Below are 142,924 nucleotides of genomic sequence, written 5' to 3'. Positions count from 1 at the left end.
ACTCGGATTTCAAGTGTTCAGCGGTTTCCCTTAACTCTTTAAGGGCTTCCAATGAAGATTATGTCCAACCTGAACCGCGATAGAATCCAAAACTTGTTATGGAAACGCGTGGGCATATCCCTTCCCAATTAAGTAGTCATCTTAGTGAGCGTTTCAACCTTATTGTAAACGCGCTCCGTGGTTTAGAGCCACTTGACTTGGGTAAATGAAGTTCACCATGAACCTTCATGTATATTCCGTATCTAGATCCTTATAGTGACCACATTCGTAAGCTACATGTTCAGTTATTCGGAAACTACCAAACTGACAGGGTAGTAGAGTGCAATGACATCCATTACGAGAGAATATGTCTCATCGTAGTCGATTCCAGGGCGTTTTGTGAGAAGCCTTGCGCCATAAGGCGAGATTGTCATCTCTTTTTCTCATCACGCTTTCTAATGAAGATCCATTAGTCAATAGGTTTTATATTAGGAGGTGTTGGCATCACTGACTTGAAAACCTTCCTATTCTTTAGAGAATCCAACTTAAGCTGGATCGCATATTTCCATTTAGGCCAAATTTCTCTACATTGACATTCATTCATCAACGGAGCGTGGTTCAATATCATCGGACTCAACAAACTCATGCGCAACTACATCATCAATTATGATGGAGTGTCTATCCCACGTCTCATGTACACTAGTGTAATTTTCATAGAGCTCTATATTCTCAGGACTAGGTTCTGATGTTGAGGCGTCCCCCAACGATAACCATAATCCGGAAGATTCTCATGAGACGGATTTTGAGCCTTGATGATCAAAGGATTTGAATGTGTCAAAGTATCATTCGAACTCACGGGCCTCCCACGCATCCTAGCTGGGGCCATGGCCTATAAAGCCAGAGTGCCACTCTCTTTGGCATTGGCGCCATGCCTACCTCAGTGTAGGGTGGCGCTACGTCCTCTCGTAGGGACGTCCTTCCTTGCAGGCATATTTGCAGCAGATGTGTGATCTCGTCACTTTAATGGGGATCGAGATGAGACATAGTGGGGACAGACCACAACAATTCATGTCGTTCCTGCTGAACATTCGTGTTCTTATCTCCCCCTAACGACGGGAAGACTGTCTCATCAAAGTGACAACCCGCAAATCTAGCAGTAAGAGATCGCCTTGCAAGGTATTAAGTGGAGGACAATTGTTGGAGTCTCAAATCCAACGTAGTTGCCCATTCATCTGTAAAAACCTATCATAGAGCGCTGTGGCGGCGCAATTAGCACATAAATGGCTCCCTCAAATGTGCGTAAGTACGGTACTTGTACCTAGTCACTAGCTATAACGCTGAGGTAGATTGAGTGACGGTTGGTTGTAGACGAATTAGCATAGTTGCATGCGATATTGCATCACCCCAAGCGGATATAAGGATATTGGTGCGCATTACCAATGTCCTGACTACCATCGTAGTCGTTTTTACGAGACTATTTGGGTGTGTTCATGAGAATATGATGTCAAACATCAGTCCCATTGCAATATCCATCCAAAGTTTTCGATGTAAACTCTCTAGCATCGTCAAGTCCAATTGACGGAATAGAATGATCCGGGGAGTGAACCCGTTGTCATATGATATTTGCTAGGAGTGTAGTATAAGCAGCATTACAAGTGGACAATGGCACAACACGTGACCAGCGTGTTTGCGTGTCAACCAATCATCATGAGATATTTAAACGTCCGCAAGTTGGTTGAATCGGTCCACAGAATCCCCATGGATTCTATGTAAGAACAGAATAAGTATTTTCATATCCTTTGCATAGGACGGTCTCAGTCCTAATTTCCCTAAGGAACGGGCTTTGTAAAACGAGCGAGAGGCTTTAGAAGCAACCAATGAGGATTTTGGTTGGGCTTGAGCGTCTGAAACGCTATTTGAAGCAATTGGTGATTGTAGCATCACTTGGGGCGCCATCACCATGATGGACGCCATCCATGGTGTCATGGATAGGGACTGTACCAGCCTTAGGCTGGTGGTGGACGGCGGCGGTGCCAGAGGCAGCAGCGGCGGTCACACTTAGTCCAAGAATCAACCTTTGATTCATGCTTCATTTCGCTCGAGAGAATGGATGTCCGTGTGAAGTCTTTTGTAGATGGATCATCATATCATGACTAGGATGATCTACCTGTCGTGACAAAGTCAATATGTGTCTAAATCCAAGAGATCTTCTCTCATAACTTTTATTGGATTAATAGCTCGAATAGTGACATAGAGTCCATTAGAGAGACACATAAACTTCTCTAAGATGTGCCTTTGTTCGCAATCATTAGAGGTATTGCAAAGGAACTCATTTTCGTTCTCTACATGAGTTTTCGCATGGAATCCGTTGGCTATTCATAGGGTACGATTTTCCCTAAGAGCGTAGAGAGTTTCAGTGAAAGTAATCAAGGTGCCATTTGGCAAGTGGAACTTGGGCTATTCCATGTCCTTGAATTAATACTGATGGCCCAGCCATCGTAGTCACAAAGTAATATGCTCAGAATCAAAATGGAGTCATAATGAAAAGAATTCGAAATTTTATTCATAAGCCAACGGAGTTACATCATTGTCTCTTTGACCAAAGAAAATCTAATCCAAAATGCTAGCTAATGCAAAACAATGGTAGTCATCTAACTTCTTTCAGTAATTCCAAAATAAATGTGACCAGGTGAGTAGAGAGATGTCGGTGAGCAAGGCTCGCTTAAGTACCACTAATCTCATAACCTTCCTAGATATCACACTTACTTTGGGTGAGCCTACATTGAAGAAAGACTAAACCATTTGCATTTACTACAAAAATACATGGCAATTGCCTATTACATCTCTTGGAAAAATAAAGACTTAAACAGAATTGGCGATCTATTGATCCCAGCCAGATTTGTAGTCTTCAACCCTTCACTCTAGATCATCTTCTTGATCTTCTTGTTCCACATCGTGAGCTTCTCTTGCTTCACAATATGCTTTGTAGGCGGTGACAATTTCTTCACGAGCTCTACAAATGTGTGCCCAATGACCAGATACTCCACATCGAGAACATACATCTCTTTGCTCAGACTTCATTGATTGAGGTGCTTTGAAAGTGTCATTTAGATGGCTCTTAGTGTTGGTGGCGCCACCAACATGGCCAGAGGCGTTGCCTCCCTCTCTCTTTCCACAATTACCTCTTCGGTTCCGTGTTCGCCTATTTTGGCGGTTACCTTCCCAAGTAGAGCGATTATATAGACCAGAACGTCCAGAAGTATCCCTAAGATTAGGGTTTTGCTCTTGGCGCCCTCTCTTAGAGGCGTGACTATAATTGGATTCCGGAATATGCTCTGTTTCCATGGATCTCGAATTATAGTTCTTCACAAGGATGTTGTCATGCTTTTCAGCGACATTCATAACTCCAATAAGCTCATGAAACCTTGTGATCCGTCCTGCAGTAACATCCATTCGATAGTTCTTAGCAACCATCAATGCAAAGATGGGGAAGGTAGAGAGAGTCTTCTCAATCAACATCGTATCTGTGATCTATTTACCACAAAATTCCATTAAGGATTTAATGCAAAGTGCTTTAGAGTTGTAGTCAAGAACTGACTTGAAATCACAGAAGTGGAGGCTATGCCATCTCACTTCTAGGTCAGGAAGCAGGGAGTCACGGACATTGCCAAATCTTTCTTCGAGTGAGACCCACAGTCTTCTGGGGTCTTCTTCATTCATACACTCGTACTGGAGCGAATCATCCATATGACGAGTCATTAGGATGATGGTTTCGCCTTATTTGCCTATAAGGCTGCTTTATTTGCTTCCAAAGCTTGAGTTTGCTCATCAGTTAGCACGTCCTGGCTAGGCTCAAGAATCGTATCCAGGATTTCATGAAAGCTGGTTGTTCCCAATGAAGCAAAGTCCAATTTGTTCAGGTTACTTATCCTGAAAGAGAACAAGAAATTAGGGTTAGTTTCGGAGCGAAAAAGGCTACCAAGAAAACAAATAAAATTTCTGAGCGTAGTCACTTCTAAGAAATTAGGAATTTCCGAGCGTAGTCGTTTCCAAGAAATTTGATTCCAAGAGGGGTTGGATTAGATCGAAACAATGATGTTAGTGGTCGATCATAAATTCTCTACAAACTCTAAGTTTGGAGATCTTAACAAGCTCCAAGCTTGGAGTGAGCACGAACCCCCACAGTTCGACTTAATTAGGTCTCCCCTATGATGAAGAAAGGGGGGTAGAAGAAGGGAGTTTGCAAGTCCCTGAGAAAAAGAAGAGAAAAGAAATAAAAAATTCAAAAACGGGAACTTTTAGTAAAAAATACCTTGAAATAGATTGCCGGAAAATTTGACCGGAAAAGTCACCGGAAAGTTGACCGGTGCTGACGTGGCAGTCTGGCGAGCTGGCGCGGCGTGATGACGTGGCTGCTAATAGGCTGATGTTGCTGCCTGACATGGCAGTGGGCTGCGTCAGTGGGTTCACCAAACTGGGCCAAGCTTTCTTCTTCTGGGCCGTGTAAGGAGGCCCTCTTCTTTTCTTCTGGGGCCTGCACCTTTTTTTTTCTTCTCTTTCTTCTTCTTCCGCGTCTTCTTCTTTTGGGGCCCCCACCTTTTTCTTCTTTTTCTTTCTTTTCTTCCTCTTCTGCCTGCCACGTGGGCTGCCTCCTTTTTTTTTTTTTTTCTCTTCCAGGCCCACTCTCTTTTCCTTCTCTTTCTTTCTTCTGGGCCGAGGCTTCTTCCCTCTGGGCTGGGTTGCGCTGCCTTGCTTTTGGGCTCGTCTGGGAAATAGGAAGAATTAAGGTGGAAGGGTAGGCGGCGGTTCAAGGTGCAGCAGATTCAGGTGGCCGGTTTAGGGGTTTTTACTCCGGTTCTAGGATGCATATTTCAGGTTCCCGGAATCTGGAATCAAGGGACTGATGTTGACAGAATAAGGTGGTCAAAGGTTGACTTCAAAGGTGCGAACCAGGCAGGGAAATTTCTACTTATGTTAATGGCCGGTTCGGTGTTTTTCCGGCCGGTTCTGGGGGCGGCGCCGCCGGTTCTGGACTCCTGGAGTTGGGAGCTTCAAGGTGGGCGGTGGAGGTTTCTGGGATTTGAAGGCTACAGAATTTAGGGTTTCAGGGTTAGGGTTTTGTGCTGATAACGTGTTTTAGAGAAACTGGAATTGAGAGAAAATTGCTGTGTATTCTCATTGATAATTTATATAGAGGATTACAATGCATAGAATCTGAATCGTACAAGGAAAGGTAATCATACATTGAATGGATATCTCTAAGATTTTCCGAGATTATCTCTAGTTAATAACCCTATTATCACTAGGTCAAGTAACCTAGAGTTTGGGCCAGACACATATTCTGGATTTACTTAAACAAATAAAACAAAAGAGGATAAACACAAATCCTCATGATTCTCCAGACCTTTTTGATCGGTTTTTCTCCTTCTCTTCCACTTCGCCCACCCAAATAGAGAGGTATTCTCCTTCTCCTTCTCTTCTAAATTCAATTTTGTAGGTTCGGTGTAGTATTTTTGATTGGGTATAGGATTCTAGGTTGGGTATCTTTTGAATTCCTCTCCTGAACCAAAACCTGTTGTTGATTCTAGATTGGGAAGCTGAGGTTTTATAGTCTGTAAATGAGGGGTTTATGTGGCAGCTTCTTGAGCTCATGTAGACAGGTGGTTGTTGAAGGTTTGACACGTAGTTACTTACTTCTAGTCCTATTAACTCCTCTAGTGCAGCTCCCATAGATGAAAACGGGTAAAGGATGGTAGCAATGCAATGGTTTTTTAATGGTTATATATAAATAATTTAAAAAAAATATTTATTCCGTGTATCCAAAAACATTTAAGATTTCTCGTTTCCTCTTATCGCATCGTACCGTATCCGCGTACCCGTATCCATATCAGTGCTTCTTAGGTTATAAGTTAATCTAGCAAGATTTGCTGCTGGAGGTTGTTCAAAATAGAAAGTGCTCCAGTTGTTCAAAAGGTGATTGTTTCAGTTGCAGCTGCGGAAGATGCTGGAGTTGGTTAGCAAAATCCTTGAACTCCCAAACCTCTGCCTCTAGGAGTTTAAAAAACCTGTTCTTCCCAACTTCTTCAATATATGCAATACATTCTTGATGTGTTGCCCAATACTGTTCAAAACGAAACAATGGTTTTCTACGCCCAGTCTGTGGAATAGGAGTTTTACTCACCTCAACCAACAAAGGACTGTGGTCAGAAAAACTTGGTGGCAAGTGAGTTGTACTTGAAGATGGGAACAGAGTCCTTAACTCTACAGTCCATAAACTCCGATCGAGCCTTTCCTTCGTCTGGTAGTCTAACCATGTGTACGGGCTCCTAAAAAAACCCATATCAAGCAGAGACCAATCCATCATTGCCTCACGGAAACCTTGCATCTGCACATGTCTTCGAGGGACTCCACCTGTTTTCTCTTAGTTGTCAACAATTTCATTGAAATCCCCCACAATAAGCCATGGCAAGGAGGATTGAGATGCCAACTGGCACATCAAATTCCAGGTTTCATGCCTATCAGCGGTCTGAGCATATCCATATATGCCTGTTAGAAGCCATTCATCCGGTGCTCCTCTTGCCCCAATGGCTACGTCAACATGCCTTGGAGAATAATTCCTAATCCTTACCGGTACATCGTTCATCCATAAAAAATCCACTCCCCTTGAATTCTCATCATCTTTAGGCCATCCCAAACAATTGTCAAACCCTACTTTGATTCATAGAGTGTCCAATTGTTTTGTATCGCAAAGAGTCTCTGAGAGAAAGAGAATCTTTGGTTTCTCCTGCCAGATCAAGTCAATCAAAGCTCGTCGCCGGGAGTTACCTACAATCCCTCTGCAATTCCAAGCAGGTATGTGAAAAGCCATCCCCTCACTAGTACTATCGCCGCCGTAGGGAAACCTAGTCGGCCTCAAGCAATCAAAGTTGCCGTTGTGCTAGAGCACCGCTTTCTATTTTCTCTTGCGGGTAGTATTATTTTATAAAGAGAATTTTCTGGTTTGAAATCTATTATGACATAGTGGGGCTTTAATTATGAGTTATCGCATGAAATTTTCTGATTTGAAATCTAATATGACTTAAATTATGAGTTATTTGAATGAAATTTTCTACTTAATGTCTTTCTAAATTCTTGTATGAATCTTTGTGTGTTTGCTATCGTGTGAATATTTTTGTAATGCATGGTTTATCAGCTATGTGTCGTTATTTGAGCTTGACTTTGTTGATAGTAATGAAAATTATGGAATTGTAATTTTTTGCATTGGCGTAAAATAATGTATGTATGTTTGTGTTACTAGAGTTGTAAGTATTATTGACGACGCTTAATATTTTGTCCGGAGACGTGGGAGATGTCATTGGGGGAATGTTTTGCGTAGTTGAGACCAAACCTCGTAAGGACCAGGGTTCAGGTGAGTCTGTATGCACAAGAGAATGAGATATCGATTATACCTCTACTGGTGATTCCGAGATGCAAGGGATGTCAGTAGTCGATGGTTCCGAGATAGGATATCGGCAGTCAGTGATTCTGGGATGGGATATCAACGGGGGCATAGTCAGTGATTCTGGATTGGATGATTTTGACCTGGAGATTGAGGGAGGACAAGATGACTAGAAAAATGGATTATGGATGGGATGAACAATCGTTAATGGGTAAAGGTTCGTTATGAAGGATTGGAGTTTGAGGTGCGAGTGTTGCTTGGTGATTATGTGCGTTTCTTGCTTCACCTAAGAAGTTATTGAGACATGAGTATGTGAGGATGATTTTCCCCTGGTGAGCGGTGGTAGCTCACCCTTATGTTACAATTATTTTTCCAGGTTGAATTACTCTTCATTGAGATTCTGAGCGTAGTGGGTGTGAGCTAAAGATCGTTATTTTTTTCCCTTTTTTTTTTTTAAATTCACACCTAAGTACTCGAGAATATTCATTTTTTGGGTTGAGGCGTGACACCTGCCTCCAAAAGCAGAGACGGAACAGCTGCCAGGTTGTCGATATCCAAAATTTATGCAATTCATCAATGAACATAATTCTAAAACATATAAGACTAAATGCATTCCTATAAAATTAAGATACCCAAGATGCAGGTCTAGGAATATCAAAAACTTATATACCTACATTATAGGGTGGAAAGCATTAGAGAAAAAATTTCAAAAATTATTGCGTCAATTATATCTATATAGTAGGTATTTAAAAATATGAATTAGGTATTTAATTTAATTAGACATCAGGATCAGGGAAAAAAAAAACATAGATCATAGACCAACCTAATAAAAATGTACAAATATGTAGATACATAATTCATACCTAAATAAAAGGTATAATGTATGAAAGAGAGAGTGAGAGATGATATAAGAGACAAAGAGACAAATGTAAACTCAGATATAGAGATATATAGAAACTTGACTATTTTTTTTAAACTAATGAATTCTTAAAAAATAAAAATAAAAATAAAAAAAAGGCATATATGTGAAATTAAAATGTCTAATCAAATTCTAGGAAAAATGTTTACTAACACCATAATTGATTCTATATTAAATGTTTTGCATTCTTAATGAGTCTATAATAAAGGTAATTGCAAAATTGAAAAAATCAAATTAGTAAGACATAAAAAATGAACTAAAAAGGGAGAAGTCATACCAAAAATACAAGTATGAGTAAAAAAGAAAGAAACAATGAAGGGAAGTAAGAGATTTGTGGATAAAGTCTCCCTTAACATGTTAGTGTTGGAAAAAAGATAGTAACAGAAAAAGGAAAGGAAGAAAAAGATTTTTTTTAATATATATTTTTTATAAAAGAGTACATACAAATCGTATGTCTCTTGATTTATAAATAAGAATAGTACACAACGACTACTCTGTTTCAACAATCATGGCTCAGAGTAGCCTATACCAACAAAAATACCTTGCCTTGCAGGCAATCTGACTATCTAACTTCACACGTCGAGCACGCAATTGTGGTATGGTAAATCTAAGCCTTTTCACAAAGGCTCATAATGACATCCTTAACAGCATAGACATTTATTATAGAACAAATAGTAAAACTAAGCAACTATAGGTTCCTTACCCTCGGCAAGGTCTGAGCTATCTGCAGCTAGCACTACTAATAGTAAACTCCGACAGTCCATTGACAAGCTTTTCCACTTTCTTTGAAGCTTTAACTCGCTTCACTGGGGACTTTTTCATGGGCGATGAATGGATAGCTTTGAGTTCCTTTACTTTTTTCTTTGCACCTTTTGGCCTCCCCCTCTTCTTTGAAGCTTCTTGCAAAGATAGATACAGCCTCCAAGTTGGTCTTACCCATAGCCAAACTGAATCTCAATTTCTTCGGTGAAACACCATCATCTTCCACTCGCTTTCTACGCATTCCACAACTAGGAACAATAATAGAATCCTCCAGAACCTGTTCAGCAGAGCCATCATCCTCACTTACACTTACCTGCTCAAAGCCAGCCGAACTTGGCTCACCGCCAGTCTCAGCATCCAAAGACGAACCCGATTTTATACCTGAGCTACCCTCTCCATTTTTCTCAGGGAGGGATTGAAGTTGTATCTCCCTCCTTGCCCTAGGTTTTGCAATAGGCAAAAATGCTCAAGACTCGGTTTCTCAGTTGCAACAGCCTGAGCCCCAAACATCATAGAAGACCCGAAAACTAATGTGACATCCACCTGGTTCAGAACTCTTTCTAGATTCCAACATGCCAGCGTAGCATCCTTTCGTAGTGCCTCCAGCCATGATGCTCCAGTACATAGCAGTCCAACATGTGTGAGGAGGCTGCATTCTCTATAACGACCATTCAAGAAGAAATCGAGCTCAACATCAATCCCATCATCCACCATAAAACTCCGACGAAAGATAACTGGCTGCATGAGATCCAATTCAACCCTAATCCGGATCCTACCTTGTTACGTCCTGTGTCTCAATTTACCCGTTTACTAGTCATTTAGACGGTAAACGACAACTACTTTCACTTTTTACTTTGTTTCCGATACTTTTAGTGACCCTAAAAGTTCACTTTTTGTTTGGATCAGTTTTTGAGAAAATTTTCTTCACGGAAGTCGTAGAGAACGTTCACTACAAAAAAGAATTCAATTTGCCACGGCGCAACGCCGTCGCGGAAAGTCAAATTGCCGTCGCAAAAGACCAATGGCGACGGCTAGGCGACGGCAATTTTGCCGTTGTCATTGAGGGGGTCGCCATTGCTATTTGCGACGGCAATTACGCCGTAGCTTGAAGTTTAACGACGGCAACTATGCCATCGCAAAGGTCAATAGCGACGCCACCTACCGCAACGGAATTTTTGCGACGGAAAAAATGCCGTCGCAAAATGTGAATTATTAATTAAAAAAAAATCTTTTCTTTTTTAACAAAACACATACAATTGACATTCTGTTCGATTACTTGATTATGCAAACAAGATAATCTATAAGTACAGAGCCAACAAAGTCTCAAACGATAATTAAATTTGAAATACAAAGTCTGGATAGATAATATTTGAGGTATGATTATACATATACAAAAATGCACCAATATTTGAACCTTAGTTAAAACTAGGCAGCTCGCCCATGCGATGCTGCCAGTTTCTGTTTGATTTTCTTAAATTTTATACAGAATCTAAATTTACTAAAATTTCATATCACTCTGGACTTTGTGCCGACAGGACTTTCGGGATGGTTGATTTCCAGGATATCGATCCTTTCCCTGAGAAAGTTGAAAAATGTAAATCAGATAACGAATTCAACCATATTATCAAAAACTCTTTAGCCTCTGAACCAGCATCAGAAAGGAAATATTAACTGTAAATTAGAACTCAGCTGAGCTACAATAACAACTATCCAAATAAAGCAAGATCAAACCTTCACTCGCAAACAGATAGAAAAAGTAGACAGTTCATACCATAAGTGAAGCAAATGATCACAGCACCCTCAGCTGGATTCCTTGAAAATTCTGGTTTCTTAACCCCATTGTCTGCCTCACTGGTTTTCAAAAAGAAAATAAGTTAGTAATTTACAAACCAAAACTACAAAGAAATTAATAACTCGATCATGTTTGAGTAACCAATCACCAATCTTACTTTGTAGAACCAATGGGCTGGAGATTCATCCATAACTAATGTACTATCAAATACGAGAAGGACATGAAATAATGTGCGCCTAGCTACTTTGTTCTACTGGCAATACTATTGCATGATCCAATCTAAAGAAGATGTGAACCATCGTGTAAGCAGTTTACATTTTGAAGGCCAAAAGATCCGAAGCTCATTTGTATCAGTTTTTGCATATGATCATATTTACAACCATACAAAAACTTTTGTAAATATGTAGCAAAACAGAAACTGAACAGATATTAGCAACTTCATTCTAGTTCGAAGACTGGAGAAAGATTACAAACCTGAAATATGTGGCTGTCACTTATTTCAATATAATACAGAACCATGCAAAAGATTAACAAATACATACAATTCAAGTCTAAATGCAGTACTAGAGCAGACTTGAACACCTAAATCACTGCCTTTAAATTACAAGCAGATATTTGTTGGAGTTCAACTCTATGGTATTCATCTTGTGGCATGGTATATTTCCCACTTTTCCTACTTGAGGTTGGCAAGAAATTAAAGAAAAGAAGAGAAATTTGTATATACAGTGATGTTCATCAACAACTTAAAACACAATGTAATTTAGACACGAAACAACAAAAAAGAACACCTATTCTTCATTCTTCACAGAAGGAATTTACCTATCATTGAAGATTTTGAATCACTACAAATTCAGTATATTATATACAATATTCAAGGAGGTAACTTTAAGGACAAAGTTTGCCAAGATAGAAAAACACTCTATTAAAGGACTAACATGCTTGCTAAAAGATATCAGAACAGCTATAGAACTTCGAGTTTCTAGTATTACCTTGATCGATCCTTTCCTTGATAAGTAAACTGGCCAACTTAATTCAAACAAAAAAAAAAAAGGAAATTTAATCACCTTAATCAAAACAGTCTCATTACACCCAAAAAAAAAAAAAAACACATACTGTGCAAACTTTAAACTCAGCAACATACTAAACAGAACTAAATAAACTCAAATACTGTTAAAAGAATCTTAATTACTCACAAACTTTATCAAATGCTTAAAAGAAGATAAATTGGCCAACCATTCAAATGAAAATACTTGTACAGGAAGAACTGAATCTTTTAAATGCTGTTTGAAGAAATACAAACCGAAGGCTCTATTTTTCCATGAATTTACAATCAATTTACTGCACAGGATATACATCTTTAATCAAAAAGGTAATTATCAAGTCAAAGGCAAAAAGAACACCGAATCTGCCAAGCCTAAACTAAATTCACTTTCTGGGGTCTAACAATATCATGAAAAGATCAAATCATATTCCTAAGACTACCACCATCAAAGATATGATGGTAACAACAAATATTTAGATATTATAAATTGCAAGTCTGAACCAATCAAATACTATTTTGATTCACTGGACTCTAATCAAACAGAATTGCTATAAATAGTTCCTAACAGAAAGAAACAATTATCATCACATATCCCCGAGATTCTAATCGAACAAAATTGAAGACAACATCATTAGCGCATAGTAGGAAACTAATCAGTATCCAGCAAAGGTCTACATCGTGAAAACATTTATGAAAAGCATATACAAATTAATGAAAAATTTTAAATCCTTAAAAACAAAAGCTATCCCTTCAAGCCACTCCAATGAACTACACACATCAAACTAAACGGCAAACAAAATTTGCAGAACATAACAAATCACATCATTTGAAAACTAACAACAGCAGATAATTACGTAAAAACTGCACCACATAAAAATTCAGAAAACAATAATAGCAAAACAGGTTTCATTCGAAATCAAACCTGTTCTAGTTTTTCAGGGGGTGTTCGCTTAAACTCTCACGTCCCTTAGGTTACCTGAAAAATAGATTCACTTCTTATACAATAAGATCAAGTAGTATAATCATATGAAATCACAGAAGACATGTAAAAATTCGTCAAATCAAGCAAGCCACTATCTAATGTCTAAGAAATTCAGAAAAAAATAACCCAATAAAAATCAGAATCTAACATAACTTAAGAAATCTCTATCTTCTAATTTTTTCAATCAACCATCAAAATTGCAAAGTGCAGGACAAACAAAGTACTCAAAAGATCACAATCTGTATCAGTCAAAAGGCAAAGTCCAGAACATGATCCTAATAAACTCAAAACTATAACCAAAATTGGAGAAACCAAAACCTAAACTCAAATTCAACTTAGAAGACGTGACTCGAATGAATAACATGACTAAACTTGACAAAGATTGCCTCTTTGGAAACACATTCCTAACAAAAGTTTTGACACACTGTAGATTGCAGATAGTGAAAATCTTTGCTTCTTACAGTAGTAACAATTAATATGCTGCTGCTGCTTATAATATCATATTACCAAATATATATATATATATATATATATATATATATATATATATATATATAATCCCACCATCACATCCCTATACGTTCTCATTATGATCGTCATATAACACCAAAGTTGATAAAAAGTTCTTAAGTTACCAAAATTGATAAAACCATTCCACTCAAATACCTATATCTCTAACCCCAGCACAAACAAAACTAAAAGAAGAAGAACACAACAGCAAAAAACACAAATTTCCGAACCTGCAATCCCTACTCTCCAAACCAAACTCATATCTATTACTCCTCTTCTTCCTCTACCATTTGAACATAGCACTGAACCACATTTGGAAAAAAATTATATTGCTATTACAATACTTAAAGGCCTCGGCAGATACTAAATCTTAGCCAACTCTTCAAAGAGTAAACAGAACAAACTCAGAATCAAAACTCTGAAATTACATAATCAAATTCAATCAACCAAAAAAACCCCCAATTCAGTAACCCTAACCGTAAAAGCTAATCAAACTCAAAACAATAAAACTCAATTCCCAATTTCCGAAACACAGAGTCAATAACATGAATGAAAAGAGAAAACAAAAACCCCAACAAAAACGAAAAAAACATAGAAATCTGGGAAACAATACCTTCGATACAAAACACTTTCTCTCCACCGATCTGAATCTTGCAGACAGATTCGACACAGATCTTCTTTCCCCTCGCAACAAAATGAAATCACCACTCTCTCTCGGTTTCTTTCTCTCTCTCGGTCTCTTTCTCGCTCTCTCTGTTTCGAAATCACCACTCTCTCTCGGTCTCTTTAGACAAAAACCTAACCTATCTTATCCAGAATTTGATATTAGATTATGTGAAAGTTCACATAATATGAAAACCCAATCAAATTAACAGAAACTTAAACGAACCCAATCAAATCAAAACCCTAACCTTTTCCTTTTTCTCACACTTTTGCTGGGTTTTATAGAGGACGCTTTCGAGGAACGATTGGTTGGTAGATCTTCTGGTAACTCGCCGGATTTGACCTAAATAGGCACATTTGGTCGCGTTGCATTCTTCGCGATTTTGACAGATCGAGAGTGGAAAATAGCTGAAGGAGGTGATGGAGAGAGAGAAGGAAATCTGGAAGTACTCATCGGTATCGGATCGAGACGGAGTCATGAATTCAAAAAAGAAAGAGGGCAGAGCAGTGAAAGAAAGAAGAGGGATTCCAAGAGATTCAGATGTTGTTAACCTTACAAGTTAAAAGAATACAAAGTATGAGAATTGAAACATAAAAGCCACCCTGACACGACGGCAGCTACTTTGCAGTAGCAAACTTTTAATATCTTGCTACGGCTATTCTCGCTGAAGTAGACCAACAGTGGCTCCCAAAGACCAGTGGCGACGGTAATTATTACGGTCGCAGATATTTTGCACAATTGCGACGGAAATTATTTTGCCGTCGCGAAAGAGGAGGCTTTGGCGACGGCATTTTTACGCCGAAGCAAATTGGTGAAGCCAATTGAATTTTTTTTTTGTAGTGGTTAAACCGAGTCCGTGCATATATGGTACGTAAAAATCGGAGTTCGTATCCGAAAGTTATGATAGAAATACTAAAGTTATTGTTCATGGTAAGTTTCTATATAAATAGAAAGTTACTGTGGTAGGTTTTCATTTTCGGAAACCACCGCAGTAACTCTCTCTCTCTCTCCTCCCCCGAGCTCTCTCTCTCATTCTCACTGTTCACCATTGCAACTCCTTTGTCCGGCCACCTGGGAGCGTGCCACCGGCACCGTTCGACTTGTCTCCTCCCCCTCGACACATCTGTGGTGGTGGATCATTGCATCATGGCCGGAAAAGAGAGACACAAGTCGTGGAAGTTCACTGTTGCAGTTGGAGGTCAACACCGTTTTCTCCTAACTCCGGCCACCTCCGGCGATGAAACTTGGACTGGTAGAAGCGCCTTGGCAAGCACTTGAAGCCCTCCAAGCCTTTTGCAGAAAATCGAAGCATGGAGGGAGAAATCACAACGAGAATTTTTTTTCTATACTATTCACGTTTGGTTTTTTGGTTTGATTGATTTTCCGGCAGTTCAAGGTAGTTTTGGTTTTTGTTGTAGTTGAGAGAAGTGTTAGGGAGGTTGAGGCGAGGCTGCTGCCAAAATTTGGTGGCCTGAGGAGGTGGTGGTCAGCGGCGCGTGAACCCCACTGGCCACCACTGTGGGTAGCGCGTGGAGGCGCGTAGGGCAGGATTTTGGCTTCTGCTTTTAGCTAGATAAATTATTTATGAGTTGTAGATTTTGTAGATATGATTTTGGTGGAAATCGAAGAGGTTTGTTATTGATTAGAAATTTCCGAGTTTGGAGTTTCGGATGTCGATTTATAGGAATCTGACTTTTGGATTTCTCTTGTTTCCACTATGGAATACTTAATCGGCGGATTGGTGTTAGTGGTGAAGTTTGGGTTGAATCTGAGAAGTATTGGAGATATTGGTTTATGAGGGATTTTCGGGTTTCGTGTTAGATTGGTATTTGATTGTCGAATTGTCGTTTACGGAATATAATTTTGTACAGGACGAGGTACCGACCCATCGCTCGACGAGGATCCTTACGCTTGGGTGCCACATTAGTTGTATACTGTGAGTGGACCTTTGATTTAAATGATGCATGCAAATATTTTCTGAATTATTGATTTATTCATTTATCGTTTTAATTATTGAGCATATCTGTTAATGTCTAAAAGTTCGGCGGTAGCTGAACCTTTGTTAACGCTGATCCGGTGGGCGGATCGATACTTGTGATGCTCTCAAAGCTTCCGCTACCTGTCAAGTAAAATACAAAGGGCATCAGAGGGAGACCGCGCTGGGCGGTCTTCAACTCTCTGATGCCTAAGTTAGTCAATGTATTTATGTTGACAAAGTAACAGTAGGTAAGTATTGAATGCGTAATTAATGAGGAGAGAGGAGAGAACCTTTTATAGGTGAGGAGGAGGCTGACCTCCTCCTTGTTTTCGATGTGGGACTGATGTGCTTCAGTTCCCAGCTTCAGGAGCTTCTGATGCTTTCTTGGCGCGGCGCTTGGAGGCGCGGCGCGTGGTGATCTGGGGGTGATCCGACGCTGAGGTTGTAGCCCGCCTGGCGGAGTACCTGTATGTCATTCCTTTGGTTGGAATTAGTACCTTTGGCGGTACAATGAGCATGGCCCATTATAGCTAATTATGCTTGCAAATGTACATGTATGTACAAGTCCCCCAAGTCCCCAGTCAAGGAGGGCAATCTTGGTTGGGGAATTGTTCGGCGGTTTGAAGCGTTTTCTTCCGCTAGACTTGCAAGAGCATAATTAGCGTCAGTGCGTTGTCAACCATGGATTTAGTGAGCAAACGATTTATACCCTTTCGGGTGGGCCCCTGCTAGGCCCCCCCAGGGAGTCCCCCACTCCCCGGCCAAGGTAGACCTCCGGATGGTCGGCTAATTGTTTGTTGAGGGGGAGCTGCACGGAGCAGAGGGTGTTGCGTAGCGAACCCAATCTTAGTACCCGAGTGACGGGGGTCAACGTGCCTGATCAGGGCCGTCGTAGACTGTTAACAAGTCCCCGTGTCCCGTAGGGACGGTCTGACAGTAACGCCGCGTGGCGGTCGTTGTCAGAGTGAGGCGTGGCCTCGGGATCCGCCGCTGACTGTAGCAGGAAGCAGTGTCCAGTAGACGTGCTTAGCGGAATGTTATTGAGCGGTATTGCTCTGAACAATCGTATGTTGTTTGCAAGATGACCAGAAGGTTCCGCTAGAGGTTTTGTAGCAAAAGGTTCCCTGCTGGAAAGATGGCGAGGGTGAAGTTCCGCTGGCGGGGTTTCGCTCAGCGGAGACTTCGTCACTTGGAAGATGACAAGGGAGAAGTTTCGCTGGCGGGGTTTCGCTCAGCGGAGACTTCGTCACTTGGAAGATGACAAGGGAGAAGTTCCGTTGGCGGGGTTTCGCTCAGCGGAGACTTCGTCACTTGGGAGATGACAAGGGAGAAGTTCCGCTGGCGGGGTTTCGCTCAGCGGAGACTTCGTCACTTGGGAGATGACAAGGGAGAAGTTCCGCTGGCGGGGTTTCGCTCAGCGGAGACTTCGTCACTTGGGAGATGACAAGGGAGAAGTTCCGCTGGCGGGGTTTCGCTCAGCGGAGACTTCGTCACTTGGAAGATGACAAGGGAGAAGTTCCGCTGGCGGGGTTTCGCTCAGCGGAGACTTCGTCACTTGGAAGATGACAATGGAGAAGTTCCGCTGGCGGGGTTTCGCTCAGCGGAGACTTCGTCACTTAGGGGATGACAAGGGAGAAGTTCCGTTGGCGGGGTTTCGCTCAGCTGAGACTTCGTCACTTGGGGGATGACAAGGGAGAAGTTCCGCTGGCGGGGTTTCGCTCAGCGGAGACTTCGGACGGTTGGTGAATTCATCCCAAGTGGTTACTTCCACCAGACGCTTCGTCTGGTGGTGGTTGACACGTGTCTTACCCGTAGAGGGTTAGCGTGCGGAGGCTTGTCTCCTAAGCCTGGCCGTCTTCTCGCCATTAATGCTACTAATTATGGATTTCGTAACCGAGGCGACCCCTCGGTTAATCCGGAGAGTAAGTGGAGATTTGCGACACGTGTACGGCTGGTGTGTGATGTCGTTTTTGAGTGGACAGCTTAGAACGCGTTGATGTTGACATAAAAGGGGGGGGGAACTTTAGCGAGTTTTGACACTTTGTGAAAACTTGAAACCTGAGTCGTCGTCTTCAAGCTCTGTGTGATTTGCGAAGAGAGTTCCGGGGGACGAAATCTGTTGAGTTATCGGATCTTGGGGATGAGGCCTTTACCGGTGAAGACAAGCGCCTTCAATCACACCAAAGATTTCACCTTTGAGGTTGGTGCTCAGAATCTCATCCCTGTTCCATTGAATTTCTGTGTGTTTGCTTCTGTCAGTTTTTTGGGTTTCTTTATTTTGGGGTGTTCTGTTCTTGTTTGGCGTGCTCTGAGTGTGTAAAGTGGGTTTTGGGGATGGGTTTTGGTGTTTTTGACACAGTTGGGATTTCGGGATTTACTAGATGGTCGAATCTGGATTAAGTGTTTGGGGGTTGTTTGTTCTTGTTTTGGTGTTTTCTGGGTAAACTGTTGCTGATGTTCTTGGCTATAACTGATGTAAGAATAGGCTAGATCTGTGTTTGTGCTAACTGGTGTGGGTTTTAGGGTTTGGGATGGCTAACGTCATAGAGATTTCGAGCAGTGAGGATTCCGGGTCTGACGTGTCGTTCAGCGCGATGGATAAAATATTTATTGACTCATTGCGTCCGTCTGCCCATGCAGGAACCTCACTGCCAGAACTGCTAGAGGTTGAGTCACTACAAACCATACCTTGGGAAGTAGTTATGGGTCGTGCTCCACGTCCAGAGAGCTCTAGGGCGGGTGAGGCCGCTGCTGCCAAAACTAGGCGCGACGAGCGGTTGACAAGCAACAGCGCTGCCAGCGGCTCCGCTGGGGGAGAAGAAATGGCGGGGGAGGACGCTGAGTCAGCGTGGTTCCTCCAGGATGGCACCGCCGTTGACGAGGCAGGAGGGCGGATGAATGTCGCCGCCGTCAATCGGGTGAAGCGGATGTTCCGGTTGCCCGGTTCGGTGAAGATGCGTCCGCCGCTTGCGGACGAGAAGGCATCCGTTCTTCCGGAGGGGTTTGCCGCGGTGCACGAGGCTATATTCCACCAAGGAGTGACACTTCCGTTGGTGCCGAACCTTCAAATCCTGGTGTGCGAATTTGGCCTTGCCTTTGGTCAAACTTGCCCCAACATGTGGCGGTTGATGCTGGTGCTAAACTCCCTGTGGCGGTTGTCCGGTTGTGAGGGGCCTACTGTGGCGGAGGTACTTCACTTCTACGAGCTGGTCTATGTGAAGCGCCAGGGTTGCAGAGGGCAAGTGAACCTGAGCCGCCGCCTGGGAGCGCCCAAGCTGATCGAGAATCTAAGGGATTCTATGTTCTACTGGCGGGGACCTTCTGCGTCGCCACGGAGGGGTGGGAGTATCAGGCTGAGTCGAACGAGGGAGGGCCGACGTTTAGAATTAAGTCGGAGTTCCAACATATCCGAGGTTGTTAACCGGTTTCCGCTAAACGTAGTTGGCGGCTTCTTGTATTTGCAGACTTGTATTTTTACTAACGACTATTGTATTTGTGCAGCGGGACTGCGGTATAACCTAACGCGCGAAGAAGAGTGTCGCGTAGAACGGATCAGAGGTTGCTGGCGGAATCGCAACCTGCTGGACTTTCGACTTCTGACCGGTTGGGAGTTATTGGTCGACCAACGGCTAACTTGCTCTGTTGGTAAGAAATCTCCGCCATACTGTTTTTTTTTTTTTTTTGTAATAAGTAACCCAGGCTGACTGGTTTTTTTTTTTTTTTTTAGAAAATCCGCCGGGTAACAAAGCGAGTCGCGACGCTTTTGGAAAAGCAATGGACCGTGCGGAGGTTGACAACTTCCTGGAGACAATGTATGCTGAGGGGATGGCGGCCCAGAAGACTATAGTGAACCCCGAGACACTGGCGCTGAGCCAGTCCGAGGTTCCGGTGGTGCTGCCGATGCCGCACCACTCCCATCTTGGTGACGACGGCCTGCTTGTCGTTCAGGCGGGGGCCTCCGTGGCCGGCGGGAAAAAGGGGGTCGCAACAGCGGCTTCACAAAAGGAGAGGGTACCTGCCAACAGGAGTGGTTCCCATAAAGAAAGAACGGTGCAGCAGGCGGAGACTGTCACCGCGCCAAGGGAGGAGCCGCCCGCGAAGGGAACGAGGGCCGCTGCCGGGAACCTAAGGGCGCTTGAGAGAAAGTGCCGGCAGATTGACTCCCCCGACGAGGAAGAGGGGGAGGATGTGGAGACAATCGGGGCCCGCCAGTAGAAGAAGGCCCGTCAAGCTCCCCCGATGGCTGCCGTGGTGGAGGGAGAGGCGCCAGCCACCAGTGACTTGGACTTGTTTGCCGCGTATGCGGAGTTTATGACGGATGGTGAGCGGGTGTTCCTCTTCCATCTCTGTGAACGGCTGGGGTTTGGCGGCGTAGCAGGGATCTCGCGCCCAATGGCTATTGACCAGTCGCCCTACAGCTCGGCGTTTGGTCAAATATCCGCAGGGCTGCACGACATGTTCGAGGCGGCGTCAAAGCAGCCTCTGGTCGAAGGGGAGCTCAGGGAGGAAATCCAAAGTCTCCAGAGGGAGCTGGCGGAGGCGAGAGAGAAGCTGGCGGAGGCAGAACGGCTTCTGACAAAGGCGGATTGTGACGCCGCGGATGCCCGCGGCAAGCTGACGGTGGCCATCCAGCGGGACTTGGAGAGGAATGAACGCGTCTCCAAGTTGGAGCAGGTCATCGCCCTTCTGCAGGAGCGGGTAGCCGCTAAGGATAAGAAGATCATTATCCTGCAGCGGGAGTCAGCCGCCAGACTGACGGAGGTGAAGCGGCTGGAGGGTCAGGTTGCCCGCCTGAGGGTTGAAGGGAATAACGCCGCGGCCGCCGCTGTTGAGGCATTCAAACAGTCGGCGGAGTATAAGAAGGCCCTGACTGAGTCGGCGAAGGCTGGGGCCTTAGCGAACGTAGAACTGCTGAAGCGGAAGGGCGCCATCGACTTCGCAAAACCGTCCCAGCCCGATGTGCCACCGGCTAAGAGTGCCCCGCCGGAGAAGGATGTCGTACCTGCCCCAGCGGAAGGTGCCCGCTCAGGCAGTGGAGAAAGTGGTGCACGCCCGGCGGAAGGGTCTCAGCAGACTCCTCCTCCTACCCAGTCGGAGGTGTCACGTGCTGGCTTCCTGGCGGCACACACCCGGGCGGACGGCACAATAGAGACCCCAAGTCCCACAGCCCGAGGGTCTGATCAAACGAGCCGCGCAATCCCGCCGCCGCATGCTGAAGCAGAAGATGCCGAGGGCAACCCCTGATGCTGGAACCTTTACCATATTTTCTTTCCTTTTCTTTTGTAGCCGCTGAGGCATAACAACTTGTAACAAATATTTTGAAATGGAATGAAGTTTTTGAATTTGTGTTTGTTATGATGTGTTTGTACCGCTAGTATTTTGACTTAGAGTTTTCTTTTGTCAATCAATGAAACATTAAAGGAATTAAGATTGGTCCAAGTGCACCATGTAGCGGACGTGGTCCGCTGACGATTGCTGGCGTTGCCAGTTGCCCTTGGTGCTAGACTTGGTAACAATGGTTTGAATAATTCCTCGTTTCATTGATAGCTGATTGATCAGCGTGTACAAAAGCGGGGTAGTACCCGTTGGGTAGCTTCCCTTAGCTAAATATTGAACAAAAATTTTAGCTAAGTCAAGATGCTCCTGGGTAGCGGTAAGTCTATTTGTAGTAATACCGGAGATGTTCGGTATTCCAAGGGTGGGTCGACGTGACGCCATCCTTGCCCATTAAGTAGAAGGTGCCTGGGCTAACGACTTCCACAATTTTGTATGGACCTTCCCAAGTTGGGCGGAGTTTTGTTGGCGGTGGAATGACTTCCTTCATTACCCAGTCCCCCAATTGGAGGTTCCGGGCCTTGACTCTTGCGTTGTAGAAACGCGATACCCGCTGTTTGTTTTTGCAAGTTGTGCAAGTAGGCCTTGTGTCTTTTTTCTTCTAGGAGGCACTACTAGAAATCTGTTCATTTACATCACATCATTTAAATCGGTTAGACTTGCACATGATGTAAAAAAGTAAGTTAACATCGTTTTAGAAAAATACCGATTTAAATGTATACCATTAACATCAGTTCTTAAAATAACCGGTGTTAAAAGTTTTATTTGAAAATTTGCGGGAACCTCATTTTCGTGGACGCGCTAAGTGTTTTAATGAATTCAAGGACGCGGGGACGAAAACTTAAAATTTTCACACTTAAAAAAAAAAGCACTCGGCCCGACCCCAAAACTTTCTCACTTTGCCTCAAGCCCTAATATCCATTCTCAACCCCAGCATCACAAACTCGAGCTCCTAATCAACTTCACGAACCTTCCTCCTCCATTCTCCGCCGGAATCTGAAGAGCCGAAAGCCCGACCTCGATCTGAAATTGAAGTAACAGCTTTGAATCCTGAGCCGGCCTCGATCTGAGATTGGCAGAGTCGAAGAAATTGAAGAGGCTCGCTCTGGTCTTCTCCGCCCTCTGCTCCACTCTCCTCCTCGGCCGAATCCGTCGGCGATAGGCTCTTCATCTCACCTTTCCACTACTCCCGATCTTACGCAACCACCCAAACATTTCACCAAGACAAAAAAAAAAGGCCGCAAAAAGTGGTTCATTCTACCTCCGTTCACTGCCACCGTAAACAGCGCCGCTTTGGGACGAGAGCTCTCAGAGATGTGTATATTAAACCCTCCACCTCCTCAGCTACGATGGCGCTTAAATGGGTCACCAGGTGCTGCCCCGAGATTCCCAGAAGCCTTGTTCAGAAGCTCTTTCGCTTAAGACAGGTTGAAGTCTTTTGAAGTTTCATTACATTTTGGAAATGGGTTCTTGAATGGTGATTGGAAAGTGGTTTGCTTTGATTATTTATCACAGGTTCGAAGAGAAGCATCTGACATGGATCAATGTGTTAAGGGTATCTGAAATTTGTATTAACTTTTGTTTTGTTTTGTAATGGACTAATGGGTAGAGCTCAGAGCTTTTGTTGCAATTATATGGGGTAGTTTTGTTTCTGATTTCGATTTTCGTGAAGGTGGGGGCTAAAGACTTGATGAACTTAGAAGATCGAATATGTCTTCCTATTTCTGTGAAAGAGTTCCCTGATGATAAATAAGAAGAGGGACATTGTAGTGAAGAAGAAGTCAAGTTTATTCGTAGCCTTGTGTTGTATAAGGTTCATAACTGTGGTCTCTGTCGCTTGTGTGCATGTTAAGCTAGTTATCTTGCTTACACATGTTATTTGCAATTTTTTGTTTATTAATATGCAGATTCTGTTGTTCCTTGTCTATTGAAATTGCCGGCACTGTGTTATAGAGTAAATAAAGTGAGATTCATCTCTATTTATGTTTCAGTTTTACTTGGATTTGGGTTTAGGAGCAGGATGACAAGAAGGCCCCTGACTCTGCTGCTAAAGTCAAAGGCGAATCAGCCAAGAAGTAAGTTTCTGATCCCAAGATTCTTCAACTATTTCTGGCTGGTTGATTTTGAATTGGAAATTTGATCATAATATCTGATTGTATGAGTGATCTGTGAGTCTAATTTGTTTATTATTGGTTTTCTGCAGGGGATATGTTGGAATTCACATCTCAGGATTCAGAGATATCCTTTTAAAGCCGGAGCTTGTACGCCCGATTGTGGACTCAATATTTGAGCATCCTTTTGAAGGTATACTATTGAATTCAATCTTCCCCGGCGACGGTATGGCCCCGAGATTGCCGAGTCCGTCAAACAGGTCCCTTTTTTATCCTTATTCACTATATGCTCTTCAATTTCCCTTTACGACTGGTTTATTTTGCATCGGAGTTGTGGATGATTGTATGTTTGTGTACGCATCTGTGTATAGTTTGCTATATACACTCACTCGCACTCAATGAAACTCTGTCAGGTAAGGGTGATGCCCATTACTTATAAAGATTAGATACAGAAAGCCAGAACTGTTACTATCTCTAAACTGTTGGTACTCTTTTGAATCTTTCTAGAACTGCATTTCTCATTGTAGTCACTGAAGTGTTATACTCTTGCATGCTTATTGAATGTAATGCTTGTTGCAAGAGTTGCTTCAATTTTAAATCAATGTTTGACGCCAAATTCCAAATTTCAAACCCCTTGAATCATTTTTTCAGCTTTTGTTTTTGTTTTGGGTTTTTTCTCTGCTAACTTTGACTGTCAACAGTGGGATTTTGTTTGTTTTGGGTTTATGGGTTTTGTTGGGTTGCTTTTGTTATGAGCAATGGGGGACTCAGGTGGAAAAGTGAGGTTGGTTCAGTGCCCAAAGTGTGAGAATCTTCTTCCTGAGCTAGCTGATTACTCTATGTATCAGTGTGGTGCTGTTCTTAGAGGTATGCTTTCTTCTTCTTTTTGATTCAAATTTTTTTTTTTTTTTGGGCTTTCTGTTTTTGTTTGTGAGAAACTTCAGGGAAAGATGGGATTTTAGTGTTGAAACTTTTACAATTACCAAATTAGGGAGTCTCTTTATGATGGTGATACTTGTGATTCTTGTAGAAATTTGTGTTTGATTTATGAGAAGGTTAGGAACCCAAATGAGATCAGGGTTTTTGGTCTTGAAATTTGGTATGGTATAAACCTCAAAAACACACACCAACGCAAAAAGGACTAATGAATTGGATTTGTGGGGCTGAGTTTTTTATAGCTGAAAAAGATGCAACTTGCAAAGTTCATAACTCAATAACATTCTATTTCCTGTAGTGTTTTCTGCAGCCAAAATAAAGCAAATTTTTTGTTTATTTTTGAAAGAATTTGCTCTTTTCGGGATCAGACAACTAACCTTGCCTATAAGGGCGTTGTTTCGGTTTACCCTCCCATTGTTTTGTATTTTGGAATCAAATTTTAAAATTTGGGCCAAGAACAACAAGGTCAGTAAGAAGGCTTCATGCTTGTCTTTCTATGATGGAAAAACATGTGGTGAAGTGGGAAGGGGGATCATTTGTAAGATTAAGCTTGTCATGTTGTTATTATAAGCATGGTGGAAACTATTTTTTCTTTTCTCGGTAACAAATACACACACACACACACACTATATATATATATATATATATATATATATATATATATATATATATATATATATATTTATGTTATATATTATAATTTATGTTATATTTCTATTATAATTTTTGTCTACTAGTGTTTATGCCATAAGAAAGCACGCAGTTCACATATCTCAAGTTAATTTGTGTGCCTACTTGTGTGTTCCTGTGGTGTGGGGATGTGGGTGCATGCATCTTTATTTTTTAGTTTATGTCTCCCTTGTACTACATGTACATTTTTGTCGCACTAATATTGCATTTCTTGAACAGTACAAGGATTACAGATTGTGACTGGGATTACAGATGGATGGAGTACCCAGCTCATGCAAGAACTTCGAGACATCCCTTGGATCAGTCGTTGGCTACATATGGAGACCATTCAGTCCTGCGCACTTTAATTTGCTGTTAGTTTTCTCCAGCATATAGGTAATTTTAAGTGTTGTATTCTAGTCCTATATTTTGAATTTGGCTTAACATGTGTGTGAATTCCCAAAATGCAAAGTGATACTGTCTTGAGTCTGTGCAGTACAATAGACCTTGTAAATACAAAGTTGAGTGTGCTCAGGCTTTACTTGTTCAAAAATGCTGTCACTGAGCACTGAGCTCAGAGCTAATGATTAATGAGCTGCAGCAATATATTTATATGCTTCATGTCATGTTCCAGACGCAGTATTCTGGTTTTGGTTCTCTGTTATGCTATTTGAGCCACTTCAATTCTTGTTTTTCATAGGCTGTGTGCATTGTGCTGTGAATTTTTCCAGTAATTTTATCTGGTTTAAGCATTTCAATCACAGAGTTTGCCCATTTTGTTGTGTTCAGTTCATGTTTTTGCTTGTTCTGATTTCCTAATACTCTGATATTATTTGGACCATTTCAATTTTCCAGACCTATAGTAGTTGATCAAACTGTAATTCTGCCTTGTATAGAAGTTGGTTTAGTTACTAATGATTCTGCTGTTTCTTTGGTTTTGTTCTAGGTTAAGATATGGAATATTCAGGAAAAGAAATGTACTGCAGTTCTGATGGGGCACACTTAGTATGAAATCTTTGAGTTTGGCGTACCCATGCAACTCTTTATCTTGACTGAAAATGTGACTAATCTTTTAACTTGTTCATATGTTTCTACGCTAGCATTTTTAGGTTTGCAGTTTTATTTTGTGAATTATGTTGGATCATGAATTTGGACATAATTAATGGAATGCCTCAATTTTTAGATGATGTGCTTGAGTTAATATATTGAGAAATGTATTTCTTTTCCAAGTAGTAGCTAGATGCAAACTTTGCATGCAATCTCAATTTAGAGATTAGAAATCAGTACCAAAATAAAAATCGATGTCTCATGATTACCAACATATCGAAATGTGCCCACAAAATCGATGTACCCAAAACCAGTGCACATCGATTTATAAACACGAAAACGTAATCTATTGTCGACGTACAAATCACTTATTATAAAGTAAACCAATTTACCATGAAACACAGAACATCAGTTTTAAAAACCTGAAGTGATGTCTACGACGAAATAACACATTAGTTCATATCAAAAGAAGCGATGTACATAAAACCAGTAAACATCGTTTTACATGAACAAAAACGATGTCCCCTGTACAACAACACATCATTCTTAATAAAGTAACCGATGTTGCCTAAGGCCACATACATCGTCCTTAGGAAAATAAGGTGGCAAGATGCATGTAAAAATGGTCAAGAACAAACAATAGTTTTTGAACACTGATGTCTACGACAGTATTAGACATCATTTCTGAAATTGTAATCGATTTAAATGTTCACTTAGGTATTGTTCGAGATATATTTTACTAAGCATAAAATGTGAAAATATGAAGAATTAAATATAGTTAACATATAAGATTATGATGATTATAACGATTATACATCGATTTGTGTTTTAGAATCGATGTTGGTTGTTGTCTGGGACATCGGTTGAAAACGCGCTTATACTGATGTCTATACTTTTCTCTACACCCACTAAGACATCGGTCGAAAATTAGTTTAACATCGGTCCAGAACCGATGTCTATGAACAAAATTCTAGTAGTGAGGTCCCTGTCCAGGTTGATGTCGTCGATGTTGGTCTCTGGGCAGTAGCCTTCGACCCTAGCGGTAGGTTGAGTGACCTCGATGGGTAGGATAGCCTCTGTTCCGAACATCATACAATAGGGTGTTTCGCCGGTGGCGGAGGTTACAGTTGTCCGGATGGCCCATAGAACCTCTGGAAGTTTCTCCGCCCACAAACCCTTGGCGTCGTCGAGTTTCTTTTTTAGCAACTTCTTGATTATCTTGTTTGCTGCTTCAACCTGGCCGTTGGTTTGGGGATGGGCGACAGATGCAAAACTCAACTTAGTGCCCAAGTTGGCGGTAAAGGAGATGAGTTCCTTGTTGTTGAACTGCGTGCCGCTGTCTGTAATGATTGTATGTGGGACACCATAGCGGCAGTAGATGTTCTTCCAGAGGAAGTGAATTACCTTGGCGGTAGTTATTGCCGTCAGTGGCTCCGCCTCTATCCACTTGCTGTTGTAGTCGTTGGCTACAATGATGTACTTGAACTGGCCCTTGGCGGTTTGGAACTTTCCCATCAAATCGAGGCCCCACGTGGAGTGAATCCATGGGCCGATGATGATTGACAGCGGTTCTGCCGGTGCATGTGGGAGATCTGCAAACTGTTGGCATTTGTGGCAAGACCTCGAAATCCGCCGGGCGTCATCACCAAGTGTGGGCCAGAAGTAGCCCTGTCGCATTGTGCGGTTGGCCAAGGATCTGGCGCCCGAGTGGTTTCCACATTCTCCGCCGTGGATCTCTCCTAGAACAACCTTTCCCTCTTCCGGGGTTAGACAGCGGAGGTTGGGATGGGTGAATCCCTGGCGGTAAAGCTTGCCATTCTGGATGTTATAGCGGGTTGCTCTCCGTTTGAGCTGTCTCGCCTGGACCTTATCCTCCGGCAATGTGCCGCTGCGCTTGTATGCAATGATCTCGTCCATCCAGCTGGGACTGACCTCAATGTTGAAGATCTCCGCCAGGGTTTTTGTGATACTTGGTTTGTTGAGGCACTCTACTCTTGTGTCCACCGGACTTTGGTGTGGTTGGGCGGTTGCCAGTCTCGCCAGTGAATCAGCCTTGGCCTTCTTTTCCCTGGGGATTTGTGTGATGGTGTGAAATTTGAATTTTTTGAGCAGTGTCTTGACGTACCCCAAATATGCCGCTAACTGTTGGTCCTTGGCTTTGAAGCTGTCGTTGACCTGGTTAACGACTAATTGAGTCACTGAAGATGTTGATGCTGTCAGCCCCTGAGTCAATGGCGAGGAGCAGGCCGGCGATGAGTGCTTCGTACTCCGCCTTGTTGTTTGAAGCTTTGAAGTTGAATTTCAACGCGTACTCCGCGTTCAGTCCCCCGGGTCCTGTTAAGATGACTCCGGCGCCGCTTGCCTTGGCGCTAGCGGAGCCGTCCACATGCAGGTTCTAGTCTGAGTGTGTTAATGTCTAAAAGTTCGGCAGTAGCTGAACCTTTGTTAACGCTGATCCGGTGGGCGGATCGATACTTGTGGTGTTCTCAAAGCTTCCGCTACCTGTCAAGTAAAATACAAAGGGCGTCAGAGGGAGACCGCGCCGGGCGGTCTTCAACTCTCCGATGCCTAAGTTAGTCAATGTATTTATGTTGACAAAGTAACAGTAGGTAAGTATTGAATGCGTAATTAATGAGGAGAGAGGAGAGAACCTTTTATAGGTGAGGAAGAGGTTGATCTTCTCTTTGTTTTCGATGTGGGACTGATGTGCTTCAGTCCCCAGCTCTGGGAGCTTTTGATGCTATCTTGGCGCGGTGCGTGGCGGCACGTCGGCGGTGATCTGGGGGTGATTCGAGGCCCAGGATGTGTCCCGCCTGGCTGTGCATCTGTATGTTATTCCTTTGGCGGGAATTAGTACCTTTAGCGGTACAATGAGTGTAGCCCATTATAGCTAATTATGCTTGTAAATGTACATGTATGTACAGAGTGCAGCGGAGCTGTTTCTTCAGCGGTTATCACTTCCGCTCCGGGCTCTGGCTGACGCTCGGTGAGCTCAGCGATGAAGTCCGCCACTGCCTGGCCCTTCACGGCGGTTCTTGGCTTGTAATCGATATCGAACTCAATGAGCTCAATGGCCCACTTACTGAGGCGCCCCGAGTGTTCAGGGTTCTGCATCACTTGCCTCAGCGGTTGATTGGTTAACACATGGATCGTGTGAGCCTGAAAGTATTGGCGGAGGCGCCTGGCGGCAACGATGAGTGCGAGGGCTAGTTGCTCCAAGGGAGGATACCTTGTTTCTGCTCCGTTCATGCCTCTGCTGGCGTAGAACACTGGGAGCTCGTCTTGGCCCTCCCGCCGGACAATGGCGCAGCTTACCGCCGATACCGAGACCGCTAGGTAGATGAACAGTGTCTCTCCTTGCACAGGGACAGAAAGGAGAGGGACTGCCGCTAGGTATTCCTTCAGGCCCTGGAACGCCGCCTGACACTCTGGGTTCCAGTTGATGACTTTCTTGTGAGTCGTTTTGAGGAGTTTGAAGAATGGGGCACACCTATCAGTGAGTCTGGAGATGAATCGAGAAAGGGCGGTTAACTTTCCCTGGAGGCATTGGACGTCCACCTTATACTCGGGGTCCGCCAGGTCAAGGATGGCATGTACCTTGTCCTGGTTAGCCTCGATGCCTCGCTCGCTGACGATGTAACCCAGAAATTTGCTGGTGGTGACTCCAAAGAAACATTTTTCTGGGTTGAGGCGCATACCATAGGCCAGGAGAATGGTTACTATGATCTTGAGGTTTGCCACATGTCCGCTGGCCTTTATGCTCTTAACTAGCATGTCGTCCACGTAGACCTCGATGATTTTTCCCAGATGCTCAGCGAACATGGCGTTCATCAACCGCTGATAAGTTGCACCGGCGTTCTTCAGACCGAAAGGCATGACATTGTAGCAGTAGAGGCCTTTGTCGGTGGTGAAGGTGGTGCATTCCTGGTCGCCGGGGTGCATCTTGATCTGATTATATCCGGAGAAAGCGTCCATCATGCTGAGGAGCTCATGTCCGGCGGTTGCATCGACTAGCTGATCGATACGAGGTAGCTGGAAACTATCCTTTGGGCATGCCTTGTTGAGATTTTTGAAGTCGACACACATCCGCCGCTTGCCGCTGGGCTTCTTGACCATTACCAAATTGGAGATCCACTGGGGATAGATGACTTGGCGGATGAATCCAATGCCCTGGAGCTTGGCAACCTCCTCTCCTATTGCCTGGTACTTTTCTTCATCAAAGGCCCTCCGCTTCTGCTTGATGGGATAAAATGAGGGTTTGATGGTCAGCTTGTGAGTAATAATTTCAGGAGAGATACCTGGCATGTCCGCGTAGGACCATGCAAAGACGGCGGCGTTATCACGCAAGAATTGAGTGAGTTCTGCCGCCACCTCTGGGTCTAGTTGGGCGCCTATGGGGACTGTCCGCTCAGGGTGCTCGTCCGAGATGCAGACAACTTTCAACGATGTGTCTGGGATGACCGGCTCTTTCTTTACATATTTCTTCTTCTCATCTCTAGGGTCCTCGAAAATATTTGGGGGCGGTGCCTGGTTGCCCACTGTCAGGATCTCATGGCGGCGCGCTGAGCCAACTGTTGACTTCCTCTCACACAGCCCGTGCCGTTGGGTGTGGGGAATTTCATGAGAAGCATGTATCCGGCAATGATGCACTTGAGCTTGTTAAGCACTGGTCGTCCAATGATGGCATTGTACGAACTGAAACAATCGACAATAATGAATTCCGTATGCACCTCCGCCATGCATGGACTAGTGCCAATAACCAGTCGCATGTAATCCGACCCCAGCGGTTGTGTGACGTCGCCATAGAAGCTGAGCAGTGGCTCGTGATCCTGGAGTAGTTTCTTGTTCCGCTTGAGGTGGTTGTAGCACCCGCTGAAGATGACGTTGACAGCGGACCCGCTGTCCACCAAGATTCTCCCCACTAAGAATTTGCCAAGAATGGCGTCGACCAAGAATGGGTCGTCATGTGGTAGATGCACCCCGCGCTCCTCCTCCTCTGAGAAGGTAATAGGTTCCCAACCTGATTTTGGGAGCTTGGCGGACCTCTCGTAGCGGATGTTGCAGACCTCCTTTGGATGATTAGCTCGTGCGTAGCGCTTTCTTGCCCTGTGAGACATGCTGGTGATTGGAGCACCGCTATCGATGGTGTTGATGCGGCCCAAGGTCTCAACGTTGGCAATTAGTAGTGGTCGTTGGCGCACCTTGAACTGTTCCATCTTGCCGTCACGGTACAAAGTCTCAATGGCCGTTTTGAGAGCATTGCAGCCATTGGTGTTGTGACTGCTGTCCTCGTGGTATTTGCACCACTTGTCGGTGTTCCTGGGTTTACCCGTTTTTGGGTACCTTGGAGGGGGTGGCGGTGGGATCTGATCCTTGCATTGATTGTAGATTTCTTCATACGAGGCCGTGAGGACCGTGAACACTGCATACCGCTGCGAGGACTCTGTTTGCTTGTTGCAGTTATCCCCATAGGATGGGCGGTTACCCCTGTTGTGGTGTTGGTCCTTCTGCCTCTTGTTCTGGTGGTGGCCCTGCTGCCACTCCCTCTTTTTGTCAGTTGGCGATGCTGAAGGGGTCTTACTGGCGGGGACCTGATGACTGGAGGGTGGTTGTGCTGACTTTGTTGGTGTTGCTGGTGGTGGCGGTGGGGTTTCTCCATATGTGAGGAATTCCACCTGGGCGTGGATGACCGCCTCACTCATGACGTGGTCATATGCCGCATTAGGATGATTGTAGTTGAGGTGATAGAGGAATGGCCCTTTGAGGAGTCCCTGCTTGAAGGCCGCCGATGCCATTGTTTTATCTAGGTCACGGCACTGAGACGCTGCCGCCCGCCACCTTGTGACGAATGCCTTCAGTGATTCGTCCACCCCTTGCTTGACGCCGAACAGCTGACTTGTGCTGTGATGTCAGGCGGACAATAGGATGAACCGAGAGAGGAAGGCGTGTGATAGTGCATGGAATGAGTCAATGGACCCTGGCGGACACTCGAAAAACCAGCTCATTGCCTCACCGTCCAATGTTTCGCTGAACAAGTGGCACAGGGTGGCGTCGTCAAATCCCTTGTTGTTGGTGACTTTCTTGAAGGTGTCCATGTGGACGAAGGGATCAGACATTCCGCCCTAATGCGACATCTTTGGGGTTTTTGTGTACGCCAGCCTGATAGCCTGCAAAATCGCAGCGGTGAAGGGTCCAGGTCTGGAAGCGAAAAAGGGATTTTGGGTTGGTGCCGGGGCGACCGCCTCCGCCCGGATTAATCTCTGCTCCAGTTGCTGCATCCTTTCCAATATCTGGGCGGTTGCACTGCTGGTGGAACTAGTCTGGATAATCCGCTGGTCCTGCCTGCGCCTTGGCGCAGGCGGATTGCCTTCAGTCCTCGCCCTAGCTTCCGAGCGGTTGGTGTACGGCAGTGATTCCGCCTCCTGCTCTAACATTAGTTAGGGGATGGGCGGTGGTCCCATCCCCAATAACTCAGGTGGGTCCAGCGATACCTGCATCTGTATGACTGGCCCCGGTACCAATGTGCCAGTGCCGGGTCAACTACGCCTGGTGCTACGTGACTGTTCGCTTTGCGCTAGATTGGCGGTGGCTTCCAGCGTCCTCTTCAGTTCATCAAAACGTGACATCAACGTAGCCAATTGTCTTTGGGCCTCAGCCTTCTCCTTGCGCTCCTCCTCACGTTCTCTGTTTGCCTTATGAAGATCCGCCAGTGCTAGCTCGTACATAGTGATGAGATCTTGGCCCGGCGGGCGGCTGCTGCTTGGATTTGCCTCAACGCCGGGGTTGTGAATAGTGCACAGTTAACGCCTACCGCTGGGTTGGAGGGTTGGGGAATGGCGGAATGGTCTGCCTGCTCTTCAGCGTTTCCCCCGCTACCGTTAGTCATGGTGATTGTGGTGGGATGACCTTTTGTTCAAGGATTCCCACAGACGGCGCCAATGTTAATGTCTAAAAGTTTGGCGGTAGCTGAACCTTTGTTAACGCTGATCCGGTGGGCGGATCGATACTTCTGATGCTCTCAAAGCTTCCGCTACCTGTCAAGTAAAATACAAAGGGCGTCAGAGGGAGACCGCGCTGGGCGGTCTTCAACTCTCCGATGCCTAAGTTAGTCAATGTATTTATGTTGACAAAGTAACAGTAGGTAAGTATTGAATGCGTAATTAATGAAGAGAGAGGAGAGAACCTTTTATAGGTGAGGAAGATGAGGTTCTTCTCTTTGTTTTTTATGTGGGACTGAAGTGCTTCAGTTCCCAGCTCTGGGAGCTACTGATGCCATTTTGGCACGGCGCGTGGCGGCGCGTCGGAGGTGATCTGGGGGTGATCCGACGCTGAGGTTGTAGCCCGCCTGGCGGTGTATCTGTATGTCATTCCTTTGGTTGGAATTAGTACCTTTAGCGGTACAATGAGCGTGGCCCATTATAGCTAATTATGCTTGCAAATGTACATGTATGTACACACAATTTCGTCAATCACCTAATCACATCAAGGTCACACTCAATACAACACAAAGCACACAATTCACAAAACAGAATTATATGACGATTCCACAGTCGAATCCTCATCCGAGACCATCCAACGTCTTCGGAACACTTCTACGATCAATAAATCAAAACTACAAGTCGATCGGACAGCTGAATCCTCACGGATAGAAAACCGATCGAACCGAAAACTCTAAAACTTGGAAAATTCATAACATGCTCATACGATTTCCAAAAATTACAAACTATATATCGAAATGCTCGTATTGACGAGTAGATCGAAATCAGGAACATAAAATGTCCCTGGGGTGGTCGGAAGCAGCCGGAAAACACCACCACAGTAGCGGCGCCGCCGCCCATCCAAAGTCAAAATTTGACAAAACTCACAACATGAAAGTTCTTCATCTTTACTCCAATTGAAACTTTCATAACTAAACCATAATCAGATTATTATGAGCCAAAAAGTAGAATTTTACCTCGCAAGCCGAAGGATTTGAAAAACCCTAGTTTCAAAAACTCCAAAATTCAATCACCACAGATCAAATCACTGCAAGCCTTCTTGGGGATAGCTTCTACTTCCTCTGGGCTAGAAAATCCCTCAAAGAACTCGAGCTATAGTGGCCAAAGCTGGGAGAACCAAGGCCGGCGATTTGAGGCGATTTGTAGCTCCACCGTGCAACTTCTCGGCCTTGTAACGTCGTGTTCAGGTCTACCCACACCGTGAAACTTCACGGAGACGAAGTTGGGACTGAGGCGAAGAGAAAGAGACAAACGGCGCACCGATTGGTGGCCGGACGGCGGAGAACGAAGCCGCCGAAGTCGGCTGGGCGAGACAGAGGTTGGGGAGAAAATGAGAAAATGGGAAATTTTGGGATTTAATGAAAAATCCCGAAATTTCTCATATTTATAGAAATTTCCCAAATCTTCAATCGCTCATAACTTTCTCATACGAACTCTGATTTCTGCGTTCCACATGTCCACGAACTCGTATCGAAGCGTTCTACAACTTTTGTGAATGAAGTTCTCACAGAATCTAAACGTATAAAAAGTCAAACTTCGTAACCCCCTAAAACGAGCACTTCGAATAATTATTCGTCCGAAAATAAATCCACTTCACCCTCAAACCATGAAATCGTACAAACAAACACCTTATTAATCCCAGGAAATATTTAGGAATTAATAACAAATTTTCGAGGTCTTACAGGGCCCCACAGGGCCACCTCGGATTTGAGGGTGGAATTCGAGGCAGGCTCTGTCATACCTGCACTAAACTCCACCGTATCCTTCTGGACATATCGTCCCAACGCACTCTCAATGCGCCTGAGGCATCTATCAGTATGAAAATTTGGTGGGAGGCCACATATCTTGATCTAGAAAGCTAAGGTAGAGAGGGGAACTTCCTTGATAGCTCTGATGCTGTCATACGGTGCCAACACCACTGGTGCACGATCAAAACCCCATGGTCCTCCTCGGAGTATCCAGTTGAGGTTAGTTGGGTCCGACAAAGTGAACAGAAAACGGACATCATGTTCCTGAATGGTATATTGGCCGTTTTGCCTCCAGGCTCGCCAGAACATCTCCATGAAAGATCTCTAGTTGAAAGCAAGGTATTAAAAAACGCTAGGTGCTAGTCGGGCGGTAGCCCGGAGCCTAGCGCCCAGAGACCTAGGCAGGGACTAGGCGGTTTTTTGTTTTTTCAATTTTACTTCTATAATATATAATTATATAAATAAAGTATCATTATTTTTATATAGATCACAGTTTATTAATTATTAATTAGCAATCAATTTGATTTCATTGATTAATATAGAGCAAAGAAAAGTACAGTCCTTTGATTATTAATAATCAATTCATTGATTATTGGTCAACAATCAATTCTAAACGTAATAAAACGCTCTGCTCTTCTGTAACAAAAAAAAAAAGGCTCTTCTTCTTCTTCTTTTCTGCTCGTCTCTCTATCTCTCCCTTCACTAGAGTTCAAAATCTCATTGTGAGTAATCCCATTCGATTCTAGTTCGTTCGTGATTCCTGACCTCTAATTTAACCTTACCGGATTCAATTCCTCTATAAAGCAAGAGTCTTTGGCTCTTTTGCCTCTTCGCCCAATTTGGCCCCTTTTATGAAATTAGGGATTAGCTCATCCCAGATCATCTTAGATGGCTTCCATAGGCGCCTCCTACTGGTGCTACACACACTACTAGAATTTTGGCCTTAGACATCACGACAATTACATCGGTGAGGAATTCACGCGATGTAAAAAAATGTCATTAACATCGATTTCTCAAATACCGATTTCTATGTATATTACTGACATCGCTTTTTACTGTTGACTGATGACAAAACTTTTGTTTGAATTTTCAGAAAACCACTGAGCGGCTAAGTTAAAATTTGTAAAAGAAGAGCGGGGGAGGAAAAATTCATTCCCACACTTAGACATATTTGGAGTATCATTGACTTCAGCTTGCCCTAACACTATTCGACCAAACCTCCCTTTTCTCCTTCATTCGACCAAACCTCCCTTTTCTCCTTCGTTCTCTGCCTCCGACAAAAACCATCCTCCTCTTCGTTCTCCGCCTCCGACCACAACCCTCCTCCTCGTCTCTGTTCTCCGGCTACAATCACAACCCTACCCTCCTCGTCCTCCTCCTTTTCCGCCTCGGACCAGCTCCTCTGCTCGAAAACGGTGAAGAGAATCAGCCTCTTCGTTCTCCCCATCCGACAAAAACAGTCCTCCTCTTCGTTCTCCGCCTCCGACCACAACCCTCCGCCTCGTCTTCATTCTCCAGCTACAATCACAACCCGACCCGCCTCGTCCTCCTCCTTTTCCGCCTCGGACCAGCTCCTCTGCTCGAAGACGGTGAAGAGAATCAGAGATGGAGGCCGGGCTTTTGGAGAAAATTTGAGCTTTTTGTCTTATGCAATTGACGAATTTGTTCAATGCATGTCTTCGAAGAATTTGTGAGTCCTTAATTCACTGATCTGATTTTGTTTCTTATTTTGCCTCCAAGGATTTGTGTTTCATCTACCGAAGCTTTGTGGGCTGCATTCGAGCTTTCTGGGCATTCATGTTCTGAGCTTTCTGGGCATTCTCCATATCTGGTTTGCTCTCGCTCGATTCTCCTCCTCTTCGTTCTCCGCCTCCGACCACAACCCTCCGCCTCGTCTTCATTCTCCAGCTACAATCACAACCCGACCCTCCTCGTCCTCCTCCTTTTCCGCCTTGGACCAGCTTCTCTGCTCGAAGACGGTCAAGAGAATCAGAGATCGAGGCCGACCTTTTGGAGAAAACTTCAGCTTTTGTTTCATAGGTAGTTGACGAATTTGTTCAATGCATGTCTTCGAAGGATTTATGAGTCCTTAATTCACCCATCTGATTTTGTTTCTTATTTTGCTTCCAAGGATTTGTGTTTCATCTACCGAAGCTTTGTGGGTTGCATTCGAACTTTCTGGGCATTCATGTTCTGAGCTTTCTGGGCATTCTCCATATCTGGTTTGCTCTCTCTCGATTCTTCTCATTGTTTGTGATTGATTTTGGGAAATTTTTGTGCTTTTGTTTAGTTATAGGTTTTGGGTTTTGCAGAGGAGACTTCAAACTGTGTTATCTAGTCATGAAGGTTTTGGGTTTTGGGATTATGTGGTTTTTGCTGATAATAGTGTGGTCTAGAGGTTAGTATCTTGTATGGATAAAGCTCAGTGATTTAAGTAGAACATTACATAAAAAAGTTGAAATGAGAGGATTGGAAATGTTTGAATATAGTGGAGTACAAAAGTACTTGTCTTGCTTACTAATGTTGCTTCTAATCCATTAGAAAGAGGAATTGGTGTGATTTTAGTTTAGGAAAGTTTTAATTAGGCTCTTACTTGGATTTCAGATATGTCCAGGTGCTTGGTGCATTTTATTTGTGTATTACAGGTAGTGATACTGACGTTTACTAGTACCTAGAGCCTTTGTACAATGAGAAGTAAAATTGGCAGATGGACGTGGAAAGTATCGCTCTCTTTGCTGTCCAAGAACACAACAAGTGACAGGTTCATACTTGCCCTAATTATATTTGTTCGTTTGTGTTTTACCTGATTTTTGGTGATTTTTTACTTTTACCTTTTGATCAGAATGGTGTGCTTGAGTTTGCGAGGGTGTTGAATTCAAGGGAACAAGTGGATGTTTAAATTTGAATGTAACTAGGCAAACCTTTGTTTTGGTTCTAATAGTTCAAAGCTATATTCTTTTAAATGTTGTGCTATGTTCAGCAAGATAGGTTGGAGTGCCAATGCATAGTCCATGTAGAAGCTTTGCTGTTGTGAAGTTATCAAAGGATCAATCACCAAAGAAGTGAGCTTTTATGCCCCTCAGAATCTATCCACCTGAGCGTTGCAATAGTTGGTTTCAAACATTCTGTATTGTCATAATGTAGAGGATGATGGCGAACTCTCAATGTACTTAAAATTTTCTGTTTTGAAGTAACATTTGTTTTTTTACTATTTTGTTTCATTATGAGCCGAACTTTGCTAGCCTCTATATATTATAGGTATTTTATGTTTTCATTTTTGAAATAAAAAAATTTCTGTTTTGAAGTAACATTTGTTTTTTATTATTTTGTTTCATTATGAGCCGAACTTTGCTAGCCTGAGTAGCCTCTATATATTGTAGGTATTTTATGTTTTCATTTTTGAACTTAAACAAATTAGTTTGCCACAAAATCTGTTACTACAAACTCTCTCAATATCCACCTACTAACTTACTGCTCTATTTGGTGGGACAATTTTGAGCAGACTTGGGTGGATCAAATTACACAACTACTGAAATCTGGAATATCAGAGTTTGGAAACAATGAGAACGTGTCATCAGCACCTCAGGATCCAGACCACATGTCCTCTACATATCAAGTTGACAAGGAGGTACAATTTTCTTCAATTTCATATTTCCATACAAGTTGCCTTTTATTTGGTTCGTTGATTACTTGTCTATTTTCTGGCTATATGTTGTGATGTTTTGATGTTTGAACTATTAACTCTTAAGCACTGATTATAATCGGGGAATTTGATTCTATACCCAAATTGACACACCTCTTTTAGAATAAACCCAACCATAAGAGTGTTTTAATATACACCCAAATCAATTAATTTTTTTTTATGCAAAATAAAAAAACCTATTAAATAGAATAAATAATAAAACTCAATGTTGTTAAGAATTACTAAAGCTGCCACTATCAAATTTTTCATTCACCTATTAAATATGATTGATAATAAAATCTAAATTTGTTGCCGATGGAAGTCGATCATGAAACGGCTGCCCATAGACGTCGCCCAAAATTACTCAACCCTTGATTTTAGCAATTGAAAATTCTCCTCTGGGTTGGAGGTTACGTAATCTCCATATTGAAGAGTCTAATCTGTACATTCAAAGCCGGTGTCAATATCTCTACAAGCTTGTGATATAAATGGATTGCACAATCAGAGGTTGGTACGTGGGTTGCCTGTGTTCGACAGCATATCCGATTGGTACTGTTGATGAGTATTGTGGTTGCTACCTATTCAAAAGGTGTGTGTGCTCCTGACGAAGAGGTTTTTGCTATTGAGTAGGTATGATAGACTATACAAGTTCTTGATTGCAGGTTTTTGTTTCATCTTCTTGTTTCTCAATAGATACTACAAGTTAATTTTGATGGCTAAAGAGTACACCCACCTGGAATTTAGGTGCGACCTTCTCAAGTTTGGACGTGTTATGACCGACGAGTTAAGGGCAGATATTACTGAAGTGAAGCTTGATCTGATAGAGTCCACACCGTTCAGGGATTTGTTTAGAGCTTTTTATGAGCGGCAAATAATAGACTCTGCTTGTAGGTAGTCTAATAGTGACATCGTTTCTCTTTTAAAATGCTTTGACAAGGAAAAAAACTCGTTTCAGTTTGGGGAAATTACTGGTACCATATCTGTAGGTGACATTCCAGAACTGTTTGGTTTGAATATTGAAGGTCGTGAGATCAACCTTAACCAGAAGAAGAGAAAAGGGGATTCTGATTTCATTAAAAGACGATTCCCTGGAGTGAAAAGGTTGTCCAAGGTGATCCTGGAGCAACTAATCAAAGATGTATCTAAACTGAGGGGGCTTGAGAATGAATGTGATTTTGTTAGGTTGGTTTGTCTCTATTTTTGTGTAACACTATTTTTCTGCAATAGTGGCAATGACCTTAGCTGGTTTATAGTTCCATACATAGAGGACCTAGATTCAATGTCTCTCTATGCCTGGGCACCCGCAATGAAGAATTACTTGGACAACTCCCTTTGTTGATAGATATGTGACGTATACCACAATTAATGCTCTACCTCTATGACAACATAATGTGCAGCATGGTGAAATCTCAAAACGCTTGGCATTTTTGAAAGATAAGGGTAAATCAATTATTAAGAGCAAGATGATATGGAAACATGTGAAAAGAGAAGGTCAAGTGAGTCTATTTACGTTCAATGTATCAAACAAAGACAGGGACTTGCTTACCTGGTTGGGAAGGAATAATGTTCATCATTTCCCTATTATTTCAAGCAAGGAATGTCCTAAACAAGATCCTTCCAGGTAATTATCTTGTTCCTTACTATCCGCACTCCTAATGTGTGTGTATGAGCTTATTCATTTGTTTTCTAATGTACAGTGTGGACAACGGGATTGCTGTGACGTACATTATCAAGCGATTATCGGAAGGTCTTGAATTAGAGTCTACCTTTAAAAAAGGTGCCATGACTCAGCAGAGAGCACATGTTTTGGGAAGGTTCTTAAGTGACAACAATGACGGTTAGGCTCATCTTTGTGAAAGGAGTTTGGGAGGGACAGGAATGCCATTTGGAAGGCCTTTCATCAGTTTTTATGTCTTTTCTGGAATGGTAATGATTGTGGATGCTTAAAGTGATCGTATATGTATTTTTTGTAATGTTTGAGAATTTGTATGATTAAAGTGTGTTTCTTAAAACACGATGGATCGTGTGGAAATCATTTTATTTCTGAATAAGTTTTTTTTATGCACAATTAAACAGGGTTAATGGGGTGAATAGGGTTGTCTTTACGTTGGAGGCAATATTATAGGAAAGTCTGGTAGTTTGTGATTTTCCCTGGGCATAAGAGGGGAGGGTCGTGAAGTAGTTTCATATAGTATAGGTAGCAGAATGCATTTCCTGAAACCGGAGTTATAGGTGCATAAGGCATCTGCTGGACGATTTACGTACAAATTGTGAACTTTCTGGATAATAGGTACCTAAATTAGTTGCGTATATTAAAACCCACTAGATGTTAAACACCTGAATGGTAGGCAAATTTATCAATATTACCTAGGGTTTATGCTACCAAAGTTAGTCAATATATGTAGCACCTGAATAGTAGACAAAATTATGCAATTTTACCCACGGTTTATTGTACCTAAGTTATTCCCTGATTGATAGTCACAAAATGTAAACTCATAAATGATAGGTATCTAAATCACTTGCGAATGTGAAAACTCATACGATATTTGACACCTGCACGATAGGAAAAAGTACACAATTCTACCTATGGTTCATCTAGAGATACCCAAAGTAGCAAGTGAACGAACTATGTATTGAGTGGTGACGTGTGAGAGTATTTCATAAAACTTAACTAATGGAATACAACAACACAACTAAAACACATAACTTCCATAGTAATAGCTGAAATTTCATATATATCAAAAGACAAAAGGATATTTAATCACTACATGATAGGAATACCTCCACAAAATGATGTTTAATCACGTTGACATATTTAATAATAGGATTATATACACAAACATATATATCTACTAAAAAATGGCAAATATATAGGTCAAATCAGAAAGGAAGAGATATACAATAATTAAGGCAATTAATCGTTTTTAAATCAGGAAAAATAAATTGATGGTATTAAATTCTAATTTGTGTTTATAACTGATACCATATTCAAATTCAAAAAAAAAAAACACCTATATTTGAGGAATATTTTCCTTCTTCGACGAGAATGGTAAAATAGTCAAACTAAAAAAACGAGAAAAAAACTTAATTATAGACTTAAAACCTATACGGTAGGTTTAATTATATGAATGGGTGTAGATTAAAAGAAAACATAGGATTGGGTTTCTCTTAAAAGAAGCTTCATTTTTTGGGTTTTTTTCTAATTTTCTCATTATAATCTACATTCATGTAGGGTGCAGAACAATTGGAACTGGAAAAGCGGGAAGCCATAGGTGTGCTTGATGGCTGTCTCAGATTATACCTTCCTGGTTCTTATGTTATGCCTTGCTTGATTAAGTTTTGAGCATATTCAGGTGAAGTACTTCAATTTCTTCCCCTGTCTTCCTTTTACAATCCCTATACTGGTCAGAATATCTTTTCTGAAGAGTGCTTTTAGTGATTTCAATACTAAAAGTAACAATGTTCTGGACTAATCATCTAGAAGGATAGTGTAGGGTATACAAGTTATTGCGCGATGAAGCAAAAGGTCTAGCTAGTGCTACCTTCTTGCTAATCCTGGCTTTGTCAACTTTAGATTGACATGTTTGTTTTCTCCGGAGTTTTATCAGTTCCTATATCTACATAGGTTTGTTTTGTTTCTGTAAGAGTAATGACATAAACTTCTAAAATGTGTATTTGTGATCCTTATTGTTATTTTTTCCTTTTGTCTATGATAAGTTCAATTTCCTTTTAAATCATATAGAGGGAAGGTAGTGCAGGACCATACTATGTCACAGGTTTAAATGAAAGATGGGAATACTTGTTTATCTTTTGGTGTGGGTGTGGATTGTTAACTTGTTTAAAGGACTGCACCTATATATATTAATTATGTTGGTAAATGTATTGCATCTAGTCATTTCATTTGGTATTTTATGTTGGGGTTTAGTTTGCTAATCTCATTCGGATAAATATATCACTTATACTATTCAATGGGTTCTAACAATGTGTTAAAGCATTATTTGGGATATGAATTTATGCATATGTTCATATATTTTGGTTTTGTTTGATGTGCAGAAGAAGAAGCCACACCAGCTCAGAACTGCATGTTGTTTGGAAATTTCCAGAATAATTCAAAAGAAATCTTTAGGTAGCCACAACAAAACCTTATTTTACGTATTTTATTTTGATTCAAGATATAGTCGAGTCAGACTAATGTATCTATTGCGGAAGAAAATCGCACCAACATACATGTACAGCTCACACTGAGGCTTCATTTAGAATGGCATTGGAGTTGTAAAGCTGATGGAATGCTAATATGGTAAGCTATCTATATCATAACCTGAAGTTCTCTGTTCATATGTGTTTGTGGCACATATGTAGCTCTGTGAGACTGAGTTAAGGGTCACAGACTAAGTAAGCCTATGATACAAGTAGACTGATCCCATGGCATGAAATAGTTGTGTTATTGGCTTAAGATATTCAAGGTATGGAAGAAAAGAGTGGATATGACCATGAGGTCCATTCATTGAAAATTCACTTCTGCCATGTATTGCAGACTGAGATTAGCATTTACTTGTGACTTAAGTTGCAACTGCATGTAGCTGTATTCTCTGAGAAATGTCTGCTCGCTTTTTATTTGTATACAATTACTAGAGATCATTTGTTTTGTCCATGTATTATTAACTTTGAAGATTGTTCTGTTAGATTATGAGTACTAAATCGAGCTTCAGAGATTTCTTTTTACTTTTTTTGGTTGTTTGGTTGTACCTAGTGGAGGATGGGAATAATGATCTGCCAATATTTGATTGTAATCCCAGCTCGATCAACTTCCAAACAGGTCTCACTTCCCTATTAATGTGGCAGAGTGATAGACTTAACATCGATTAGTATGATATATGTGGTTGATTAAGTTACAATATTCTATTTAGTATGAACTTTCTAATTCAATAATGTGAATAAACAGGGCGTACCTAAACAACCGGGTGGAGTTGAGTGTGGCTATTGTGTAATGCGATACATGAAGGACATTATAAATGATGACACGCTTTCATTTCCGACCAAGGTATATGCATTATAGTTTGATGGAAACTTTGGTTTAATTATAGTGGGCAGATTATGACTTATGTGGGCAGATTATGACTTATGTTATTGAATATATTCATAGTGGGCAGCGAAGACTCGGAAAGTATACACCCAAGATGAACTTGACGAGGTCCGCATTGAAGTAGCTGACTATTTGCAGACTTTGCTATAGATGCTGACTCTACCAAAGTTATTTTGAGTAAGGCTAGCTAGATTTTGTAGAATCATTTTGAAGTAGAACGTTGTACAGTTACAGGTGAACTAAACTGCATATAGTTATTGCAATGGTCTATTTTGGGCTAGCCTTGATGTAGGTTGGGGTGTTTTTGCCTATTTTTGAAACTATTAACAATTCTGCTGTTCGACAGAAATTAATGCAATGCCCCATATTCAATTAATTCAGAATGTCATGTTGTTGAATGTGGATTACAAGCATTTTAGCAGCTATAATTAATTTCTTGGACATCATCTCATATAAAAGATATGATGTATATACACCTATTTCAAATCAGTGTTAAACTACAAAAATGATGTCAAGAAAGAGATAATACATCAGTTTCAAAACTAAAATCGATGTCTCGTTTTTCATGGATAACGACGTATTGAGTAAGAAGCGATGTTTAAAAAACTAATCGACGTCGATGTAAACTACAGGGAACGATGTCTGGAATCAATGTGGACATCGACTTACAATTTGGGAAACGATGTCTGGAATCAATGTGGACATCGATTTACAATTTCGGAAACGATGTCTGGAATGAATGTGGACATCGATTCACAATTTGAGAAACGATGTCTGGAATCAATGTAGACATCGATTCACAATTTGGGAAACGATGTCTGGAATCAATGTAGACATCGATTTACAATTTGGGAAACGATGTCTAATAGTAAAATGGACATCGCTCCATAAAAGGAAACGATGTTTATTATAATAATGCACATCGTTTATTATATACTAAGGAATGTAGATTGAATCTTAAATAGTAGGATATATGAAAAATATGTGTGAACCTCACAAACGGCAGGCAAAATGAAAATAATCTGATGTCTGATACCATAATAAACATCGTTTCTAATATGAGTAAAGATGTTAAAATGAATATTTATGCTATTGGACCTATACTTCATTAAGCATTAAATGCCAAAATATGAAGGTTTAACAATATCTAAACACACTAATATGTTATCATAATAACTGTTTTACATCGGTTCCATAAGCTTATTCGATGTTTATTGTTGATCTGGACATCGGTTTTTGACCGATGTCTTTTTGTTCGTGATCTTTAACATCACCCACTAAGACATCGGATGGTTTTTTTTTAACATCGGTTTTTGGCCGATGTAAAAGGAAAAAATCCTAGTAGTGACATGCAGCAGAATGATTCAAGTCTAGTCCCGGGCTAAGACTCGATCTTTTGCTCCGTCTGTAGCGCCAGATTCATCAGGGAGATCTAGACCCGTCCCGATCTCCTCTTAACCAACCATTTTTTGGTCGCTGCGATGTTCCTCAACAACAAACATATATCGCAGAACCTGTGGTAGCGGCAGAGCTAGAGGAGCAGCGCCCAGCGCCTAGAGCCTAGGCAGCTCCGCCTAGGCTGCCGTCGAGGAGGCTCGCGCCTACTGCAATCGCCTAGGCCAAAGTCGGAACGGTTACCCAGCGCCTAGTGCCTAGGCGGCCGCCTAGGCCGTTTTTTAGAACCTTGGTTGAAAGCCCTAGCAGTGAGGAGCTTTCCCATAAAATATGTCTAAGACCGGTGCAGACCTTCGCCTAGTGGTGGTTGAAGGTCCACCGGTCGTCAAGCATTTTCCAGCCCTAGAGAAGCGGCTAGGCTGACAGTCATTTCATCAACATCTTTCATCGTTATTGCAAGCTAGGGTTTTTTCCTCTCTCTTGCACGTGCAACTAGAGTTTTGAGAGGAAGAAAAAGATGATTCGATAAAAAGAAGAAGGAAAAGTTAGAATTTTTGTGGTGTGCTCAAACCAATATATAAGAAATTTATAGCCATTTATTCCCAAGGAGGCCTCCATGCAATTCGCAGTGAACTCGAGAAGTGAAACCTAGGTTTCAGTTACTGGCTGCGGCAACCTTGCTGTCCCCAAATCAGGCTGTAGAGGAACGGTGACGGCAAGGGGACAGTAGGTTTCCTATTCAGTGGCGCTTCCTGTTTCTGCGGCGTCGTTTTTTCTGGTGGACTGCTTGACGGTACAGTTTGAGGCAGTAAGGGCTCCGATCAAGGTGGCTTGCAGCTGAGGCGGTTAAGGGTGTTTTTCTAGGAGTGGTTCGCCGATTTGTGTCGGCGTCAGAGGTCACACCGACAGTGTCGATGGTTGTCGCTTTTCATCAGCTTTTGAGGAGGCGGGTGTTCTGCGTCTTGGGGGTGGGGATCTTGTGTTTGGTCCAGATTGGGGTTTAAGAGCTTTCTTTCTTAACCAAGACGATGGTGGAGGATCGTGGTCGACCGCCGGATCAGTGATGGTTCGTTGCTCTTCCGATGGTTCGCAGTAGGTCGATCTAGAGATGAGAGAAGGATGTTGGGCACGACGTTGATCAGATTGGAGTTTCCGAGGTGGTCTGGGTTGGTGGCGGCGACGGCATTGGCTCAGGCATTGAAGGAGGAGTGCCAGACTGGTCTGGGGTCTGCTCCCTAGGTTTCTCAGTGGGAAACCCTAGTTTCAAACTAGGGTTTGGGCTGGGCCTGGGGTAGTGGGCTAATGGCTGACCTTTATCCTTTCTTCACTTGTAGATTGGGCCTGGTATGGGCTGTTGGAAGGAGCTGATTTTTCCCTGCTTTTAATAAGTACTCTAACCTTGTTCTGCCCTCGATTGTAGCTATTTTGCTGATTGATGAGTGGCGATGTACACCAGGAAGGTCTTAGGCGTCAACGCTTGTTAAGTTAGTGGCTATGATTTAGGGTTGGATAGGTGTAGGAGTTTTTACATTTTGTTTTTTACCTTTTCTTTTTTACTTTGGTTTGTTTGTTCTTTGGTAGATCTGCTATATGTAGACTGATTTGTTCATCGAGTTGTAATATGAGGGATTTTTCGAATTCCTCTAGCTTGACCCAGTGAGGTCGTTATATTAATGGAAGAGAGTTTCTATTGGGACCTCTAAATCTGCTCACTTAACCTCACTCTATTATGAATTATTAAATGACATATATAACCTACTATAAAATGACTATTAAGGACAATAATTATACCAAAAAAATATTATATTTATTTTATGTAGACTTTCCAATTCAATAATATTAGATTGTATTCCTTATTATTTTCCTTATCTATTTTTATTTTCCAATTTCACTACATACTCATTAAAGCATTCATATATATCTATATATATATATATATTGGAACCTCCAAATTTACTCACTAAACTTCCTCAAATAACCTCACTCATGTAATTTGCAAACAAATTATTATCTTTAAAATAAAAAATTTAGTCATTTCAATGATTTAATCACTTTATACATCTAAACTAAATATACATTTCTTTATCAAACTTGAGTTTCAAAAATTAATGTCTAATCAATAAGAAAATGCCATGAACTATTATGTTCCCCTAAAAAATATATATATATATACAGAAGGGATCGAAAGAGGACGTCCGCGAAATTATAAAACAGCGGACGGACGGCTCTCAGCCGTTGATTGGCTTAAATGAAAAGGAATGGCCCAGATGAGTCTTCTTCCAATAACAATCTCGTCAAATAGCTCTGTGCCTTCAAACCCGACTCACTCTCTCAACGACAAAACCAAAGTTTTCTTTGGTTCTCCAGCCAAAATCCATGTCTTCCAATCCATGTCTTCTCACAATTGATGCTTGAAACTCTTCTCAGGTTGCAGATTATTGCAACTGAAGCTTTTTTTTTTTTCCTCTTTCTCATGAAAATTGTAGTTCTCTTATGGTCCCGACCTCCCTTGGAGTTTTCGCGCCAAAAGTTGAAGACTTGGAAGCAGAGGAACACATCTGGAGTATGGGTTGTCTCTTTTCTTTGATTTGTTTGATTTCCAATTACCAAAATTAGGGTTTTACCATATTTGGGGCTTTTCTTCTTTCTGTTTCTGGGTTTCTTCTTTCTTTCTTTTGTCGATGTTATGGTGTTTTCATTGATTGTTGATGTATCTTTTTTAGTTTTAGGCAGCAATGAAAATCATTCATGGGTAATTTGCATATTGACATTGGTTGAATTTCTATCTTTTCTTTTCATCGGCATTGCTTACTGACAAAAGTAAGTTGGGTGTATGTGTGCTTTTCAGTTTCAATTAAATGGAGTCAGAGGATGATCATGTTTATATTCCTCAAGTAAAGGCAGAGTTGATGCCTAAATTGCACCAAGAGTTTGAAACAATAGATGATGTTGCTGCTTTCTACAATAGATATGCAAAAGAAGCAGGGTTTAGTATCAGAAGTCATTCTAGTGCAACCAACAAAGATAATACCCAACTTATGAGGAAGGAGTATGTCTGTTATAAGCAAGGAACTTCCAAAGTTGAAGGAGAAAAACGTAAGAGAGGATTACCAAAAGTGGGTTGTAAAGCAAGAATTGCAGTTGTGAGAAAGGAGTCTGGGAGATATGCAATCTCTGTATTTGTTGAGGGTCATAACCACCCATTAACAAGCCCACCTAGAGTACATTTGTTGAGATCTCATCGCCGTGTTTCAAAAGTTAACACAGTTCTATCACAACAACTAAGCTTGGTAAATGTTCAGAAACATACACAGTTTGAATTCTTTGGTGTTCAGGCAGGTGGCATTGAGAATATTGGTTGTACACAGCGTGATCTGTATAATTATGGAAGAACTTGTCGTGAAGCGAAGAAAGGGCATGATGGAGATCTATTGTACATGCATTTTCAGAATGAGAAAGAAAAAGATTCTTCTTTTGTCTATACAATAGAGTCAGATGAGGAAAACAGAGTAACAAGGTGCTTTTGGGCTGACTCAATTTCAAGACGAGCTTACAGCTTTTATGGAGATGTAGTTATCTTTGATACTACATACAACACAAATCGGTATGGAATGATTTTTGCACCATTCACTGGTGTTAATAATCATGGGCAGACAATCATCTTTGCTTGTGCATTCTTAAATGATGAGACAGCCGATTCTTTTGTTTGGTTATTCAAGGAACTTCTAAATGCTATGCCAGGAAATGCACCAGAAAATGCCCCCAAAATGCTTATTACTGACCAAGATCCTGCTATGACTAAAGCCATTTCAGAAGCACTCCCACAAACATTTCATAGATATTGCAGTTGGCACATTCTAAATAAATTTTCTGAGAAGCTAGATGCGATTAAATATCGGGATTACTACCAAGACTTTCATAGCTGCATATGGAATTCAAGTAGTAGAGAGGAGTTTGACTCAAGATGGATTGAAATTACTGAGAAGAGTGGGTTGAGTGATAACAAGTGGTTGGAGTCAATATATGAAATTCGTTCGTCATGGATACCAGCACATGTAAATCATGTTTTCTCAGCAGGAATGTCAAGTAGTCAAAGAGCGGAGAGTCAACATTCTTTCTTCAATCATGTTTTCTCAGCAGGAATGTCAAGTAGTCAAAGAGCGGAGAGTCAACATTCTTTCTTCAAGAATTATGTTTCTGATCAGAATTCGTTGGTGGAATTTATGGTTCAGTTTAAGAGGGGACTTCTTCACCAACGCCATTATGAGTTAGAGGAGGATCATATTAATATTGATGAGAAGCCAAAAACTGTCATGTCCCTTGACATAGAAGATCATATGGCTAAGGTTTATACACGTAAGCTATTTTATGAAGTTCAAGAACAATTGAAAGAGTGCTTCAAATATAAACTAGAACTTCTAAGAGAAAATGTCACTCATTGCGTGTTTAAGGTTATGCGAAAGAACATTGATACTTGTAGATCTCGTGAACTGACTTACGAAAAAGTTTCTGATTTTGCATCATGCAGCTGTAGAAAGTTTGAGACTGAAGGGCTTCCATGTCGGCATGTTTTGTCGTATTTGATTAAAATCCAAGATGTTGATAAATTGCCTATTCAGTACATCTTGAAGAGATGGACTAAAGCTGCAAGACAGAGTCTTGTGTTAGATTCTGATGGAATGGAGGTAAAAGATAACAAAGCTTTACTTGCAAGGAGGACGAAACTATTTCAGCATGCTACAGATGCAATTGATAAGGCAATGGTGAGTGATGAAGCTAGTCAGCTCTTTATGGAATGCTTGGATGCTTTCTTGGAGAATCTTAAAACATTGATTGGTAATGAAGCTAGAGAAAGTGCAGTAGTTTTGGAGACCAAGATTGATGCTATTCAGCATATTTTTAATGAACCAAATCAAGTGAGGGCCAAAGGGTGTGGGAGAAGGTTGAAAAAAAGGAAAAGAGAAGAGGAAAGTTAAGGTAAAGGAGAGTCAAGGTAGGCAATGTCATGGATGTGGACTATTTGGTCAGTCACATGACAAAAGAAATTGTCCAACACTTCATGGAAAGTAAGAATTTATAGTTCACTATGTTTGAGATTATTGTTTATGTCAACAATTTTATAGATTGATATATACCCAACTTTATTTTTGCTTACTTTATGTAGACCTGCTATTAACAAAGATGGGGAGTCAAGTTCCACTAGTATGGATGAGGATGGTTGTTCATCAACAGTTGAACTGTAAGGTAAGCTTTGAGTTTTCTAAGTTTGAAGATTTGGGATTTTTCGGATTTTGCATTTGATTTGGGATTTTTCTTATTTTGCATCAGTCAACTACCGCTAATGCTTTACTGATTTAGCTTCTATATGGATTATAGGTTGATCAATGTTTTGGAAGACATATAATTCATTTAAAGATTATATGCAGAGTCTTGTTCATAGTCTTCAAGATTCTGGAACTTATATATCTGCATATTAGCATACTACTATGAAAAAAGTAGCATAATTTAGCTCAAGTTGGTCAAAACAGGAGTGTTGCCTCTAAGTAGCTTTGGAAGCCATATTCTCAACTGTTTCTTCTTTCATCTGTTAAGAAGTTTGTATCTTTTTGCAGTAAAATATCATGAGGCTAGGTCAAAAGATATCCAATATTTTTTTTTTCTCTTTTTTCTCTCTTCTTGTTTTTTTGTTTGTTTGTTTCTTTGGTCCAAGTTAGGGGCTGACAAAAAGGCATGAGTTTCATAGGCTTACTGATACTTTGCAGATATTGAATGGGGGCTATTTTGAGTTTGGCTGGTCCCAAGATATTGAATGGGGGCTATTTTGAGTTTGGCTGGTCCCAAATCTGGGACAAACGATTATCATGAGGTTGCTCAGAATGATACCTTTTTGTCAGAGGCAAAGAATGTCATCATGTACTTATGAGGAGAGCCAAAGACTAATTTCCAATCTTTCCCAGTATATATGATTGTTTATCGGAGATTTTCTCACATTAGAATTTACCTCTCAGAAATGCTCTTGCCATGGAGTTGGACAATATGGCTAACTTGTCAGACAAATGCAATTTCTAGATTCCTATGGAGGTTATTAAGTGAGTCTTCTTCTGTAATTTTACATTTTTCCTGCGACTAAAAATTTCTGTTTATGGCCCATTTTGACCACAAAAGATATGCCGAGTTTGCATAGGTTGATCGACAATGGAAAGAATCCTGATTTACTTACAAGGGATCTCATAAACAGCTGCAATGCCAAAAATCTGATCACTAAAGGCAAAACTGATACCTTCAAGGCAAATGCCGAGTTTACATTTTAGTTTTGAACCCATTTAATCATTTTTATATCCCACTTCAGTTTGTCAAGTTACTTGATTCAACTTGCTGTAATGTTTTGTTCAGAGTTTACGAGAGCATCAACTGGAAGAACTTGACCAGGCATTTCCTGATGAAGTTGAATCATATAGAGAAATATGTGCTGCTGCTTCTGCTATAAGTTGCATTGCATTGATCACCCAATCTAGACTTTGCGCCCATCCTCGAAATGTTACACGAGTGTTTTAGTGTTTTAGTTGTTTTCTGTCATGACTTGATATGTAATGATTCTAGAAAATGAATGAGGAACTATGGGATCAAAAGTTCAATTCTGAAGCTATATGCAAATTTAGATTCAAAATGGTTCCAATAAATCTGTTGCCAAAGTAAACAACTTTGTTTCCAATAAATGTCTGTTGCCAAAGTAGACAACAACCACAACCAATAAACAAAATGCTCTCAAAGCAAAGCTGAACCTTTCTGAAGCTGATACAATACACAACATACATGGACTTCATTCCTTCTATAATACTATAAAGTACAACAAAATGAACCTTCTCCAGAATAGCAAGAGCAAAGCTCTGTGTTATGAGAAAATGCACATTACATTCACACTTTCTATACATTGATTTCATAAAGCTAAGAGGTCACACTTTCTATACATTGATTCCACAAATAAACACAGTTTTCCTACCCCAAAGCCAATACATTATGCAGCAACCAATCCACCAGCATTAGCAGAAATTGTCTTGCAAGGCCGGTGCATCCAAAACCTAAACAAAGGAAACGGAAAAATTAAAAAAAGAGGAACACAAGTGAGAAAAGGATTTAGAAGTAAGCAATTGTAAGTTTGTAACCACTAGTAATTAGTAAATAATTTCTTGTCCCAAGCATCAAGGAATACTTATCTACAAAAAAGAAAGAATAATTTTTCCTCTGTCCTTACCTTTGCCTTTTCAAGACTCGATAGTCAAAGAAGGGTTAAAACGAATGATGATTCATTGCATAAACTTACATTCATTAATCTATGTACAACACCATTCATAACCCCTTGATATCATTCTACTCTTATATAAGATACGGTGTTTACTTTCTCAGATATAAATTCTAGACCGACTACTATAAACTGAAACTGTATCTGAGTCAGGCACCGGTAATTATCATAAGCCTGTCAATCCTCGATCCATCTTGAGCTCTATTTCTAAACAAATGCAAGAGAAGAAAATTGTCTTGTGAGAATGTGACTTGATCACTCAGGCACCGGTATTACACCACAAAATTCATAAGCTAAATCACCAATCACAGCAACAATTTCTCAACAATGTCAAAACCAATCAAGCTAATCAATAAAGCTAATACCCAACCTGAAATCATCTTGCAAATCCAAAACCTGAAAAAATAAGCTAATCAATAAAGCTAATACCCAACCTGAAATCATCTTGCAAATCCAAAACCTGAAAAAATAAGCTAATCAATAAAGCTAATACCCAACCTGAAATCAACTTGCAAATCAAAACCTGAAAAATCAAACACACCACAAAATCCATAACCCTGAAAAGGACCAAATCAGATGCAAAATCCGAAAAATCCCAAATTTTCAAACTCAGAAAACTCAAAGTTTTACCTTATACGGCGACTTGGGGACCTTCATCGAGGTCTTCACTTGTGATGAACTCCGGTGACCACGTCATCGTTGAACCCAAACGACAGCAGTGAGGAGGACGAAGGAGATGACGAGGTTCGGCGGGGACTGATATCGGGCATCGAGAAAGGAAAAGAAGAAAGTTTGTGTTGTGACAATCATGCAATCTGAGGCCAGTTTCAAGCGTCAATGGTGGAGACTAGGAGTTGGGTTGGAGAACTGGATTTTGGTCGGAGAAGTCGAGACGAGAACTTTGGTTTTGTCGTTGAGAGAGTGAGTCGGGTTTGAAGGCACAGAGCTATTTGACGCGATTGTTATTGGAAGAAGACTCATCTGGGCCATTCCTTTTCATTTAAGCCAATCAACGGCTGAGAACCGTCCGTCCGCAGTTTTATAATTTCACGGACGTCCTCTTTCGATCCCTTCTGTATATATATATATATATATATAGGTGAGGCTATTTCCACCCTACCAAATGCTTTGTTCACCCTATAATTAAACTTTTATCCTGGAACTTCCAATTTTACCCTCAAATAATTAAGAAAAAAAAAATCACTATTGAAAATGTAAAACTGGAAAAGAAAATAATAGTAACCAACAAGTTTACTTTTTCGTTTTTTTTCCTCTTCTCTATCTTCTCCTTTCATCAACTACTATGACGTAGAATCAAACACGAGTCACATGAAGTAGATCAAAATAATAGTAACCAACAATTCTTTTCACTTGCTGCTATATATAGCTTGAAAATTTCATCTAACTAATTGTTTGGTAGACTAGTGATGAAGAAGCTAAGATGATAATTTTTTTTATTTTTTTTTTTTTAATAGAAAGCTTAGATGACAATTGGGATGTCTGTTGGGTAAAATTTTATTTATCCATAAAATTGTGCTTAACTACAATTATTTTTTCCGTTAATAATTATACTTAAGGACAATTTTGAGATTTTAAAGAAAAAAATTAATTGTAGGATGAACAAAACATTTAGTAGGGTGGAAATAGTCGCACCCTATATATATATATAAGAAATTTATAAAAATTAATACACTAATAATTAACTTTGATTAAAACATAGAAATTTAGGAAACAGTGTTTAGAAAATAAATTTAAAATTTTGATATTCCATAAATATTCTTGTTTGACCTTCTTTAATTATGTTAATTATAATGACAATTTATCGCAATTTATTACAAAATGATATAATAGAAATGCAAAAATATATAATCAATTGGACAAAATAAATGAAAGAAATCCAATGTAGCATGTGAGTTTGAACTGCATGCAATTAACAAAAAATATTCGTTTGGATTGCATCTAATATAAAGAATAAGCTTTATACTTGAAATGAATTTTGCCAAGAAAGAACATGTTTGTTAACTATATAATTACTACATCGCTGAGTCTAGCGTCGCTTCTGTTGCGGCGGTTGATGAAAGTTTTCGGATCATAGACTGCAGAGCTTTGTGGAGAAAGAACACCCCCACTTACGAAGGGAAGATTATGCCACTGAACCAAATGGTATTGGGCTAATACCTTAACTTTTGAATGCAGCAAATGGAAACACATTTTAAATTTAAAAAAAATGCTTTCTAAATCAATCAACTTCTAAGTTGGAAATATGGTATAGGACTATAGGCTTTTCCGAACGACAAACATTGTTCAAGGCTAGGTGTCGTTCAAGGTGTCAGTTTATTTATTTATTTATTTTAGAGTGCTTTTACCAAAAGTGTGTGTGTGTGTGTTTTTTTTTTTTTTTTCAGAAGATTTTGTCAACAAATTATTTTTCGACCTTTAATTTATTTTATTGTGGCAGTTTGCCAACGAATAATTGGCTAGTAATCTGTGTCTATTTTTATTTTATCCATAACTACTTTGACATCCATCTCTTTGAATTAGTCTACAGTGGACCATACATCGATAACTATTTATATAAAGTATATACCCAACCTAGAAAACTATAACCACATTGAAAAAAAACTAGAAAATCATAATGTAGTACAATTCATAATAAGAGACGATTGCTTAAGTGTTGTTAGTTTGATATTGAAATTAATGAGTCATTTGGGCAATACAAAAGTTTTAGCTAGCTTTAGTGGGGTGTGCCAAACCCAAGCGATAGTGCAAAGCTCAGATCAGGAAATGGCCGAAATGCTGTGAGAACAGTAGTAGCAAGCCACCATACAAAGCTCTCTCCTTTAAAAAAAATTAATTTAATACCTTGTGACCATTGACCACATATCAGATATTAGGCTGAGTTACATGATCTTCTATTAAGAGAGAAGCTGAGAAAGACATTCTTCTATTAGACCTCTTATTTTATACTCAACTCTGCTCTCCTACCGCCTTCATACGATCGATGTGGGACAAGGAAGCTAGTTTTTTTTTTTTTTTTTGGCAAAGAGTATTTGGGAGGGGGGAAGGCAGGTGACAGGACCCACCCCGGATTTCACCCTGAAATCCGAAGTGGCACTGCGGGGCCCACCTTAGAAGAAATTCTACCAAAAATTTGGCGGAACTTCCCCTAAAATGGGCTACCCAAAACCTGTAGAAAGCATTTACACTTCTAAATCAAATCATCCTTATACTTCTGGAGCCACCCTGCTCCCCAACTCAACACCAATCTCCAATTCACAAAACACAAACCTCAACTTGAAAAACATAAATCCCATAGGTAATCAGAGCAATTCTAATAGAAAGGTAAATAAGGACAACCTAACTCAAAGGCAACCGCGGAAGCCATGCTGTTGACTATGCCTCAACTCCAATGTACGCCCGACCTCAACTAATTTCGCCTGCAAACTGGGCATTTGAAACCGAATGGCCCAGGGGAAAGTAATTGAAAAACACGTTAGCGTGAGTGGACAAAAATAAATAATTTAATATGAATAAAACAAAATAAAACTTCATACTTTCCCACATTTTTCGATATATATAAAATCCGGATGCATGCAACATTTATAAAACACTTAAGAAAATAATCCGAAAAACGTTGAACTCCAGAAAACCGACTAGCCCCGCTAGTCACAACAACAGAGTAAAAGATTGAAATTTCAATACTCGAAAATATAAGTCCAGCCCCGCTGGTTAAGAAAACTTAGACTAGTCCCCGCTAGTCAAAAATAGTATAAGTAGGGGAAGATGATAGCCATACGAATAAGCCACTCAGGCTTGGGTGATAGCCTCCCAGGCTAAAGTACTCTCATAACTCCCGTAATATACCCTTACGCCACTAAGTGTAGCGATAGGATACTGGGCTACAGAATTACTGTCACAGAGACAGTAACCTGCGCCACAAAGGCGGAAGGGCTACGGTGATCCCATCACCGCGCCACAAAGGCGGAAAATCAATGCTAGCATGATAAAATCACCCCTCAGTATGGCACAGGGAAACATAACCGAAAATCCAGTAAATCCAAAATACATAAGGCTTCCCCCATCTCTCGTAAAAGAATTTCCAACGACGTGTCCCACACGCCAAAAGTATCTCCAAATCAATAGCAAAAAGGCGAGAAATAATAATAAATCGTAATCCCCGTAAACCGAAACAAAACAAATTCTAAAATCATCATTAAGGCATTCCCAATGCCAAAATCAAAAGTCGGTAAATAAATAGGAAAGATCAATAAATCAACGGCGTGTCCCACACGCCAAAATATTCTCAGGTCAATAATGAATAAGCAAGGAAGTTCAATAATGAACTAATATTCCATTTTGGAAAATACCCTGGAAAATACTTTATTGAAAAACAACATAAATCATAATTTCAAATCCGAGCATAACAAAATTAATATCCGAAAATCACAACTGGAATGATTTATAATCACTTCATGAAAATCGTCAATAAAAGTAATTCCACGAGATAAATCAAAATTTTAAACAATCCTATGCTTAGAAGATAATATGATAATTAAATAGAGCACTAATTCAAGAATTAAATGCATGCATCATTTTTTAAAAACAAAAGTCCACTCACAGTATACGGCTAGCGTGGTATCCAAGCGTAAGGATCCTCGTCGAGCGATGAGTCAGTATCTCGTCCTGTACACAATTGTATTCCGTAAACACCAATTCGATAAAACAATACGATTCTATATTGAATCCCGAAAACCCCACGTAAACTAGCAACTCCAACTCCTTTCGACTTCAAGCCAAACTTCACCATTTATATCAATCCGTCGATTAAGGTATTCCATGACGGAATAAGGGAAATCCGAAGGCCGGATTCCCACAAATCAACAACCGAAACTCCACACTTTCAAAATTCACAAACAATTCCAAACTCCTCCAAAAATTACCAAACTTCATAAACAAGCTCTACTCAAATTATAGGATTTAATGGGCTAAAAATTGGAATTAAATGTCAGCCCTACGCGCCACCCACAGTGGCGGCGAGTGGGGCCCACTCGCCGGCGGCCACCAAATTTGGACAGTAGCTTCTACTCAATAAACCCAACCATTTCTTCAACTACAACACATTCCAATTTTACCTTGAAACAGTCGAAACCGGCTGGAGAAGTTTTTCCAGAAAAACTCAAGAACCCTAGAATTTGAAATCGTCGATTCGACCTCCACACTGCAAATCGTGACTCAAGGCTAGGGGCAAAACAATCCTGGGCAAAAACCGAACCTTCGATGGTGATTTGGTGGTCGGGGACGGCCGGAAACGGTGGAATCGCCGGAAAGCTCAAACTGCCCCCGTGGACTTCCTTGCTTCGATTCGGGGTTTTCCGGCCAAATTGTTGAAAACCAAGGGCACCAGCGTGTTGAGGGGAAGGAGGCGACCCCGTGGTGGCCGGTTTTCCACCGGTTGATGGCCAGACGGCGGCAAATCGAAGGGGAAAGCAAACCGCCCGAAGAGGAAAGAGGGAGAGATCGGGGGAGAGGAGAGAGGAAGGTAGGTTTCCGGATTTGGAAACCTACCACAGTAAAATTTCCAAATTTATATATTTTTTACCATGAACAGTAAATTTCTTAAATCACTCAAAACTTTCGCATACGAACTCCGATTTAAGTGTACCACATGTCCACGGACTCGGTTTAACGTCCCCTACAACTTACGTGAAGGAAATTTTCTCAAATTAATAACTCATAAAAAGTCAATTTTTAACCACCCCCTAAACGTTAAAATTATAACCGCGAACGGTAACCATAAAGAATTTCATGTAACTCAGTAAAAAGGTATATCAGATGTGGGGTGTAACAGCAGGACCCCCCGGCCCAGGAACTTTATGATCAACTGTTTGCCCCGATTACTCGAGGCAGGCCTTGGCAGGAGCCCAACTAACATCTGGGCCCCGAACCGGTTACAATTGGGAGTAGACAGACCCCGCAACGTCCCAAAACCCACACTACCACACTGAAGTGGTCAGGTGGTAGGACCCGCAGGTATCCGCAATCAAGCCTCGAGATGACTTAGACACCCGTGAATTTGGCACGTTTCACCAGCGTTCACATGGGCCCCGCAAGACCCCGGCACTCAGCAACCTACCAGCAAGGGATAAATTGACAACTCTGGGGCTCGAACCTTGGATGGGGGTGCCAACCAAGGCAAGACCTTGCTTTTGCCAATCCTGCCAACCCTTGCTGGCCAAGGAAGCTAGTTTTTGATCCCTAATTTATACATAGATTAAGATCAGCTTTAATTCCAACAACCGTAAACTATCTCAAGGAATCAAGAAGGCGTGATTAATTAATTCTCTCCATCTGCAACTTACTTGTTTTTTGTTGGCTGACGGCAGTGAACAGTCTTACGAAGGAGTGATAAGTGGGAATCTGGGATTGAATAAATAGATCAACTTCTTCACGTTGAGGACTTGAGGCTGCTCTCGAGAATAAAGTTTATACATATTATAGCTTGTAATAACCCCATAAGCCCATATATTTGTGATAATATAACACTACTCCGGCCACTTCGATCTCAGAATACTTTGAGGCTGCACTAGAACAACCTTACATTATCATATGAACATCTTAGCCAAGTAGCCGGCATACGGTACATCCGGTACATACACCAATGTTTTGGACTTTGTTGAGTAATTAATGTTGAAAAATCAAGAACAGGTTGTAATTAGAATAAGGTCCGGAGCATATCTATATATTTATGATGCCTCTGTTTTATTAGAATAAGGGCAAAATTGAACCATGGCTCTCGTCTCTGATATCATTGTAGTCATCAGGGAGGCCTCGTGATCATGACGTACAAATTTATACATGTCAAACAGAAAAAAACTATGGACAGAGGAAAACCAATTAATGGAAATGCTATATATATACAAACTCCCGTCATAATTAAAATAAAAAAGTAAAAAATTATGCTTTGGCTCAGAGACTCGAGAAATGAAGACGTATAATCAGATTGTTCAGATGGATGGACGGAAAGTTCTGATTTAATAGCGACTGCTTGGCTCCACTCCAACGGACTTGAGCGTCTCCGCCTTGCGTGGCCTGCAAGTATCAACCAACACCCTCCAGTAAGGATCATCTTAAATATGAACTAGTAAATAATAAATGTAAAAGGAAACAGAGTTGAGGTAGCTAGGGACGTACGCAGTAAAAGGGTTAGGGCGGGAGGGGTCGCGGACGGTGTTGGTGTTGTCCTGGATATGAGCGACTTTCCTGAGGAAAGACTTGCTGATGAACTTGTCAGCAGAGCCGACGACAGCATCGGGATCATCCACCTCCGGTACCGATTCCCTCTTAGTCTTGCGGAAGTTGACGACGGGGGAATGCACCAGTTGTTGTTTTGCAGTGTGAATCGCTATTAACACTGCCGCCCCGACCATTCCGGCTACGATCCAAATGGGTGCATTCTCGGCCTTCATAAGAGCAGCCCTATATATATAAATACCAAATCAGTATACAAATGATGCCAAATTCAACAAGACATAAAAAAGCACGAGCCACCCCTTTTCAAAAAAAAAAAAAAAAAAAAGCACGAGCCAAATATGAGAAACTTGTGGAGAAAAAAAGACAATATATGCTAACAACTATAATGCCAAGCCCTGTTTTGGATTAAGTGGGGTTGGATGGGATCTCAGTTGTGCGCGCTTTTCGTTTTCATTCTCCATTCTTCATTGTATTAAATTTTTTTTTTTTTTAGTTACGATTTATAGACTTTTTCGTTATTAATCGAAATACTATCAGAACTAGATCTATGTATAAAAGGTGTTTTTCTTTTCTTAAATAATAGACATATAGCATTAATCCAAGAAATAATGAGGTAGAATACCTTTTTTCCACTTTGTCAAGTATTTTTTGTTCTTTGTCTGATAGAGAAGAAACATGTGCGGTTGCTGGTCTCATCTTGGGGATGGTTGAGGTTGCAAACGACCGCTTCTCTCCCAACTGGGTCAGCACTGATCTGCAGTAGTTCTGCAGGCGTCAACAGATGCATCATTTCAGCAATCAGCCAAAAAGAAAAGAAAAAAAAACTTGGCAAAAGAATTTTTTTTTTTTTTGAAAGGAAATGCACTTTATAATTTGATAATAGAGAAGTTACCGCTGCTCTTGAAGCCATTTTTCTTCAAATACTATAGGGATGGATAATACTTGGAGCTATTTGTCTTTCAAGATCGATGAATCTGCTTTCGTTATACCTAAATTATATAGGGATAAGGTAGGCTTTGTCGTGGCTCTTGCTTCACCAATTAATGGTCAACAGCTAAATCCAGTCCTAGCTAATAGCTATACATATCTGAGCGTTTCACTGCCATTTGCCCCTCATGTACGTACTTACAAATATAGCAAGGTTTCTAGCTCTGAGAATCGGTCACCTTTGTTCTATCAATTCCTAATATTTAGTACAGCCTCTCAATATCTATCTCTACTAATAGCCGCAGGATATTTTGAAAATGTAAATCGTCTATAATCCTACTGGTATCAATCTTTACCTCCGGGAACATAAAATTATGTAAAATTATGCGTCTCCCCAAAAATACTACTTCACCATACTCGAGATAATATAATCTAAAAGCAAAATGCCCCCTAAATGCTTTTATATATCTATGGAACAGAAAATGTATGGTAATAACAAGAGACATGAATCCATGACAAGATAGAGCAAACTTGATGAATGATAGTGTACTCAGAAGTATGAGAAAGTACACTAGCTAAAGCTATTGCTATCACAACTCGTGCCTTTTCAAAATTCTAAATATACGAAAGATAAACTCACTGTTCACAACTGTTCATTGACGCCGGAAAGGACGGTGCTGTCCTCACTTTATTTTTTTTTGCGGTTCTGCCATTGCTTTGTACACGTATTGATCAGTTTGTCCAAGCTTCCACGTGTAGTGATCAATTACCATACACCTAATTCCTTCTAAGGTCAACCTCAACTCCGTCAGACTCTCCAGAAAGCTCTCTCGAAGATTTTTCACGAAACTTTCATCGATCTGTTTTCCTCTCTCTCTCTCTCTCCAGTCGCAGTGAACCCAGTCCAAATCACTCTTGCTCTCCACTCGAATCAACAAATTTCTCTCGCTCTCCTCACACAGAAATCCAAAACCAAACAGATAGAGATACGTTTCCTGCTCAAAATCTCAGTTTATTGTTTTAAGGTGTCGTTGGTAAGCCTGGATCTTTTCTTTGAAATACATGTTGTGCTTGATTTGGATGGATGCAATTGGGCTTTATTTGACGGTATTTTTTGTCTTTTGATGCGATATAGAAGGGGCTTGATCACGTTGGGTTTCGAATAATCGTGCTAGACCAATCGGTGAGGGGTTTTGTGTTCTGATTGAGATTTGTGCATGGGTTTGTCTTCATTAGTGGTTGGGTTTCTCTTTTGCTATATTAATTTTGCATTGTGTTTGACTTCAGGATAATTGTGTTTTCAGTTGGTGATCTGCTACAAGTAAATTAATCGTACCTGGGTTTAGAAGATAAACGTGTTAGATCAATCAGGTGATGGGTTTATACTTTGATTGTTGCATGTTCTTCAATGTGATCAATTGAGGAAAGTTCATGTTATAATTCTTTTTTTTTTTTTTTTTTTCCTTGGCTGATTGCCAGAAGTCTTGATAGATCTTTAAGATTCAAGAGAATCAGATTAGGGAAGTTGATGTAGGTGTTTCTGATTTGTCATCTAGATGATTAATGATTTCTGATGCAATTTTTGACATCTACATGTTTCTATTCTACCTGATCAAGCTTTGGTTTTCATTTTGCTCTCTGTTGCTATTGCTTTCTGTTTCTAGATGCTGGATACCAATAGAGTTGATCATCACTAAATTCACTATACCTATTCAAATGTAAAAAACAGGAGTGAGGGGGGATTTAATCTAGATACATTTTGCTTATACACTATTCTTTTCTCTTTAATTGAAGACCTCTTTTCATTTATTTGTATGCAGCCTCAGCTCTATTTCAAAAGTGCAAATTACTTAGCAGCAAGAGAGAAGCAAACAATCATTTATCTGCTGTCTGCGAAAGCTAAGTAAAGCTTCAGGTAAAAGCCTCTATCTGTGCATTGTTCTTTGAATTTTAAACTGCTCATACAACAGTTCCTCTTTGTGTATGGGTCTGTTTTTTCCTTATGCGAACATTGTAAGCTGTTTTGTAATGAGATTAATATGGAAAGTAAAAGAAAAAGCTCATCATTGATTTGTCATGTGTTTTCTATTCATTTGTTGTGTCGATTTAAGAATCTGCTTTTATGAATTAGGAAATGGGTATGAATTGAAAGTGAGCAATTGAATGGTATGAATTTAGTATCATCTGATTCTAGAATAAAACTTTACTAACTAAAGATATGCATTGGTCTTTCAACAGCTTTATTCAGAATGTTAGATGACAGAATCTGGTTTTTGTGAGGATTTCTAGAATCTAGGATCTGCAGAGACAGTTTGGTCGAAGAGAGTTTTTGATCTGCAGGGGAATTTTGGTCGAAGAGTTTTTTTTTTTGTTTTTTTTCCTCTCTCTAAAGGTAAATCAAGTTAGAACTGATGCATATAATGGTCTATTTTTTTTTTATTTTTTTTCAAAGTTAGAACTAAATTGTGCTGTCAAATTTTAATTCTGAAAGATTTTCAAGGTTAGAACTAAATTGTGTGTGTGTGTGTGTGTGTGTGTATATATATATATATATTTTTTTTTTGGGTTTTGAATGTTAGAACTAAAGTGTGAGAGACTTTTATTTTATCGATGTTTGTTTCTAGATCAGTGACGCAGGGCTATCAATGTTTCTATAATTTCACTTTTGTATGTTGTTTTAAGTTCACACAGTTTATTTTAAAACTACAGTGTTATAAGAGAAGATCTCTTGGTAGTTTTGTGATTAATTTCAAGATTTTATTGTTATTTTCTTTCACTTTTACAGATTATATGCAAAAGCGTTTACTATCTTGATCTCTTATTCTTATTCAGGTAATAAATGCTACAGTTTTATTTGCCGAGTTACTGGTTTTATCTGTGTTCATTATTGTCTTTTTTGTACTCAGTTTATAGTTTGTATGACCATTGTTGGATTTCTAAATTCTGTCACTTGATTCTCAGATTGTTGGAACAGTGTGCGGTTAGATTTTTCAACTGCTTTGAATTCAGGTATAAATTTGAGAACAGTTTGAATGACTACATATGATTGTTAAACTATGATTGGAAGTGTTCGTGTCGTTAGGTTATTTGTTGTTTTATTTTTGTTCCGATTGAAAGAGAAACAGATATTCCAGTGTTTGTATTTGAGATGTTCAAATTTCAAAACAAAACTATTTCAATTTAAAGCTAATGTATAGTTTTTTGAAAGCAGTTATGGCTCCAAAGATGAGGTGGACAAGAAGTAAGAGATTGTTACAGGAGTATGAAGATGAAAATCATAATGCTGAAAGGGAAGTCCAAGAAATATCTAATGACCAGAACGTAATTGGTAGTATATCTGAAACTGGAACCGCAGTTTCTGGTAGGGACGAAGACCATCAAATTCATCCAAGATCAAGGCGTGGTGAGCATGGATCGAATTTAAACTGTTTATCTGCTTTCTGTTTATAAGTTCAAAATAAGTAATACTGTTTGCATTTTGTTTATAGCATCTGAGTTGAGGATGAGAAAAAGGGACTGACATTTAGACACTCAGTACAGTGCTGGGAATGATGATGCCAGTCGATTTCAATATTGTCGCAAGAGATTTATAAGCAATCAACAAAACACTGGTATATACTAAAGTAGAATGGGGTTTGTACTGTTCATTAAATAGTGACGTGGCTCTTTTGCCCTTCTATTTTTTTGGGATTTACTCTATTGCCATATACAGGTGTTGATTAACAAAGGCTCTGGAGGAATGTGATGATGGCTTCCCCTTTCTTATTCTCTCCTCCAATTCTCAGCACCAAATGGACCGAAAGCTAAAGCAAACCAAAAACACGAATTCAAATTCCGAATTGAAGACCCAGGGAGGTTCGGGCTGCAAGACCTAAAGCAGAATCGAGAGGAGTTCAAACCTGAAGAGAGTTCAATCGAGAGCGAATTGTGACGAAGACGACGAATCAGCAACCATTTGAGAGAAATTGAAGGTTGAAGGATGAGAATGAACAGAGCGGCTGCGTCTGGAAGAAGAAGAAGAGAAGAGAGCATAGAGATCTGGGTAGAAGAAGAAGAGATTTCAAATCGCATTTTCAGAGTAGTATATCAAAAAAGAGAGGGAGGGAGAACTGATTCGAGAAATCTGGGTATGAATATAATTAAATTTTGCTTCTTTTTTTTATTGTTTATTTTTTTGTATAAGTTGGGTCTAACTTTCATTCTATCTGGGTTATTCTTCAAATTGATTTGTTTGTCGACTAACTGTTGAAGTTCATGGTTTGGGATGGAAAACCTTGAAATTGTAGGTTGGGTTTATGTTGGATTACTTAATTTTTTATGTGATTTTATTCATGGTTTGATATTAAGTACTATTTTTATTAATTGAATATGTTTTTATTTTTTTATTTTTTTTTTCACACAGCACTAGCATGGCCATGCAGACATACTGGAAGGATATGCATTGAGCATCAAGGGATGAGCATTAGAAAGGGGTATGTTTGAAGGAGCTTTTGGTCTCTTCTGCGTCTGATAACAACTCTCTTTTTGTAATCTTATGTTTTGGGATTGTTCTTCTTAAACTGTAGGTTGTGGTGATTAGATATGGGTTGCTTGGCTTTTTTCTTTCTGTCTGATTTCTATCTTGATTTTTTTTTTCTATTATATTAATTTATAGATAATATACCAGAAAAAGCCCATAGATGAAATTTCTAGGGAAAGAGAAAGCAGGGACCTTGACCATAACTTTGCTACTTTCTTTTGGTTACTTTTGGGTTTGTAATTCTGTCAGATTGAGTGATTGAATGCTAGGGTGAAGCATTTGCTTACCATGAAGGTCCCATGTTTAGGGTTTGTTTCTTTTCTAATTTGGTTTGAATTTGTTTCACTATTTGGATCATATGCTGGTATAAGACCTAATTTCTCAAACTCTTCTGTCTTTGAACTATATATGTCCTGTTTTTTGTTTTGTTTTTCTGTTGTCTTTTATACTTTCGGTTTTGCTGTCTTTTATGCTTCAGGTTTGTATAACAGCTTTGTTGTTAAAGCTTGATAGCTGGAGAATCCCGAACCAAAGTAGAGGAAAACTAACTGCGCATTCTCTTTTACCAATCTTGCAGAATTACTCAGTGAGTTACTTTCATTCTATTCGAATTGCTTGCATTTGTTCTTTCCATACAAGAAGGAAATCCAGCAAGAGCATAGCACTTAAGGTTACGAAGTAAAGAGGATGAATGCACGTCTGAAAAAGAAAGAAAAAAAAATTGGGGAAGAATAAGAAGTATTTTTTATTCAACGTGTTTCTTCATTATACCTCTAAGCTGAACAAACATTTGAATGATTAAGGAAATGAACTGGAAGCATAAGATTTTCTACTTCTTTGCTTGAAATTATGTTCTGCACAACCATTTAATAGGTTGAGGAATTTCGAAAATTTCAACATTTTCTTTGTTGTCTGTTTAATTAAGAAATTTTTACTGAGCATTGTAGTAGATGGGAATGGATTGTTTAGCTTTGGTTTTCATGGAGTGAGAATGGTGCCATGGGTATGTTTTGCAGAGAGCTGCAAAAATTGTATTGGTTGGTGTTGAGCTTCATTTTTGTTAATATTCTGAATCCCAATTACATCAGATGCTTTGTCTTATATACTTCAATCAAATACTGGAATCACTAGGTCATTCATTTGTATGAACCGCTTAATATAAGTTCACTTTCGAAACAAGAAATTTGTAATCTGAAAATCTCCTAACAGTTGAATAATAATCAGACATTAGTAGAAACTAGGGATCATGACTTTGCTAACCTGTAAAAGTTCATCTCTTTTCCTGCTTTGCTGCATTCATAATTCGAGTCATATCAGTATGATCAAAACAATTCCTACTGCATCTTATATACTTAAATCAAATACTGGAATCACTAGGTCATTCATTTGTATGAACCGCTTAATAAAAGTTCATTTTCGAAACAAGAAATTTGTAATCTGAATATCCCCTAACAGTTGAATAATAATCAGACATTAGTAGAAACTAGGGATCATGACTTTGCTAACCTGTAAAAGTTCATCTCTTTTCCTGCTTTGCTGCATTCATAATTCGAGTCATATCAGTATGATAAAAACAATTCCTACTGCAGGGTCTGTTAGCTGTGTGACTAAATGATTCCTTACATCCTTTGGAAGAGTCAGTTCTAGCTGTACGACTACTTTGGTTTGATACCTGCTGGATGCACTTGGAACTTTTAGTTCAATTGCAGCTCTGGACATTGAATTTTCCTCTAATGATTAGCCTTTGGTTTAGGTTTTGATAGAGAGCTCTTTATAACCTGAAATTTCTTGAAGTTCGAATATCGCTGTCTCAAAAACTATATATTTTTCTCTGTTTATCTGCAAACTTACCATTACATGCTACATATTCAACTATCCGTTCTTATTCCCTTCTACTGCATTCTTACTTTGTCTTGGCTAATTAGGTGACCCTTTGTGAGGAGTTGAAAGCAGTAAAGGATGTGAAGTCAAAACCAACAAATGCTGCGAACAAGGAACCATCCAAAGACGCGGAGTCTTGATTGTAATCATAGTTTTTTGCCAAGTCTAATCATATGTAATATGTATATATGCATCTGCTTGGTTAGCATATTGTGAAATCTGGCTTTAGAACATGTAAAATAATGTGTGGTTGTATATGCAATTTTGAAATCTGGCTAAAGTATCAGATTTTGGATCATGTAAAACAATGTCTAATGTATATGTATAACACATTTATATAATGTGCCTAATGTTTGTAAATTCAATACTGTCGAATTGAATAATGTCGATGATATACCCGCAGCATCGCGCGGGCTATGTCGCTAGTTTATGGCTAAAGCCTAACTTTAGAATTTCTATTTGCTTTGAGTATTCTATACTTTAGTTGATCTTCATACTGGGCAGCTGCTGCACAAGAAAAAAATGGCGGAAGAATCAAATCGGTGGTATTATACATGTATCTACAATCTGCCCCCGATCACTGTCTGTATGTGTCAAGAAGCTCGCATCTTGGGATAGAAATTCTCCCATTAGGATTTGCTTGGGGGTGCTGTAAGAAGCTCTTCCTCTAGCATCAACCATGTTAACTAAGAGATTAGAAGTATGAGGACTGCTCTGGGATGATTCCCATCTGCCTAAGTACCAAAGCTGCTTTTTTCTTAAGGTCATCATCGCTGAGAAATTGGATGAGGATCCTCTCAAACCTCTGCATTACCGGTACACTGATCTTTGTATATAAAAGGATCTTCTGAAAGAGGTCTAAGGCTTTGGTTTTGGCAGATACAGATCCCTTGTCCAAGACGTGTAGAATGGCAGCCACACCCTGGCTCTCCACGATCGCAGCAGTTGATTGTGATCGTGTGCTGTGATCGATAAGCATTGTTTCAAGTGCCATTAGAGCTGCCTCTGCCACACCCGACTCTGTGTCACTCAAAGTCATCACAAGTGGCCTCACCGCATCAGCCTTGACCAGGCAGAAGGTATCTCTTGGTGAACAAGCATCACCGTGAACAGAACATGAACTGAAATTATGTGACGATGCTGGGCAGCACCACATACTGGTGACATGCTTGAGAAAGAAGGGCATGGAGGGCTTGGTTTGTGGTGCCATGATGGTTTCATCAGAGAATGACCGGCTGGTGGAGAGGGATAGCTGGGCAAGTGCAGTTGCTGTTCTCCGCTTAGCTAGTGAGCTGCCCCGTGTCAGTACACGAACTAGTGATGGGTATAGTTCAAGCTTTCCCAACTGCCTCTGAAGATCGGGTTTGGAGGGTTCTGTGTAGCGTAACAGGGCTGCTAGAGCATTCTCCAGTAGAGATGTGCCTTGGTCGGAAGATCCTATGTTCCCACTAATTTCGTCATCCATGCTGCAAATTACCCCATAAATGGCTTTCAGCGCATCCGATTTTCGGAGTATCTCATCAATGCAACTATCATTCTGAGGAAGCTGGCTGATAATTCCTGCAGCAGCAGACCTTTCTTCGGTATCTGGTGAATTAACGAGGATGGTTGCTAGGTTGGTAATGGCTGTTTCTTTTTCAGGTGACGTTGGTAGTGGAACTCCATCAGGATGACCTTCGGATATGCAATATATAAGTTTCATGACCCACCTTCTCACCTCAGGATGGTCGCTGTAAAGGGATGAAAAGAGCTGAGCAATTGCATCGTTGTCTGTTCGTATTAAATCACGGGCTATCTCTGATTTAGAGCTTAGCTCAACCAGTAGGTGTAAAAACTGAATCTTGGTTTGATCTTCGGCACTGGTCATAATCTCTAACAGCAGACTAACATTGTGCTTGGATTGCAGTTCTTGCAAGCCCTGATATTTTGGTTGCTCAAATTGCTCACTATCTCCAATCAGTTTAGCCAGAATCTCCGCAGCTCCTTGTTTCAAGTGCAGATCAAACTTGTTAAATGAGATGAGACCAAGCAAATGTGGTATAGTTACAGCATCTTCCAGAAGGCGCTCTACAATCCTGTGGTGTGCTACAAGTTTCTTGATACATTTTAGGCAAGCTGATTTGGATGCTGGGGAGCTGGAAGAGAGCATCTGAATTAGATTGTGGATGAATTGCTGTTCTCTTAAGTCATCAATGTTATTCTCCTTCAGTTGTATATTTACCAAGGCTGCAGCCATCAGTGTTCTGGTTTCTCCAGCCGCTGCAAAATGAGACAAAAGGGGATGGTTATGTGTGCAAGAATAGAAAGGTACACAATTTATGATTGACGTCAAGCATATCATTTACCATCGTTGAAGCGAGCTACAAAAGGTTGGAAGTGTCCTGCTTCAGCCATCTTGACAACAAAATGGACATTGGAGGAGAGGTTCTGAAGCACCTTACTAGCTTTTTGAGACACATCTGGGTTACTTATATGGAGTAAAGAAACCACAAGGGGAATACAATCTTTTGTATTTCCCATCTTTTCTGCAAGGCTTTCCTTTTCAGACAACTCCACCAAGACTCCGAGGGCATGGCATTCATTTCCACCTTTACAGATATGCTTCACTATTCTGCGAATGCCTCCTGCTATGACAATAGCTTCCTGGAAGTCGAAGCAACAAGACCACATACATTTAGAATAGATTAAACAATGAAATGGATTTGGGATAAGCAACAAGATATCTTTTTTTTTTCCTTTTTACCTTCTGATCATCATTGTATTTGGCTAGATAGTACAGGCATTTTAATGCTGCACCAGCATTTACCCTATCATCTTTTAAGATTTCCACCAACTTTTTCGCAAGCCCTTCCTCTGCAGCTTTGGTCACATATCTGGGCCTTTCCAGGAAAAGTTGCAGATCCTCCAAGGCCTTGTCCTGTTGTGAATGCTCACTGGATTTGATTCTAGGCACTGCAGCTTGGAATTTTAAGTCCATGTCTCTCTCATTCCATTCTTCTATAGAGTTTCGAAGCAAAAGGTTAGGAGTGAGCTCTAAAGATGAAAGCTCCTGTCTGCAGGTGGGGCAGTTCCTCTCTCCTCGTCTGAAGTGTTCCTGAATCGCCTCCCTCTCAAAGCTGTGGCCACAGTGAATTGCTACTGGGTCTGTCATCATCTTGTTGCACAACTGGCATATGAATGAACCAATCGGGTATAGTTGGTGGTGAGTAGAAGCTGTTTCCTCATCAACTGGCCTTGTAACGACTTCAGTACTGTAAAGGAACTCAATCAGTTGAGATAGCTGAAGCGCCTCTGCCTGCTTTTTTTGAGCTTCCATCTCTTCTTTCTCTTGCTTCAGAAGTGCCAACTCATTTTGGACCAAGGATGCATTTGGCCTAGCACCAACAGCTTTGGCAATCTTCTCCAGGAGCTTTTTAGCATTCTCTCTATTCTTCGTATTTTCTGATATTGAAGTCTCCATCTCTGAAGCAATTTTTTCTGTTGCAGCTGCTGACCTGAATTCCATTGATCCCAGATTGTTGATGATCTGGCTAGTCATAGTATTCAAGTTCAGTGCAGTATCAAGATTGACAAGCTGAAATGTGGAGATAGTCTTGGCAATATCTTTAGCTACATCCTCCATCTGCAAGAGAATTGAGTGAGATTTAAGCAAGAGACGGAGGCGGCTTCCACATTTGTAATCCTTGATGATCTTGCTTGCTTTCTTCAACTGCTGGTTCAATGTTGTCAGTGCAGCTCTCGTGGACTCTAAACCAAGTGCATTTTCAACCTTCTGGGCATTTAAGCTGCTAAGGAGGATATTCAGCTCAGAAATGCTCCTGGAGAACTCCAAAAAGCTGTCCTTTTCAAACAACATATCCCTTGTTTCGCTAACAAGCCCCATGGTCTGAAACGCCACCTTATTCCATAATTCTTGTAGTACTGCAATTCCAACATCCTCCATTCCGATACTGAAGTCCAGTCCAGACATTTTCTAGTATCTGCTAAATGTATGATATCTATTCCAAGTGTCACTAGGTTCTCATTATGTCAGTCAATTCCGACATAGCCCCCACACAGGTTTATTGGTATCAGACGAGCAATCCTACAAGTATGAAGTAATTTATATAAGAACTCGGAGAGTAAATCCAATGCACTACATTGATCTTTCATCAAAGTCTGTCTATATGGTCAACTTAAACAAGATATAAGGTGCACTGCAAAACAATTATAATGACAAACTGAATAGTAATGGCTGTTGGCAAAACCCATAATCTGCCTAAAATCTAAAATAAGCTCCAGACCAGACTCTAATCTACTCTAATGTGCTTCTTATTTACCTTTTAGTATTCTTTTTGGTCGATTTGTATTAATGGGTTCTCCATATATCCTTCATCCACACAAATCATATCTTACATCACATTTACCAGAATTTAGACAGTATATTCATGCATGTATATAATTGAAAACTTCAAGTTCAGAAACACACTAGTTAAACAAAGCCCAAAATACTACTGCACAAATTAAAAGAGAGAGAAATTTCCAAAGTGAGTTCCTGACCTCATTTGTAGACCAAATTTATCACACTGGAAATTGATATTCCCAGTTGTATCTTTCAAATTCCTCTTCAAGCCCTCTGTTTGAGTTCTTCACACTAGGGCAAGGAGATGGAAGATTACTACTCTGAACTCTTTAGTTTCATCAACCAAACTGCAAGAGAGCTAAGCTTTGGTTTTTGACAAGGTAAGAAGAAGGAAGAAGTGAAACAAGAAACGTCAAGTTGAAGACTTTGATAGTCCTACTGGTCCTTCTATTTTGTATTTATTATTATAGCCCCGGTTGAATTTTTCTCACACTCGTAACAATCAAAAGAAAAGCACAAAAATTTCATTATCATTTACTCAAACATTAAAAACCCAAGAAGCTTAAACACTGCAGCTTCATATTTGGTCTTTAGTTTGACTTGACCCCAGTGCAATTACGTACGAATAAGTTATAGCTTAAGAAAGTGATTAAGAAGTCGTCAAAATCAGAATGTGAAAGCTGGAGCTTGCATTTGCTTTGAAATTTCATGGGCAAGACTGATTCCAATGTCATTGTGATTCATATTAAACTTACATTTTCCAATTGCCGTGTTTGCGTCTCTGCGGTGGCAACGACGACGACTGCGACATATGAACATCGGAATGCTTCGTCACTCTGTTGGGAATTGGGAGTTGAGAGCTACCTTTCTTTTGAGTACGTGTTTTACTTTTGAGTTTTGACCAAGACTGAGGAACACCAGGACGTCAGTCTTTCTTTCGCTTGACGCATTTGCCGGCCATTAGGGGCAGCCAATCGATTGTAAATAGACAAAATCAATAAGTATGTTTCTCCAAACAAGAAAATCGATGAATCTGAATTTACCATACCAAGCACAAGAGTGAATAAATGAATGTTCGAATATTTGCGTGACTACACATTACTGAATTGAGTCACCGAAAAACAAAATATATATACATAGTCTAAACTCTCAGAGCAACATACTCTCATGCCGAAAGTTTCGAGAAATTGAGGGTGTGCTATCCAAGTGATCGCTTTGAGTCCCCTAATACAACTTCAAAGAGCAAAAAATAACACCGGCTAATGCACGCAATTGTAGTACTAGTTGCTACGTGCACAACCGAAGAATAAATTGAATTTCTCATAGTTCCACAAGCAAAAAATAAATAAATAATTACTAATTTAGTAGAATATCACCAACATTTTGTTGATTTGTTTGTACTTACTTCTTTCTCATTGCTTTTAAGTTGCATGTTAGGTTACCACATAGGGTAGGGGAAAAAGTCTAGGTTTGTATAGTAAAATCCTAAAAAGTCATTCCTTATATGCGAGTTGCACAGTCGATTTGTGCACAAGCGACATGGGTTATTTTATAATTGGACAATATGTTTGCAAATGTAGTACTAGTTGCTACAACACAATTGAAGAATAAATTGAATTTTTCGTAGTTCGACAAACAGTTGTACAAGCACAAACAAAAAATTACTGATTTAGTAGAATACCACCAAAATTTTGTTGATTTGTTTGTACTTTTTTCTTTCTCACTACTTTTTTGTTGCATGTTAGGCTACCACATAGGGTAGGGAAAAAAGTTTAGATTTTTTTATTATAAAATCCTCTAAAGTCATTCTTTATATGCGAGTTGCACAGTCGATTTGTGCACAAATGACATGGGTTATCTTATTGGACAATATATTTGCAGTTTAGAATGAATATTCAAGATTTTAAAATATCAGAAATGAGAAATCCAAATCCTCTTTGTACATAGGAGACCATGTATAGCTTGATTCTAGTTGGTTGTCTTTTACCCATAGTTCCATGCATGAAAACGTGCGCTAAATAAACATTTTCTCGTACTATCAAAGTTTCAAATAAAAAGAAATATTACTAACCAAAGATCAACATTTCCATTTTCAAAGAGGCTCAAATTCTCGAAATATATATGATGGCCATATCCAGTACAAACTATCAAGGCGCCATTGCCTTTAGGGTTTAGGCTTTAGCCCAGCACAAAACAAAGCAAGTGAGAGATATTAAGAAAACAAAATAGCACACTTAGAAGATTAGACGACTAGTGATTGAAAAGTAACAAGAAGTTAATAAAAATAGGCAGATGATGAGCCTAGATCAAACCCATCGATACCGGAATCCGAAACCGGTGGCATGCTCCCAAAGAGTGGGCTGTGCTGCACAAACTCATTCGAGTCAAAACCCATGTATGACCCACTGGCCAAGGAATCAAACCCATGTGTGGTAGTAGGCTCCGAGAACCCATAAAAGTCCGAGCCCATAACTTCCCCAGGCCCATAACCAGTGGAGGAAACACTTGGAGGCAAAGGTGGCAGCTCATTGTCATGAGACCCGGCTCCATCACCAACACCACAACCCGAACCGGGTCCGTAAGAGCCATAGGACCCGCCGGAAAAGGGGTAGGCATCAAACGGGTCCTGAGTGAAAAATGGCTGCTGCTGCTGCTGGCCGTTGTTGTGGGTGGTGATCATCTGCGTTTGGGGTTGGGGCGGGGCGGTGAAGAAGGCTGACATGTCGCGCTGAGATTCGTCCGGTGAGATAATGGAGGTGACGGACGAGCCGTGAGGCATGTCGGAGTAGACAAAGTTGGTTCTGGCTTTGGAGCCGCGCATGGAGCGGGCGGCTCGGTCGTAGGCCAAGGCAGCTTCCTCAGCTGTGTCGAAGGTTCCGAGCCAATGCCTTTCCTTGGTGGAAGGGTCTCTTATTTCGGCGGCGTATCGGCCCCACGGCCTCCTCCTCACTCCGAGGAACCTCGTCTCCTGCTGTTGTTGCTGCTGTGGTTGCTGGTTCTGTTGTTGTTGCGGTTTTTTCTTAGACTTTGAGGAAGTGGGGGAGGGAGAGTTGCCGCCTTTTGACGATGAGTTGCTGAAGTACTCCATGGAGAGGGAGAGGGAGGTTGCAGTTAGTAAGTGACTGGGTTTGATGAAAAAGAAAGGTTGGGTTGGAGAAAAGGACAGTAGTCTTAGTTTGGTTTGTCTGGAATTGGATAGAGCAGTAGTAGTGAGGGAATGATTGTAGGCTGTTGCATGTTAGGGGTTTAAATAGCAGATTTATCTACAAATTAATTTTGATTAATTAGATTATTGTGTGTGTTAATAATTACCAGAGTTGCCCTTGAGGTGAGAAATTAAGTATAATTTCGGATTCTCAACAAATGATGAGCAATCTCATGAGTCACTGCATGAAATTATTGGGGCCATTTTCTGTGCGCGACATCATAAACTCATGCCATAACCGAATCATCCATGGCTGAGGCACCCTGGCCTGTCACCTCTTCTGTTGCTGCTGCTGTAATCTCCTCCTCCATCGTTTATTTAATTTGCAAGACGAAAACCCTACCTCGCAGCTAGAACCCTAAACAGCAAAATTCCTGTTCATCCTTTTGATGTTGGTATGCGCTTATCTTTCTAGCGTACACAAATTTATACTAATTAACATATTTTAAGTAAATGACAAATAAATTTGCGAACTCAGCTGAAATGAAACACATATAGCGATAACTATATGAGTCTGTAACGCTCGCTCCAAAACTGTCTTTTAATATGAAACCCTAAAATAAATACGCCATTTATTCTTAAAACCTAAATTATAACATGTTTGAAAACAAATTATCACAATGTCAACAAAGGAAGTAAAAAATCATCAGCACAGGATCTTATTCCTTTTTTTGCAAATTCTTGATTAGATTTGCGATCTATGGAACTAGAGATCCGAGTATTACAATATTAGTAGTTCATGTTTACATATGGAGGATGCATGATTGGCAACTAATTGCCATTATTATTAAGTGGGTGATTCAATATATAACTTTTTGCAAGCTTATGTTGTTAATTATGAAGTTCATTATAATTTGGACTAAATAGTAGGTACTGACCAAAAGTTCTGAGCATCATATCTAACCTAAAGTTTGCTCGCATGTGACCTTGAGAGGAAGAGAGAAGTCTAAGCAGTTGAATATATGATCATCATATACTAATTAATCAATTAAATCATAGATTATTGTGGTACTAATCAAATCACCGGTATATTATGAGCATGCACGCGTCAGAAAAGCTTTAATCCAAAACCCGAAAAGCTCTGCATTTTGCAAAAGACTAACCTGCACCATATGATTGCTCAGTACATGAAAAATCTAATTATCATTCATTCCCATATGATCATTCAATTGTCAGTACCCATCATTGGTCATCCCTATGCAATTATATGTACAGGCATTTTAATACCACCTTTATCATTTCGAGCATATTCTCTAATCACCATATGCATGGTACATGCACTAATCAATTTTTTTTGAAAATTGACCGAGTTTTATGCATATGTATTTTTTATAACAGTTCTAATTAATTAGAATACAATCTCGGAAACTCAAAAGAATAGAAATCTCGTATTAAAAAATAAGTGTTTATATGCTTTTAGGATTATATACACTTACACTGTAAAAATTTAACTAAACTGATATTGTCAGTTAGTAATTTTTATAACGGTTCTAATTAGAAAACTATCTCGGAAACTCAAAAGAATAGAAATCTCGTATTAAAAAAATAAGTGTTTGTATTCTTTTAGGATCATATACACTTACGCTATTGTTAGTTAGATGTATCAACATATTGATTATATGATGATATATTTATGATTAATTTATGGAAAAGAAAATAAAGATAGTTTCTCTCATTCAACATTATTTATGTCAATTAAATTACTCAACAAATCTTAATGGCACGCCATTTGATATTTATCTTAAATAGTTCAGGATTTAGGACCAAACAAACATGAATTGCTTTAGAGTTTTTTCATATCTTCTATATGAGCTTATGGGCTAGAACGTAGGATTACTCAGATGATGAATGTTATGATATCTCTTAGAAATGACTCGCAATATATAATCTTGCTATTCGATTAGACATTTCGCTCTAAAATATGATATGATAGGATAATATTACCTATATATAATAGGGAAACAAACGTATAGATTATCATGTTACTCTTATACAATGCATATGGAGACTTTTACGTACTTGGAACACATTGGGGAATATAATTATCTCAGCCACGTGCATCCAATTTTGAGCTTAATATAATGATATGTTCCACACCCCCTTTCCCAACTTTCAAACCAAAAGGCTTCGTTTTCTAACTTGTTTAATTCCATGGAAATGGCTTTTTCCTCTTTTATTTTTTTTGCTGAATTTTGGAGCGTCCTTTGTTGCTCATGAATATGAACATATAGACCTCCAAATGAGGGAAAGCCATGTTGGGTTGCATGTGAGTGAGGGACACAAAGGGCAAGCTTTTTTGAAGAAAACAATCACTAGAAAGACCTACTTAATAAACAAACTACTAGATATTAGAGGGGTTTTGTTAATTTTACATTTATCAAGCTAAGCTAGTGAGACTTGACCCAAATGGAGGACCCCATGCATTACTAATTGGCCTTTCGGTACACAGTATATGTAAATTCACTTTTTAAGACATAGTTTAGTGCATGTAATTATTGTAATTTTCAACTTAATTGATTCCAATTTAAGACCAATGCTGGCCTGTGGATAACGAAAACTAGAAAGAAAGGTACTAAATTTTCATACCTTAATGAACACATATAGTCAGCTGACTGTAAATTATTGAAGGTGGTAGTTCAGATCCACGCATACTCTAGTCTTCTATCTTATCCTTTCAAATACATTTTGAGAAGTTCTTAATTGTAACTTCTGCTAATTGCAATGAACTTTAATCTTAAATAAGACCATCATTGTGCGAAGAACACTCACCACAATCACACAAATACCATATGAGTGTTTGTAATTCAGTGATATTGAGCATTCCATTCAAATCTGAAATCTCTTTCCTTTGCATGGCCTTAATTAATGTAACCAAAAAGACACACATATGAAGTAAATATGTACATACAAACCCATTTAATAGATACTTCTAGGCTATATTTTCATTTCCAAACAATTAAAGTCTTCCCGCCAATAGTACACTGGAACTATCTAGAATCAGAATTCTGATACCATGCATGTTAAACATGATCGACTAAAATCGTAAAATTTATATGGTAAGAGAAACTGACATCAACTATGTGAAACGCTCACTACAATCATATTTATACACTTTTACTAATTACTATTTTCCTAAACCAGTAAACCCTAAGGTCATATTTGTATGTATATATATATATATACACACACACTGCTAAGGACGTCCTTACCTAGCCTTAGGTTCGGATTTCCGGTTTTCACCCACTTTCCGATCACATTTTCATATCTTACCCGTTCAGTTTTTAGGTCCTAATGTATAGATCACCTCTGCAAATTTTCAGCCAATTTGGTGATCGTTAAGGCATCAAAAACTGCAATTTACCATTATAAATACGAACGGTTCCGGTTCGACAGATTCGGTCCGTTCGTGTAAATTGCAGTTTTGGATGCCTTAACGATCACTAATTTGGCTGAAATTTTGCAGAGGTACCTAAACCTTAGGTAAGGACATCCTTACTTGAGAAAAAACCTATATCAGTCCGGCTACACTAAGGACGTCCTTACCTAGCCTTAGGTACGGATTTCCGGTTTTCACCCACTTTCCGAATACATTTTCACATCTTAACCGTTCATTTTTTAGGTCCTAATGTATAGATCACCTCTGCAAATTTTTAGCCAATTTGGTGATCGTTAAGGCATCAAAAACTGAAATTTACCATTATAAATACGAACGGTTCCGGTTCGACAGATTCGGTCCGTTCGTGTAAATTACAGTTTTGGATGCCTTAACGATGACCAATTTGGCTGAAATTTTGCAGAGGTGATCTATACATTAGGACCTAAAAACTGAACGGTTAAGATGTGAAAATGTGATCGAAAAGTGGGTGAAAACACCAAATCCGTACCTAAACCTTAGGTAAGGACATCCTTACCTGAGAAAAATCCTATATATATATATATATATATATATATATATATATATATATATATATATATAACCTACTTAATTAATTACCTAACATGCTGAACGATCATGATCAACAAAGTGATCAAAAGCTCCAAGTAGAGCTAGAAATTGGTCCTTGGTGATGGACAGAACTCTGAATTTAAGTAGGTGGGTCTATTGATATTGGCCATACAAGGCTTTATTGGTGATTTAGTAGCAGCATTATTCAAAGATATCAAGCATTAAGAATCTAACAGTGTATCCTTTTTAGACATTTGGCAAATTTTATTCTATGTGGTGCTATTTGACTGAGATATATATGATCTCCATTGACTCATGACTGACATATAGCTTCATATCAATTCCATTCCAATTAAACAACTCACTAATTCAGACAGATAGAAAGAAGGAGATTCTCTACATAGTAACTTTCTCCAATCTGAAATCGATGGTTTTGTGAAGACAATATTTACAGTCTAGTGAGTATCAATAATCCTAGGCTAAGCTACATGCCTACATGGTCTTAAACTAACAGATGTCGTTTTCGCAATCATTAGTGAAATCATCAAGAATTCCAGGCACGAAAGACCAACCCATGTGATAAGCATTTTGTGAGAATATATCACAGTAAACCTGTGTTATTACTGTTCAGTTTTAGGGTTTAGATATCAAAGTGTAATGATATTAGGGTTTAGATATCAAAGTCTTCATTGCTATATTGACATGTATCCGATACTGCGTGTGTGCTTAGATTTGTCTGCATGTGTAGAACATACCAACTAGCTAGCTACATATTGATTTAGTGATAATATCTTTAGTCTTGATGATTTTTTGAAGATCAAGAATTATTTGATAAAACCTCAAGTAAAATAAAAATGGAATCCTATAACACAATTTATACAATTTATAATATTTCACGTCATGCATCTGCAATTTGTAAATTCAATATTACGGATAAGATCATATTTGCACACAAAAATGTGTCACATAAATATAGAAAAGAAAATATGTTATATACGAGGTATTAATAAATTTAAAAATTAAAATATTTTGCATCGTAAAATGTAAATTGTCCGCATGACGTTGTATACTCCCACCAAAACAACCACAACTATCAACTAGCTAGATACGATATCCCGGCCTCTTCTTCAGTTATAGTTAACTTTGTATGATTTCTGGGGAGAGCCATGCTCATCTCTGCAACCAGGCTAACATACTTTTCGCTGTTCGATCGAGAGGGGTTTCAGGTTTCCACTAGTGCAAGGTTCAAGTTCCAGTTGAATGATACTCCAAGATTCTACTTGGCAATTAATCTTACAAAAAAGTCTCCTTGGCGCATCATAACTTGAAGATGTATTTGGCTAGCTCGACAAGCAAACTTGAACACATGCATACGCCTTAAAAAGATCTTAGTCACTCTGTTGTTGGAAGTTGATACTAGAACAACGGACTCCCCCTTAGTGCCCTTTTGTATTGATGTAGTTATTTTCCCCAATTAAAGAAAAACAATGGGTTCTTGACCAAAAGCACCAAAATGAGGCAAAGTTATCCCATGTACCCTAGCAACAGATTTTTATTCCCTGTTACCCAATTTAACGTAGAAAGACAATTTTGCCTTCAGTTAAATTAATAAACTACAAATATGCCTACGATCTCTCTCTCCTCCGATCTGAAACTCTCTCTCTCTCCACCTCCGGCAGGCGTCGATTCGCTCCCCGATCTCCAACTCCAGCGCGGTTCGACCTCTCGCCCAGATTCCGCTGCAACTCGCCGGTGAGCTCGACCGCGTCCAACTGTTGTCGCTCTGACAACGACGATCAGACGACGTCGTCGATGGCCTCCTAAACGACTCGCCGGCGCGGGTCGAATTTTGCCCAGATTCTGCTGCAGCTCGCCCAAGCTCGGCCGACGCTGACAACGACGGCCACACGACGTCTTCGATGGCCTCCTGGACGCCGCCGGTGCTTGACCCAGTCTATGGCAGAGGAGATTTGTGATTGGGTGCCCAAATCAATTTCTAGCTTATTCACGTCGATGAGCTGTGGCTTGTTGGTAAATTATAATTCCAACATTGTAAAGGTCATGAGTTTGATTCTCACTGACATCTGTAAGGGTGGGGTGGGGTGGGCTAAGGGTTTTTTTTAAATAAATAAATAAATAAAAAATCTAGCTTTTTTTTTTTTTAAGTAACGGGACAAAAGGAAAGAAAAAAAAAGTTTTGAATGTCTATTGCCCCCTAATAGACGTCTATTACCCCTCTATTGGAGGGCAATAGACGGCTATTGGGGGGCAATAGACGTTTTGAATTGATGTAATCTCCTTGTTTTTTTTTTTTCTGTAATCAAAGTTTTATTTGTCTAAATTTAGGGAGATTAGTTCTCATTCTGGCAACTGAAAGTCCTATTGGGGGGCAATATATGGCTGATAGTCGTCTATTGGGGGCAATAGACCTCTATTAGATTAGGGGGCAATAGAGGTCTATTGGGGGCAAAAAAATTCCGGTGAGATTTTCAACAAATTCCGGTGGGCGGCAGCTAGTGACCGGACTCCGGCAGCCGGTGACCGGGCTCCGGCGAAGTCTCCCATGGTTTCTCTCTCTTCCATTTTCTCTCTCTCTTTCTCTCTCTCTCTAAGTATAACAAAGGGGTGAGGGTAAAATGGTATTAAAAAAAAATTAAAAACAAAAAAAAAATCTTAATGGGGTATTAGGGAAGACCTCCTTAGGGGGGTGTATTGTATATGGAATTAGTGGAACTTTTAAAGAAATCTATGGAATTTAAAAGTCTGGGTGTATTCAATATAGACTTTTAACAGTCCATGAAAGTCTTGAGGTATTCAATTAGGATTTTTAAAGACTTCATGAATTCCACCAAAATCTAGGGGTATTCAATTAGGACTTTTAAAAATGAATAAAAGTACAGAGGTATTCAAAATATCATTCATACTTATGAAATTAGAAAATCATGGATAATCATGGACTTTGTAGTGTTAACTATACATATCAAACTCCAATAATTTTCCAGCCTCCAGACCAAAGATTTCAAAAAGTCTATCAAAGTTTCCTCTTCAAAAAAAAAATTGTTCTTCTCTCTACGCACGAAGAAGTTTGTCCTTCATCATCTCTCTTTCTTAATTTTTTGTCTTTTCTCAAATCTTTTATGATATCAACCTTTTTTGATACCCAACATGTTCATTGTAGTTGTTGAATGTGATTTTTTTTTTTTTTTTTTTTTTTTTTCAATTGTGATACTTCGAACCCTAATAGCAATAAAAATGATTTATGAAACCCTAAAACTCAAATATTGTGGTCTAACCCTAAGACCCTGAACCATACTAAATTTTATCGTATTAATTAATTATTCTCATTAATTTGAATTTATATTATGCTTCAAAAAAAGGTTGAACAATTGAATTTCAATTGATTGATTATAGATCAAGACATTGACCAATATTGTTACAATATATGTTAATCGGCAAAAACAAAATTGATGAGAATAATTAACCATAAACATCAAGTGATCTATATTGTATATTTATGTTGTTGGGAGATTAGGAATGAGAACAAACTCGCTAGACAGACTAACAATCATTTATTTGAGTCAATTTCTATTAGAAGATACTTGAGCATTGAAGAGACAACAAGTTATTATTTTATTTTGTGTTTGGGCTGCATTTGTTTTTTTTTTTTTTTAATATTTTGTACATCCTAGGAAATCTGTAGAAGTCATTCATAATATAGTATATAGATTTTCATGAATCAATAAAAGTCTGTTGCTAAAATCAATGATTTTAAGAAATACATAACAGTCTATCAATTTTTTAAAGAGTTTGTGGACTTTTCAAAAAGTCTGTCATTTAAAAAAAGTCTGCATAAATCCTAATACAATACACCCCCCTTAGAGTGTTTTGGGTAAGAGGGAATTAAAAAAACTTAATGGGGTAAGTGGGAAAAAAAATTCTAAAAATGGGGTAAATGGACAAAAACCCAAAAACAAAATATAAACCTTCCTAGTCCAAATAGGAGAAACAATATAATGGTAATAATAACAATACTTAAAATGGTAATAATAACATCACTTAAATAATGGTAATTATCTATCATACCAAATGGTAATAAAAGCTATACTTACTTTCTTAATTAGTAAGTACAAGAGTTTTTTTTTTTTTTTTTTGGAAAAAGTAAGTACAAGAGTTAAGAAGAGATCAAATTAAGGAAACAACTCGGTCTAATCTTCTTGATCAAAGAAACCAAGTTGATGAATAGTACTTTGACGATAGAAAAAGTACCAAAAGTCAAGAAAACTCAAACAAGGGCCAAAGCATTTGTGAATCCCATGAATCTCCACTTCCAAGGTTCAAATAAAACAGATCATTGAGTAAAAAGATGTGTTTGGAAAGAAAAGGGTTATAGAATATAGAGTAGTCAAAGGACCAACCCTCCCCGTGTTACATGGAGGCTTTATATCAAAGCTAAGCTAAGCTAGCTAGAGTTTGAATGCTTCACAATAAAGATGGCAGAACAAGTTAGGAGTCTTTTGCTCATGATTCCTGCTCCTAGGATAGAGTTTGTTCCTAGAGAAGCAAATCAAGTTGCTCATTCCATTGCTCATTTTGTAGCCCGCGAGGTTGGGCGTTTTCAGTGGTTCGAAGTTGGGCCTCCTTGGCTCATGAAGGTTATTTCAAATGACCTACTTGTAACCTATGATGTTTCTGGGGTTGTGCGCGACTCATCGATCATTCGACCTGTGAATGAGGATGGAGTTGCAGCTTGTCACACCCGTGCTTTGTAGTCTGTTTGTTTGGTGTTGAATAAAGGACTATGTTTTCTTCTCAAAAAAAAAAAAAAACAAGTTCAACAATCTAGACAATGCAAAGTTAATTAAGCACACGGTCGTCCTTCTGATCCTTTCCCATTTGGTCGTATATTCTTTTCTCTTCTCCTTTATCTCCCACATTTTTAATGCCACTAATGCTCTCTCTAAGCCATAGCCTTCAAAATTAAACTAAACCAGAATGAATATTAAAACCAGCAAAAGAGTGAATGTTTTCGAGGGAGGAGCGCGTGGAGGTTTGAATTTTTCTTGTCGTGATATGTAGATCGTTCCCGGACTTTGAGATTGTGCTTTGTTCTGCTTTGGTTAATGTGGGCATCGTTATCCCAGAAGCAGCTGTGTCTTTGTGGAAGCTTAATTAAAGAATGTTAAGGTCACGAAAATCTACAAGAGAAACCAACTGTTCCTCCTATTAATCTCGATTTATTTACAGGTTAAACAGAATTATAAAAGAAATACAACAACGAATGTCTAGGATTTGCTACAATTGGAACTTGCAGTACAAGGGTTTTGACTTGATTTAGACATGATTCATTAACCCTGTGTACAATGCGTTTGCGACATGAATTCTCAAGCTGCGAGCTGCTGAACACTAGAATGACTAGCAAAGCAACCGGATGGTGATGATATTTGATGCTCTGATCCGACTTCTGAGATAACTGGCCTCAAAGGAAGTCCATCCAGTTCTTCTCTCGGGCCATTTTCCGTGTTATCTGAGAGTGCTATCAAAAGCTTTCTAAGAGCTTCTCGCATCCAGTCATACCGACAGAATTTGAATGCGTCTTCTACGGTAACCTGAAAATGACACCAACCAAGTCTTCAATATCAAGTCCTCACGTATAATAATTGAATCACAATACTTGTTTGCAGAACTGGAGTTGTTTTTCAAGTTTCAATATTAGATGATATGTCTCAAGCGATCGAGTTGCAAAGATGATAATGACAATGAACTCTTTTCATTCAAGTTAACGATTATAATAACCAAAGCACAGAACTTGTTAGCAAAACGGATGTCATGTTTCAACATTCAGTAGATGTCTTTCAAGTTTCAAATTGTATAACTTTCATGCTTCTTTCTTATTTCTCCTAGTTCCTATGGTGGATGAAGATATACATCAGTTACAACTCACCCATTTCCTTCCGTAGATGGCCTGCTCGGGCCAGGAGTCGAGCTCTTCAGTAACCCTTAGTGCAAACATGTAACCTCTACAACCACCTTGCAGGCTGCCATTGTTCTGTTTGCTCTTGCTTCTGAACTCCCATTGTCCTAGTGGAGTTTCCTGAAGCAAATATGAAATTGATTTGTTTAGCTGACCAGGGGTTACAATTCTGTGTAGAGAAGCAATTCAGTCTCAGCAGATGCAAGAGACAGTTTGTAATCACTTCAAAAATGTACAAAACCACAAACAGATTCCAAAACATAGTAGACTTTCAAAAAAATGCAATTAACCCCACTCTCCACTACTCCACGCAGCAATATGAAGTGAAAATCCATACAGCAAGAAGTTACAGGTGGAAATGGTGAGGCAAAAAATCTCTACTTTTAGAGATCCAATTACAAATTTCTATAGCCTTAATTAAACAATACAGTGACAAGGAGTCCATGTCTGTTACCAAGCAGGGAAGAGAAACCTACACCAAGAACTCCCTTCACTCCTGCTTCTTCTAAGGCCTCACGACAAGCAGCTTCATGCATGGTTTCGTCATTCTCCCATCCTCCCTGATCATGAACAAGGTGTCGCTGTGGTCAACACTCTATCACAATAGAGCTTTAAGTATGAAACAAATAAAGAAGGAAGATAGATACCTTTGGAAAGACAAGATCATCTCGATCTGGTGAAGAAATCATGAGAACAAGCAAATTTTTCTCTACATTGCAATTGCTACTCCCTACCGTCTCTTCAAACCTATAAGGTATACATCTATATATATATATATTTTTTTTTTCCACCAAAAGAGTAAAAGTTAGATCCAAATTTTCCTCAAATGTAAGAGAACAGCTGATTGAAATGGAAAAAATCCCCACTAAACTCTCGGAGAGAGAGGGTGGTGCTCAGGAAGAACATAATCAACACACATGGATATCCAGAGAAAACAAAGGGTAGAACCAACACAAATAATGCACTAGTTATGGTGACATGATACTGAAACACGTTTCCACATGTCATCTACATTTCACAAGCCAAAGAAGGTTTAATCATGAAATTAAGATTCCAATTCATCACACAATCTTTCTAGATAAGTGGTTATGCTCAGGAAAAATAATCAGAAAAAGGCGTCCATTTAAGTATATCCCTCAGCAGATGTCATGTTTCTCTCACTATGCTGATGCCAATTGGTGAAAAACAAATCCAGTAAGCAAATACTTTCTGCTAGTTTATGAAATTGAAAGCCAAAAGGAGGTACTAAATGGATTAAGTCAGAAAGAAAAGATTACTTTCCTGCACTATTCATGAAAAACTAACCAATAGTTGATCATTACTTGTAAGTATAACTTTTGTTCTTGATCTGCTATGATATTTATAAAGAAGATTACAGTTCGACCTACTTAGAGGCTAATAAATGGTTAATGATTAACAACTGAGTAATGTCATATTGAAAACCACAAAATTGCCAACCAACAAAGATCCAAGTAAGAGAACGATGCAAAATCCAGACTTCAAAACATAAATAAAATCAGTACTGTAAGAATTCAACTTTTCAAACTGCATTATTTAGCATAAGAAAAGATGTTGAAACACCATTTATTAATATCATGTAATGTCAACTCAGAATGAAGTGAAAGCTGATACATTATTCAACTTCTGGCTCTCCTTACATGATGTTCTGTTTAAAATCATAACGCTTAAGAATGTGATATGACATGTTTCTTAGTGAGTGAATTAGATATTGACAATTGAGATGTATCCAAAACTTGACAAACATATTATTATCCAAAGATATTCTTAGAAATACCATTCTCTTATTTATTTTATACACATCAAACAATCAATTGCATATCATAGATCAGCGCTTACGTCTATTCATTCTGCATCGCAACATCTAACTGTACCAAACTGTTAGAAAAATATATTCTTTTCTTGACTACACTAGAAAATTAACTGCCCTAATTTTTTTCTTTTTTTGTGGTCAGGAAAAAATTAACTACCCTATGTATGCTTATGCAGCTGTATGAATACAAACTCACAGTAAACAAAATTTTCATGTAGAAGAACTAAAAGAGGGATTTTCGAATGTATATGAACATATGGTGCACATTGGAACAAGTCATGAGCTAACATTAAGTCAATCCCTAAGGCCCAGCTCTGCAAGTACCTTTGCCCACTAGCTATGGACCTCAGGCAACTTGTTAACAACCATTGGGACCCAAAAGACAAAAGCTTTTCATAATACCACTGTTTCCAAACAAAAGATTCCAATCTTGCTTGCACACTTAAAACTTATAATACTCCTGTATCATAATTCATAACAACTAAAGATATAATGCAGACTTGTTTAGACCAGAAATGGATAATTTGCTCCCTCTAGCTTAAAGAATGTAAGAAAACAACAATTCAAGAACACAGTGTTTACAGAAATAGAAAACCAAATTGATAAATTTATAGAACCAAACGAACTAGTGCTCACCCTGAAACAAGCCTCAATTGATCCTCGTACCGCTGTCTCTGCCGCCCTGTTCTGGCTGTCAAACAAGACATGATTTTTGATAATCTGCACAACCAATAGCCCTGTGGAATCAGAAACCTGGGTTCTGCTGGAAGTGTTGAAACCTCTTGAGGTTATGAGTTCAACAAGTGAAGGGCAACTAACTATACTATAGTTTCGACATTGAGAGCGTACCAAGAGATCACAAACCCAAAACTACTCCATAGAGGAAAACGACGACCTCGAATTTAACGAGCAGAAGAGGAAAGAGATAAAAAGGGTCAATAAGGGCAACGATGACAACACGCTTAAAATCTTTTCGGCGCTCTTCGAAAGTTCTAAAATTCCAAGTTATTTTTGAACTAGTCTGAAGATGTTGGGATGCTCCTTCATAGAAGCTGCACTCTACTAGTCCCTATAGCTCTACATGTATGCCAGAAAGATAGATGGGCATAAATAAGTTTCAGCGGGAAGACCAAATCAACTTTAACCCACTTAAATTTAACCCACTTAAATATAACATGTCAAACTCAAACCCTGACTTGACATGGATCTTGTTTCTAGCTTTTTTGTTTTTTTGCATCCCACATCGAATAAAATGGTTCACATTTGCAGAACTCGGAATCCCAATTGAACACTCAATTTGGATTCAAATGTCGGCAGATTGAAGACAGAACATGGAGTTCACACACAAGAGAAATCAAAGGATAGATGGAACTCAAACCTGCAATGGACTTTGTTACATGAGATGATGAAAATGTCTTTAAATTTTAAAATACTGTTGAGTAGAGTCCCCACAAATAATTGGCCGACCATAACTCTTTTAATATATCACGATCTTGCATTAATTCATCAAGTATAATTTTATTATATTTTTCGATAATTATCGAAATTGAGAGGAGGTAATCAAACTCGAATTTTAGTTGTAAGTAGATAAATGCTTATAATTACTTAAATCTTACCTTGATGCTCAACTATAGTGATAGTTATAGATGCTCAACTATAGTGATAGTTATAGATGCTCAAAACCACTGAAACTACAAATCAACGCTCATAACCATAAGAGCTACAAACCGCTCAAGACTGTAGATGCACAAGAAGAAGGGGAAAGATAAGATTTGATTGAAGAACCGAGTTAAGCCGCAGAAAACAGAAGCCAAAGGAAAAATCTTGTTTCTGCTTTCTTTGTTTACTAGATATGATTGCCACATCCACCAGCTAGTTTAGCTGAGGAAGATGCCACATGAATTATTGATATAAAAGTGTCTGAAACTCGGAACGTTACATGCCCAATACGCCAAAAACCGTTTACTCAGGTCAATGCCCCCATATGATATCATCAATTCTACATAAATCATAACGTAAGAAATTCGGATATCAAGATAATGATGACAGATGTAGCATCAAAATTTTCCACACTTTTGAATGATTGACACCGTCATCGGTACAAATCCCAACAGTTAATACAGTTCAAAAGGCTCAGGCTCACTGGCACAACCCCCAACCCCCACGTCAAGGCACATCTAGATGTCAATTTTATTTGCACAAACGTGAAAGACGGTACCGAGGTAGGCAACGCTTGGGAAAATGCCAGAAAGTTTTCAGGACTTGTAAAGAGAAGAACGAAAACAACTTCTAAGATGCAGAGCAGGGAACTTAGCTACTGTTCATGTACTTGGGCAAAACATTGAAAGGAAGGGTTTTCGGTCGCAATATGAAACACCAACACAAACAAAATATGAATATACATACCCACCTGTGGATGGCAAAGCCCATAAACAAAGATTGGGTGGGTTGAGGAATATACAACCACAAAGAATGAACATCACTAGTCTTTTGCCCACTCCGCGGCCATGACAAGATTATACACTTGCACCAAAAGCACATGTGTGACAAGACTAGAGCGCTCAACCCACTTCACACCCAAGACAAGATTCACTTATACCCAATACCCATGTCTGATAAGATTGTCAAAAGTATTCTACTCACTTAGCAGCACAATATTCTGCACTAAATGCATGATAAGTACACTCCAAACTTGTATCCCTGATTCAATTATACTAGATAATATCCCACCCTTCTTCAGCTCTCTTGCTCCACTCAAAAATCAAGACACTCCAAACTTGTATCCCTGATTCAATTATACCTACCCTATCTCTGATTGTAAAGCACTTCCCCAACATCTTGGTATGATTCAACTCTCACTTTGCTACCGCACCCCACCCACCGCAACAAGACCAACTCTCAATTACTCCTAACCATGATAAGAAGCCAATCCCCTAATTGAATAGCACTTCCAAGTATCCTTAATGAGATTCAATCTCACTTGCTTCACATCCACAGTGAGATTTACTCCTAACCATGATAAGAAGCCATCTATACCTGATTCAAGGGAATATTTCCCAGCATCCATGAAAAGTTTCAAGTCCCACTTTCTTCAAACCCACAATAACAAGAGGCCCAACATTCTTCCCTCCCCCTCCCATGATCCACTTACCATTTACTCCAAATGTAGACCACTTTCCCAATAACCTTGATAAGATTCAATTCTCACTTGCTTCACACCCATAATAAGATTGCCTTCCCTCCTAGATTCCTCCCCCTCCCCTCCCATACTCCAAACCATGATAAAAAGCCAAGTATCACTGATGTAAAAACTATTACAAAAAGATTCAATCCTCAGTTGCTTCCTTCCCTCCTCTGATTCCTCCCCCTCCCCCCTTCCCTAGAAATTAGACATAAAACTTACAACTAGGACCACATTAAACAACTAAAAAGCAGAAACAATTTGCCACATGCGTCTGAGAAGAACAGTTCAGATACTGAAAGAAAGAAAAGCATAAAGAAGCAATTATTATTGCAAAAAAGAACATAGACATCTGTATTCCTCTATTCAGCAAACATTAATTTTCTGCCCTATACAAGGAGAAGCTCATGACAGCTATAGACATGGGCAAGACAATGACGATGATACAAAAATAACATAGATAGAACAAAGAAAACTGACAATTGTACAAAGTAACAAAGCACAAAAGGTAATAAAGTTTGAAGATGAGAATGAAAATTGATAACATCAAACAGCTAACTTAATCAAGGAAGTTCTGAAACGCACCAGTATCACATTAAGCAATCTTAACAAAATTAAATTCCAAAACCCAATTCTAGATAATAAAACATAACAACAAGCATCCATTTCTCTCCTTCCATGAAATCAAGGCTCAAACGCCCTCTTGCACATAATTTAGAGTCAAAAGTGTACTAATGTAGCAGCATCAGTCTCCCTTCCTCCTGAAAGAGCACCCCTCAGTGAGCCTGGCACGCCCACCAGTTGGCTGGCACAAAACTGTCTGGCAGTTTCCGCACACCACAACTGTTTGCGAGTGGCTGAACACAGTGGTACTGCACACATACTCGATAAATAAATTTCCTCGTTTTCAAATTTAAATCATAACCATCACAAAAAGCACAAGTAAAATTAACTCACATGTTGAAGCATCCCTGGCATTTCACGTCCTGCGCAAAATCACAACAATCAGATTACCACAACCCTAACAAAAACCTCAAAAACACACAAAACTCATCGAATCATCACGAGTAATACCATGAAGAATGAATTAGGGGTCTGCACGAGCCTCTTGAGCTTGTGCTTTCTCTTCTCGAGGTCAGCAGGTGGGTGAAGCAAATCAATATCGTTCTGGAGCACCTGTTACCACAAAACCAACACCAGTCACCTCCAAAATCTCATTTCTAACAAATTAATCACCTTCTCCTCTACCAATTTCACCAACACAGATCAAAAACAACACAATTCTCTTCCAGTACCAGTGCATAAATCCAAAACCTAAATAAATCTGACATAACAAAACCCTAAACCACGTTTCTAAACCGATCGAAATAGTGCATAACTTTCAATCTAAACAGAAAAGTGAACCTGAGGATTCATATTAGAGCAAGGAAAAGGTGCGTGAGACTCACCATCTTGATTGACGAGCGGAGATCGAAGAAGACGGCGGCGAAAGCAGAGGAGTCTCTACAGAGCGAGTGTGCGGCGATGGATAGAGTGAGAGGGGGAAATAGGGTTTATATTTGTGAATATAAACGAATGGCTGAGCGATGCTGGCCGTTAGATCCTTGATCTCCGCCTTTGGCCTACATTAGGGATATTCTCGTCTTTGAATCTAGCTTTTATATTTTGATCTCGGCCCCTTCAGTGTTTGTTATTCTCAGTTTTGCACCAGGAGACGGGTGGGCTGCGAGTATGGGCTTTAAACTTTTATTGGACCGTTGTTTATATAATCCATGGCACGAGTTAGCTGATCATGCATCCGGAATGTGATGCAACTATCTCCCTTAACCATGCTTCATTTCTGGCTCAACATTTGTGCGTGATATTTTGCTATATAAACGCCTCAAATGCAACACATTAAATCTCAAACAAGGTACTTAGTTACAGATCTTTAGAGTTCACGTATACAATGGCGGCTCTTCAAAAGATGTCAAGTGTGCTTCTGCTGATCATTATATCGTGACTGCGCTCTTGCTAGCATGGCGGCAGGCACGGAACCAAGGGGGTGCTGGGATGTGCTACAGCACCCCCATTTTGTTTTAGAGAAAAAAATATCTTATATATATTTAATGTATAGAAGCAAGTAAATGCATGAAGATAGAGGGAAGATTAGAGAAAAGCAGGAGAAAAACAACTATATATGAGTAAATACATGCTAATACAAAAATATTAAAAGATTGATACAAGCAAAACCCAGGATCTGTACTTCCTGAAATGACAAAACGTATATTTTGAAAACTTTGACCAATCACAAAGAAAATCAAAAGAAACTAAGCCGCAAGTCCTAAACTACCACTACTACAAAATCGAAAATAGACAACGTTACCTAGATAACGGTTTAATAAAAAGTAGGGCTGGGCACGGGCCGGGACGGGCCGGTTATAGGCTGATACCGAGCCCGGTACCGGAAATATTTTTCGGGACGGGACGGGACGGGCCTTGGTTTTTTTGAATATTGTACCGACGGTACCGAAACCGAACGGGATCGGATCGGGCCCGGGCCCATTTCGGGATCCCAAACTCCCTTGTTTTTTCCTATCACTTGATTCACTTAAGGATATCTGGTTTTCCAGATTTCACTCATCCCAAAATGCAAATACATATTTCTAGCAGTCCTAGCACTACAGCCTACAAATCTACAATGTTGACACATTCAATTGTCTTAAAACAAATCAAAATGAAGCACATTTGGCCATTTGCCATGAAAAGAAGAAAAGAAGAATGACAAGTTGACAACAATCACAACATGTCAATATCTGCACATGACAAAATATCAAGTCAAAAATCTGCAACTGATTTAATTGTAGATCCCATTCATTTCATTGATCTGAGTATGCAGCCCTGCAAGTGCAAGAACCTAACAAACTAGCTCCACTAGTACCCAAATTTGAAAATAAATCAAACTGTACTAAGACTATTGTCTTGGTGCTGCACAGGAGGAGAATGATTGCTACAAAAAATGCAGTTATGCACTAAAACAGTAAAACAATAGAACCTGCAAATTTGACACACTTGCACAGTTGCACTATTTCACAATCTAATATGAGTAATATCAAATTATCAACTAATCAACACTTCAACACAATGAAAGACCAAGCAAATCAGAAACGAATCAACTCAAAGTTTTGCAGAAGTGCAGATAACAATGCAGAAGTGCAAATCAAAACAAAATTCTGCAGAACTGCAGAAGTGCAGATAACAATGCAGAACTGCAGAACTCAAAGTCTAAAACACAACAACACAAGTACACAACAGTGACAACACAACCATTATCAAACTCACAAGGTGCAAACTGAACTAGTCAATAGAAATAGGGACTGCAGCCTTTCCCTTCGATTTTGCTCTTGGGATTGTTGGACCACTTGGACGTGTGTTCCTGCTTGATGCACTGCTCTCATAATCTAACCAAATACCAGAAAAATAAAAGTAAGCACTCGAAGTTGTTCAGCACTTGCAAGAACACAGAAAAAAAAATTAAAATGCAAACTGATCAAGTACCTAATTCAGCTTGTTCATAGAACTCGGTGTTTTCAATGGAAGGCTCCTCATCTACCACTTGAGCAATATCATCTCCCAACAACCAATTCTGCATGCATATTAAACCCTCCACTGATTTAGGAGTCAATGAACTCCTAAATGCATCAATCACTCTGCCTCCGGTGCTAAAAGAAGACTCTGATGCTACTGTGGATGTTTGAATGGCAAGTACATCTCTTGCTATTGCTGCCATAACAGGGAACTTAGGACCATTTATCTTCCACCAACACAATATGTCGAAATCCTCTTCCTCATCATCAACAAATTCAAGGGGAGCATTCAAATACTGATCCACTTCATGTACCATGACAGCCTCATCACTCTCTTGGACCACCTTTTTCCAATTGTTTAGCATCTGACCCCTCACACCTTTCCTAGGATTACTTCGGCTACTAGTGATTGTGCTGCTTGAACTTGTAGGGCTTGGATGCTTGCGCATATGTCTGCCACCATCTACTGTTGGTGCATACTAAGAAGCAATAAGACAAAAAATTATGCATTAATACTTAGAACAAACTAAGACACAAAAAGCTGAAAAGTAAAAACATAAACAGCCTCGAAACAAAGTGTAAAATCATCAAAGTTCGAGTTGTACCTCATCGTAGAGTGCCATCAATAGAGATTTAATCTCATCAGTTCTGTGTTGCACATCAAAGTCATCCAAACCCTCTTCCTTCAAGGAATGTGTGTAATTCCTAAGCTTGAACCTTGCATCGAGTACAAGTCCGATAATAACCAAGTGGTTGAGGTCTTGAAAGCTGCCATAGTATTTCAAAAACCTAGATTTCATATTTGCAGCCATATCGGTTAAAACCTTTTCTGTATCGGAACCAGTTGCTATCTCAGGTTCAAGGAATAAGTTGTTGATGTTTTTCTCCATTGTTACGACATCATGAAATGTTGTATGCACAGTTGGATGCAAGCTTGCACTAACTCGCAGCGTCACGTCGTAAAAAACTCTAAGTAGATCAACAAAAATCTCAGCCTTTTCCCAATCTGATTTTGCAGGTGGTCCAACTCTGTTTCTCTTGTTAGTACTAGGAATCAGATTGCCCTCCTCATCATACTCCTCTTCTGGTTCCTTAAAATAACCTAGATACAGCTGATCCTCATCTTCCTCCATCCTAACAAAAGCTTTCTTGAATTTTAAGGCTGCCTCCAACATTAGATAAGTTGAATTCCATCTTGTTGGGACATCAAGACAAACCAGCCCTTTAAGAGGAAGCTTTACCCTTTCCACAGCTTTTCGAAAACTATCTAGTCGATTAGGTGAAGACCTAACATACTTGACAACATTCCTAATGGCTAAAACACTCTTTTGCAGCCTCTTCAAGCCATGTCCCACAATCAGATTGGTTATGTGGGCTGTGCATCTCACATGCATGTATTTACCACCTAAAACTGGTTTGTAACCTTCAGATTTGTTCATCTTTGATATAAGCCACTCTAAAGATGACTTATTGGCAGATGCATTATCGACAGTGATGGTTAAAACTCTCTCAATCTCCCACTGCAGTAAACATGACTCTATAAGCCTGCCTATGGTTGCCCCTTGATGATTTTGGATAACACAAAAGTTTATAACCCTCTTGTGCATTTTCCAATCAACATCAACGAAATGGGCAGTAAGCACCATATAGTTGATGTTTTGCACACTAGTCCAAGTGTCCGTTGTAAGACACACCCTATAAGCCTTCAAAATCTTGATTAATTCTTTTTTCTGTGCATCATACATTCTTAGAAAGTTTGTAACTAGTTTCCTACGAGAGGGTACTTTAAACAGAGGGCACACTCTAGTACAAAACCGATTAAAACCTTTCTTCTCAACAAAGGTAAAGGGCAACTCATCTATGACAATCATTTCTACACAAGCTTCTAGATAGTCATCTTGATCATAAGCTACTGCAGTTAGCTTGTTTCCCTGAGACTTATCACCTACAAGAACCCTCTAAGTCTTGCTAATATTAGGTGGATAGTACCTACAAAATTGATTAATATGCCTAATCATCCCCGAAGTCCCATTCTTAGAACTATCCACTGCAAAGTCTCCAATTTTCCCTCTAGGACAGTAAATACAGTGAGCTCTTTTTTTAACAATGTCTATCTCATTCCCTTCAGCATCTTTACCCTTCTCAATCTTGTCATACTCCTTAAAATGTTCCCAAACAAAACTACGTTTAGCAGAACTAACCGGATTAGCAGAATCACTTGGAGTTGCAGAACCTGCTTGAGTTGCAGGAGCTTCATCATTTACAGGAGCTTGCTGGCTTGAAGTGGCTGGAGCTTCAATTTGAAGAGGAGCAGAAGGTGAGGTTGCAGTTGAAGAATCTTCAAGCCCTGAAGCAGTTGGATGAGGCCGAGCAACTGGTTTCTTCCCCCTAGCCATGGAAATTGGAATCGAAGAATTGGTTGAAATTGGTCAGTTTAGGAGAAAGTGTAAGAATGGGGTAAGAAATGAGATTGGGGATTTCGGAGAAGAGAAGAAGTGAAGAATGAAAAAAGAGAAAATGGATGAATTGGGGATGGATTCGGAGAAGAGAAGAAGTGAAGAATGGAAGAAGAGAAAATGGATGAATTGGGGAATTAGGGATTGGGTCGAATGGATTCGGAGAAGAGAATAGGGAATTAGGGATTGGGTCGAATGGATGAATGGTCGATATGGTCGATAGTTCATAGTTAATATCGAGATCGTGTGCATTCAGTCCTACATGAAACCATTCGTAGGACTAATCAGATACAGCCACGTCATCAAACGGGACGGGACGGGATTAAACGGGACCGTTAGGGTCAGAACCGGTACCGGGCCCGATTTCTCAGAACGGGACGGGTTCGGGTCGGGACCTACATTTTCCAAAATTCATCCCGTACCGTCCTGCCAATTTTCGGGCCGGGATCGGGACAGGATCGGGATATCGGTTTCAGGTGCCCAGCCCTAATAAAAAGCGTTGTGATTTTTTTTTTTACAACGGTATAGTCGAAACTGTTATCTATAGATGCTAACAGAGTGTTGGCCCCTTGGTTAGAAGTTTTATCATTTAACTTCTACAACGGTGCTATCGAAACCGTTATCTATAGATGGTAATATAGTGTTGGTCCTTTGTTTAGAAACACTACTAGAAGACCAAGTTAAAAATTTTCGGAAACGCGGGAAGAAAACTTTTTATTCTCGCGAACTTGGTTCTTTTTCCTACTTTACCAAATTTGATAACCGCACGACCCATTCTCTCTCGCTCACTCCTGCTACTATCTCTCTCTCATTAACTGCCTCCGCCCTCTCGCTTCCACCGGCAAGCTTTCTCTCTTCTGTCTCTCTCTGCAAATAAGACACATTTTCAGCAAAGCAAACTCAAACAAGTGTCCTTCTCTTCAAGATTTAGGGTTTCAAAACCCCAAATCCAATCCCCAAATTGATCGAACCGAACGCAGGTGCTGATGTAGGAGCCCCTCATGGTGGTGCGACGCAGGTGAAACAAAACCCTGTATTGCGATCGGACTCATTTCCATTTTCCACACCCGCCCAAATTTGACTCAATCCCTCTCATCCTATTCCTCTTCCTCTCAGTTCTAATCCTCCAATCAGATTCAGATCTCTTGGCCAAAGACCTAGATCACTACATTTCACTCTACAGTTTCATCACTTTCATGTACGGAGAATTGAGGTTCTGAGTCGCCGACGAGTTACTGAGTCACTGACCGAGTCGCGATGGCGGGTAAGACCGACTCGGTGTCGATTCGGGTGTCATACCGCAACCTGAAGGATACGAAAGTTGAAATGATGGGGATGGATGATGAGCCTCATCATCGGATCGACCTCAATTCCTCTAGGCCGTCTCCGTCGTCGTCGTTGTCGTCCTCTCTAGGGTTCCGAACGGGAACGGTGATCTTCCGCCGCCGCAGAGTCTACCAGTTCCTAATCAGAACACTCTGATGAATCTAATTCTCAGCTGTACGGTTGCCGCCGGTGTTCAGTTCGGTTGGGCTTTGCAGCTTTCGCTCTTAACTCCCTATATACAGGTTCGATTTTGTATCTGATTCATTTTTTTGAATTTCTGTTTTACTTGATATGATAATAGAAACTGCATTCAGCTTCAGGATAATTAGATAGGATTGGTAATCTTTCGTTTGAATCAAGGGGTGACGTGGGAGACTGGGAGGTGACCAGATTCGATTTAAGCAAAGGGAGAAAGGCAGAAAACCAACGCATAAGCAAATCCATACCTGTTCCCTCTGAAGATTTTGCACTTTCGGGTGAGTATAGGTCATTGTTGGTGGATAACTTTCATCCTGTCAATTTTTCTTTTAGATTTAAGTTTGGGAATGTCTTTGAATTGATTAGGTACTTTACATCCCGGCCCTAATTATGCATTTATGCTTCACATTAAGCTTTTTGACCTCTGTTGTTTTGCTATGTTTTCTTAACGTATTTTGCTACAAGAAGTATTTATATTCTGATTACATGTCTTGCAATGGAGGCAACCGCAACGACAAGAATGAGAAAGTATAGTGGCTATCATGAGTTTCCTAACTCCAGGCCAATACTAAGGACAGGGAGAGCTTCTCTCAATAAAGTCGTTCAAATAATGAGTGAGTTTTGGTTCTTGTTATATTTTGGCTATACTCATTAAGCATGCTCTTAATTGTTCAATTTTATTCAGATTAACATCAGAAGTATTGTTTCCCTTTTGTAATTTAATACCATAGATATGTCTGTTTTCTTTGTTTCTTTGTCTCTGTCTACTTCTACTTATGCACCACCACTACCCTTCAAGAACTTACTTATGCTCAACCCAAAGGTATTTTATATATTATATGTATGTGTCATTCTCTATCTCTTTTAAGCTTCTTTGTTAAATGGTAGTTTTACTTTTATGTGCATCAGTAAGAGTATGAAGCTTTGTGCCTTCGGGTCTGTGTCAGATTGCTTTCTTTCTAGAACAGAACTGCAATTTAGAAGAGTGTCATAGGCAATTTGGAAGAACAAAGTTATTGTTTTTTGTTACTTTTATGAGACCCAAAACTGTATGCCTCTGCTGCTCTGCATGTTTCTGTGATTTTGATAATGTGGTTTCTAAACCAATCCAATTTGACAGTTTACAAAGTGCTTGGCTTTTGAATTTATTTCTAGCCAGATTCGGACCCAATTGTTCAGATAAAGTTGAACTTTGTTTGTTGCATAGGTTGCTTGATATATAGGGAAATTTAAATTTCCTTTTGCAGCTAGAAGGTATTCCTGTGATCAATTGCAGGTAGTTTCAGTGACAGGTAGAATATAAGAAACGGTATTCAATATCATTTTATTGAATGATTGTGCACTTTTTCTTTGTCTCTTACTGGCGGATGTGGGATTATGCTGGGACATCTCATGAAATGTGGATGGTTGGCTTAACGATCATGTTTAGTCTCTATGCAGAGAAGTTTGAATCAACATCATGTTTAGTCTCTATGCTTACAACATTCAATGAAGTTGATATGTTAATTCAAGCCAACTATCTGTTAGCCTATGCACTTTCTTTTGTTTTCATATTTGCTTATTGATTTCCAAAATTTTTGGTTGTGCCTGGTCTTGAATTAAACTGACAGTTGTGGCACTTTAGTGAATCTATTGCTTCAGTATGCCTGTTATAGGGACTGGCTGCGTAAACTCTGCCTCTGAGTTGTACCAACTGTCATATCTTCGTGCTCTTTTCTTACCTCAGTGATCTTTTGCTTGTGATAGGACAAACTTGATGAAGCTTCGTTGTGACTTCAAGGATGCATCTGTTGAGAAGCATGGGGTCAAGTTGGGGCTTATGTCGAGATTCATCAAGGTAAATGGGGCTAAATAATATACATGTACAATTGCTATGAAGCGTAATGCAGTGTATAGAGTACTTATATATCTTTGTTTTTTTTTTGTTAACAGGCTGTTGTCAGTGGGGTCCAAAATCAGCCTACTTAATATGCAGTCATTGATGGGGATGATATCATATATAGAGATTACATAGATTGATAGATATAAGTGCAGCTGTGGGTACTCTAAAGGTATATATGCCAGAATTCTTTCGAGTATTATCAAATGTTCTAGAAAACTCGCACAATTGAATGTCACAGTAACTGCTTTAGTGTAGAAGGATTTGTCAAAATTTTTAGATCTTTTATCATTTCCATTTGGAACTTTTGGTTTAACAATCTTCCGTTTAATGTCCAAATTTTTTTGCTATGTATGTATTCGTTATTGGTAATGAGGTTTCTTTAGAGTACGTGTGAATTGAGAATGCATCTTCAATTTATTTCCTTGCAGGGCCTTGTTGTGCCAGTTATCCGCAATGCTGATAAGATGAATTGTGGTGAGATTAAGAAGGAGATCAATTCGCTTGCAAAGAAGGCAAATGAGGGACGTCTTTCAATTGATGATATGGCTGGAGGTTCATTTACAATATCCAATGGTGGATTTTATGGAGCCTTATAAGTACCCCCATCATCAACCCTCCTCAGGTCTGATTCTTTATCTGACCCAATTGACCGGACTTTGATCGTCTTACTGCAACAAATGGAACTCACATCAGTTCTATGCTTAATTATGTACCTAGTGAAGCTTCTTTAATTTGTAGCAAAAGTACCTGTTCCATTATATGATAGCTAAGTACCTTTATACGACATCCAGTATATATTTGTTTCTTTTACTTTTGCAAAGTTCACTCAAGAAATTTCAGCTGTAGAAGCATTGTAAATGTGATTACTTGAAATAGTTCTCTATTAATATATTGCAATTTCATTTTGATTTCTTGAATTGATGCACTAGACCATGGTTGAAAAAAATCGTTGTCTCTCTGGCTAGTAGACAATGGATTTATCCTAGAAATCATTGTAATTTACCATCTTCATTGTCACCTACAACGTTGTCAATTGAGAAACCGATGCAACAGTTCCTCAACACCAACGTTTTTGACGAGAAACTGTTGTGTAATGTAGTTGGAAAACATTTTTTAAACTAAAAACCGACGTATAGAATCCTTCAAGCCAACAGTTTTTGGGTTAAGAACCGTTGTGTTTTAAAGTTGTTGAAGGCCAAAAGTAATGTGTAAATTGTATTACCACATCGATTTCTAAGTAAAAACCGTTATTGAATAATTACATACACAACGGTATATTTAGTGCTAACGGTGTGTGTTGTGTATAGCTACAACGATTTCTAACTAAAAGCTATTGTGCTTTATTATGTTAGACATCGGTTAGGTACCGTTGTGGAGTGAAACTTAAAAAGACAACACTCACCTAGACAACGAAAAAATATTTTTGCAGACAACGGTGCGGAACCGTTATCTATTTTCGATTTTGTACTAGTGTACTAACGAAAAATCAATCAAACTGAAATTTCAGTCAAATCTTGATGCTACCGGCACCGATTCCCTGGGTACTGAGTAGATGTAGAAGCTAACATAATAGTTTTGCGGCATGAAGCCATTAAATTCATACGAACTCATCGAAGTCAAAGTACGACAAATAAGCTTTATATGAACTTAGGAAAACTTGACAGCATCATAAGGTAATATTAGGCCCCCTCAACTTAAATTAATGGTTCCGTCCCTGCATGGCCGGCAATGGAAGTTGGCGCTGATCAACAGGTTGAATACAATTCAGAATGTATTGAGAACTGCTTCAGTAAGCATGCAGAGTAGACTGCCTCATGCATTGTTCGGACAAAAGTAACCGAGACATACCAAGTTGTTCAACTGTTTGCGACGGTGAGAGGGTATACTACACAAGGAAATGTTGTTGCATGTGAACCAAATTCATGATCAGTTAATACAGCCAATAGTCAGTTTACATTCCCAAACAGAAGTACTCTATGCTTGTACGTGCTTTGATCAATAAATAAATCACGTCGTAGTAGTGTACTAGTGTAATACACTACATGGATAATAAAAGAATGATGGAAGTTTGTATGTTACGAGCAGTGTTCTAAAACTCAATCGCCAGGGCGCCTAGGCTCTGGGCGGTGAATCTCCGACTCGATTAATGGCTAATGGATGCTCTTGGGCAGTTTGATTTTGGGCGGGCGCCTGGGCTTCTGTGCGAGTCTCTCTCTCCTTCAGTCGACAACCGCGCCTCTCTCTCTCTTTCAGTCACCCGCGTCTCTCTCTCTCTCTCTCTCTCTCTCTCTCTCTCTCTCTCTCCTCTCTTTCTACTCGACTCTCAATCTCTCTTCATTCTTAAGTCTTCGGATAGTAGGTATTCTATGAATTTGGCCAGTGAATGTTGGGTTGAATGTGAATCTGATTATTGGGTTGAATTGGTTTGCCTGATTTTCAGAGAAAATGTGTTTCTTTTTTTAATCGAGATTCTGGGTTTTACTGGGTTGGACGAATTTTTGATGGTAATTGCGTCTATGTTTTATTTTTTATGTGGACGCGGTGATTGAACAATGAAAAAAAGAAGGAAAATTGATGAAGAGAGAGATGAAAGAGAATGTGCAGGTGGTCGTTGTTGGTTGATGAAGAGACGAGAGTGAACACAGAACATGAGCAGGGTAGCCTCTATTATTTCAAAGGGAGAGAATTCTATTAAAAAAATGTGTGGCTGTTGTTCGCGTAGAGAGCGAGAGAAGAGGGATAGGATGGCTGGATGGACAAGTGGTGTGACGTGTGTGCAAGCCAATGTATAATTAAAAGCATAATTGAATATTGCTCCTTCTATGTTTTCCTTCTTTAATTAAACAAATATTCAATTAAATAAATGTTTTTTTTTTTTTGAAATGAGCTAGTGCGGCTGCCCTCAAGCCTTGATTAATGAAACTGCAGAATACAAAGGAAGATGTAAAGCCTGAACCCCAGATTACAATAAGCATCAAGAGAACATCCTGAAATAATACCAAGAGTCTCCACAAAATCTATGTATTCTAACAAGCACCAATTAGCAAAAAGTGCACGAATGGCTACTCCATTTGCTTTGACATAGCGATGACATACCAGAAAGATAACTCTATCACGGAGAAGCATCATTACAAATAATACAGCTTTCCCACTATGTTGCCGCACAGAGATAAATCCGGCGGCACTTCGTTTCATCTTGCCACTAGGAGGTTGCATCCATTTGATCAAGCAAACAGCTTGCCGCCTCGCTAGGCCAGACAAGAAACACAGAGTGTGCATATCGGGACAACGCCCACATCGCCCTACCAAATAATGGTAGGGACTTATTACCGGCAAGAAGCCACAAATTACTAAAAGTAAAAAATAATAAAGCATAAAATAAAAGTAAAAGCAACATGGGCCCAAAGCCAAAGTCCAGGCCCAAACACCATCAAGCCCAAGCCCAAGTTGTAGACTGCATAGGCCACGACACCACCATCCCGATTGCACCTCGCTCGCCGTCCCACCACCGGCGCCGCCTCCGCCGGCATCTGCTATGCGCTGGGCGATCACAGGCCAGTTGCGCCTGCCCTCCATGCCTAGCCTTCAACATCTCCAGCACGCGAGCAAGACGCTCCTCCCCTTCCCAGATTAGATCAACCAAACCAGATCGGAATCTTCCGATCCGATCCGGTCACACCAGATTCCATCCTCGCCTTCCGCCCACCATGTTGGCGCTCCAATCTAGGCCTGGGCGACAGCAGCCCCGCGCCCCAGCCTTCCCAGACGCAACCTCCAAGCAATCTAGACAATGAAGCCGTCTCCACACAACCCTTACTCCGGGACCACCCCTCACCGGACACGAGGTCCTCTCTGGCCCGTCCGATGACGACGTCAAGAGGGCGTGCCGTCGGACAGGGTATAATTCTCATTGTATAGCCCAGGCGCGTGCGTGGCGCGTTCTTTTTGACTTGTACGTTTATTCTCAAAGTTTTTTAATCTTCAATTAAATAAATGTTATGTTAAACAAAAATTTAATAATTTAATTAATTATACATTTTTCCTCTTCTTATATATATATATATATATATATATATATATATATATATATTATAGAAATAAAATAAAAATAAAAATAATATAAAATCGCCTAGGCACCCGCTTAGGCGTTTGGGCGCTAGTCACCTGTCCACCGCCCGACTAGCGCCTAGCGTTTTTTTGAACCTTGGTTACAAGCTTTGGATAGATGACCAAATATCATATTATAATCTATACTATTATTAAGAGAAGAGGCTTTGTTAGTCAAAATCTAAAATTTTGACAGAATTGACCCTAGAAGATTAATAAACTTTGAGAATGAATTAAATCACAAGGATAATTGAGACATTTACAAAATGTATTTTTATTAAAAAAAATTCAAAAAAAATACCCACAACCCACTTTTCTCTCTCCCATTTTATTTTCTCTGCAATAACCAACTCTTTTCTTTTTTATTTCTTTTTTATTTTCTGAAAGAAAAAAAAAGATAATAATAACTTGTACATGCAGAGCATGTGCGGATAAATGCTAGTTAAGTAATATATTACAGGTATCGACTTAAGCAAATGAAATTTAGAGTTTCTCATATCTTTTGAGAAAGCTAGCAATCGATCGAACATTGGATATTATGTTGTCTCTAGTTCTATTAGCGGTGGAAACCAATTCCACCTTTCTTTGCTTGTTTTTGTGAAAACGCTTGTTTGGGTATGCCTCAACTGTCCCCGTGTTTATATATTCATCCCCCGTAGTGAAATAAGGTAAATGATACTCCCTCTTTTATATGTACCCACGCACTCATGGTTTCATTGATATATTAGGAATTAGGAGAGAAGAGTTACGTACAGATATTCCTTTTGGCTCTCTCATATATACATGCATGCGTCTGGAATTCTGTGATATAGATAGAAAACCGATCGATCATTTTCCAATAGAAAAGAAAAAAATGCTTAATTTTGTTAAAAATATATGTATGACCTTTGTAAATACTATATATAACCAGCACATCCAGTATTGCAGAACCACATACATTCTCATCGAGCTAGTTTCTTAAACATTTCTCTCTAGCTAATTTGCATATCCATGGCTACATCGAGAAGCGCTGCGCTTGTTCTTGTGATAGCAACACTATTCGTGTTGGTAACTTGGCCTGATGCAGCAGCACGCGCCAATGGTCAAGTAGACAAAGTCATGGTAGAATGTCTTGATGCCTGCACTGACAATGTCCTGATGGCATGCATAGATATTTGCGACCCCAGATTTGCAGCTGAATGTCGGAAGAAATGCAGAGACAAACAAGCCAAGTGCGCAAACCGCTGCATGAACAATGAACCAGCTCCAAGATCCATTGCTGCAGCATGTCCATGATCGATCATTAATAATGCAGCCACCTCGGCGCTAATTCAAATCAATCCTGCAGTGTCTGAGTAACTATATATCTATGTACGCGTGTACGCGTACAATATCTAAAATTCTAAATAATGTTATGTTTGTTGGTGAAATGAAGGAACGTATGAAGCTTTGCGCTGCATAAATGATCGATGAACTTGATTATGGATCTGAAATAAAAATTGAGTTCCCTACTTGTTATAAATATATGTACGCTATATGTTGAGGTCTGTTATGACAAGTTAAAATTATTACTGATCTTATTGCATATAGATTTGGATTGAATGATTGAGTAGCTAGTACATCCACGTATGAAGTGGTACTGGGATCTTTACTTTAGTCGGAGTCCAAACAATGAGCACAACCAACGAGAATACGTACTGTATATATGAGGGTTGTTTGGCTCCAAAACCAGTTGGCTTGCAAACTGTCTCTTTTGAGCGAGTGATTGCGCAGGCGTGCCAGCACCGCGGGGTGCAGTCGTTGGGGTAGTCCCTTGACCTGACTTCTTCTTCAAGCGCTGTGGACGAGGAGAGCACCAACCTCGTCACAGGGTTCTTCTCTAGCCTTTCGGAAAAGGACTTTTGCCTTACGGATAAGGACTTTAGTTGTGGTCTCTTGCGTTCACCGAATCGATACTTAGTGTTGTAGACTAAGCAGAGCAATCACTGGGAAGTTTGGAGAAAGCACGGGTTGCGCTAAAGCGTGACTTTAGCTTCGCTGGGTTGCGAGGGCGTTACCCTTGCTTCGCTGGCAGTAACGGTGGCGGTTGCGCTCGCAGTCGGCTCGCTGGGAGACTGGGACTGGAAGTACGGTCGCTGGGTTGGTCTGGTGATGCTGACAGTCGGCTCTTAGAGAGACTGGGACTGGCGCACGGTCACCTGGTTTCAACAAGGTTGAAGGTTTGCTCCGGGGAGGCTTTGTAATCGCTAGGATTGATTGATTTGAGAGAGAGGAATATTTGTCCTTGAAACCCGGTATATATACCTAGGGTTTCTGACTGCTCCTTGTTGTAGAAGGATTATTGATTGAAGTTTCCTAATCAATCTCTGCTACTTACCTCCAATAAGGTTTCGTTTTCCTCATGGATTCCAGAATGGGCGAAGCTGTAACCCAAACCATAGTAGGCTTATTTTTGGGCCGCAGGTATCGGCCCGCTGTGCTAGATCCACTAAAGGATATTGCCAAAATTACTTTTGGGCTCAAACATTGCCCCCCAGGCCTCGAAATCAGGCCCATGAGAATATAACTGATTGAAGGGGACTAAAACGACACGTTCGATGCTCGAAACGATGTCATTAATGAGGGTTGCGTCTTTTCACTCGCGAAACGCCTTTTTGTCGCATCGTTTCCCTCACAAAATCTCTTATTTAAATCCGCAGCCACTTCAGACCTGTCACATCAGAAACTCTTTTAGTCTCCTAAACCCAGAAACCCTCTTTTGCACACATCCTTCTCATAGAAACCCAGAAATGGCTCCCCCGAAAAAGATGGTTATCGACCAAGAAGAAGAGCTGAATGAACAGGCTGCACGCTCTTGGGGAACTGGGATTGGTGCCAGCCTGATTCTCCAGACCACCATCCAAAGACCTCTGCTCCTCCGACTTTCGAACCACCATGCCGGACTGGGCCCAACGCCGAGAGATGCTTTCCCGGCCGACGCCGTCGCCTCTTATGGTCTACCTGTTCGTCGCCCCATCCCCGTCCTCCGAAGGACTCCTGGGGATTTTACCAGTTGGAGTGCCCCTAACCACCGATCAAAAATAGGGCATTGGCCATCCTCCATCAGTACGGAAGAGCTTTCTTGGTACCGGGAAGCACGCGCTCGAGATCTAGCCCGCTGGAACGCAGCAGGTATCACCCATACTATCGATCTTTGTTTTCGTCTTCCGCGCGGTGGCAATCGTTCGCCACTCGCTGCCTTTCTTTGTTTCTGGAACACTGCTACCAACACCTTTGATTTTCGATTTGGCCAAATGAGTGTCACTTTATTGGACATTCTCACCATTACTGGCCTACCCATTGATGGTGAACCCTATCTGCATGGCCAATTCGACTCTGATACTTTCACCTCCACCATGGCCCAACATGGTCGCGGCGCCCATAGCAGCTTCTATCCGCGGTGGCTGGCCTATTACCGCCAGGAGCACAATGCGACTGGCGGGATTGCATTCTTGGAGTACTGGCTCTGTAAATTTATTTTCTGCACTTCCTCCTGTAAGCCCACTGGTGCCTGGACTTCTCTGGCGACGGCCCTCTACAACGGCCACCGTGTGGGACTAGGACAACCAGTATTAGGTGCCCTCTACCGTACTTTGTATCAAGCCACAATGCATCCCTTTGAGACTAGCATTTCTGGCCCCTTTTGGATCCTTGACTTCTGGATTCAAATTTACTTTCCATACTTTCGTCGCGACGACATCCCATTACTTCCGCCTACTGACCAACTCTTGGGTCGATGGCTCAGTCGCGGCGAAAGGTACACATCCCCTCCTTATTTTGAGTGCTTCACATACTTGTACTTTCTGCACGAGATGCCGTACTGCGACTTAGTGCTGAGTAGAAGATTCCCAGCTCCGCTTGAACATGGATTCCTCCCTGGCGCCTCTCGCTACAGTGATCGCGCGCGCTTGGCTTTTCGCCGCGCGATCTCCTGTTCCGACATCAGGATTGCCGCTGACGAACTCAGTTATGAGCTCTACGCTCCCAACCATTTCGCTCGTCAACTTGGTCTTGTCCAATTAGTGCCATTCCCTCTGTACGATGCTTGGAACTACAATACTTCTTGGCGTAGAATTGGGCCCCTTTCTGGGCCTCCGCCAGCACAAAGCACGCTCGCGCTGGTTGATCTTCCTGACTGGGCCAAAGAGATTGACTCTGTGGACGCGACTGAGGAAGGATATGATGCATGGTGGGCAGAAGTCTCTGTTAATTGCTGGCGGCAACAGCACGATGAGGTATTCGCTGCCATCTTCGGGGAACTGCGATATCCCTACGCCGCCGACGTTGATCAACTTGCTCGCATCCCTGAAGACGCTGCACAAGCTCCTCCTCCTGCTGCTGAACCGGCTCCGCGATCCGCGCGAGCCCCACGTCAGGCCCAAGCTGGTATCGTAATCCGCGAACACCTTCAAGAGGTAACTAATCTTGACTCATGTTTTGTCCCTTTTGTTCTTTTATCCCTCCCCTTTTAAATTCAAACTTTGCTTTTCCAGGGGAACGCGCCACTTTCTGGCAGTCGCGCAGCCAACGCTTCCCAAGCCGCTGGCCAGTCTGGGAAGCAAAAGGCAATAATGATAGAGCCTGAGGACAAAGAATCCTCCCCTGATGACGATGACATGCAAACGGTAAGAGCCCTCTGTTTGTACAAATCATGCTTTCTTTACGAGTCATACCTAATCCCCTGCCTCTAACAGATCGCTGCTCTCTCGGCTCGGAAGCGCGGTCGTTCTGATCCTCGAACTGACCTGTGGGCAGAAGATGAACCAATCGCTGACCGACTGGTAAGACACAAGCACACTAAGCACTTGTTAGAAATTTCTTTTCATTCTGTGTGACTCTGTAACAATCCTCATTTACAGGTTCGCCACAGGTCCTCGAGACATGCTGAAGAAGGATCTTCAACTGTTGGTGAAGGCACATCTGCTTCCCAAGCCCCAGCGCCAACTGTTGTGAACCACTCTCCACCTCCTGCGGGCGCTGTAGATAATGCACAATTGGCTTCGATACCAGTGCAGATCATAGATGACAGCTCGCCGGAGGCTGAAAATAGAGTACTGCTATTGGATGCACCTCGCGAGGAACCAAGCGACGTTCCTGTCCTGGAACAGATAGCGCCTGACTCAATTCCTGTTCCCAGCGAAGCTAGCCCAGAGACAATGCTAGCGATCATTGTGTATGAGCCCCCAATCAAAGAGGTATTCCCCCTAACCAACTATTTCATCATTATTTCCTGGTTCAAGTATTCTGATAATGTCTTCTTCCAGGTTCCAAACGTCGTTGGAACTGGGGACGATGTAATCGGAGCAGTAGAAGCAGAAGCTGCTGAGCCTGTTCCTAACGTGGTTGATCAGGAACTTCCTCCCCCTGCCCCCCAAGTCGCTGAAGCTGAAGAATTGGAAGACCTTCCTGAACCAGCGCCGGAGGTACCTGAACCAGTGCCAGAAGTACCTATCGCTGAACCTCCTGAGGCCCCTGTCGCTGAGCCTCCTACTCCTTCTACTTTGGAAAGGTTAGCTCGTGCACTTGAAGTGACCCCCCCTGGGGTCGTAGATGAAGTCAGAGAAGGCCTTCGCCGCTTCCTGGGCCCTGATATCTTGATTCCTGGTGCGCCTGTGAGGGTCTTAGAATACTTGAGGGTGCTCCTCCGCGAGGGAGCCATCACTGAGGAACAATTCCAGGAAATCGATCAACTGTTGCAGGATCTTCCTCAAGGGCTCAACGAGCGGGCAGTCGCGAATGCGCAAGCCAGGCAGACCGAAATGCATTATCAGAACCTTACTCAGCAAACGGGGACCGCGCGCGACTTCTTGGGTGACCAAGCTAACCTCATCAGGGAACTGACGCTCGAGAGGAACCACTTGAGGTCCCAAATTCAGGCCTTTCAAGCCCGGTTAACCGATGTTACTGCTATGCTCGTTCATGCAGAACCTCAGTTGGAACAACCCCTCGCTGCTCTCGAGACGCTATCCCAGGAACTGACTCAGGCACGCGTGGCAGCCCAACAAGCCGCACAAGCTGCTGCGGATGCCAGTTTTCGTTTGGACGAACTCTTCCTTCGCCTGACCCATGCAGGCCGAAGACTTTTGGGCCCCTAGAATTAGGCCCATATTTGGTATGAACAATATTATTATTATTATTAACTTACTATTTAGCCCACTTTGCTTGGCCCAAATAATAACTTATTCTCTCAAACGGTTCAACGCTTTAAGTTGCCTTTATTGCTTTAAAACCGTTTGAAAAGACTGAAAAAATAATCTCGAAACGGAGCGGTTACCTCCTTGGAGACTGCTCCGTCTCCCACGCGCTTTCAATTATCTTCATTTCCGAGATCTTAGCATTTAACTCCGATTGATACGCTCATTGATGGCGATGAGAATATCACAACTAACCATCGTACGGTCAAAGCCACTGAGACTGGCACTATAAATACCTGCACTCTAGGGAGAAGATATACACAAACGAATATGGGTTTCCCAGAGATAGCAACAAAATCTCTACTTCTCTTCCTCCAGTTTCTACGATCTTCTCCTCACGATATTAGCCTTAGCCTCAAATTCCTAGGCCTTATGGCTTAACCTCAATACCTGGGTAGGTCTTATGGCCTAACCTCAAGTCCAACCTCATGTCTTTGGTCTCTGGAAGTCGCGGTGAAACCCACCGGTTTCATTTAGACCAAAGAACATGTGGTGCTCCCGTAGCGGCGGAACCCGATTCTGAGGGGTCTTCTCTCTCAGATTGCCCGCGTGGAGCAGGAGGAAGAAGGGTGGAAGACCAATATGGGTCGCCTGTTCTTGCTCCGTAGCCTACTTCCAGGGTCTGACTGTGTGACTTATGTTTTTCCCCTGGAGGTAGATGTGGTTGTGAGTCGCGCTTCTCTGTGAAGACCATCTCCATCCCGGAGGATAATCCTTCCCAAAAGGGTTGCGATGGATTATTTCCTTCCTTTTTGGTCCGGTACAGACGGTAGCGGCTTGCAAATCAAAGCAGAGGAGGCATGTGGGTGAAGAGAGGGAGAGTAGGAATGCCCGAGCACAGCCCCTTTGCTGCCACAAGATCCAGAGACTCTCAGTAGATCTGTAACTTTATGGTTTTTACTCTAAGCCACTTCTGGCCTTGTAAACCGCAAATGTAATTATTTTGATTTGCACTTTGTACTGCTTTTGGCCGCAAAGCCACTTTATGAATGAAAGTTTTTAACACTTTTTTGCAAATCAAAGTATAAAATAAGGCCTCAGGTATAGGCCATTACATGCATTCTTAACACCATAATGTCAAAGAAAAGAAACATTGCAATTGAAATTTGAAATTTTTGAACGAAAAGCCTCAAATAAGGCCTGAATGAACGAAAAAGGCCTCAGGTATAAGGCCTCAATGTACAGAGTGTTGCCCCCTAGTATGTGTAGGTGAAGCAAGGACAGGATACTAAGGCCACAGGAAAAGCCTGAATATGGACGAAGCGAACCTGGGTAGACTAAGGTTGCCCCCCTGTCTGAGAAGAAGGTTGATCCGGTGGATCGTCAAACTCCCAAACACTAGGGTAGTATTTCTTCAGGAAACGCCCGTTAATGGGATTGCGGTGGAGGCCGCCATCCAAATCTTTGAGGTGAAAGGCCCCGCGCTCCAGAATGCGATGAACAACGAAGGGTCCTTCCCATCGCGGAGTCCATTTACCGCGACCGGTCAACTTCTCGCCAAAAGGCAAAACAGCCTTCCAAACCAAATCACCCTCTCTGTAACTACGGCCACGTGTCCTCTTGTCATAGGCGCGAGCAATCCTCTGTTTTTCCAAGACCAAGTTGTCCAAAGCTGCCAAGCGTTGCTCGCTGAGATCTTCGTGTTCTTGCCACATCGCCTGAACATAATCTTCCCCGATCAAGTGATACTGATCTTGGACGCGCAAAGATTGGACGTTGAGTTCCAAAGGTAAGACTGCATCATGGCCGAACATTAGCGCATAGGGGGTTGTAGCAGTGGGATTCCTCTTGGAGGTACGATACGCCCATAAGGTTTCATACAGCGTATCGTGCCACTGTCTGGGGTTTTCAACAAGCATCTTCTTGAGCAAGGTGATAATAATCTTGTTACTGGCCTCTGCTTGACCATTGGATTGGGCGTAATATGGTGTGCTGTGGACAAACTGAATACCCAACTCATTGACAAGCTTCTCTACATCACCGCCCATAAACGCTGCCCCCCTGTCTGAGACCAACACTTCCGGGATACCAAACCTGCAAATAATATTCTGAAAGATAAACTGACGAATGGTAGCGCCGGAAGCCTCCTTCAATGGTTCAGCTTCAACCCACTTTGTGAAGAAATCAGTGGCCACAATGATGAACTTATGCTGGAGCGAAGAGTGAGGGTGAATCATCCCAATCAAATCCAAAGCCCAGCCTCGTGCAGGCCAAGGCTTAATAATGGGTTGCATGGGAATATTGGGAATGTGCTGCACCGGACCATGCGCCTGACAGTCTTGGCAGCCTTTCGCGAATGCGATACAATCTTTCAAAATGCTAGGCCAATAAAACCCATGTCTTCTGATAAGCCAACGCATCTTGGGGCCCGCTTGATGGGCTCCACATACTCCTGTGTGCGCTTCGCGCATTAATCGTTTTGCTTCGCGGCCATAGACACATCTAAAGTCTACGCCATCTTCTCCTCGTCGTCGCAGCTCATCACCTCTAAGGAAATAATTCAAGGCAAGAAAACGAATCTTCCTGTCTGTTGTAAGATCTGGTTGCTTGAGGTAGTCAATCAACGGTATGCGCCAATCAACGTCGATAGGCTCGAGGACCGCGACGACTGGATCGTCTGGTGGGTCAGGCCGCGCGAGCCACGAAGGCAGTGTGCGGCGCTCGACTTTCAGAATGCGCTCGTGAACGCCATATTTCAATGTAATGCCTGTAGCCAATTGAGCGAGTTCATTGGCCGCAAAGTTGCGCTCACGAGGTATATGCTCCAAGTCTACATCGTCAAATTGATCTAGAAGTTCAATGGCACGATGCATGTAGGGTATGAGCAAAAAGCTTTCACACTTGTACTTTCCTTGGAGCTGGTTGATTATGAGCAAAGAGTCGCCGTGTACCTGAACGTCCCTCACCCCTAACTCTAGCAGAACCTCTAGGCCAATGATAAGGGCCTCATACTCTGCTTGATTGTTGGTACACTTAAACTCCAACTGGAAAGAATAAGAGAACCGATCGCCCGCTGGATTTTCCAGAACAATCCCAGCCCCTGCTAACGTTTCCGTTCTTGAACCGTCAAAGTATAGTATCCAGGGCTGTAAGGAGACTGTGGCTTGGTACAAAATAGCGTACTCTGGGATGCTTGCCAAATCTGGCCGAGTGATGGCCACAGCTGCTATTTCTAACTCCTTCACTATAGGGATGTCTAAGGTAGGGTGGTGCGCGAGGAAATCTGCGATAGCCTGTCCCTTTACTGCCTTTTGTGGCACATACTGTAGTGAGAATTCAGATAAAGCTAACACCCATTTGCCAATGCGGCCTCTCAGAATAGGTCGCGATAGCATGTACTTGACTAAGTCAGTCTGAGCGATGATGCAAGTGGTAAAGGATAACATGTAGTGGCGCAGCTTGCACGCTGAGAAGTACAATGTGAGACATAGCTTTTCCATTGGAGTGTACCTTGTCTCGCAGTCTGTGAGTGTCCTACTAAGGTAGAATATGGCATGTTCGACACCATCTTCATCGTCTTGGGCGAGTAGGCTGCCAATAGAAGCCTCAGCTGCTGATATATATAGCTTTAATGAAAATCCAGCCCTAGGAGGAACGAGCACTGGCGGGCTCGCCAGGTAGGCCTTGATTCTGTCAAAAGCCTCTTGGTGCTTATGTTCCCAAACAAACTCGCTTTGGCCCTGCAGCTTCAGCAGAGGAGAGAAAGGCTGGATCTTACCTGCAGAGTTAGAGATGAAGCGTCTCAGGAAGTTGATTTTACCAAGCAAGCGCTGTAGCTCTTTCTTCGTGCGTGGCGGAGATGCGTTGATAACTGCGCTCGCTTTGTCTTCAGGGACCTCAATTCCCCTCTGATGGACAATGAACCCCAGAAAGTCTCCTGCTTGAACTCCAAAAACGCACTTAGCAGGATTCATTTTAAGCTTGTGCTGTCGCATGCGCTCGAATACTTTCCTGAGGTCTGTGATATGATCCCCTCTTTTCTGAGACTTGACAACCACGTCATCAATGTAAACCTCCAAAATCTTTCCAAGTATGTCATGGAAGATTAGGTTCATGGCTCTTTGGTAAGTCGCTCCAGCGTTCTTCAGTCCAAAAGGCATAACCACATATTCAAAAACGCCCGCGAACCCAGGGCAGCGGAACGCGGTTTTGTGTCTGTCTTCTTCTGCAACCGGAATCTGGTGATACCCCGCAGTGCCGTCCATGAAGGACAGTAATTCATGCCGCGCAACGGCATCTACCAACATATCCGCGACCGGCATGGGGTAGACATCTTTAGGTGTAGCAGTATTAAGGTCTCTGTAATCTACGCAGACCCTCATCTTACCATTCTTCTTTCGGACAGGCACTATGTTAGATAGCCACTGATTGTACTTGGCCACCCTGATAATGCCTGATTTGTGCATTTTTTCGACCTCCTCTTTAACGAGGATTTGAGTCTCTGAATTCATTCTTCGCGGCTCTTGTTTCACAGGCCTCTTGTCAGGGAGTGTTGGTAGCTGATGGCAAACCAAGTCCGGTGACAGGCCAGGCATATCTTCATACTTTTCCGCAAAGCAGTCCTTGAATTCTAGTAATAAGTCAATAAGCCTCTGTTTCTCGCTAGGCTCTAAGTAAGCGCTGATAGCCACTTCCATAGGCTCATCTGCTGTTCCGAGATTGACTTTCTCGGTAGGATCTCTGACCTTAGGAGGCGTGTCGTCCAACGCTGCCGGAGCGAGCTGGATTTCTACCTCATCCTCTTGTTCCTGATCAGAGAGTCCCTCTTCAACGATTTCTAAAGTCGCGATTTGCTCATAGGCCTCTTTTTCCACTAGATATGATGATAATCTTTCATGCAGCGAATGGAGGGCCTCTATCCCTTCCTCTGGAAGGTCGTAATCCATTAATCGTTCAAGGGTTTAGGCACAGCGTGGCCAGGCCTTTCTAAGCCTTCTTTTGCGAGCGTAAGCCCCCACTGTGCCAGTTCAGAGGCCGTCACCCCTGTGGGGCGGCCTTTGTTATCGATGCCACTGACTTGCAATGGAGCGATAGGCTCCAAGTAGTACCTGGCATCTACATAGTTTGCGGATACTGGGAAAGGACGAGGGTCCGCTTTGATCACCTCAGCTTTGTCTGTCTCCTTGTTCCACATAATAAGTTCCTGATGGAGGGTTGACGGAACACAGTAGCTCCGGTGAATCCAATCTCTGCCCAGGATAGCGCTGTAGGCCGCATAGCAGTCTGTCACAAAGAAAGCGTAAACTCCCTCTGCTGGACCTACCTTGATATGCAAGAAAAGTAAACCCAAGGTTTTTGTTACAGTCCCCGCGAAGTTCTTGAGAGTAAGAGATGTCGACTGGATCTTCTCCTTCTTGATCCCTAGCAGGTGCATGGTCCTGGTAGTAATGACATTAACAGCAGCTCCGGTATCAACCATGATCTTGCTTACTTTGGTACCGCCAACTTCTGCTGTGATGTATAGAGGTCTCATGTGTTGGACCATAGCAGGTGTTGGCCTAGTGAAGCTCATGAAGAATTCTTTACTGTTGGCGTCCTCTGTTTCCAGAAAGACAGCCTCTTCAACAGGTGCCGTGACCGCTGACGTGATCTGCAGAGGCTGTATATTACATTCCTCAGCTTCTACGCATTCCTGAGCAGCGACCGGCATTGCATACCGCGCTGGAAGCACATAAACCATATTGCAGGACGTTTCGAATTCATCTATGTCGTCCTCCAGGTTAAGCTTGGGTTCGTGGACAGGGATATCCGTGTTGAATTGTTTGACCAACCTGTCCACTAAGGATTCCTCGGTGAGGCCTTTTACTTCACATTGTTCGAGCTCTTGAACCACTGAAGCTTGTTCAAGGGAATCTGGCTTTAGTTCCCTAGCAATATCCGCCTTTGGGGGAGCGACCACCAAACTCTGGACTTTCTTAGGTCTCCACTGTAACGTGTCGGTAGTCTTGTCTTTGCCCCCCAGTCTCTCGAAAGCCGAGGATTTGGCTTCTGGTTCCTCCCGAGACAACCTGCGCCTGACGTGTGGTCGCCTGGACGGCGAGCTCTCCTTTCTGGCCAGCGGAGGTGTTCTCTCCTTGGTAATCCTACAAAAAACATTGGGCTTAGATGCCCCAGATTCTGAGCTCGCTGGCTTTCGCAAACTGCGAGGAGCCACTAATGGCTTGGCAGCGAGCGCTTCCATCTCCTTCTGATACTGCTCAGGAGATTTGACCAACTGTGACGGTTTGATCAGGCCCTGGTCTAAAGCCTCTAGCGCGCGCTTGGCTTCACCAAATCTGCGCTGCAGTTTTCGCTTCTTGGAAGGACTTATCTCCACTGCCTTCCCCTTCTCCCTGGTGTACCACTTTCCTTCTTTGATGGTAGCGGTTGAAGCAGGTGGTATGTAGGGCTTGGTCAGAATGTCTTTGTGCTTGTTCGCGACCTTTTCCTCCATCTTCTGATCAGCCGTAGCTGCCTTCAGCTTCTTGAACAGATTGGAGTCCTTTGGCGATGTAGGCGACCCCATTCTCTCCTTTTCTCTTGGGCTGGAAGGCTGGTAGTGTCGTGATGGCGAAGCCCACTTAATGGGCGGGAAAGAGCCAAAACGAAATGTCTGCTCGACCTCTTCGTGCGGCACTTGGATGCCACACTCTTCTTTGCACCGCGAGCATAACACCACTGGCGAGGCTTGACCAAATGGTTTAGCCTTCTTCTGGGCAGGAGCCTCTTTAGGCTCTGTTTCTTGTCCTTTCGTGGACAAATCCAGAGTTGGTTTCCTCTGGTTCTGCTTGGTCCAGTTCACATCGACCATGTTAATCCCAGTATCAGGAAAAGGGTTTAGGTCAACAAGCGCTGCTGCAGTTACTGGAGCTTCCACCTGAAGACTACCGTTGTTGAGCCATACCTGAATCTGGTCCTTGAGCTTCACACAATCAGCTGTATTATGGTTCCACAGGTTATGGAATTTGCAGTACTTCTTTCCTTTCAGCTGATCTGGTCGAGGAAAAGGTCCAAAGTCGGTCTTCACCATCTTCGCGGCGATCATCTCATCTAGAATCTCGTGTGCCTTGTTGGCATCATATGTATACGTCGCGAATTCAGGTTTAGTGAAGGCCATCGATTTGAGCTTGACAGGTTCCTTGGAGATTTTCAATTGCTTTAAGGCTGGGTTCTTTCTCCCTGTCAGCTCATAAGCGGCGATGTCGCTTTCATCTTCCTCCTCGTCCTCCTGAGCCACGTCCTCACTGTGATAGTAGTAGTAAGGATCATACGTAGCTGGCTGGTAGCTCAGGGCCGCTACAGTGCGATGTTTCCCTGGTACGTATGTTCCTCTGGACGCATTCTTCCTGGCGTCAGTTTCTCTGAGGAGGTGTTCGAAGCTTCCCACCTCTGTGATGAGCTCTCCCATTGACTGGATCATGCTGCCATGCTGCTTCTTTCGCTGGCGAGGCTCTAAGCCCTTGATCGCCAACTTGATCAATTCTTTCTCTGGCAGGATCACATTTAGCTTGGCCTTCTGAATCTGGAAGCGCTGAAGATAGGCCACAGCGGACTCCGTGGGCTGTTGGGCCATCTGGGTGAGAGAAGCCAAGTCGACCTCAGGTTCTGTGGCCCCAAAAGTCTCTCGGAAGAGCTTTTCCATTGCAGGCCAATCTGCCACAGTTCCTGGTCGCAGTTTGGAGAACCATCTAAAGGCAGCCCCTGATAGAGAGGTGCCAAAGATCCTGCACTTGAGGACGTCATCATTCTGGTACTGGCCGCATTGTACCCTGAACCTGGCCAGATGAGTTGCCGCATTCTCGGAATCCTCCCCTGAAAAGGTAGCAAATATGATGTTTTTATAGCCCCTGGGGAAAGGCGCGAGCATTATGTGCGGTGGGAAAGGTCCCTCATAGACCCCATCCATCTGGGCCCTAGGGTTTGCCTGTCTAATCATCTCCTCTACCTCATCGCGTCTCACGTACTCAGGACCTGGAGGAGGAGGTATCGCCGCATTCTGGCGAGCAGCAGCCTGTAATGGTATGGCTTGAATGGTATTTGTAGTTGCCCTTTCTCCTACATGTACAACGCGAGTTGTACCTGGCTGCTGCAGAGTTACTGCCGGTATGGGCATCTCCTTTGCCAGCGCTGTTATCCTAACCGGATTACCAGCCTGGTCAATCCCATAGTAGCTTCCCGGCAGCTCTTGATATACGTTCTCTGCCCCGTCGCTGTCGTATTGAACGAACGTAGAATCGGACGAGGTTCCAGCGCCCTTTGAGGCCTGGTGCTTCTGCCTGGTAGTCTGCCCACTTGAGGCAGTACCTTTATCTTTGCTGCCGCCGATAACTAGCGCTTGTTCTTTGTTTTTCAGCGGCGTGGCAGCAACAGTTGCGGCAGGTATAGCAGTATGGCTGCTAACCTTCTCGCGCTGGTTCGGTGGCACGTATTTGCCCGAACCGGATGGCTGGCCAAGAGAACCAAGGATAGCATTGGGATCACCCAAGGTCTGGTTTAATACCTCCTTAGCCTGGTTCAGCTCGGCCCTCTGCATGGCAACCTCGGTTGCGAGGATCTCTCCATCTTTACGGAGACCAGCCATGTCAGCCGTTGTTTGCTTCGTATGGTTCGCAATGGCCTCTATTATTCCTTTCTGGCGCTGGTTCTGCTCTTCTGCGATACCTGAAGCATGGGCCATCAAAGCATTCTCAGTCTGTGAGATTTGCTGCTTAGTTTCCTCCGCTTGTTGGGAAATACGCTGGTTTATCTCGCGTATGACCTGGTCGGCTCTCGCATTATCCCTCGCAAGGTCAGCAGCTATCTTCTTGCTGTGGTTTTCGATGTTCTCCAGGATAATTGCGAACGCGACCTCGGAGGAGGCCCCTTCTGGGATAGGCTTCGGAACGAAAGCCTCTCTTTGCACACTCGTCGCTGTGTTGGAGCTAGCGACAGTGTCAACCGGCTCGCTGGCCTGGTTGTTAGTGACAGTTTGACCCTCAGCAGCGGTCGGACGATTCTCTCCTTTTTCCGTCGACATCTCGGTTAGATGGGGATGAAGAGCGAATCTTTGAGTCACTTGTTGCTCAGAAAGACCACGACAATCCGCGCGAGAATGCGGCTTGTAACTGGAGGTCTTATGCTTTGGGCAGTTAGCGTAAACCTTTTGGTAAGGGTTTTCGCTTGACTTCCCAATGGCTACCGTTCACGAAGAGACACTAGTTTGGTCCCACTGGGCGTGCCAAAATGTTTGGCTCCAAAACCAGTTGGCTTGCAAACTGTCTCTTTTGAGCGAGTGATTGCGCAGGCGTGCCAGCACCGCGGGGTGCAGTCGTTGGGGTAGTCCCTTGACCTGACTTCTTCTTCAAGCGCTGTGGACGAGGAGAGCACCAACCTCGTCACAGGGTTCTTCTCTAGCCTTTCGGAAAAGGACTTTTGCCTTACGGATAAGGACTTTAGTTGTGGTCTCTTGCGTTCACCGAATCGATACTTAGTGTTGTAGACTAAGCAGAGCAATCACTGGGAAGTTTGGAGAAAGCACGGGTTGCGCTAAAGCGTGACTTTAGCTTCGCTGGGTTGTGAGGGCGTTACCCTTGCTTCGCTGGCAGTAACGGTGGCGGTTGCGCTCGCAGTCGGCTCGCTGGGAGACTGGGACTGGAAGTACGGTCGCCGGGTTGGTCTGGTGATGCTGACAGTCGGCTCTTAGAGAGACTGGGACTGGCGCACGGTCACCGGGTTTCAACAAGGTTGAAGGTTTGCTCCGGGGAGGCTTTATAATCGCTAGGATTGATTGATTTGAGAGAGAGGAATATTTGTCCTTGAAACCCGGTATATATACCTAGGGTTTCTGACTGCTCCTTGTTGTAGAAGGATTATTGATTGAAGTTTCCTAATCAATCTCTGCTACTTACCTCCAATAAGGTTTCGTTTTCCTCATGGATTCCAGAATGGGCGAAGCTGTAACCCAAACCATAGTAGGCTTATTTTTGGGCCGCAGGTATCGGCCCGCTGTGCTAGATCCACTAAAGGATATTGCCAAAATTACTTTTGGGCTCAAACAAGGGTCTTTATTTTACAATTCCAAGGCCAGTTGGCCATGCATCGATCAAGAAGACTGAGGGCAATATTGGGCGTTGAAATTATGTTTGTCCAACGAGTTTTCTTAATTTCTTGTCCTAATTGCAAACACTCAAGAGAAGAGAAGATGATGAGGATTAAGCAGTGGTTTCGCGCGCCTTGTTTGGTTTGGGTATTCTTCTCTGCAGCTATGTCATCTGCCTGTCTAAATATAGTATGCCTAAGGAGGCCAAATAAACGTAAGAAGGAATTAGGAATGTGTGACTGTGTCTGTTTTGTATGATTTACGGCTTTAAGCATGATTTAGAGTATGGAGTAGCGAATCTCGGTTACCGAAATGCTAATATGTTAAGTCCAACAATTGAAAAGAAAACGGAACTAAAAAACGTTTCGAGAAGAACAAGATTCAATATTTGCAGATCTATATATACCTGATTTAATTTAGAGTGAAAGTAAAACTGATAAGAGGTTATATCAATTTGGGGAGTTAGAGAATTCAGCAAAAGGAATAAATTGTGGTTGTGGGATACGAGGACTGATGAGGAGAAACCTTTTTTCTTTCGTTGGGGGCTAGATTGTCATGACCCTCGAGTAAAGCCATAGCCTAAGTATGATGACGATTATTAATGCAGCGAAGAGCCAGTTTATATGCACAAGAATACTGGATGACTATGTTTTTACGTGCTTTAGTAAATAAATCATGTCCTAGTACGTTTACATGAAATAAAAGAACAATCGAAACTTTGTATATATGTCAGGAGCTTGGTAATTGATCGTATATCACGATACAATTATATTTTAGGTATAATAGCTAGGCAAGATTTTATGTTTCGATTAAGCAAATGATTTTTGGGGTTTCTTGATCATAAAGCTATCGACTAGTACTGGGTGCTTTTGCAAATCATTTTACCCTTGCCTCTCGTCTATTTGCGGTGGGATGCAATTCCAACTTTTATTCTTCTTTTTGTGAAAACGTTTGTTTGGGTATGCCTTTAACTGTCCCTTGTTTATATTCATCCCCAGTAGTGAAATAAGGTAATCGCCACTCCTTCTTTTATATGTATAGATTAATAGAGTTTCATTGATGATATCATAGGACTCGGGTGGGAAAAGTTACGTACAGAAATTACTTTTGGATCTGTCAGACATACATGCGTCTGAAATATTTTGATATAGATAGAAAACTGATCATTCTCCAAGAAAGAAAAATGCTAAATTTTTTTAAAAATATATGTCTGACCTGTGTGTGTGTGTGTGACTAGCTAGCACCTTCTGTAGTGCAGTAAGATATCCATTCTCATCGAGCTAGTTTCTCAATCATTTCTCTCTAGCTAATTTGCATGTCCATGGCTATGTCAAGAAGCTAGCACTGCACTTGTTCTTGCAATAGCAGCACTACTTCTGTTGCTATCTTGGCATGATGTAGCAGCACGCGACATGGCTGGTCAAGTAGATAGAGCTGTGGTAGAATATTGTCTTGATGACTGCAATAACAATCTCATGACTCCGAGCACATATGCGTGCAAGCAAGGAGGACTCGGATCATCTACAGGTTTGAAGAAGTGCAGTGTGATACTGAGATCCAAGCCAAGTGCATAAAACGCTGCAAGGAACCAGTTTCATCATATGCTGCTGTAGCACATCCATAATCGATCATTAACAATGCAGCCGCAGCGCTAAATATTCAAGTCATTCCGGCAGAAACTGAGTATGTACCTAGGTACGGGGACGTACGGTATCTAAATAAACATTATATATGTTCCTTGGTGAAATAAGAGAATATTTGAAGCTTTGTGCTGCATAAATGATCGATGAACTTGATTAATGTTGATCTGAAATCAAAATAGATCGAGTTCCTGGATTGTTATAAATATTATGTTCAAGTCTGTCATGATCGACAAGTTAATGTTGAGAATATATACATCCCACATGGGAAAAATGGGACTTTGCCTATGGGTTTATAAGGGTTTGGGCCACTCCATCCATTGCCAATTGGTTTTGGATGTGAACCCCAGATTACTTTATCATGGTATCAGAGCCAGGTTACCCACGTGTGCATGCCTAACGGCCACATGGGCTCCACGTCACCCAAAGTTGTCTATGAGTTTATAAGGGTTTGAGCCACTTCATCCATTACTAATTGGTTTTGGATGTGAACCCTATATTACTTTATCAGTAATTAATGGGATCTCTGCCTTCCAATTCCAAACAATGAGTACAACCCAACGAGAAAACGAACTATGACCAGAAATTTTGAACTTATGAAAATGGGCTGCAAATTTTCATTGTTCTTATCTACTACGTGAGTGTTACTTTTATGCATAACTTTGTGTCAAATTTTATAAAATTCGCATGAGAATCAAATAACCGCCCTTACCATTTCAAAATTATTATTGCCTTGGCCTTTTTGTTTTAAAGAAATGATCTCTCATTCGATTTTCATATTCGTGAGCGAAAGTATTCAGAAAATAGATCAAGAGAAATACTGAGAAGAGATTAGTTTTGGATAAGTTAAGTCGAGAATTTGGAAAATGAAAGAAAGAGAATATGATTTTGGGAAGTGAGGAGAAACCTTTTTTTGGTTGGGGGCTAGATTATCATGGTCCTTGATCGAGTAAAGCCAAAGCCTAAGTTTGACGACAATTGAAAAAACGTTACACGGTTTTTATCTTTTATGCCGTTTACTGCTTGGTACGTAGCATTAAGACAAAGCATCATTGTATTACAACATGGTCAATGGCGTTTCAGACATGGTATAATTACCGTTAGTTTCTTTTTACATGTAACATTCAACCACATTTATAGACAAAGAAACGTTTAATATATATATGACATTTAATTGATCTCTTTCTAGTAGTGGTATATATAGTTATATACGATATTCTCAAGTCTCAACGAGCTAGGTTTTACAACTTTAATTAATTTGCATATCCATGGCGAGGTCAAGAACTAAAGCGCTTGGTCTTCTGTTAGCAGCACTACTGGTGTCGCTATCCTGGCCTGAGGTAGCACGCGTCAACGGCCAAAGAGATGGAACCACGGTAAAATGTCTCAAGGCTTGCGATTCCAACGTCATGATACCGTGCACTAATCGGTGTTCTAACGGTGGAAGACAGCAAATAACAGATGCATGTTGGCAGGAATGCGTCAAGGTCCAAGCCCAGTGTACACACCGCTGCTATGGCCTACTGTAGCACTTCCATAGTCGATGGTTGATAAAACTGCAGGCATATGATGAGAGGGATTATCATACACGCGTACATTTTCTTAATTCATTCCTGCAGTTTGTGTCAGCGTGAATGATCTAAATAACATTATTTTTATTTGGTGAAATAAAAGAATGGTTTAAGCTTTGTGCTGCATAAACCATGCTTGAACTCAGTTAATTAATTGATCTCAGTTGAACTCTGTTATGTAAAGTTCTACTGATCTGATTTCCAAGGGTATTAATAAAATGCATTTTTATTCACAAAATAAAAAAAATAAAATGCATTAGTAGTATTTGCATAGCCATCGTATAACACAAAACTGTATACAGAATTAATGCAAGCCGCCTTCTATAAAAAATGCCTCTCTTTTAGTTCACAATAACTACACCTCCACCGGTGTAGTATAGCTCCGGTTCCTGGGCGGTCATGGTATCACTTTGTTGTGTACAATAATATCTTGAACCTATCACATGTCATATAATTTGATTTTTGGACCTGGTCAAGTGTAAAATAGACCAAATTAAGAGGCTGGTCCACTAATTGCCGTGACGACTAGTAACGGATAATTAGTAGCGGATGGATTTGTTTATGTAAATGGAAGATCGATACCCACGACCACCAGCTAATTAAATATTAATGGTCTGAATTTTCAAGGCCATGCAAATCAATAATATCAAAGAAAATTTTTTTTGAGGTAAAACGATTGGGATTAATAGACTAAGAAGCAGGAGGAATCTCCTTTAGTACAAGGTCTCGGATGCAATCCGGAGTGGTCTGAAGCCAACATAAAGTCTCTTCCGATTCAAAAGCTAAACTACCTAATCTGTGAGCTATTTTATTACAAGTACGAGGGGTATAAGATAGCTGGACGTGCTACAAATGACGTATCATGAACTGGATCTCCTCAACCAAGGTACCATACTCTGATAGAGTGGTAGAGCTGCTGTTAATATCTTGGACAGCTACCAAACAATCCGAAGTGATACACACCGACTGGTAGTTATACAAACTAATAAGTTGCAGGCCTGCTTTGATAGCCAAGAGCTCAGCATGCATGGCCGAGCCGACAAAACGAACTGCAATTTGGTATGCAGCCTGGACTTCACCTCGAGCATTCCGGAGAACTCCCCCCATACCACATTTTGTTAGTTGGGGAAGAAAAGCACCATCTACATTTAAAGTGTGATTAGCAGCACTATCTAGGCTCCAAACCTTGTTTACTCGTGTGGAGGGTACTGCCTCCTTAGCTCTAGCTCGCTGAAATTCTTCTAACCAGGTAATACAACTGAAGAAGATTTCCGAGGCCGAGCTAGATTTGTTCTCCCAAAGTTTCATGTTCCTGTTCTTCCATAGTCCCCATATAATCATTAGAAGTTTTTCAAAAACCTCCCTTGTGAGGTGTAGAGCTTGCTCCAACATCCATTCTCGAAAGTTGAGATTAGGAAGCAGCGTATCCCGCAAATGAAAGGGAGCTTGGGACAGTAGTGTAGTAGCTATAGGACACTGACAGAAGAGATGAGCTGAGTCTTCCACTACTGACGCAGTCGGAAAGATCACCTAGGTTTACAAGCAATAAACCTAAAACAAAAGGTTCTGGAGTCCACCAGAGATAAAGAGATAAATCTCAATTTGATTGAAAATATGATAAAAGATAGTTATGCAGCCGTTTAAGGTTGCTTATATATGAGAAAAGAAACCCTAGGGCGACTAACAATGAAACCCTAAAGCCCACGGATTAAAACAAAACAAATCCAAAATAAACTAGAAAACCTAAAATAAAAAGAATGCAAAACTAGCCTAAAAAAAATACTAAATCACTAAGACGATACATTTTGGCTTAAATCTGATAGGGCTCACTAAAGTGAGTCTTGAAGATCTCGTCGTTCCCATTCTGGAAAGGTATCATGCGTCTCAAACAGACATTCTGGCCAAAAGTTAGTCAAATCTGATTCAAAATCAAAATCTGACTTTTCGCACGAGAAACCCGAAAAGTCCAAAACCAAATCTTCTTGAATATTCCAGCGGCTAGTAACCTGATTACGCGTGAGTTACCTATTTTCCAATTACTTTTCCTGATTCTACGCCGCTTCTTTACTTTTATGGTTTTTCTGCTAAACTGGGTCCATTCTCGTCCTACATCAAGAAGATGAGCTGAGTCTTCCACTACATATTGGCATACCGGGCAGGAAAGCTCACCCTCATACCCTTTTGTAGTAAGCCTTTCTCGGGTGGGTAGGAGATTACATCACGCTCTCCATACACATATATGAACTTTGCCTGGTACTTGTGCCTTCCAGAGCTTTTTCCACAGCGCTTGGAATGGGTCTCTCTGTCTGATACCCCTAGTAGGGTAGATAGTCTCATATGGCTCTCCATGCACAAGAATGGCATAGCTAACAGAAGTCACACAACTCATAACCGTAGAGATCCACTGAGCAGAAAAACCCAGTTTCACCAACATAGCAAGCAGAAAAGGCCATTCCAGCCGGTCATAGGTTTTACTAATATCCAACTTAAGAGAGAAAAATCCCTCTTCTTGGGTTGTGAGCTTGTGCATAAAGTGAGCTGCCTCAGTGGCAACTAGCGTATTGTCAGAGATTAGTCTGCCAGGTACATATGCACTTTGGAGGGGAGAGATGATGTCAGGAAGCCATTTCTTCAGTCGGTTTGCAATGACCTTTGAACTGATCCTGTAAATAACATTGCACAATGCTATAGGGCGAAAATGTGAAGCCACAGTAGGGTTCTTGATTTTCGGAATTAAACATCAAAGAAATTAATGACTACTAAACCGCTCAAAAAAAATCGCTCAACAGAAAAAAAAAAAAAAAAAAATTGTGAAGCGACATAAAAGACAAATCTAAGTGAATAAATAAATAAAACAAGAGAATGAGAAAATTTAGTTCTACAACCTTAATTAAAACGCCAGTAACCATAAGGCATGAAAACTAAGTCGAGGAATCCCTTAGTTAAGCACGATACATTAGATTGAAAAAGTATTTATGATTTTTTTAAATTATTTACAAGTTTTAGTCATTTTTCAATAATTATCTCAATTTTTTTTGTAAATAAACAATTATGGTTGCATTTTTTTTTGTCAAGAATTATGAAATTTAATGCAACAAAATTTCAATTATGGTTGCGTTAAGTTTTATCTTTAATGCTCATATTTAATGCCCATGAACATTCCCTTATATGAATAAGGTTAAGCTGGGTATTGAAAAGAGGTCTAGTTAGAAAATTTTACTTTTCAAAAGTATCTAAGAGGTGTAAAAAATATGAGAGGTCATGTGAGCAAATATGGAGGTTCCAATAAAAAATTTCTTTTATTTTTAATTGCAGTCCAACCACTTTTTTCATTGTCCATTTTGTCCCTCAAGGTAAATAAATGAAACAAATCAAAATCTCCTGATTTGGAGACTTTGTTTTCACTTTAAATATTTAAATTTTGAATTTCAAATTCCTCACATCTACTCAAGGAAAATTATAATAAATAATAGGGTTTTTGTCCATTTACCTCATTTTTAGGGATTTTTTTCCCACTTACCCCCATTAAGTTTTTTAATTCTCCCTTACCCAAAATACTCTACTCCGGTGCGTTTGGATGAGAAAATTATAAAATCCGTAGGAATTTATAAATGATGGAATATTTAATTCCATCAATCTAAAATTCCATTAATTGCAATTTCTATTGTTTGGTTGCATCTATTTAGGATTTGAAATGTGTAATAAATTAAGAAAGTTTAAAACAAATAAAAAGATAAAATAGAAAAAAGTCTTGTTTTGGAAATAAAAATTGAATACTGCAAAGGAATTCGTAAAAGACACCTATTTTGGTGGAAATTGAAGTGAGGAATTTAAATAACGAATTCCTTTATTTTTTTCCACAGAGAAATTTAAAATTTCCAATCTGATAATGCCAAACGAGGGAATTGACTTTTAGGAATTATGAAACCCTCACTTTCAATTAAATTCCATCATTTTTTCCCTCATCCAAACACACTCTAAGGAAGTATTCCCTAATACCCCATTAATTTTTTTTTTGTTTTTTTTTTTAAGACTATTTTACCCTCACCCATTTGTTACTTAGAGAGAGAGAAAAAAAAAATGGAAGAGAGAGAAACCATAGGAGACTTTGCTGGAGCCTCATCACTGGCCGCCGGATTCCGGTCACCGGCCGCCGCCCACCGGACTTTTTTGAAAACCTCGCCGGAGGTCCCCAAAGAGGTCATCGGAGATTTCATAGGTCGCCGGAAATGTTTATTGCCCCCAATAGACGTCTATTGCCCCCTAATAGAGGGGCAATAAACTTCTATTGCCCCCCAATAGACGTCTATTACCCCCCAATAGAACTTTCAGTAGCCAGAATGGGAACTAGTCTCGCTAAATTTAGACAAATAAAACTTTGATTAAAGAAAAAAAAAACAAGGAGATTACATTAATTCAAAACTTCTATTGCCCCCCAATAGAACTTTCAGTCGCCGGAATGGGAACTAATCTCCCTAAATTTAGACAAATAAAACTTTAATTAAAGAAAAGAACGAGAAGATTAAATCAATTCAAAACGTCTATTGTCCCCCAATGTGCAGCAAAACAATAAAATTGTTATACATGTACGGCCAAATTATTCAAAACAAGGGTAAAGCCATTCATCCAGTTCTTGATCTTTTGTTAGACTCACAATAGTCTCAATACTCAAAATTAAGTAGTCTCATCATATTCAACCATGTCAAGGCAGTACGCTTTTTCCAAAAAAAAAAAAAAATTTCAAGGCAATGCACACACTCCCCCATTCTCTCTCTTTCTAAGCTTTCGAAAATCAAAAAACCATGTCAAACAGGGGCCCTCAGGCCTATACCAATCATTGCTACCCACAACTTTGTGACCAACTTCCCATTAATCACGAGATGCATACCTGCCATGACCTGATCCACTCGTTTGATATGACAATAACCATTTTACTCAATAATGTTTTTCATCTAAAAGTTAATAATAACGGTGCTGAATCAAAACAATGGAAACTCTGTAGCACTAAAAACCAGACCTTTCTCTACAGAAACAGGAACCATCGGATCAAAATCTTTCAGAGAATCGCGATAAATTAGAGTTTGATTGCTCTCTCTCATTTCTCTGCGAGAAGCTCCACTGGTGCTACCTCGTCGAAGGCATCAACCACCTCCAGAGTAGACGCTGCACTCAAACCCCTAACCTTCGCATTCGCCACGAGCTTTCCGGACAGTACAACCCAGATTCTGCGCTCGGTGTTCTCGTACGACTTGTTGCCGCCGTCGATGATGGCATCGCCGGGCTCTATGTAGGCGGACAAAGCAGCGATGGTCTGGTCAACCGGAGCTCTGGCCTTGACGAGAATAATGACGGATCAGAGAGAGAGAGAGACTGGAGGTGGAGATCGGGGAAAGAGAGAGAAGCCGAGGCAGAGATCGGGGAAGAGAGAGGAGAGGAGAGGAGAGAGAGGCATACAATGTAATTCATTAATTAGGTTGAGGGCAGAATAGTCATTTCATTTTAAATTGGTTTTTTTTTTTGTCAATAGGAAATTGGGAATAAAAATCTGTTGCTGGGGTAAGTGGGATAATTTTGGCTCATTTTGGTGCTTTGGGTCAAGGACCTTAAATAGTATGCATTTAAATCTATGTAAACATATCATGTATACCTACATGAAAGGTCAATAAATTCTCAAACAATGTTGTGTATCTATATCATAGAGTCAAAAAAGAAAAAACAAGACAAATTAAGCAGTGTCTTTGACACAACAATACTTAGAGATATAGTAATAGAGTACGTAGTCCATGGTCAAGTTTTAATATTATTCCTAATTAATAGGTAGGGAAAAAGAAAACAACACTACTCTTCCTTTTTTTTATGATATGCAAAATCACACACACACACATGCGCACAAGGTAATGAAAAAAGAGTAAGATAGTTTAAACATGGTTTCTAATAAAAAGGTAGGAAAAAAAATCATTGCAGCTTGCCTTTACCCTTAAGAAATTATCTTTGTACTAGGTATCAAAATTGCAAACATATCTATGCATAGGCCTCATCAACGGGCCGGGCCGGGCCGGGCCTTACTCCTTTTTTAAATAGTAGCGGCCGGGCCGGGCCGGGCTTTATTGTAAATTGAAGGATCCAAGCCCATCCATTTAATGTGGGCCTCGCGGGCTTTTCGGGCCGGGCCGGGCTAAGCCTTGTGGGCTTTTCGGGGTCGGCCTTGCGGGCTTTATTTACAAATAAATCTTTAAAGATAATATTTTTTATAAACTTAAATTTAAATATCATACACTCCAAAGAAAAACCTCTATCAACTTAAATAAAATGAGAAAACCGACCGTTGGATGAGATTATTATAATAAATTATGAGTGTGGTAAAAAATTTAGCCAATTTCACCATATTTTCGAATCCAATCGAATTGGTCAACCGTCGTCACTTGAATGTTTTCTTGGTTGACCGATGGCATGACGACCGCGAAACGTGCTTATTTTTTCACATCATGTCTGTAAATATTCCATCGATGGATGTGCGTGGACATAAGATAAAAATTTCAATTTTAATTGCAAAGATGTTGGCCTATATCAATTTGCCTCCTAAAGTAGTATGACTTGTATATTGCATTTAAATTGTTGAGGTTCATTCTAAAGTAACCATGAAGTGGAAAATGAATTTAGAGAAATCAACCGCTCGATTGAGAGATTGTAATGTTTTATGGTGATTGTAAAAAATTCAGCTAATTTGATTCTCGTTTCGAATTCGATCAACTAGGTCAAATTTAGTTACTCTTATAAACCTACATCTATATATCATACACTCCAAAGAGCAACCCCTATCAATTAAAAGAAAATGAAAAAACGGACCATTGGATGACATTATTACAATAAATTATGAGTGTGGTAAAAAATTTAGCCAATTTCACCATATTTTCGAATCCGATCGGTTGACCAATTTGTCGTCACTTGTATGTCTTCTTGGTTGACCGATGGATTGACGACCGCGAAACGTGCTTATTTTTTCACATCACGTCTGTAAATATTCCATCGATGGATGTGCGTGTACATAAGATAAAAATTTCAATTTTAATTACAAAGACGTTGGCATATACTAATTTGTCTCCTAACGTTGTATGATTTGTACATTGCATTTAAATTGTTGAGGTTCATTCTAAAGCAACCATGAAGTGGAAAATGAATTTAGAGAAACCAACCGCTCGATGGAGAGATTGTAATGTTTTATGGTGGTTGTAAAAATTATAGCCAATTTGGTTCTCGTTTCGAATTCGATCAACTAGGTCAAACTTAGTTACTCTTATAAACCTATATTTATATATTATACACTCCAAAGAGCAACCCCTATCAATTCAAAGAAAATGGAAAAACCGACCGTTGGATGAGATTATTACAATAAATTATGAGTGTGGTAAAAAATTTAGCCAATTTCACCATATTTTCGAATCCGATCAAATTGGTCAACCGTCGTCATGATATTTAAAATATATATATACACAAACGGACGAAGAAACGGACGAAGTTGTGCTAAAGAAGACAACTTGAGAAGAATCGAGATTCAACTCAAACCTTTGCAGGGTCGGATCCATTTTAATCTCCAACCCGTATGACCCATGCCTTCTTGTTTTAATCATGGCCGTAGAGCTTCATTTAAGCAGATCCAACGGCTGACGTTGCAAATCCGCAGATTTTGAAATTTGCGGACGTCCGTAACCGAGAATCATTGTATATATATATATATATATATATATATATAGGAATTTTCTCAGGTGCGGACGTCCGTACCGAATTTTCGGTACAGATTTCCTGTTTTCGACCACTTTCCGGCCACATTTTTACATCTTAACCGTTCAGTTTTTAGGTCCTAGTGTATAGATCACCTCTACAAAATTTCAGCCAATTTGGTGATCGTTAAGGCATCCAAAACTGCATTTTACACGAACGGACCGAATCTGTCGAACCGGAACCGTTCGTATTTATAATGGTAAATTGCAGTTTTGGATGACTTAACGATCACCAAATTGGCTGAAATTTTGCAGAGGTGATCTATACACTAGGACCTAAAAACTGAACGGTTAAGATGTAAAAATGTGACCGGAAAGTGGTCGAAAACAGGAAATCCGTACCGTCCGCTCGGTACGGACGTCCGCACCTGAGACGGACTGTATATATATATATATATATATATATATATATATATACAGATCCTATCCAGAGCGGAGCTCCGCTTTGAAAATTTACGTGTGAAGTTCGAGTTTTGGGTCACTTTTCGGTCGCATATCTACATCTCGACCGTTCAGTTTTTAGATACTAGTGTATAGATCGTCTCTGTAAATTTTTAGCCAAAATGATGATCGTTAAGGCATTGATAATTGCCTTAAAGCTAGTACAGTTCAGGTTGACAGATTCAGTCCGTCCATTGGTTTAAGCGAGTTAGATACCTTAACGATCATCAATTTGGCTGAAAATTTGCAGAGATGATCTATACACTAGTACCTAAAAACTGAATGGTCGAGATGTGGATATGCGACCGAAAAGTGACTCAAAACTCGAACTTCACACGTTAATTTCAAAGCGGAGCTCCGCTCTGAATAGGATCTGTATATATATATATAATAGTTTACGGGCTTTTACGGGCCGGGCCGAGCTTTTAGCCCTCCGGGGCGGCGGGCCTCCATCGGCCCACTTGATCCGCGAGCTTTTTGATGAGGCCTATCTATGCACAAGGTAATGAAAAAAGAGCAACTTAGTTTAACATTGTTCCTAATCAAAAGGTAAAGAGAAAAAAGAACCATCGCAACTTGTCTTTCCCTTAAGATATGAAAAATGCATCTCCCTTTCTAGAATATCTCTCATTTGTACAAATTGCAAGAGAGAGAAACTCGGAGGAAAACCTAGAAGAAACTTTGAGAGAAAAGTTGCCGACCGTGCCTGTCCGGCTGCGCCTCGGCGCTGACGATGTCTTCTGACCTCGCCGGCGTTCGTAGAGTGCGGCCGGATGGGTTGACGGTGTGAGTGAGCGGCGATTGGGGCTGAATGGGCTCCTTATGCCATGGTTTTGGCTGGCGGCAGTGTTGACACAGGCAGAGGGTTCGCGGCAGATGGTGGAGCCTGATCGGATCCGTTCGGATCTCGCTGCATTCGCCGGGTTTGTGGCTGGGCTTCGTATCTATTCTGGTGGTTTCTATGGTTTGATCCATTCGGATCTTGCCATAAAATCTTTGGAGTTTCATGGATCGATCTCAGTGCTTACAGCGGAGGACGGTGAAGAGCAGGTATGGACTGGCTTCGGTGCGTGCAGTGGAGGGTGGTTTGAGGTGCTGATCGACGACGTGACTTCGCCGGAGGTCGGGATCTGCAAGCAGCGGCGTGACGGGCTTGGAAGCACGATGGTGGTGGCTGGGCTGTCTGTGCAGCACATGTCGTGGGCCTGGTCTGGGCCTGAAGTATCTTGGGCCTGGGGTTTTTACTCTGGGTTCAAGATGTTTTATTTTATATTTTATTGTTTTTAGTTACTATTATATTTCTTGCTTTGGGAACCCTAGGTTTGTATTACTCTCTAATTTTGGTAGGGAACTACGCACTTTCGTGCCTCTAGCAAATCCTCTAGAGTAGTTACAACGGAGGATTCTCGTGACAAGGGCAATGGGAAGCTTTTGGTTCCCGGGTCTCCTTGCCTAGTACTTGACATTGAGTCTTTTACTATTTGCTTCTTAGTTCTCTATAGTTGTACACCAATTGAGGTCCCTAGGCGACTAGGTTTACTTTTCAAAGAGAGGTTTTCTAGTGAGGATTTGATCTCCTGTATGTAGGCTCAATAAGTGAGCGCATGTGTTAACAGTGAGGGTCACCTGTCCTTTCCCTGGTAGCTTATACCATTTATGATTTTGGTGTAAGACAGCATTCGATGTACGTGCCTTCTGGCCATGGATAAATGAATGATATTATCTCTTTTCCTCAAAAAAAAAAAAATTAACGGTTTTGTTGTGCTGATGACATATTATAATTGGTATGGTTTTTACGAATACCAAATTAATTGAAAAGCAACATTAACTCTCAATTAATTGACTCATAAATTATTGATTGTTTTTTTTTTTTTTTTTGAAGTAAAGATGAAATTGTATTAATGATTCATACGATTACAATCGTACTGTAGGGCATCCAGAACAGACTCTGGAGCTTAAAAGAACCATTCCATATGAATGTCAGAATCAAAATCAAGACCTGCTAATCTATGAGCAACATGGTTAGCAGTTCTATAAGTATGATGAACACCTATAGACTGCAATTCACCTAGCAAACCTTTAATATCTTCAACAATAGTTCCCAAAGAAGATAAATCTTGGTCCTCTTCTGTCACAGCCTTAACAGCCTCTAAACAATCACTCATTAAAGCAATATTGGACAAACCAAGTGCCTGGATGATCTCCAACCCAGATTTAATAGCAAGCAACTCAATATGATAAGCAGAAGACACATTAGGCACCCTATACGCAAAGCCAGCGATAAACTCACCCTTCTCATTACGCAGAACACCTCCTATGCCTCCATGTTGTAATGAAGAAACATAAGCACCATCAACGTTCAAGCACAACATACCAACCATGGGAGGGGACCAGTATGTTGTAGCTTTTGTCCTCTTGTAGGTTACCGGTGTCATGCTTCTGTTAGCTTGAAGAAACTCTTCATACCAAGCCATAGTACAAGCAACAATTACTGGTGCTTGTTTAACATTATCATTCCATAGTTTATCATTTCTATTCTTCCAAAGCCCCCATAGAATCATCAGCAACTTAGAAAAAATTTCTGATGAGAGACTGGAAGCCTGTTCTAGTAACCATTCCTTGAAAATAAAAGGAGTAATAGGAACCTGAATGGAAAAAGGAGGAGCTGCAAGGATTTTCTGTGCAGTAGGACAACCACAAAGCACATGTCCAACACTCTCTAACTGGTGTGAACAAAGCAAACAGCCCATATCACCAGTATAGCCCTTCTTGCTTAAACTCTCTCTTGTTGGTAGCACATTGTGACATGCTCTCCAGATACAAATAGAAACCTTCCCGGGGATATTAGCTTTCCATAATGTCTTCCAAAGAGTACTGAAAGGGTCACCAAGAGAGGAAGAAGCAAAGAAATCCCCCATCACCATATTCCTAGCTACAAAATAGGCAGATTTAGTAGAAAACCTGCCTTTCTTCTCAAACTTCCAAATCAGGCGATCTCTCCTATCTCTGCTACTGAGAGGAATACACAAAATGGCATCAACAACTTCCTGAGAAAATAGAGGTTGCAGAACATCCAACCTCCAACTCCTAGTAGCTGCATCAAACAAAGAAGAGACAGACTCAATGTCACAAGCAAACGGTCTGCGCAAGTGATGATGAGAAATATTTGGAATCCACTGATCATTCCAAACATTGATTGAGGTGCCTGTGCCAACCTGCCAAAGTAAACCAGCCTGAAGCACAGTTCTAGCTTCCATAATGCTTCTCCATGCAAAGGAAGGGGAATCCCCCATATCCGCATCCAGAAAAGAACCAGTTGGAAAGTATCTAGCCTTAAGCAATTGAGACAATAATGAGTTAGGATTAGTGATTAGCCTCCACCCCTGTTTTGCAAGCATAGATAAATTATGGGCATGCAGATTCTTGAAGCCTAGAGCTCCCTCACTTTTAGACAGACACATCCTTTCCCAAGACCTCCAGTGAATTTTGAGATTAGAATCTGAACCTCCCCAAAAGAATTGAGCACATAGTTGATGCAAATCGTCACAGAGACCTTTAGGAAGCATATAACAACTCATAACATAAGTTGGAATAACTTGAGCCACAGCCTTAATTAGAATCTCCTTACCAGCAGAACTCAAGATTTTGGTGCGCCAGCTGAGCAGCAGCTTCTTTGTCAGCCTTTCCTTTAAGTAAGAGAAAATTGCTGTTTTTGATTTCCCAACATGAAGGGGTAGCCCTAGATATCTGCCATGATCCTCAACACATTGCACCCCTAAAATAGAAGCTAAATTACCTTTGACAGCAGGATGCACATTCTTATTGAAAACAACACTGCTTTTATCCAGGTTAATCTTTTGACCAGAAGCACGCTCGTAAACATTCAGGATGGACTTGAGGGTAGCACATTCTGAAACAGATGCTTCCCCAAATAGAAAACTATCATATGCAAATAACAAATGATGAACAACTGAGGCCCCAGGACTCATACGCAACCCTTTCAGTGATCCCTGAGAGATTGCATGAGAGATAAGAGAAGAAAGGCCTTCAACACACAAAATGAATAAGTATGGAGAGAGAGGGTCCCCTTGTCTAATTCCTCTGGATGGAGTAATGTAACCTGTAGGTGTACCATGTAAAAGAATAGAATAGCACACTGTTCTAATAGAACATAAAACAGTATCAATCCACTTCTGCGCAAAACCCATCTTAGATAAAATAGCAGTCAGAAAAGTCCACTCCAATCTATCATAAGCTTTACTGATATCTAACTTGAGAGAGAAGAAACCCTCATTCTGATACCGATGCTTATGCATAAAATGAGAAACCTCAGAGGCAACCAAAGTGTTATCAGATATCAAACGACCTGGAACAAAGACACTTTGAAGAGGGGAGATGATTCCAGGTAGTAAGACTTTCAATCTGTTAGCAAGAACCTTAGAAGCAATTTTATACACCACATTACATAGAGCAATAGGCCTGAAATCAGCTGCAATCTTAGGCTCTTTAATTTTTGGAATAAGAGTCAAATGAGTAAAATTGCTCTCAGAATCCAGAATACCTGTGTTTAAAAAAGTTTTCACCGCTAAACACACATCATGCTGAACAATAGCCCAATGTTTCTGGAAAAAAGCAGGAGACATACCATCAGGTCCGGGTGATTTTGATGGATGCATCTGAAACAAAGCCTTCTTAATTTCCGCATCTGAATATGCAGCTAATAGAGAAGAATTCATATCATTATCAACACATGGTTGAATCTGTTCAAGAACTACCTCCAAAGCTGCAGAATCAGAACCCTCTGAGCGAAAGATATTTTCATAATAATCAACAAAAATTGAGGCTACCTGAGCAGGATCAGTTTGCCATTGCCCTGACAAATCAGTGATACAAACCACCTTATTACGGCTACGTCTGTTAGAAGCTTTCCTGTGGAAAAAAGCTGAATTACGGTCCCCCTCTTTCAACCATATTACTCTAGACCGCTGGCGCCAATAAGCTTCTTCCAAGGATAGAAGTTCGTTATACCTAAATTGAAGAGCTCTTTGTTGTTCAAAGTGAGAAGGATCAAACGGAAGTTTCATCAACATATCCATCTTAGATTGCAAAAGAAACATCTCCGTTTTCCTCTGCCGAAAAGTTCCCACATCCCATTCCATCAGAAGTTTACCTGTTGAACCAATTTTCAATCCAACCTGCTTCAGAGGTTCACCAACAGAGGGAATGGACCATCCTTTCTGAATAACAGCAGCACATTCTTCATGTTGCATCCACATATTCTCGAACCTAAAACGCCTAGACCTTGGCACTCTGACAACCGGTGCAGCAGCTACCTCTACAACAATGGGATTATGATCTGACCTGTTAGGAGGTAGTGTGACAACCCTAGAATACGGATAGAGTGCACGCCAATCATGAGTGCAACAACTCCGGTCCAAACGTTCCCTCATATAACGGTTCGCCCAGGTAAATCGAGAACCCACGAAACCCATATCCTCCAGATTACAGTCGGCCAAAGCTTCCCGGAACATTGTTATCAGAACTGTTCTCCGCTGTGGGCCGCCCGATTTGTCATCTACACATAGAATCTCATTGAAGTCACCGGCAATCAACCACGGCAGATTCACCTGTGAAGCTAGAGTTCGTAATAGGTCCCATATCTGAACCCTATCACCATGAGCAGCAAAGCCATAGATGCCGGTGAATCGCCACCCTCCGACGATGCCCGGAGACGTAACCACAGTGTCGATATGGTGTGCTGAGTAAGTACGCAGATTGACTTTCAAGTCTGACGACCAGAAGAGGGCTAGACCTCGTGAACCCTTCTTTTTGGGATAACAGATGCATCCAGCAAAACCCATTTCGACTCTCAGATCCTCGAGAAGCCCCGGTCCGGCCAAAGTTTTCGAGAGGAAGACTAGACTAGGGTTGACTTCACGAACCATCGAAACCAAAGCTCTCTGTGTTTCCGTGTTAACCAGGCCACGACAATTCCAATTAAGGATCTTGAACTGCTGCATCGAAACAGATGCTGAAGCCACCGGAAAACTGGACAGAACCGGCAATGGAGGTGCAGTGCAGGCGCACTACGTAGCAGGTGCAGTCCGTCGTGGAAAGAGACAGAAAGCAGAGGATGATGCAGAAGCAGAAGCGTCTGGATATTCTGACAGCAGGATGCCGCCGGGATAGCACTGCGACCACCGGAGGCGGAGCCGCAAATAATGACGGGCAGAGGCCCGACCTAGGGTTTTCTGGAACGATATGTGAGGCGCGTATATTTTGTAAATTATTGATTGTTTTGAGTAATATTGTTATGGGTAAATTCAATATGTGAAAAAGTCGAAGTTGACTCATCATGCTAATATAGGAAAGTAAGCTGATGTGGATGTCTAGTCATTGAACCGCAATTAATAAAAAATTTCGTCCGGATTACATTCAATATAGGTCATGGTTTTTGGACTTAAAACTAATTATCTCTTAAAAAGAAGATAGAGTTTATAGCAACAATCACATAGAGCATCTCCAACATATTTCCTATAAAATTCCTATATTATGGACTAAAAGTTTAAATTCCTATAATTTTTCTTTTGTAATTCGAACATCATCCCTCTCAAAGTCTCTATAATTTATCTCCAACAATTAAATATAGTAATATATACTTTAAAATAACAAAAATGCAATAAAATAATTAAAGATTGAAATAATATAATTTGAAGAGAGAAAGAGAGAAAAGAGCAAAAACTTCCTAAAAGATGATTGCCTATAATTTTAGAGTTTGCTGTAAATATAGGGAATTTTATTTTCTCTCTGTTCAGTTTCTATGAAACGGATATAGGTATGTCAAATGCTTCTTAAATCACTTTCAAGTCCTTTTAGAACTCACAAAACAATGAAGCAGAACCTCTTCCGTCTTCTCCCAAACCCTAGCCGCCTTGGCTGGGAATTCAATCAGAGGCGGTCGGCCCCAACACCAAATGGCCCCTCTCCCGCTGTCTCTCGATGCCTTCTCGAGATCATCCAACGTCGACTCACTCCGACGAGCTTTCAGTCGATCTTCTGCTCACCAAACGATGTGAATCTTAGACTTACGGGTACTGACAACTCGTATGGAAAATCATTGGGGAGCCTTGATGCTTTCTGATATGAGATTGCAGATAGGGATTTTTCAATTGATTGGGGTTGAATCAGGCCAAGCAGAGCACAGCTTAAAGCTACTGACGTTGTGACGGGCGTGACTGTAATTTTGACGTCTAAAGCCAGTGTCGAACTGGGTTTGAAGTGGATTGTCGGCAACCCTAGCCACCTTGGTTGGGAATTCAATCGGTCAAGGAAGTCCAGGGTCCAATGCGGAGCGAATCTGGTGTTTCGACCTATAAGGTTGGAGCTTCGACCTGAGGGCAGTTGGAACAGCGGAGCAGCGGCCTGATGGTTAGCTACTGGTGATGCGGAGGCTGGACATGTGCGCCGGCCGAAGATCTTGACGGCAACAGGGGCTGTTTTGGAAGCAGAGGCCATCATGGTCGACGATGAGGGGTTGCCCTCTTCTGGACGAGGGTCCAAATCATTTGGGTGGCCCAGTGGAAAGCCCAAACCAACCTGGGTGCGCAAATCAGATTCATGCCCTGTTTGGTGGACAGTTATGGGCATGGGCCCTAGTGGGCTACCTATATATGGCAGTTGATAGGACCATAAAATGCGACAAATATAAGGGAGAATTCCACAACTGGTCACTCAACTATGACTCATTCGACACTTTGGTCACTCAAGTTTCAAATATATCACTTTGGTCATTCAAGTATTACACTGTCATTCACAAAAGTCACCCAAGGGGCATTTTTTCTCACAACAAAGTGACTTTTGTGAATGACAGTGTAATACTTGAGTGACCAAAGTGATATATTTGAAACTTGAGTGACCAAAGTGTCGAATGAGTCATAGTTGAGTGAACAAAGTGACTATTCTCCCCAAATATAATGTGCAATCATTTACACTTTTCTTAGCTATTTCCTTTAAAAAGTCAGTTTTAACTTTGTTTTCTTTTTAGGTTGTTCGTGAAGTGATTCAAGAGAAATAGGAGCTTAAAGGGAGAAAAGAAGCCATGGATCGTGAATTACTGATACAGAGGACTAAGTTTGATCAACCATTTGACCAGAAATTACAAGGGAAGTCCACGGAAAACGTTGTGCAAAACAGTTGCTACTAAGCAGAAAACTGCAGTTTCAGAATCAGCTTTCCGGGAACGGTTTTGAGGAGCAATTCTTGCATTCTTCCAGCTGCAACTTTGCAGAAAGGGCCAACGATCCTTAAATAAATGATGTTGTACTTCAACAAGAGCCAAAGAACTGGTCAGAAGCGTCAACGAGGCAGCAGGAAATCAAATTCAAAGTAGGCTTCCCGATAAGACAGGAACTGTCAGCTTTTCACGAAGCTTTTTGGGAGATCTTTTTCGGCTACTTTCTTGGAGTTTTTCCAGAAGCTTATTAATTATTATAGAATATGTGATGTCATAGAACACGTGGGAGTCAAGAGACATCCAGAAACTTGGCAAAACGAAGTCGTTCCTTGTCCAAGAAGTAAGCTTCAGAGACAGATATTGAGTCCCAGTCAAAACAAGACAGTTTGGCAGAAATCTTCTATGGACGGCTTTTGGGAGCATTTTTGGAAGTTATTGATGCTGCAAATTACAAGGAGAGTCCTAGAATGATTCCTCAATATTTTGGGAAGATTACCAAGGTTTGAAAATCATTTAATTGTGCACCAATTAATGGAATCCTCAAGCAACTAGGGAAGGTCTTTAAAGCAGAATTGGAGAAGGAAACTTGGGCTGTGCTCCTCTTAAATATAAATCTTCTACAAACCTGAAAAAAGAACCACACCTTTCACCTTCTCTTCTATCCTTTTTTCTTGTCCATCCGCCACCTTCTTTTTCTCTATTTGTTTTATTTCAGCTTTCAAACTATGTGTAACTGACATTGTTTTTGTTAGGGGCAAGGTTTGAGGCCCCAATTATGTAGAACATGTGTTTGTTTAAATTTAGTTTCTCGATCTTTGGTGTGAATTGGTTGTTTAATTCTGCTTGATTGAAAACTTTTGCATGTGTATGTTTAATGGTCGCGAACATAGGATTTATGCCTGTAATTGGAGCTAGGATTTAGAGAATAATTCACCTAATCGTCTTGTTTTCTAATCCACAAGTATGCAAGGCTTTGGACAAACGCTGATGTCTTAGACAACTAGAAGAGCGTGCTAGGTAGGCGTTCCACACTAGACTGCAACTCTATAACCAATCGTTAATTTCCATGAGATCTTAATGCTTCAAATATGTTGACACTTGATAGGATAGCGTTCTATACCTTGATTGCATGTTTGATAGGCTTAGCTATTGTGCGTTCACGTAGACTAAGTAATTAGGGAAACAACAATAAGGGACATGATCTGCTCCGACTTGTTTCTTAGTTGGTTTCTGTTCACACCTTAGTAATTGAATCTAGGTTAACTTAACATTGTTCGAAAGTAATTGGTGGTGGATTTCCGAGTCTCTAACGTCTTCTCCATATTATTTTTCAACTCTAAGATTGATTTTGCTTTCTTATTTTGCTTTTATTTTCGTAGAAACTTAAAAAAACCCAAATCTGTTTCAACTTAGGATTGCAACGCACCTTTCTATCCTCGTCTTGTCCTGCCATCTTTTTCCCTCTTTGACGTTTTTTCTCTTTCTTAGTTTTGTTATTTGTTTTGTGTGCTGGTTAGTTAGTTTAAATTAGTTTATTTTCTTTTGTGTGATTAATTGTGTACCATCAATCCCCGGCTTGAACGATCCCTACTTATTCTATACTACAATCTAACACTTTTGCAGGGTTAAATTACACGCTTGATTTTAGCGTATCAGCAGTGGCCAAAATATGCTTGGTGCCCAAGACAGGGATGATGCTTTCTTGGATTTGGACCTATCTTTTGGACCAAGCGGATGGTCTCTGGTCCTCTTGGGTTTCGGGTTTGGGATCCCAGAGGAACGACTCAGCTAACCATGCTTATGTTTGACGTAAGCCTACAGAACAGTCAGTATTCTACATCCAAATTGAATAGTTTCTTGATGCACCGCAATTGAGCGCATTAGCTTCAGAGGATGTTTCTTTACTATTTTTTCTAGTTATTAGAATATTCTTGTTCTGATAGGCTCCTGAATAAAGGAGCGGAATTGTTCTAAGTGTAATGGCACCAATCAACCCTCATGGGAACTATGTATCGTGCCATTCTGGCCTAAGTATTTTACTATGAATACAATCGTTATCTTCAAAAAAAAAAAAAAACGGATATAGGTATAAGGAAGCTGTTGGAGCAAAAGAAAAGTCTTTTCTTCCCTAAAATAAAGTAAAAACAAGATATACAAAAGTTGTTAGAGATGCTCTTATTCCATTTCAATAATTATCTATGTATGTGGATCAATCACTTACATGCAAGTTCTTGCCCATTTATTTCGGGGATCAATTTTGGGCTATTCTTCTTGTGCAATAGTGGCATCACGGAGTTAATCGAAGGTCTTTTGGTGGTGGTTGGGGTCATTGTGAAACTTGATGCTTGTGGATCGTTGGTGGTGTCTTTTTTCATTCTGCTTCTATTTAGCTAGTTGAAGGAATCATTCGATCTTGGACAAGCTAGTTATTTATTTTTTTTTTTTTGAAGATTAGACAAGCTAGTTTGGATGACAGTATTTTGTCAGATAGTCAGTTGATTTTATACTCAGTCGTGCTCAATAGAGGGAAAAAAAAAAGGCCAACTTAGGTAAGCCCAAATTAAAACAAAGTCATTGTCCATGGGGCCTCACAATCACACATAGTGCCAATGCAATATAGATACTGAGAGAAAGAAAGGTTGTAGACATTCATAAGCCCATTTCTGAAATAGATTTGCAAGCCTTGTCTTCTTCGAAAAGCTGAAGCAAAACCCGATCCAATAGAAGAATCTTCCTTGTCCGATTAGCCATGGTCAGAGCAGCACGAGCTCCACTTTTCGAAGAGGCTTTTGACCAATTGGCCATGATTTCTCACATCTTGGACTTCTCGAGCAATTTGATGAATCTCACGCCACACTGAAACTCGCGTCGCAGATTCCAGTTGCCAATGCGAATCCGAATTTGAACGATCTCGACATAGCTTAGGAGGGTCGTTCTCTGGAGATCCACGTTAAAGGCTGTCTTAAGGAGGCCAAAGAGTTGGCGAACCAAGATTTCACTCTATTGTTGAAGAATCTACTCAAATCTTGTGGATTGAAGGCCATTACCGTCGGAGATGCTGAAGCTGAGAAAGATGACAGGATGCTTGAGCTGTTTGCGAGGAGTTTGATGTCCGACGCGTCTGAGGAGGAAGATGAAGACGCTGCCAATAAGCAAGATGCCAGCAAAGGTTCCAAGCAGAAGATATCTGCCAACGATAAGTAAGATGCCGACAAAGGTTGCAAGCAGAAGAAATCTGCCAAGGCTAGGGTTTCGAGGAGGCTAAGGACGACTGAGGAGGAGACGAGTAGCATCGCTAAGTGGCTGAGAGCAAGGGTAAGTATCATCGGACAGCATGCCACTGCGTGCATCAATCGGTTACTCAGTTCTGGAACCAACTACATTGTGTGCAAAGCATTGAAGAAGGCCACTGGAGGCACGATCAGTGAGTGCTATTTTTGTTTTCTATATTGTTTCTAATAACTAACCAAGTTTGGACATTTAAGTTGGGTCTTAACCTTGTTTTTCAAAATATTAAAAAAAAACCATATAGTGAGTGAAAATGTCTTAATTATCCCTTAATGAATTCATAATCACTCGTTTATCTTTCAACTTGCCTTTCTAATTCTAATGTTATTTTTCGTTTTTATTTACTCCGTTTACATTACGAATAAAACTATCATCCTTAGCTTCCCCACCCTCATCATCCAAGCAAATAAACTTTCGAGGGAATGAATTAAAGAAAAAAAATTTGAAAGAAATTTACAATTAAGTGAATGAATTTTTTTTTATTTGAATGAAAGAACGACCAAATTTTGCAATTGAATGACTGAAAGAAGTTACCTACCGGATGAATGAGGGTAATTTTTATCCTTAATTCAATTGCAAATTTTTATTTGTTTGTTCGTTTGCTCGTTCAAATAAAAAAAAATGTCATTCACTTGTAAATTTGTTTTTCCTTCATTTATTCGCTCAAAAGTTTATTTGCTTGGATAATGAAGGTGGGAAGCTGAAGAGAATGGTTTTATCCCTATTGTATAGAGAGCAAAGGAAAT

General features: G+C 40.8%; 8 protein-coding genes and 3 long non-coding RNA genes across 27 annotated transcripts; 4 read left to right on the top strand and 7 right to left on the bottom strand.

The window, feature by feature from the left end:
* Positions 1–22,348: 22,348 nt before the first annotated feature.
* On the top strand, positions 22,349–26,297 carry LOC133712301 (uncharacterized). 6 transcript variants are annotated; one of them, XR_009847284.1, is made up of 6 exons: positions 22,776–22,827; positions 22,916–22,955; positions 23,073–23,475; positions 23,604–24,378; positions 25,357–25,512; positions 26,063–26,297. It is a non-coding gene; the product is annotated as an uncharacterized LOC133712301 (long non-coding RNA). The 6 variants fall into 6 exon arrangements; XR_009847283.1 differs by having other exon boundaries at positions 22,349–22,955; XR_009847280.1 differs by having other exon boundaries at positions 22,349–23,213; positions 23,392–23,475.
* A 12,810-nt stretch (positions 26,298–39,107) lies between these two features.
* LOC133712737 (uncharacterized) lies at positions 39,108–40,670 on the top strand. 3 transcript variants are annotated; one of them, XR_009847582.1, is made up of 4 exons: positions 39,108–39,221; positions 39,336–39,773; positions 39,989–40,212; positions 40,289–40,670. XR_009847582.1 is itself a non-coding variant. In XM_062138833.1 (4 exons), exons 1-3 carry the CDS (start codon positions 39,304–39,306, stop codon positions 40,020–40,022), a joined length of 405 nt encoding a protein of 134 aa, XP_061994817.1. In that variant the 5' UTR covers positions 39,152–39,303; the 3' UTR covers positions 40,023–40,212; positions 40,289–40,670. The 3 variants fall into 3 exon arrangements, 1 of the variants encoding a protein (XP_061994817.1); XR_009847583.1 differs by having other exon boundaries at positions 39,152–39,482; positions 39,578–39,773; XM_062138833.1 differs by having other exon boundaries at positions 39,152–39,478; positions 39,578–39,773.
* A 7,257-nt stretch (positions 40,671–47,927) lies between these two features.
* Positions 47,928–50,045, top strand: LOC133711210 (protein FAR1-RELATED SEQUENCE 5-like). The gene has a single exon (XM_062137365.1). It carries the CDS (start codon positions 47,928–47,930, stop codon positions 50,043–50,045), a length of 2,118 nt encoding a protein of 705 aa, XP_061993349.1.
* Positions 50,046–51,870: 1,825 nt separating this feature from the next.
* LOC133713068 (uncharacterized) lies at positions 51,871–53,392 on the bottom strand. The gene is made up of 2 exons (XR_009847753.1): positions 53,000–53,392; positions 51,871–52,148 (listed from the first exon to the last, which is right to left on the bottom strand). It is a non-coding gene; the product is annotated as an uncharacterized LOC133713068 (long non-coding RNA).
* Positions 53,393–59,105: 5,713 nt separating this feature from the next.
* Positions 59,106–60,707, bottom strand: LOC133710452 (uncharacterized). Its single transcript, XM_062136519.1, has 4 exons — positions 60,513–60,707; positions 60,243–60,385; positions 59,561–59,845; positions 59,106–59,458 (listed from the first exon to the last, which is right to left on the bottom strand). The coding sequence occupies exons 1-4, from the start codon at positions 60,528–60,530 to the stop codon at positions 59,401–59,403; spliced, it is 504 nt and encodes a 167-aa protein (XP_061992503.1). The 5' UTR covers positions 60,531–60,707; the 3' UTR covers positions 59,106–59,400.
* A 654-nt stretch (positions 60,708–61,361) lies between these two features.
* Positions 61,362–67,312, top strand: LOC133710453 (uncharacterized). Of its 9 annotated transcripts, none has more exons than XR_009846695.1 (12): positions 61,362–61,581; positions 61,686–61,730; positions 61,852–61,918; positions 62,368–62,462; positions 63,333–63,379; positions 63,509–63,556; positions 63,759–63,950; positions 64,036–64,158; positions 64,260–64,674; positions 64,950–65,019; positions 65,545–65,652; positions 66,992–67,312. It is a non-coding gene; the product is annotated as an uncharacterized LOC133710453 (long non-coding RNA). The 9 variants fall into 9 exon arrangements; XR_009846690.1 differs by having other exon boundaries at positions 61,835–61,918; XR_009846689.1 differs by having other exon boundaries at positions 61,683–61,730.
* A 156-nt stretch (positions 67,313–67,468) lies between these two features.
* Positions 67,469–71,896, bottom strand: LOC133710451 (U-box domain-containing protein 43-like). The gene is made up of 4 exons (XM_062136517.1): positions 71,487–71,896; positions 69,691–71,031; positions 69,293–69,590; positions 67,469–69,206 (listed from the first exon to the last, which is right to left on the bottom strand). Exons 2-4 carry the CDS (start codon positions 70,915–70,917, stop codon positions 67,642–67,644), a joined length of 3,090 nt encoding a protein of 1,029 aa, XP_061992501.1. The 5' UTR covers positions 70,918–71,031; positions 71,487–71,896; the 3' UTR covers positions 67,469–67,641.
* Positions 71,897–73,420: 1,524 nt separating this feature from the next.
* Positions 73,421–74,485, bottom strand: LOC133707762 (ethylene-responsive transcription factor LEP-like). Its single transcript, XM_062133252.1, has one exon. It carries the CDS (start codon positions 74,375–74,377, stop codon positions 73,565–73,567), a length of 813 nt encoding a protein of 270 aa, XP_061989236.1. The 5' UTR covers positions 74,378–74,485; the 3' UTR covers positions 73,421–73,564.
* A 9,149-nt stretch (positions 74,486–83,634) lies between these two features.
* On the bottom strand, positions 83,635–88,116 carry LOC133709483 (nudix hydrolase 12, mitochondrial-like). Of its 2 annotated transcripts, none has more exons than XM_062135253.1 (6): positions 87,859–88,116; positions 86,879–86,962; positions 85,059–85,173; positions 84,888–84,971; positions 84,382–84,531; positions 83,635–84,046 (listed from the first exon to the last, which is right to left on the bottom strand). In XM_062135253.1, the coding sequence occupies exons 2-6, from the start codon at positions 86,947–86,949 to the stop codon at positions 83,822–83,824; spliced, it is 645 nt and encodes a 214-aa protein (XP_061991237.1). In that variant the 5' UTR covers positions 86,950–86,962; positions 87,859–88,116; the 3' UTR covers positions 83,635–83,821. The 2 variants fall into 2 exon arrangements, with proteins under 2 accessions (XP_061991237.1, XP_061991236.1); XM_062135252.1 differs by lacking the exon at positions 87,859–88,116 and adding an exon at positions 87,092–87,780.
* A 1,819-nt stretch (positions 88,117–89,935) lies between these two features.
* LOC133709484 (small ribosomal subunit protein eS27y-like) lies at positions 89,936–91,027 on the bottom strand. The gene is made up of 4 exons (XM_062135254.1): positions 90,872–91,027; positions 90,498–90,599; positions 90,381–90,409; positions 89,936–90,295 (listed from the first exon to the last, which is right to left on the bottom strand). Exons 1-4 carry the CDS (start codon positions 90,872–90,874, stop codon positions 90,169–90,171), a joined length of 261 nt encoding a protein of 86 aa, XP_061991238.1. The 5' UTR covers positions 90,875–91,027; the 3' UTR covers positions 89,936–90,168.
* A 1,732-nt stretch (positions 91,028–92,759) lies between these two features.
* On the bottom strand, positions 92,760–95,385 carry LOC133711209 (zinc finger BED domain-containing protein RICESLEEPER 2-like). Its single transcript, XM_062137364.1, has 4 exons — positions 95,076–95,385; positions 93,595–94,934; positions 92,961–93,468; positions 92,760–92,863 (listed from the first exon to the last, which is right to left on the bottom strand). The coding sequence occupies exons 1-4, from the start codon at positions 95,383–95,385 to the stop codon at positions 92,760–92,762; spliced, it is 2,262 nt and encodes a 753-aa protein (XP_061993348.1).
* Positions 95,386–142,924: the final 47,539 nt, after the last annotated feature.

The sequence above is a fragment of the Rosa rugosa genome, chromosome 5 (genome assembly GCF_958449725.1).
Source record: "Rosa rugosa chromosome 5, drRosRugo1.1, whole genome shotgun sequence".
Classification (NCBI taxonomy): domain Eukaryota; kingdom Viridiplantae; phylum Streptophyta; class Magnoliopsida; order Rosales; family Rosaceae; genus Rosa; species Rosa rugosa.
This window is presented reverse-complemented; position numbering and strand designations above follow the sequence as displayed.

What these genes read in the sequence shown, in the direction of transcription:
- LOC133710451 (XM_062136517.1), bottom strand. Translation starts at nt 70,917, where the DNA reads ATGTCTGGACTGGACTTCAGTATCGGAATGGAGGATGTTGGAATTGCA. An exon ending in AATACAATGATGATCAGAAG is followed by an intron (nt 69,591 to 69,690) that starts GTAAAAAGGAAA and finishes TTCGACTTCCAG; the next exon opens with GAAGCTATTGTCATAGCAGG. An exon ending in TGTAGCTCGCTTCAACGATG is followed by an intron (nt 69,207 to 69,292) that starts GTAAATGATATG and finishes CTCATTTTGCAG; the next exon opens with CGGCTGGAGAAACCAGAACA.
- LOC133711209 (XM_062137364.1), bottom strand. Translation starts at nt 95,385, where the DNA reads ATGGCTAGGGGGAAGAAACCAGTTGCTCGGCCTCATCCAACTGCTTCA. An exon ending in TGATGGCACTCTACGATGAG is followed by an intron (nt 93,469 to 93,594) that starts GTACAACTCGAA and finishes ATTGCTTCTTAG; the next exon opens with TATGCACCAACAGTAGATGG. An exon ending in CTATGAACAAGCTGAATTAG is followed by an intron (nt 92,864 to 92,960) that starts GTACTTGATCAG and finishes GTATTTGGTTAG; the next exon opens with ATTATGAGAGCAGTGCATCA.
- LOC133709483 (XM_062135253.1), bottom strand. Translation starts at nt 86,949, where the DNA reads ATGTCTTGTTTGACAGCCAGAACAGGGCGGCAGAGACAGCGGTACGAG. An exon ending in ATGATCTTGTCTTTCCAAAG is followed by an intron (nt 84,972 to 85,058) that starts GTATCTATCTTC and finishes GTTCATGATCAG; the next exon opens with GGAGGATGGGAGAATGACGA. An exon ending in CCATCTACGGAAGGAAATGG is followed by an intron (nt 84,047 to 84,381) that starts GTGAGTTGTAAC and finishes TGTCATTTTCAG; the next exon opens with GTTACCGTAGAAGACGCATT.
- LOC133709484 (XM_062135254.1), bottom strand. An exon ending in CCCCTAATTCATTCTTCATG is followed by an intron (nt 90,410 to 90,497) that starts GTATTACTCGTG and finishes GATTTTGCGCAG; the next exon opens with GACGTGAAATGCCAGGGATG. An exon ending in TGCCAGGGATGCTTCAACAT is followed by an intron (nt 90,296 to 90,380) that starts GTGAGTTAATTT and finishes GTATGTGTGCAG; the next exon opens with TACCACTGTGTTCAGCCACT.
- LOC133712737 (XM_062138833.1), top strand. Translation starts at nt 39,304, where the DNA reads ATGGCTAAAGAGTACACCCACCTGGAATTTAGGTGCGACCTTCTCAAG. An exon ending in GCAAATAATAGACTCTGCTT is followed by an intron (nt 39,479 to 39,577) that starts GTAGGTAGTCTA and finishes CCATATCTGTAG; the next exon opens with GTGACATTCCAGAACTGTTT. An exon ending in AATGAATGTGATTTTGTTAG is followed by an intron (nt 39,774 to 39,988) that starts GTTGGTTTGTCT and finishes CATAATGTGCAG; the next exon opens with CATGGTGAAATCTCAAAACG.
- LOC133711210 (XM_062137365.1), top strand. Translation starts at nt 47,928, where the DNA reads ATGGAGTCAGAGGATGATCATGTTTATATTCCTCAAGTAAAGGCAGAG.
- LOC133710452 (XM_062136519.1), bottom strand. An exon ending in CTTGACAAAGTGGAAAAAAG is followed by an intron (nt 59,846 to 60,242) that starts GTATTCTACCTC and finishes TTATATATATAG; the next exon opens with GGCTGCTCTTATGAAGGCCG. An exon ending in CGCCCTAACCCTTTTACTGC is followed by an intron (nt 59,459 to 59,560) that starts GTACGTCCCTAG and finishes TGATACTTGCAG; the next exon opens with GCCACGCAAGGCGGAGACGC.
- LOC133707762 (XM_062133252.1), bottom strand. Translation starts at nt 74,377, where the DNA reads ATGGAGTACTTCAGCAACTCATCGTCAAAAGGCGGCAACTCTCCCTCC.